Source organism: Rutidosis leptorrhynchoides, chromosome 7, assembly GCF_046630445.1.
Source record: "Rutidosis leptorrhynchoides isolate AG116_Rl617_1_P2 chromosome 7, CSIRO_AGI_Rlap_v1, whole genome shotgun sequence".
NCBI classification, from domain to species: Eukaryota; Viridiplantae; Streptophyta; class Magnoliopsida; order Asterales; family Asteraceae; genus Rutidosis; species Rutidosis leptorrhynchoides.
The window spans coordinates 137,250,341-137,394,519 of NC_092339.1; the positions used below are offsets into that span (position 1 = coordinate 137,250,341).

Here is a 144,179-nt window from a genome sequence, read left to right on the forward strand (position 1 = left end):
AAAGATCAGTAGAGTTTTTGCTGGATTGAACATATCTCATTTCAATCTCGTTGTCCTTAATGAGATTTTGAGTGTATGAAAAGAATCTAGGAGGTATGTGTTTGGTTCGGTCACTTTTGATATACCCTTCTTTCATCTGTGCTATGCAAGCTGCATTATCTTCATAGATAATTGTTGGACTTTTATCGCGTTCTAGTCCACAAGAATCAGTAATGATTTGTGTCATTGATCTCAACCAAAAACATTCCCGAGTAGCTTCATGTAATGCAATCACTTCGGCATGATTTGATGATGTAGCAACAAGTGTTTGTTTTTGAGAACGCCATGATATTGCAGTACCTCCATTTAGGAATACATATCCAGTTTGAGATTTAGCTTTATGTGGATCAGATAAATAATCTGCATCAGCATAACCAACCAAATCTTGTTTTGATTCGTTAGAATAAAATAATCCTAAATCAGTAGTTCCTCGAAGGTATCGAAATATGTGTTTGATCCCATTCCAGTGTCTTTTGGTAGGAGCAGAGCTGAACCTTGCCAACAAATTAACTGCAAAAGAAATGTCAGGTCTTGTACAATTTGTAAGATACATAAGAGCTCCAATTGCACTAAGATATGGTACTTCTGGTCCAAGAATATCTTCATGATCTTCACATGGACGAAATGGATCAGTTTCAACATTGAGTGATCTAACAACCATAGGAGTACTTAATGGTTTTGCCTTGTCCATATTGAAACGTTTCAAAATCTTTTCAGTATATGTTGTTTGATGTACAAGTAAACCATTAGGCATATGCTCAATTTGCAAACCAAGGCAATACTTGGTTTTTCCGAGATCTTTCATTTCAAATTCTTTCTTTAGAAGTTGAATGGCTTCATAGATCTCTTTATTTGTACCTATGATGTTAAGATCATCAACATAAACAGCTATGATCACATATCCGGATGTTGTTTTCTTAATGAAAACACAAGGGCAAGTAAGGTTATTTGTATACCCTTTGCTTATCAAGTAATCACTTAATCGGTTATACCACATACGTCCCGATTGTTTTAACCCATATAAAGATCTTTGTAATTTAATCGAATACATTTCTTTGGGTTTTGCATTTGATGCTTCTGGTACCTTAAATCCTTCAGGTATCTTCATATATATATCACTATCAAGTGATCCATATAGGTAAGCAGTCACAACATCCATGAGATGCATTTCTAAATTTTTAGAAACTGCCAGGCTGATTAAGTACCTAAAAGTAATTGCATCCATAACAGGGGAATAAGTTTCTTCATAATCAATTTCCGATCTTTGAGAAAAACCTTGAGCTACAAGTCTAGCTTTATACCTTGTAACTTCATTTTTCTCATTTCTTTTTCGGACAAAAATCCATCTGTATCCTACAGGTTTCACATCTTTAGGAGTGAGAATGATGGATCCGAAAACTTCTCTTTTATTGAGTGATTCTAATTCAGCTCGTATTGCTTCTTTCCATTGAGCCCAATCATGTCTATTTTGACATTCAACCATAGATGTTGGTTCTGGATCATCATCATTATTCATGATGTCATATGCAACATTAAATGAAAATTTCTCATCAAGATTTTTCATTTCATTTCGGTTCCATAATATTTTTGAATATGCATAATTGATTGCAATTTCTGTATTGACATCATCAATCTCCTCTGCAGTAGGAGTACTGATTTGTGGTTCTTCTTGAACACTTTCTTTTACTTCATTATCAGCTGATTTTCTTTTTCGAGGATTTTTATCCTTTGAACCAATTGGTCTTCCACGTTTCTGACGTGGCAAAGATTCATGAGTGACGTTATTGCCAGCTTTTGGAATTTCAATTCGAGCTGGAGTATTTACTGCTGGTATATATGATTTTGTCACCGTTTTTGTATCTGTAAATGCATCAGGCAATTGATTTGCAAGTTCTTGTATATGCATTATCTTTTGAACTTCTGTCTCGCATTCTTTTGTGCGAGGATCAAGATACTTTAATTGAGGTTCACACCATGAAACATCATTTTCTTTATTTTTCATTTCTCCCCCTAATCTAGGGAACAATGTTTCATTAAAATGACAATCAGCAAAACGTGCTGTAAAAACGTCACATGTCATAGGTTCAATATACCTTAATATTGAAGATGTTTCATATCCAACATATATTCCCAACCTCCTTTGAGGACCCATTTTTGTACGTTGTGGTGTCGCAATTGGAACATACATTGCACAACCAAATGTTCTAAGATGGGAAATATTTGGCTCTTGACCAAAAGCAAGTTGTAGGGGGGAATATTTATGACTTGCACTTGGTCTGATGCGAATCAATGCAGCAGCATGTAAAATTGCATGACCCCATATAGATACAGGGAGTTTTGTTCTCATTATCAATGGTCTAGCGATTAACTGTAAACGTTTAATCAATGACTCGGCTAAACCATTTTGTGTATGCACATGAGCAACAGAATGTTCAACAACAATTCCTATAGACATGCAATAGTCATTAAATGCTTGAGATGTAAATTCACCAGCATTATCAAGTCTCACCCTTTTAATGGTGTAATCAGGAAAATGAGCTCTCAATTTAATAATTTGGGCAAGAAATTTTGCAAATGCCACATTACGGCTTGATAACAGACAAACATGAGACCATCTGCTAGATGCGTCTATTAGAACCATGAAATATCTAAATGGTCCACATGGTGGATGAATTGGTCCACATATATCACCTTGAATTCTTTCAAGAAACATTGGTGATTCTTTCTCAACCTTAAGTGGTGAGGGTCTAGTTATCAATTTTCCAAGAGAGCAAGATGTACATGGAACCATTGTATCATGATGGATTTTTCTATCCTTTAGTGGATGTCCATGAGTACATTCAATAATCCTTTTCATCATTGTTGATCCTGGATGACCTAATCTGTTATGCCATAAACTGAATACATCAGGATCAATATATTTTTCGTTAACTACCATATGTATTTCTGGTACATTTATATGTGTATAATGTAATCCAGAACTAAGTCTTGGCAGTTTTTCAATCACATGACTCTTGTCAGTGATACTTAAATATTTCTCATTTTCTGTTGTCACTGACTGATAATCATACCCGTTAAGGTATATGTCGGAGAAACTCAATAAATTTCTGCTTGACTTGGGAGAAAATAAGGCATCATTTATTAAAAATTTTGTACCATTTGGTAGTATGAAATTTGCCTTTCCTATCCCTTTTATCAAGTTAGCAGGTCCTGATATTGTATGTATAGTTCCTTCCGTTGGTTTTAGATCAATAAAATATTTCTCGAATTTAAGTATAGTGTGTGTAGTTCCACTGTCTGCTATACAGAGATCTCCACCACTTGATTGATGTTGTATTCCAGCAAAATTCATATTGAACTTCATATATAAGAAATAAATAGTGAGTACATTAATATTACACAATATTTTACACGCAAATAGATAGTACTGAAACATTTAGCAAACATAATGACAAAGACAGATGATATTAAATCGTTTATTTTTCGAAAGACACATAACTTAAACATTCAAGAAATCTTCATATAAATCAGATGGTTTCTCAGTGACTGTTGGATCGACGTTATCCACAAAGTTTACTTCCTTTTCTTTATCTTTCAGCGAATCCTGATACATCTTAACAAGATGTTTAGATGTTCGGCAAGTATTAGCCCAGTGGCCCATTCTACCACATCTGTAGCAAGATTCTTCAGAATTTTTAGAAGAATTTTCTTCAACATCTTGTTTAGTGGGCTTGTTTTGTGGTTGATATTTATATTTTCGTGGATTATTATTTCTTTGACCACCACGGCCACGACCACGACCACGTCCTCGCCCATTACCATTACCATAAGGATGGTTTCTACCATAGTTATGGCTTTTGGCATGATGATGGTGATGGTTATTATAACCACGACCTTGCCCGCGTCCTTGTCCCTGTTTATAATTATTTGCAGTATTTGCTTCAGGGATTGCAAGTGTACCAGTAGGACGGGATTGCTGATTTTTCATTAATAGCTCATCATTTTGCTCTGCAACTAAGAGATATGAATTAAGTTCAGGATATGTTTTGAACTTTAGCATTCTCAAATTTCTTTGCACTGTGATGTTTGCAGCATTCATTGTGGAGAAAGTTTTCTCCATCATGTCTGCATCACTTATTTCATGTCTACAGAATTTAAGTTGTGAACATGTATTATACAGAGCTGAGCTATATTCATTTACTTTCTTAAAGTCTTGGAACCTTAATGTTCTCCATTGTTCCATAGCAGCTGGAAGTAAAATTTCTCTTTGATTATTGAATCTGCTTTTGAGACCTTCCCATAAAATATGGGGATCTTCTACAGTCACATAATTATTTTGTAAGCATTCATCAATATGTTGATGAATAAAGCAACATGCCGTTGCTTGTTCTTTTTCAGAACAAGTGTTGTTTTCATTTATGGCTTCAAGAATGCCCATTGATTTAAGATGCATTTTTACTTTTATAACCCATGGCATGTAGTTGTTTCCAGTTGATTCTAAAGGAGTAAATTTAAGCTTTTTCAGATTCGACATTTTCTATTAAAACAAACAACATGATAAATTATAGTCACTTTATATTCATAAGTATATAAACATTAAACATAAATTTAATATAACATAAATGATAAGTAGGTGACAGTGTCGACCATATGTAAGCAATCATTAATAAATGTTATATAACATAAATATAAATATTAGTAAACATAAATGATAATTAGGCGACAGTGTCGGCCATATAAATGTTAGATAATAGAAATATAAATGATAATTAGGCGACAGTGTCGGCCATATAAATGTTAGATAATTGAAATATAAATGTTAGTAACATAAATGATAATTAGACGACAGTGTCGACCATATATTATTCAGGTGGTATAACCGACCATATATCATTTAGGTGGCAGAGCCAACCATAATTAGTATTAAGATTATCGTGCTGATAACGTGTTATAATTCAGTAGGCTTATAACTACCTTTAGTGGTTTGATTCTTGATGTTATAATTCAGTAGGCTTATAACTACCTTTAGTGATTTGATTCTTGATTAAGAATACTAATAATGAAGTGTAAGAACAAAGAGGATAATGGAGAGAAAGAAAGAAACACTTTGTAAGTGTGAGAAATGGTGCAAGTTTAATGCTTGCATTCATGGCTATTTATAGCAAAAATATCACAAGTTTAGGTAATACAATAATATTACTTTTGTGTATCAATAATTGACTATCCATTTATATATATATATATATTTATATTTTTATATTTATAACAAACTTGATAATAATTGATTACAGAATTATTTTTCTGAAACTGACACCTAGGAAACCAAATACAAAAAAAAGAAAAAAAAAAAAAATAATTGCTACATACATGAACCAATTTTGATAAAGTGTTACATATATGCATCGACATTTAATTACTTGCCATCTCAATTTTATTTGACCATGTGGATGCTCTAATAGCTATATCTTCATCCAACTTTCCTTTACAAATGTCAAGTGTGAGTGTTGCGTAATGGTTCAAAGATAATATAAACTCGGTTCAACACATATTTGTTCAACATTTATTTTGGGTAATGATATTTCCAAATCTAAATTTGATAGTTCCACAAATTTTTTCCATAATTTCTCAAAATGCCCCTAATATTTTCTCTCACATTCATTAAGTTGTATTGCATATATGAGGGTATAATAGGAAATGATGAAAAAATATTGTGGATTCATCAAAATCAAGTTTGGATTTATCAACTCCCATTTATTTTTGTTTCATTTCACATTACTTGTCATTAAAATGTTACAAACAAACGCCATAGTATTGAATGATTCATCATTTATCACCGAATCATTCCATTAAGAGTCAATCAAACACAACCACTTTAACAATAACATTTCGCCTGTGAATACTCCAAGTTGTAGTAATACAATATACGTATAGTTTCAGTCAGTGTTGCAAAAGTCGGCCGACTTGGCCGACGCGTCGTCCGACGCGTCATTTTTTAGGCATGGTCAATGCGTCGTCGATAAAAAGTCGGTCATAGGTAAAAAGTCAGAAAAGGTAGGTCAAATTCGGAAAAAGTAGGTCAAACACGGTCAAAGTCAGTCAACTTTTTTTTTATATTGTTAATAATTGTTAATTGTTCATGTTTATTGTGAATGTAGTTTATATTTTAAGATCCAATCTATATAATATTATATATTTAAATATATATTTAAAAAAACTATTTTAAAAAGTCGGCGTTACTCAACGGCCGTTGCATCCCCGTTGCGTCCGACGCGTCGTTTTTTAGGCATGGCCGATGCATCCCCGACTCGCATCTTTTACAACCTTGGTTTCAGTTGAAGAGTGGAATCCAAAGATTATACAAAGTACTAGATATTAATAAATATATTCATTCTATCCAACGTTAGTCACGTATTATAATGGGTTAAGTTGGGATTCATTCAAATATTTGATAAAATGGAAAACCTTAGAAGAGTATGGACTTTGTGGGCAATGTTTTGAAAGTGGTCATAACTCACAACTCTCAACATAGACATATGGCTTCATGGAGCCACTAGGATATCATGAGAGCATATTTCTTCTTCGTCGTGGCTACATCGTATCGTACTTCATGGGTAGATCTTGTTGAAACTTAGCAATGACTTATCGTTGGATAGTTACCAGATAAACTACTAATTTTTGATATAACAACCGTATCATATAATTATTTTAATACTAGATTTTTGCATTTGTACTTTATATTTTAATAATTACAGGTTCGATGAAATAGACGAATAAGTGTTCACACATCGACCCAACCAAACACAATGTAATCAGAACAAAAAGTATCATTTTTTATGTGTTATAACCCAACTCGTATGCCCAGCCATATTGTCATCCCTAGATACTCGGTGACACCCAAACAAACAATATGAGCTACTTCAGAGTGTCTTTTACCCCTAGATACAGGAATGACAGACTACATCTTACCTCATTCATACACAACCCAAGTATGATTGGGTATTGTTATTGACGTTGATAAAGCAATTTTAATGAAATAGGTCTACCATTCATAAAAATATATTCGTACACAAAATAAAATATGAAAAAGAGTGGTCTTTGACGAGTGTCTACTTATGGATTAGTTCTGCTATTATATATTGATTATATTATACATTGAATACAACCATATGGTCAATAAGTACATGTTCTTTCCAAATCTATGCGTTAAATGACTTACCACAACCACATGTTTGCGTAGCATTCGGGTTTTTAAAAGAAAAACCTCCTCCAATGAGTGCATCACTAAAGTCAAGTTGCATCCCGAAAATGAAAAGAAGGCTCTTTGGATCACAAACTGCACATAGATGGTGAAAATCAGTTACATCAACCACCCAGAAAACAGGCTAAAAATGTAAAGAATATATCATGGCACATACAGTGTATGCAACATTTCACTTGGAATTTTCAACCCATTAGAAAACTAATGGAATTTTCATGATCCATGCAGGTCAAGTAAACCAAATCTGTCCTGTTATGATCCGTATCAAAAACTACCCATTTTGACCCGCCATCCAACCCGACCAACAAACCATTTTAATGCCTCTAGATAGCTATAAAATGAGTCAATATAAAAGTATACCAATGACAAAGCCATTGTATTCCATAACCGTGTCATCTGGTCTCGTGTTTGCCTTGCTCTCGAATTCCATGGTGTAAGACATGCCCGAGCACCCACCTTGTTTAACACCAATTCTCAAGCACAAATCTTCACTTTTTTCAGACCTCATCTTGTTTAAATGCTTCAAAGCATTGTCTGTCAAATCAATAGCAGGTGCAAGTCCTCCAGATGCAGGTGCCGCTACAAGATGCAATATGACTTTTAAGCACAGTTTTAATTGTAATGCAAAAATATTTCAGAACACCTAAGGAACAATGGAGAGATGCAAATATATTTCACTACTTGTGTTTCAATACAGAGATATAACGTTTAATAAAGATATTGTCCAGAACTTTTATCATACTGCCTATTCAATAGCAGTAGAGAGTACTTTTTGTATCGATTATGTACCATCAAATTCTTCGGTAGATCCTCCTAGTTTGGAAACTAGTGCTCATATTACACAAAATTCTGAACATGATCACGTGTTACTCGTTATAAACATAATTGTATATATCTCCTTATACACCTACATATTACTTATGGCTCCAAATAAGTCTATAAGAGCTCCTATAAGCTTGAGCTAGGCTAGTTATACATTTCGAGCTCGGTTAATAGGCTCGATAACAAGATCAAATTTGATAAAAGCTAGACCAGGTACAAGCTCAAGTTACTTGACAACAGATTAACTTGTTTGCGGGGGTAATTTAACCTACCATCAGACTTCCTAATTACTAAATCAAACCCACTGAATCCCATCAAACCCTAGAGTGAAACTGCAATAAATATGGTGTATAACCTAACCTAACAACATATACTAAATTCAATTCAAACCTCAATAACAGTCTTAATCAATAATCATTCACAATCGAAGCAGTAAAATCATAAAAGAAAGATATGGTGTTAACATATCAAGCAGGTAACAAATTAGGGATTCGAAATAAAGTAAACATGAACGGATGGATTACTTACCTTGTGTTGAAACAGCGCGAATTGATGAATTGTTTTTTCTGTGAATATTAATATTTGAATTAAGATTAAGATTGAAATGAAAAGAGGAAGATCGAGTGGAAACTGATATGGATTGAATTAACGGTGAAGAAGGATTTGGTAGACGGCAAAAAAAGGGGCAGTTCATCGTTGAGGAAAACGCCATTGAAATGCAGATTTTAGAGAAATGGAATTATTATTTGGAGTTTGTTGATTATTTTAATGGAAAATAATGTGGGTGCTAGTTAAAGTTACGCTGACCACAATTATTATTTATTATATTATATTATATTATATTATTATACTATATACTAAATATGGACAACACCCACCAATCACAACCCGCCACCTCTCCAAAATCACTGTAGCTACTATAGCAATCACGGTAGCTACAGTTTTTTCTCTAAAATCAACTGTAGCTACTGTAGTAATCACGGTAGCTACAGTTTTTTTCTCTAAAATCACTGTAGCTACTGTAGCAATCACTGTAGCTACAGTATTGATAATTTTTTTTATTTTTTTTTGCTTTTCCCTTACCACAATGGAGTATAAAATATAAATCCATAGATAAACACAATTTCTCTAAAAAAAAATTTTTTCCTTTCGCTTACCACAATGGAGTATAAAATATAAATCTTTTGAGTGTTTTCCCTTACCACAATGGAGTATAAAATATAAATCCATAGATAAACACAGTTGCTCTGAATTTTTTTTTTCCCTTACCACTATGGAGTGCAGTGTTGTAAATCTCCCGAGATCTCACCGAAATCTCCCCCGAGATCTCGTTTTTAGAAGGCAACCGAGACGAGATGTTCATCTCCCGAGATTTCTTGGTCAACGAGGTCAAACTTAGTCAAAGCCACGATTTCTCGGATTTTCTTGCTAATTTGTAAGATTTTCTTGTAAAATTCGTAATTTATAAGATTTTCTCGCTCATTTCTTGGATATTTTTCTAAAATCTCGTAAAAACGTATATAAATATACATATATTTATGTTTTTATGTATATTTTTATTAAAAAATTATAAAGTCAATGTAAGTCAACGTCCGAGATCTCCCCGAGATTATTCCGAGATGTCGAGATCTCCCTAAAAAAGTTCAAACGAGATCTCCCCGAGATCCGAATTCTCCAACCTTGATGGAGTGTAAAATATAAATTCATAAATAAACACAGTTGCTCTGTATTTTGCAACTATAACAAAAATTTGAGTCGAAAAACTAAAATATATATATATATATATATATATATATATATATATATATATATATATATATATATATATATATATATATATATATATATATATATATATATATATATATATATATATATATGAGGAATATTCATTTGAGTCCATAAATTAAGTTGAGATTCAAGGGACCAATGAGAGCGCGACACGTGTCGCGAAAATCACATGTGATTGAAAAAAAATTCAAAAATTTTTTTTTGAATTTTTTTCGAAATTTAAAAAAAAAAAATTTTAAATTTTTTTATTTTTTTTACAATCACATGTGATTTAACTGCACAATCACATGTGATTGAATTGTACAATCGCATGTGATTGGATTTGCCATGTATAATCACATGTGATTGGGTTTACAATCACATGTGATTGGGTTTACAATCACATGTGATTGACATGCATAATCACATATGATTTTTGAAAAAAAATTTCGAAAAAAAAATTTTCGGGAAAAAAATTTGAAAAAAAAATTTAAAAAAAAAAATTTTTCGAATTTTTTTTATTCAATCACATGTGATTTTCGCGCCACATGTCGCGTTCTCATTGGTCCCTTTGTTTTCAAGCAAATTTATGGATGCAAGTGATTACAACTCATATATATATATATATATATATATATATATATATATATATATATATATATACCCCATAGCATAATTTTTAAACGAACTAGATTAACTAAAATGAAGTTGTGTGGCTAAAAGGATTATAGAACAGATCTAGAAACCTTCAATATTCCAAGTATTCTAAACGAACTAATTTTAATTACCTAATTAGATATTAGATATTAGACATTTAGTAGATGATAAGTAATGAGAAGGAGAATGGGAGATATGTGATGAGAGAAGGGAGAAAGAACACTGGAAAAATGAGTTAATTAATGAAAAAGTGATTTTATTTATATTATATATAGTGTGATTAAAGTTTTTAGTAGACGGGCCAGCCCAGAGGCTCATTGGTGAGTTTTGGAGGTTAAAACGTTGGTTGAGTAATTGAACAAATGATTTCTTTGATTTTTCTTTAAAATATATAATTTGGTGTACACAACAACACAACAACAAAACTCAATCCCACATGTATGGGTTATAGGAGAGGTAAGACGTAGATAATCTTTCATCTACCATTGAATAAAGAAAAGTCGTTTCTCAACCTCAAGTGAAACACTCACAAAAGTAGAGAAAGTCATCTCTCTCTTTGACGGGTAGAGAGATTGCTTCCAAGAAGACCTTCGGCCAATATGAAACCAAACATATACAAATATTACATACAAAATAGAAAAATTGTTTACGTTTTTAAGTATTATAAAATATTGTTATATGTTACTCTTCGGTAAATACACAGTTTAAAACATTACATTCATTATATTATACTTTTTATTACTTTTAACCTATATTTTTATCTTATATACAAAAGGTAATGATTATTTTTATCTATTTTTGGAAGTCGATTTATAATTTATCTTATTTTACAGCCCGTTTATTTATTATTGATTAAGAAAAATATTGAAATTATATGTGCATGTGGATTTGATCTCCGTAGCGAAACACGAACCTCCAAAACTAGTTAAAATTAAAATTCAACAAAAAAATATAGGAGGATGTGAGCCACATGGTAGATCAATAAAGGAGAACGGTCGTGTTTGGCAACAAATTTTTTTTTTTTTTAGCTTTTTGAAGTTTTTTTTTTTTTTAGCTTTTAGCTTTTATAAAAAAGTTTATATCAAATAAAAAGTTGCGTTTGATTGCAAGAGCTTAAAACTTTTTGAAAGAGAGAAAAAGCTAAAAGCTACTAGAAGTAGCGTTTAACTTTACCTTCTACCTTTTTGTCATTTTACTCTTTATTTTAATAGTTTCAGCTACTCTGTCAAACGACTAAGCTAAGGCATGCTTGGCAACAAGCTTTTTGGAGCTTTTTGAAGCTTTAGCTTTTAGCTCTTATAAAAAAGCTCCTTACTAATAAATAATCTTCGTTTGGTTCAAGAGCTACTAGCTTTTAGGAAAGAGAAAAAGCTTCTTTTTTTTTAACGCTAATACCACAAGCCAGTGGTGGATCCAGAAAAAAAATTCACCGGGGGCAAAAAAAAATTTAAAACGTAAGAAATTTTTTTTGACACAATATAGAGGTTTTGGGGCAAAATATAGAGTTTTTTGAGCAAAATTTAGAGGCTTTTGAGCAAAATACGAAGGTTTTGGGGCAAAAAAAAATTTCACCTGGTGCAAAATCGAAAAACCGAAAAAATTTACACTAAAATTTCGAAATCGTCAAGGGCGGCTGACCCCACTTGACCCCCTCCCTCCGCCCCTGCCACAAGCGTTTGTGGATTTGAAAGAGCTTTTTGTTTCTAAATTACCTAACTAGCCCATCGTCCCACGTTTTATGCATTATGGACACCTTGTCTTATGTACGAGTATAAATTATTTGAATATTAGTTAGTTCGTGGATCTCATAATTATTAGATTATGCAATTATATAGATTATGTTATAAATCATAGACTTTTGATAAAGTAAATTTAGTGGCCGACACTTTTGATAAAGTAGATTTAGTGGATCAACAAATTTGGTGGATCAACTCACGGATGTATTACTATTCCACCTAACTGCACAGTGAAATATTGTAGTATAAATATGTAAAGATGTAGTTTGCAGTTGTACACCATTCTTACATATATATGAAATATATATTCATCTCTCTTCATTACTACTCTTCAATATATAAGTATTAGTATAAACTTAGATAAAAGGTAGTAATAAACTACTAAAATTATAACACGTTATCAGCACGAAGAGCTCCGTATAATTAAGGTGATTCTTCCCGTTGCCCAACCACCACTTCCACCTCTCAAGATTCCCGCCGGCCACCGTCCTTCGCCGCTGAAACCGTCGGACGATCTTGAAACCTCTGATGTGTCTTCTGATCAAGAATTTATCAGCTTGGGTTCTTCCACCACTGAGTTATTCTCATCAGGTATTCCAAAAATTGTTGAAGATATTTAATTTACATTAGTTTGACTTAATTAATTAACAAAGAATTCGTACCTCAAAACTATCCTCTTGTTAATATTGATAAAGAAAAGAAGAGATATTAAAATACATATACATATATTACTTACACTCAAGCAATTGCAGAGAGATATTTAAGATTCATAATCGAAACTCAACCCACCATCTTCATTTGATTATCTCCACGACACCATAAAACAAATCACCATTTTCACGATCACAGTCACCACTACCTTCGGGTATCATATTTTCTTTATGTTCAACAACAACCATAACCGCCACCCATCGAAGCCCAATACCGCTGTAAAATATTCTGTTTTAATTCATTTCAAACCGCCATCTTTTGAACCCACTTCAAGCTAAAATACCACCACCCATTATGACTACTTGATTTCGACTGTTGGTGGTTTATAACCGAGACAAAAGATAGCTCAAAACAATCATCAAAGTGACAAATAATTTGGTATGTTTGTGAACTAAGCATGCGAATGAAATGAGTGGCTTTTATGTATATATTTTTAACCGACAACCTTTAAATCCCAATACCCCATTTAATTATTAAGTGAAACAAGATAGCAATTATTTATTGGTGTTTTGTGGTCCCTTTCCCCTTTTGAGCAAATAATGGATCTACTTTAATTTAAAAAATTGTGGGAGCAATATTCTTTATTTTTAAAATAGTATTTGTACCTATCACAATCTGTAATATATTTTTTATTACTTAATTACTTCCCAAAATAGTATGGGTTGCTAATGAAAATATATTATAATATTCATAAGTTTAATCATATAAAGTTCTGAGACTGAACTCTAGCCATGCAATTTAGGAGTAACGGTGGCTCCATTTGATTGGTTGAATCCACAATAACTTTTCATGATATCTTTAACTTTTCGACGATGCTAGATCGTTATTTTAAAATCGGTGGTCCTGTTTCTGTTTATGATTAATAAATACACACTAGATCAATTGAGGTGCGGTTTCTTTTTCCTGTTGTGAGCCCAAGATAGCACTTGTGATTTTAAAGATAGTAATATTATTAAGGTGTCGGTAGTGGTTTGTAATGATTCGGATAATGGAACATAACATGGAGATGATATTAGTGAAAGTGCTAGTCGTTAATTACATGATGATATAATAAAGGTGTAATATTTTGGTATCCAAGAAATCGAGTAGGTTCCCGCTCACCTTAAACTATTTCGGGGACGAAATCATTTTTAGTGGGATATGTTATAATGACCCAAAATAAAACATTAAATAATTAAGCATTATGCATATAATAAGCATGATTAGTGTAATAGTATAATAACTTATAATAAGCATATAATTAGTAAATTATCTAATTTAATGATATACGTAACACATCATCATGTATCAGCTGTAAATAATTTATCTTTTATTACCTACTTGTGTCTGTGCATTGTATGTAGCTTTAGAATTTCAAACTTTTTCAATTTGATTGGTGTTTATAATTAGCTATGATAAGATTAAAACCCACTTTAGTATTAGTGTATTACAGTTCACACCTAGAACCTATTAATTTTAAAACATAATGGTATTTATTATTATTATTATTTTAATATGGCTTACTTTTCTCTGGACCTTTTCTTTAGTATGTTACTAAGTTTTCTTATTGAAAAGTGTACGAGTATATTAATATTTAATATAATAAAACTAAATAAAGGAAATCAGGGTTGTTACAAGTAAGATTAGTATGAGATGATTGATGATGATCCGTTAAAATAATCAACGGGTTATGATTAAAAATGAAGATATTTTTATCCCATTTGCAATTAACAAATCTTTATTACTTTACACATAAGACTTGAACAAATAGTATACTCAATTGGAATTTTACTAGCAAGTGGGCTTGAGAAATTTTTGGGTTTGATTAAATATATAATATATTACAACACTTTATAAAATATACTAGTGGAACAACGTGGCACTCATGGCCGACAGTATGGACACATATATGGCGTTTAATTTTTTTTTATGATACATGATAAGAATTAGGATAAAAGATATGATAAGGTGAACAATAGGATATGAAATTGGGTGACGGTAAACGATAATGAAAATTATGTTTATGATTAATGAAAAGCACATATGGTGATTAATAAAAAAGCACATAAGCACATATGGTGATTAATGAAAAGCATATATGGTGATTAATGAAAAAGCACATATGGTGATTAATGAAAAGCACATATGGTGATTAATGAAAAAGCACATATGGTGATTAATGAAAAGCACATATGGTGATTAATGAAAGGTATATTGTGAAAAGAAATCACAAATGTTTCTTGAAAGTATTCAAGGTGAGATATGTGAATAAATTCATCCATCATGTGGACCATTTTGATATTTCATGGTTCTAATAGACGCATCTAGCGGATGGTCTCATGTTTGTGTGTTATCAAGCCATAATATGGCATTTGCAAGGTTTCTTGCACAAATTATTAAATTGAGAACACATTATTCTGATTACACCATTAAAAGGATAAGACTTGATAATGCTGGTGAGTTAACACCTCAAGCATTTAATGATTATTATATGTCTACAGGGATTGTTGTTGAACATCCAGTTGCTCATGTGCATACACAAAATTGGTTTAGCTGAATCAATAGATAAACGCTTGCAGCTAATAACTAGACAATTGGTAATGAGTACAAAACTCGTAATATTTATATGGGGACATGTAAATTTTACATGCTGCATCATTAGTTCGCATTAGACCAAGTGCAAGTCATACATATTCTCCCTTGCAACTTGATTTTGGCCATCAGCCAAATATTTCCCACCTTAGAACATTTGATTGTGCGGTTTATGTTCCTATCGCACCACCACAACGCATTAAAATGGGTCCTCAAAGGAGGATGGAAATGTATGTTGGATATGAAACATCTTCAATCATAAGATATATTGAACCCATGACGGGTGATGTTATTACAACATATTTTGCTGATTGTCATTTTAATGAAATATTATTCCCTAGATTAGGGGGAGAAATAAAAATAAAAAATAAAATGATGCTTCATGATGTGAACATCAATTAAGGTATATTGAACTCGCACAAAAGAATGTGAAACGAAAGTTCAAAAATAATGCATATGCAAGAACTTGCAAATTAATTACTTTATGCATTTACAGATATAAAAAAGTGACTAAATCATATATACCAGCGATAAATGCTCCAGCTCGAACTGAAATTCCAAAAGCTGGCAATAATGTCACTGTTGAGTCTTTGCCACGCATCAAACGTGGAAGATCAATTGGTTCCGAAGATAAAAATCCTCGAAAAAGAAAATCAGCTGATAATGAGGTAAGAGAAAGTGTTCAAGAAGAACCACAAATCAATATTCCTTCTGCAGAGGATATTGATAAATGTAAATACTAAAATTGCGATAAATTATGCAATATTATGGAACCGAAATGAAACTAAAATCTCTATGAGATATTTTCATATAATGTTACAATGACATCATGAATAAAGATGATGATCTGGAACTAAAATCTGTCATTGAATATACAAAATGGACATGATTGAGCTCAATGGAAAGGAGCAATAAGAGCTGAATTAGAATCGCTCGATAAAAGAAAAGTTTTCGGATCAATCGTTATCACTTTTAAAGATGTGAAACGTATGGGATACAAATGAATTTTTATCCGAAAAGAAATGTGCAAATGAAGTTACAAGGCAAAACTAGACTTGTAACTCAATATTTCCCACAAAGACCAGAAATGAATTAGGAGGAAAAATTATCCTCCTGTAATGGATACAATTACTTATTAGATACTTAATCAACCTGGTAGTTATTTAAATGCATCTCATGAATGTTGTTACTACTTATCTGTATGGATCACTTAATAGTGATATATATGAATATACCTAAAGGGTTAAGGTATCATAAGCATCTAATGTAAAACCCAAGGGAATATATTCCATTAAATCACAAAGATTTCTAAGTGGGTTTATACAAACGGAACGTATGTGGTATAACCGATTAAATGACTACTTGATAAAAAAAAGGGTATACATATAAACTTATTTTACACGTATGTTTTATAAAAACAATGTTCGGATATGTGATCGTAGTTGTTTATGTCAATGTTCTTAACATCATATGAACAAATAAAGAAATCTATGAAATCATTCAACTTCTAAAGAATTATTTTGAAATAAAAAAATCTTGAAAAAACCAAGTATTACCTTGGATTGAAAATTGAGCATATGCCTAATGGTCTACTTGTACATCAAACAACTTATACTGAAAAGATTTTAAAACATTTTTTTTAAAGACAAACTCATTGTCGTTAGATCACTCAATATTGACACTGATCTATTTCATCCCTGCGAAGATCTTGAAAATCTTAACAGATCGGAAGTTCCATATTTTAGTGCAATTGAGGTTCTTATGTATCTTATAAATTGTACAAGACCTGACATTTCTCTTGCAGTTAATTTGTTGGCAAGATTCATCTCAACCTCTACCAAATGACAATGGAACGGGATCAAACACTTATTTTGATACCCTTGAGGAACGGGATCAAAACTATTTTATTCTAACGCTTCAAAACAAGAATTGGTTGATTATGTATATGCAGGTCATTCGTCAAATCCTCATAAAGATAAATCTCAAACTCGATATGTATTCCTAATTGGAAGTACCACAAAATCATGGCGTTCTCAAAAACAAACACTTGTTGCAACATCATCAAATTATGCCGAAGTGATTGCATTACATGAAGCCACTCGGGAATGTTGTTGGTTAAGATCAATGACACAACTCGTTATTGATTCTTGTGGACTAGAACGCGATAAAAGTTCAACAACTATCTATGAAGATAATGCAGCTTGCATAGCACAGATTAAAGAAGGATATATCAAAAGTGACTGAACAAAACACATACCTCCTAGATTCTTCTCATATACTCAAGATCTTATAAAAGACAACCAGATTAAAATGAGATACGTTCAATCAACAATTATGCAGATCTTTATACCAAAACACTGTCAACTACTGTTTTCAGAACACATGTTCACAATATTGGCATGAGGCAAGATCAAAAAGATGTGACGACTCAGCGATGTCTACTTGAGGGGGAGTCAACTCTATGCTGCACTCTTTTTCCCTTGGCTAAAGTTTTTATCCCACTGGGTTTTTCTTTAGCAAGGTTTTTAACGAGGCAGTAACATATAGTTAATTTTTAATGAAACAAAATTGTCGTCCAAGGGGGAGTGTTATAAATCATAGACTTTTGATAAAGTAAATTTAGTGGCCGACACTTTTGATAAAGTAGATTTAGTGGATCAACAAATTTGGTGGATCAACTCACGGATGTATTACTATTCCACCTAACTGCACAGTGAAATATTGTAGTATAAATATGTAAAGATGTAGTTTGCAGTTGTACACCATTCTTACATATATATGAAATATATATTCATCTCTCTTCATTACTACTCTTCAATATATAAGTATTAGTATAAACTTAGATAAAAGGTAGTAATAAACTACTAAAATTATAACAGATTATTAATTATTAATATTATTAGTTCCGACTAAAAACCACTTCAACTCTATTTTGTGTATATAGTAGAAATGCTAGTCGATATATAACTATTTACTGACCTCCTTACTGTAATGTTCAAATCAATCGTTATACAATTTTGATTTATGGTATGCTATTACAAAGTTTATATAATGATATTTAAAAATAATGATATTTAAGTCTTTTTTTTAGTGTTCATTTTTGTCATTTTTACTTATTTTATAACAGCTTCAGCTACTTTGCCAAACAATTAAATACATTTAAAAAGTTTCAGCTAAACGCTTTCAGCTAAACGCTTTTAGCTAAACGCTTGCAGCTAAACGCCTGCAGCTAAACGCTTGCAGCTTCCAGCTAATTTTGCCAAACATACCCTAAATATATATAAAAAACTAACATCTAAAAGCTAAAAGCTATCAGCTAAAAACTACCAGCTACCAGCTGATTTTGCCAAATATATGTGACGACCCGGAAATTTTCGATCAAATTTAAACTTAATATTTATATGATCTCGACATGATAAGCAAAGTCTATTTAATCGAATCTCAAAATTTTTGAACTATTTTCATACATTTCTTTGACTTCGACAATTTTTGACGATTCACGAATTGATATAAATGTGTGTGTCTATATATATATATATATATATATATATATATATATATATATATATATATATATATATATATATATATATATATATATATACATACACAGTACATGGACACTACATGTCAAATTTTTATAATAATAAAATAGGATAAATGAAACATTGATTCACGAGTTTTTGTTATATTACCAACAAATTGATAATAATTGATTACTTTAAATAAAAAGATAAATTCCACTAGTACAATATATTACATGTTATCCTTATTCCTTATCACATTATAATATATGATAATTAATACGGAGTAATTAATAATATATATAACTATATAGAGTATAATATATACTAATAATTAATATTAATATATATTACAATAGATAGATAGACACTTATTCTCAAACTATAGTGGAGGTTGAATGGTTATAACCCTGGCCTTCCATAGCGGAGGTCATAGCGGAGGTCATGAGTTTGATTCCAGGCACCCACAGTTATCCACTTATGGTCACGGAGGTTCGCCTGCAATGACTCCGGGCTGCTCGCGTAGCGAGTAGTCGCCATGGGATTAGTCAAGTTGACCGTTTGGATACCCCGGTTAAAAAAAAAAGACACGTTTGATATCTTGAAGTGGATAGAGGTCATACTCACAATTTAGTTATCCCACATTTATTATTACCCTTGTCCTCTTCGATTTATTATTCCAAAATCATCACTCATAAACCAAGATGCATGTATCATGTTTATATTTTTTTTGGTTAAACTAGTGACAGACTATAATTTATGATTAGGTTTACAAGAGTTAAGACCAAAATAAATATATATATTTAATTTTATAAAAATTGGAATTTTTAGGTAGATTTTTAACTGTCCCTGATTAGCAACGGACCTCGGGATACAGTCAGTGAAATATTAAATTAAACGTCGGTAGTTAGAATACAAAAAGGGACGATTTAATTTTCTGCATTTTTTTATTATGGATTATTATATACATCCTTTCATTTTCACTTAAAGAACACTTCACATGCACTTGTACATACATGATATAATATATATTATACATGCCAACCGATACCCACTAGTTTTATTTTTTAGTTTCTTTCACAAATTCTAATTATCAATATTATATACATGTGTCTTATCTTAGTCTAACATGAAAGCAAGTGGTTTCTTATTTCTGTTGCTGTTCGAAATTTTTTTCACTTTCATCAAACGTTTTCTTGTCCTATAAATACCAAGAACCATCTTGATCTTGCAACACCCATTTGATCATCCCCTTGCATCATCATCAGCTTCATCAAACACCTACAACACTTTGTTTTTATTTGCATGTGAGAACACACCATCACCTTTCTACTTGCAACTGGCTTCCTGTTTTCTAATATGATCGACCAACACCTAGTTGCTACTGTTGCTTTCGGTTTCTACTTCTACATCCACCATCGAATACCACAAACCCATCACCAATATTTTCTTGTTTCCTTCGTGAACCCACAACAAAACCACCATCTATGGTCATGAGAAGACCACTCGTGACTGTTGCTATTCATGTTTCTTTATTCCAAGGCGACATGAAAAACCATTAACAATCATCTTTATCATCATCATGTTTTACCATAACCACCACATATAAACTCTTCTTCGAATCACCATCAAAACCCACCATCTTTAAACCCATTTAACCTCCCACATCATTCATTGGAAAGAAGGTGTCAAAGCATTATAAACAACTTAGGAAACACATCGAAATGGGACGTAGACAAGCAGTGTCGTGATGTTAGTACGATCGGTACAAACTCGGTTCCGTTTGGAAGATATATTTCATCAAAACTTAGTATGTTAATATTTTCTTTCACTATTAGAATCATCTAGTGTTCGTATATATAATTGAAAGTGAATGAAGCCATCGTTAAATACATTGAAATCGTAGCTATATGTCGTTAAAGGTGAATCGGTACCTATACATTTAAACTAAAAGTCCATTATATACAAGGATCTCATAATTATATCTAAAAATCAAGTTTCATATAAATAAATTATGTCAAAAATTGAAGGGCGCAAAAGAATTTTGAAACTCGGTTTGTAGATGCATATCAGGAAACAAGAAATTATTGATATCAATACTTACACTTTAAGTCCCTAGATTAATGGCTGTATAACAAATTAGATATAAAGAATCATATATGTACACTTATCCCTCAAATATGTATTATTTTAAAAACTATATAATATTTAAAATATAAAACATTCTCATAAAATATTCTCTTAAACTAAAGTCTTAAGATATTAAAATAAGATGACATGTGATAAAGAGTTGATACCATGCATTTTTCTGTTTTGATGCTTGAACTCTAAAAATGGTTACAAACGATATCTAATAATACATCTTGGACTTTATGCAACTTTAGAATAGGTCATATACAATAATAATACTGACTTATTAAAATGTTGTGAAAATAAAGCTAGTAGTTACTAGGTTTAGTTAAGACATTTTTTTTAGTTTGTGTCGTTATTAATATATCCAAAATAATTTAGGTCATACTCATTTTGGTTAGATCGCTTGTTTACACTAGTAGCTGTGTATTTTTGCCGCGCGTCATAAAGTGAGTTCATTTGCTCCCTTTTACTCTTTACATTTTTGGGACTGAGAATACATGCGCTACATTTACAACTACTTTATTAAATGCTTTTGAAATACATTTTGAACTGCGAATACATGAAATGTTTTTATAAATGTTTGACGAGATAGACACAAGCAAAACATTCCTCGAATGAATTATGTGGACGTGATAATTGCCACCATTGAATTATGTGGACGTGATAATTACTACAATTGATATGAATATTTTTCCCCTGATTATTATTGCTTGGTAACCTAAGAATTAGGAACATCACTAATTTTGAGAATTAGTGCACGCCTAATTGACGCGAATCCTAAAGGTAGCTACCGGGTTTAACACCCCCACCCAGAATGTTCACTAGACCGAAGGGCTAGTGGGCGTGGTGTTTAGTACTTCGAAGTTTATATGATTATTATACAGACGAGATGTTCTGTTTTGGGGATATTATTATGCGCATTATATGTTAAGGTCGGTTACCAAGCCAAGCTATGAAAGAAACGAAAAATGAATGTTATATATCGAGAGAATGATTTTATACACAGGTTATGTGTATGTTATTTTTGTGCACAAGATATGTGTACGGCTACTAAGATTTATGAAAGATGATTTTGTACACGAAAAATGTGTACTGTATTTGAAAGATATCGCATGTACATTACAGGTGGGTATAGGATTCGGGCCTATTTGTACCATGCAGGATTTAAATCTTGTGGTCTATCAAAATAATAAATTTTATTGTTTTATGATAAACTTATGAACTCACCAACCTTTTGGTTGACACTTTAAAGCATGTTTATTCTCAGGTATGAAAGAAATCTTCCACTGTGCATTTGCTCATTTTAAGGACATTACTTGGAGTCGATCATTGCTCTGGGATCAAATGTTGATGACTTCGTCCAGATGGATTAGGACGGGGTATGACAATATACCAGTTACCAGGTCGCCCAACTAGTTAGATCCAAATGAAAATTAAATAAAAATATCATGTTTTATAATTCTGAATCAAGGAAAAGTGAGAGCAAAAGAAGGCTCTAGCCAGGTGTATAAAGACGAAAATACCCTCTATACATTAAAATAATACTATGAACAGTAAATTTATGTTCTCTGTTTATATAATTGAAATGGTTGATGTAAAATCAATGTATTAATGTTGTAAATGAATAACTAAAAAAATATAATTATTTAATAAATGTTATGAATGTGTAAATTATTAAGAGAGTAAATGAGTAAGACCATTTGTAGTGGTGATAGACGTTTCTTACTCGTGTTTCTTGCTTTTTGCACTTTTTTGATGAGTAGGACATGTTTCTTTTTTGGGTGGAGTAGTGGTAGTGTTGATTTTTGGTGTTAGTTAGGAATATTGTGATGATATGTTAAAATATAATTGGGTTAAGTATTAAAAGAGAGTAAAAATAATATTTTTAAAATAATAAAAAAATAATAAAAGTCAAGAAACACACGTTGCTTTTCATGTTTCTTTCCAACCGACACCTCATAAACGCCTCAAAGAAACGCCCCACTGCGGATAAATTCAGGCCTTTGTTTTTGCCACATCATAAATCAACGGCGTTTGTATAGCCCGATACAAGTGGTCTAATTCAACTCTAAATGATTTAACGCATATTATTAAATGATTATCATTTGGCATTGATATGTTATGAACAAACATACTAAATGTTGAATAGATCAGTATAACCATCCAAATAAACACACCCATAATGAGTTAACAATTCGAATGATACTTTGAGCCATACTATTAAGAAACCGTGATCGTTTTCTTGCTTGAGAATTAACCGTTCATTTTTTTTAAATAATATTTTATTTCACAAATACTATACAAACAAGTTTTTTTTTTTTTCTTCTTTTAACAGCAAGAATTTTATTAAAAAACGAAACAAATGTACATGAGCAATTGAAATTGAAAGCTCTAACACGAAAAGATACACGACAACAAGACCAACCCGAAAATTTATATGAAACAAAATGGCTTGAGATACAAAGGTTGCAACTCAAACACCAACATCTAAAAAACTAAGGACTCGAAAGATACATAGCCGGATTTGAGAGCCAAGTGAGCCAGTCGAATTTCCTATTCTTCAATGTATTAAAATCCACTCGAATGATTTTATTTGGATCTCATTGAGAGCGGCCGGGCAATTTCAACTTTTACCTTGGAACACCGTATTATTCCGGTTTTTCCAAATGAGATAAACACTAATCCATAACAATGCTTGCCAAACTTTTGTACCGAAAGATGACATATTCCTCGAACTATCTCCATGGGCAATTTCAGATAAACTAAACTTTGAAAAGTTACCCATATTCCACCATTTAAAAACACGATCACAAACATCCAACGCATGCTTGCAAAAAATAAGAGAATGATCCACGAATTCTAAATCGTCATTGTAGAGTGGACACCTTACACTATGTAAATCTATACCCCTTTTATCTAGTTCAAGCTTGACGGGAAGTCTTTTTTTAATTGCCCGCCAAACGAAAACTTCAACTTTTTTGGGGGCAAGATTACGCAAGGTGCCAGTTGGTGAACTGCTCGAACTTAGTACATGTTCGTCGATTGCATTTGACAGAACCTTCACACTAAACAGCCCGTCCGCAGTACCTGACCAATTCCATTTATCCTGCTGGTTTCCATCAAGAGTGACAGAAGATAACAAGGACATGAGGTTTTCGAAATCGCCAAGTGCTCGACCAGCAAGTTGTCTTCTCCAATTCCAAACCAGTCTGCTGTCTGTGAAACGATTTATAACAGTAATATCAGGGAGCTCGTCAAGCCTAAGAAGTCTTGGAAATAAAACGCTTAGTTTGTTGTCGCCGATCCAATGCTCATGCCAAAAAGACGTCAAGCTTCCATCTCCTATTATTTTGGAGAATGAATTCTTGAATTGAACGTTATTTTCTTCGATTGTATTACCTGCAAGAACAATAGTGTGCCAAACTCCTTTTGTTGAAAGGTGATTAAAACCACTTTCCACCTCAAGGCCACCACACGAACCATGGATGCTACGAATAATTTTGAACCAAAGTGAGTTAGTTTCGGTTTTGAACCTTCACCACCACTTTTCCAACAAAGCAAAGTTTTTACTATTTAAGGACCCGATATTTAACCCCCCCAATTCCCGTATGAATTAATGACACAATCCCATTTAACCCAAGAGATTTTGGACTCCGACCCCGAACCCCCCAAAAGAAATTTTGTCTCACACTCTCAAGTAATTTTATCACAAAAGGCGGAGCACGGTAGAGTGAGAAGTAGTACAACGGTAGACTCGAAAGAATCGATTTAATGAGCACTAATCTTCCCCCAAAAGACATCGATCTTTTCTTCCAACCCGAAAGTCTATTTTTAAATTTTTCAATTACTAAACGCCAATCATTTAATTTCTTCATCCTTGTACCGATGGGTAACCCGAGGTATATGAAAAGAAACCCCCCGATTTAGCATCCCATATGTTGAGAAATATTTTCCAATTCCGTTCTATCTCTGCCAACCCCGAAAACACAACTCTTTTGAAAATTAACCTTTAGGCCCGATGCAAGTTCGGAACACTTGAGTAGGATCATAAGGTTGTGTGCGTTTAGATGACTCCAATCGCCAAAGAAAATGGTATCATTCGCATATTGAAGATGCGAGATTAATACCTTATTATGCCTGACTTCAACACCCTTGAAAAGGCCTTTTTCTATTGCAGCTTTTGTAAGAATATTTAGACCTTCCGCCGCAAGAAGGAAAAGAAATGGGGAAAGGGGATAGCCTTGCCTCACCCCTCTTCCAAGAGAGAATTCGTTAGTTGGAGCATCGTTAACGAGAATTGAGATTGAAGCCGAAGTGAGGCATGATAAGATCCACTTCATCCATTTGCAACCAAAGCCCATGGACTTCATGACTTCAAGTAAAAAGTTCCATTTTAGACTATCAAACGCTTTCTCAAAATCGACTTTAAATAAGAAACTTTTCTTTTTATTTGTTTTAAGGAAATCAACCATCTCGTTTGCAATTAACGCGCCATCACTTTGTTCTATTCCAACAAGCAAAGGTAAAACTTTTCGGAGCCAGTTGGAAAGAATTTTGGACACAATATTATAATAGCTACCGATTAGGCTAATTGGTCTATAATCTCCAAGTCCCATCGGGTCATTCTTTTCAGGAACCAAAGTCACGAACGAAGCATTACACCCTCTTGATATTTCCCACTTTTCCCAAAACCAATCGATCGCATCAACAAGATCTTTAATTAACTCCCAAATTTTTTTAAAGAGTCTCATATTGAAACCATCCGGGCCGGGCGCCTTTGTGCTACCATAGTCATTAACAGCTTCAAATATTTCGGATTCTAAGAAACTGATTTCAAGCATTGCTGCTTCGGCACTTGATATACTAGGATTAATAAGATCTCCCAATGATGGCCGCATTATGTCAGGCTCGGTAAAGATGCAACTGAAATGTCTATATGTTTCGGCTTTAACATCACTAGGATTATCATTCCATGAACCATTGATGGTGAGACCACGAATGTTACAACGATTGTATTTGTTTCAGATTATTGAGTAAAAAAACTTTGTATTTTCGTCTCCCTCAAGTGCCCAACGTACCCGTGCCTTTTGTTTGAGCATAACGGTTTTGAGATTTTCTTTTTCTATCCAATCTTTTCTTGCTATTTTCCAAGTTTCCATCTCTTCAGCGTTGATATTACCTGTTTCTGCCTTCAGTTCCAAGGTTACGGCAATGTTTTTTTGGACTTCTATTTCGTTATCAATCATACCAAATGTATCTTTGCTCCATAACTTGAGAGCACTTTTAACAGCCTTGAGTTTATTTAAGAAGTTTCTGTCTTTCCTTGTACCTGAAACACTGACCGAATTCCAAGCATCCGAAATTACCTTATCAACACCATTATGATCTAACCAAACATCGAACACCTTGAAGGGCGTGGGACCATAATATTTTTCTTCATTTTTGAGGACGATAGGACAATGGTCAGACTCGTTTCTTTCTAACGCTACAGCCAAGATGTTTTCCCACGATTGATAAAAATTTTCGGTTACTAAAAAACGGCCGATTTTGCTAAACTTGATCCCGTCGTCAAATGCTCTACCTCCTAGTGGAATATCTAAAAATGTGATGATCATATCATTAAACTTTCTAGCCCGATTAACAACAAACTCGCAATTGAATCTTTCGGTCTTATCTCTCACTTCATTAAAATCACCACATTCTACCCAAGCTTCATCACTACCCGAAACTAACCCAGATATTGAATACCATAAAATCTGCTTCTTTAATCACCTTTCAACAAAAGGCGTGCGTGTTTTTTCTGCAAATAATAAAAAGTAACAACGGAATTTCAATGTAAAAATTATATCCTTAACAGTTTGAAATATTTGGTGCAAGCCATAACACATAGGTATTGTCTAGTACAAGCAGCCCATAATGAGACAATGAAGTACATCAATTTATGGTAATAGGGTTCATGGAAGCTTGTATTTCTTCTAGTGTCCGACCTTTGGTTTCCGGTACTAATTTTGCAACGAACAAGATGGTTAACCCACATATGGTCGAGAAGAAGAAAAAAGTTCCTGGAACAACAGATAACTATTAACTTGATGTGCAACTTAAAAATTGCGCGTCGACAGAAAATGATAAGCATGAGAAAAGACCTTCACTGCTGTACATCATCAGAAAATTAAATGCATACGAAACAACCCAAGCGCTAAACCAGTTGAGTACTGTCACCAGGCTGCCAGCTGACCCCTTAATGTTCATAGGAAAGATCTGAAGCAAAATACGTATTATGATAAGAAATTATTGAATATACAGTTATATTACTTACCATTTGCATATAAATATATTTTCTCATGTCAATATGAATATATAGTAACATGTATAATGAAAGCCAAACCTCAGACATAATGACCCATGGGATCCCTCCCAATCCCAATGAAAAAGAACCTGCAAATACCTGCTTAGACAGATGCACTTAATTTTATAAGTACTACTTAACGACAAAGAAATGACGCCGATCAGATCCAACGTGGCACAAACATGACTCCCACGACGACCAGTGGCGGAACTTGTAGATCTTAAGATTGGGGCGGAAATAATAACTTAGGGAGCGAATAGTAAAATAAAAGAATTACCTCGAAAAATTATAAATAGTACACTAGAATTTTTTTTGCATGTTGGGCGAGTACCCCCTCCCTTTGAGTACCACTAAATTTCGCCATTGCCCACAACACCTTTTACGCGGTGTAATATTTGACGAAAAGTGGTCCGTCATTAATAAAGGTAACGGGAAAAAATGACATCCCACAACCAATCAGATTAAACACATCACCTTTATAACAGTATATTATTTCCTTTTCACCCAACTCTTGATCATATTTTGTCACATCACCCAAAACCTTCCCACGACACTAATCCATAACATCTCTCCAAGAAATGACATTGCCACGTCACAATCACCATAACTAACGGGTGGTCTTCTTCTTACACATTTGATAATGTTAAAAGAAAATAGAGCTAGTAAACGTAGAAAGACATTACCAATACCCCAACTAGTGCTAAAATGGGGCTTAAATCCTTATTCTCTTGAAGGTCCTGCAGTCACAAACTAAAGTTTTCTATAAATTTTTAGCAAGTAAATAAACTAAAGTAGGGATCAAAATTTACGTAAATACAATAACCTGTAGCAAGAACGATATCCCCGTGATGAAACAACCTAAGCATGTTCCAGCAGCAGAAATCTTAAGGAAAAAATAAATGATATTTCAGGGATATCAGTATTTTTAACCTTTTGATGATGTGCAGCATAAAACTTAGTTATTTATATGATGCATACAGTTACATACTCTTATTGACTGTTATAGCACAAATGACTATATGAGACATAATATTAGTTTATAAGAAGATGGATGAAGTATTTGTTAATGTAGGATGTAATCCGTACCATGAGTAGTGGCCGTCTGCCAGAAACATCCATCAAAAGTACACCTAATAAGCTAAAAGAAACCTGCTAAACATTATACTGTTATACACATAACCGGAAAAAAAAGGAATTTTTTTTTAATATAGCGGCTAATACGGAGCATGATTAACCTGAACAATAACCATTGCTATTGATCCAATGCTACCTGAAAAACCTGCAAATACCAACATAATCATCTTTCTCAACCAACATCCAAGTACTACTCAAGATCTTAAAAGATATTTATCTGTAAACAAAAATTGAAAAAAAAAAAAGATCTGAGAAGGCCTAAAGTAACATTCTTTAGGCCTAGAGTTAGGGTGTGTTTGGATGAACTAGCTGGTAGCTGGAACTTATTTTTTTGTAAGTGCTTGGTAAAGTAAGTAGAGCTGGAAGCTTTATGTTGTGAAATGACTTAAAAGAACAAAGTATAAAATTCTAAAATAATATATTGAAGGGCTTTTTAGAAACTTTATGTTTCATAAGCTAGTTGAGAAGAACTTTATTTTTAACCTCTACAATTTAAATAAGCTATATAATTTTTTTAATACGCTTAAAATCATAAGCTTCTTAAAATCATAAGCTCTTTAAAACCATAAGCTCTACTTTTTAAGCTCCTATAAGCTGTACTTTAGTGTCATACACACACACACCCTTACTTAAGATCTTAAAAAGTATTTATATCAATATTTTTTTTTTCCCATCAACTCTTCATTTAGTCACACCAATACACTATCATAATGATATAAACAAAATGTACAAATGGTCCTGTTACATATAAGATATAAAATTATAGTTTTAAGTTACATCCTTACCAGCAGATATAAAGATGGAATTCACATAAGATGCAATAGCACTCACACCTCCAAATTGCTGCATTACCATAAGTCCAACTCCGACCTACAACATAATTATAACTATAAGAACTGAACCCCGAAATATCAGATAACGTAGGATATAGAAACGGCCAGAATACTTACGATGAGAGATTTGGCATATTCCGGTTGGAACAAATCAAAGAATTTAGCTTCTGACAGCAGATGAAGTTTTTCTGTATAATCCTGTCCCACATGATAATTAAATAGCAATTGACAATTTGTATTAACTAATTATTAAAGCTCATCACATTCTAATAACTTTGTCAACAAAAAGAATTGTCACCAAAAGTGATTATTCGAGTAAAACGACGCAATGATGTTACTCTGATTTCAAAAAAAAAAAAAAAACGAACTGATATCGAAGGTGAAAATTCAAAATAAGGAAGTTACTCTGATTTCAACGGCTTCTTCGATTATTTCTGCATTCGCTCCCCTTAATCGGTGTAAAGCAGACTCACAGTCTTTCCATTGACCATTTTTCGCCTGCAAAAAACTATCTATCATCACTCACATATATAAACATTTTTTCTTGGATTATTTAATTATGCTACAAACATTAATAGCTTTGCAACCAACTTACAAGCCATCTAGGAGATTCCGGAATGAAAAAAAGGCCGATAATCTGTAGAATACATGGAATGGTTCCTGTAAACAGATAGTAAAAATCTGTCTAATCAGAATATTTTCAGGAATCTGAAGATTTTATTAATTTTTTTAACGGAAAAATTACTATACCAACTAGAGCTAGTGTGCGCCACGGAACGACAATTCCAATAAGCCACATCATAGATAATCCAATAGATGTCATCAGCTGTAAATGGTAGTATTATGAAATGAAATTCTAAAGATGAACTATTAACATTAAAATTAAAATTAAAGTTATTAGGGGTTTTTTTTATTACCTGATTAACAGTGGTAAACGCTCCACGGAGATTTTGAGGTGTTATTTCTGCTATATATACTGGTACCTGTTCAGTTATTCAAAACATAGACGTTACAAAGTCAAAGAATCGAGAAAGTAGTTTTTAAAGAAATAAAGAGCATCTTTAACTACCACGTAGGATATAATCCCGATTCCGCATCCTAATGATAGCCTTCCAACATTTAGTAACCATGAAACCTAATATCCAAAATTACTCAATTATAAAAGCTATTAGATGAAAGAAACTCTAATATAAGTCAAAAGGCTTAAAATACTTTCTTTTAGAAAAAGATGAGAGGAAGAAGTTTTTTTTTTTTTTTAATTTTTTTAATTTTTTTTTTTTTTTTTTGAGTGGCAATGAGAGGAAGAAGAATTGCCTGCAAATACAAAATTGCTAACCACCCAACCAAACAGAACATTTCAGCCAGGCCCATAGTCTGTATAGCACATCAAATTACACAGTTAGAGAATTATTGTTATTATAGGAGATGAAAATGGAACTTGAATACTGCAAGAAAAATTTACGGAGTACGTAGTAGTGGTAATAACAGCAAGAGTTACCTTTCTCCTTCCAAGTTGATCAGCAATCTTTCCACTCATAACTGCACCTACCATTGCTCCAATCGTTAATATTGAGCTGAAAACCGAGTACTGCAAGTAACATAAAAAAAAAAAAAAAAGATGACAAAACTCCAAAACACAAAAATGTTAAAGCTATACAAAATACAACTAGCACTTCAATATTTGAATCTAACATTTAGTATTGAGTCACAAATGCAAAGGGAACTTGCAAGTTTGCATTCTTCACCATGATGTTAAAATTAAAAAGGCATCAAGATCAGCATGGTTGCAACTTGCAACTTGCAAACGACCATGTCTCATGCCTCATGCCGTTGCGGTGGTTTGGTGACTAATTTGTCCCGTCTCCGTGTCGACCATCTCGGTGAAAAACACAAAAATACAAATTGGTGACTATCGGTCAAAAGTTGGGCCAGAGTCGGGAAAAGTCGGTCAAAAGTCAGAAAGTCGGTCAAATCAGTCAAAAATGTCATATTTTAGTTTGATAGCGATTATAGGTACATATTAGTCAAGAAAGTTCTTGGCTTTAAAATATGTATATAAATATATATTAATATATTTGAAAGTCAACATTGGTCGGTGTTGGTCTCGAACCCCCGGCTCGACCCTAAAAAGTCCCGACTGTCTCGCGCATTTATCAACCTTGGGTATGTTTAGCGAAACTGGGTTTTAGCTGGTAGATGTTAACTTTTTGGATATATATATATATATATATATATATATATTTTAGTATTTGGTAGAGTAGTTGAATCTGTTAAATAAAGAGTAAAATGACAAAAACTAGAAGCCAAAAGTTAAATGTTATATCTAGTAGCTTTTAGGTTTTTTTCCTCTGTCTAAAAGCTTTAAGCTCCTTTGATCAAACGGAGCTTTATATTAAATATGAGCTTTTTTAAAAGAGCTAAAAGCTCTTAAAAGCTCTGCGCCAAACATACCCCTTGAGGATCATGCTAGAAAATTTCATCTTAGAGCACAAACATGGAAAAAAACCTGACAGAGATTCATAGTCATATTCGACGTTTTGTCTAAACTCGCCACTTGGTAACAAATGTTACAAATTCTTAGACTACAGGCCAGGTTGGAGATCTCAGATCTCGGGGAGATCTCGTTTGGACATTTTCAGGGAGATCTCGGCATCTCGGAAAAATTTCGGGGAGATCTCCGGCGTTGACTTACGTTGACTTTTTAGTTTTTATAATATAAATATATATATAAATAAATAAATATATTTACATTTATATACATTTTTACGAAATTTTACAAATAAATCGAAGAAATGAGTTAAAAAATCCAAAAAATTACGAGATATTATGAGAAAATTCGAGAAATGAGCGAGAAAATTCGAGAAATCGTGACTTTGACCAAGTTTGACCCCGTTGACCTAGAAATCTCGGGAGATGGACATCTCTTCTCGGCGGCCTTCCGAAAATGAGATCTCGGGGAGAAATAAGGAGATTTACAACACTGACTACAGATAATGTATATATGTTAATATGATGCTTTGTTTTTTTTTTTTTTCATGCTTGCTAAAAAAATTAAACTTAGCATCGCGCCTAGATATATACAAGTATACACTACTACACTTCTTAAATAACAGTAATGCAACAATTTTTTTTTTTTGCTCACAATATGACAAATTACCTCTTCCAAAGATAAATTAAGGTCTTCCATTATTCCACTTTGAGCTGGAGATGAAAAGCCAACCTATATATGTATCCATCACACACCATTAGTTACTTGTTGAACCAAGCTAACATTAACATACCTTCTAATTACTGTAATGCTAAAACCAATTTGATTGGTCCCATTATATTAAGTTACATACCTTCTAAACAATATTTAATTAAACAAATTTTGATTAATTGCTATTGACATATAAATTACGAAGTATGTATTCTGTTCTTTCGTAACGTGCAGCGAAACGCGCACCTCCCATAACTCGTGTATTCTAATTTGTGTAGTAGATATGATGTCTGGTTTTTGTAGTTACTCTACTATATCAGCATATATATAAGTACATTAATGATGCACATACTTGTTGGGTTTTTAATGGGTTTTCAAATATGAGGAATATTATAGTCCAAGCCCAAAGCCTAACAATTAGGACCATATGCAAGTTTGACTTGGTCTTGCATATTAGGGCATATATATACTCAAGTTGCAGCCACTTTGATCATTCAAGAGAGGAGAGGCTAAGAAAAAAGAGAAAAACCCCAAATCCTGTCTACACTTACAGCATCTCAGAAAAGAGACGATCCACGGAGATCCGACCATTGAATATTCACCATTTTTGGACAGCGTATTCCTTACATCTGGGCCAAGGTTTTCATCCGTTGAATTTGTCTAAGTAGGACTGTAGCGTGAATTAGAGCTACTAGAACAGCATCGGATTTTTGGGTGAAGTTCTTCCTTTTTGTCTTTAATTATTTCATATACTTGTCGATTGTTCTTGTTCAAGAGTATGATGATGTTGTATGCCTCTAGTTGATCTAGAGAAGGATTATTTTATTGCTCTCTTGTTGGTGATAGTAGAATTTAAGTGACCTACGGGTCCCGTGATTTTTACTCTCGATTTTGAGAGGTTTTTTCACGTAAAAAGCTCGTGTCTTTGTGTTTGCTCAATTATACTTTAGATTGTTGATTTCGGGGTTGATTTGAATTGAATTTGATATAGTTTATTTGTTAGCATCCTCACGGTTTCATACGGGTCGGGAAATATTTGTCAAACGGATGTTTGTTTCCGCTTTGTAGATTGTCCGTTGTGATTTATTTTCCCATCAAATTGGTATCAAGAGCTAGGTTATTTGATTTGACTTTTATGAAATATGGAAGCTAATACAAGTAAAATGATTATTTTAAATGGTTTAAATTATCATGTTTGGAAGGTAAAATAGAGGATCTTCTTTATGTGAAAGATTATTATTTACCTATTTTCACTGAGGGTATGCTTAAGGGTAAGTATGAAGCTCAATGGAAAATTTTGCATAGACAGGTATGTGGGTATATTCGGCAGTGGTTGATGATAATTTTGTGAACCATATCAGCGGGGATAATGATGCTAAAGCCTTATGGAAAAAGCTTGAGCAGTTATATGAAAGGAAGACTGGGAATAACAAGTTATTCTTAATTAAGCAGATTATGGATTTGAAGTATCATGATGGGACTCCTATTACAGATCACTTAAATGTATTTCAGGGTATTATAAATCAGATTGCAGGAATGGATATCAAGTTTAAGGATGAGGTTCAAGGCCTTTGGTTACTTGGTACATTACCGGACTCTTGGGAGACTTTTAGGACATCATTGTCCAACTCTGCACCTAATGGTACTATCACCATGGAATTGGCTAAAGGTAATCTATTGAATGAAGAGATGAGAAGAAAGTCACAAGATTCCTCTTCACAGTCAGATATCTTGGTCACAGAAACGCGGAGGAGAAGTCATAGTAGTGGTCAGGGTAAAAGAGGAAATCATCGTAGCAACTCAAGCAAAGGTAAATTTGCTAATGTTGAGTGTTATAATTGTAATGAAAAGGGGCACACAAAGTGGTATTGTCCAAAGTCCAAGAACGAGAAAAAAAAGCATATGACAAGAATAAACAAAAGAAAAGTGATGGTGGTGATGATAAGGTTGAAGTTAATGCTATCACGGATGAGTTCTTTGTTTGTATTGATTATGATATGATCAATCTTACTCATGATGACACGAGTTGGATTGTTAAGAGTGGTGCTACATGTCATGTTGCAACATGTAGAGACCACTACTCATCTTACACTCCGGGTGACTATGAATTTGCTAGGATGCGTAACCAGGTTATCAAAAATCGTTGGTATTGGTGATGTTTGTTTGAAATTTGACACGGGGATGGATTTGGTTTTGCATAATGTAAAACATGTTCTAGATGTGAGACTTAATGTCATTTCAACAGGTATTCTTGATGATGATGGTTATCATAGCGGTTTTGGTAATGGTATTTGGAAACTAATTCTTGGTTCTATGATAGTGGGAAGAGGCAAGGAAGACTCATGATTATACATTACGCGTCCGAAGATTCTCCAGAACATTGTTAACGTTGTGGACAATGTTGACTCTACTGATTTGTGGCATAAAAGACTTAGCCACATGAGTGAAAAGGGGATGTCTATCTTGTTTAAGAAGAATGTGTTGTCGGGTATTAGTGATATTAATTTGAGTAAGTGCTCTCACTGTTTGGCAGGGAAACAGACCAGAGTTGTGTTTAAAAGTCATTCTCCTTTTCGAATGGAGAACGTACTTGACCTAGTACATTCGGATGTTTGTGGGCCTATGACGATTATGACACTTGGTGGATGTTCCTACTTTGTTACATTCATTGATGATCATTCCAGGAAGGTGTGGGTTTACACCTAAAAGTCAAAGGATCAAGTATTTGAGAAGTTTAAGGAATTTCATGCCCTAGTTGAAAGGCAAACGGGGAAGAAGCTTAAGTGTATTTGGACTGATAATGGCGGCGAATACATTGGAAGATTTAATGCTTATTGTAAGGAGAATGGTATCCGGCATAAGAAGACTCCTACAAAGACACCTTAGTTGAATGGCTTAGCAGAGAGGATGAACAGAACTTTGTTTGAAAGAGTCAGATGTTTGCTTTCACATGCAGGGTTACCTGGTTCCTCTTGGGGTGAGGCTTTGAATACGGCGGTTCATATTATTAATCTAACTCCATGTGTTCCTTTGCGTTTTGATGTTCTTAACAGGGTTTGGAACGGCAAAGACGTTTCTTACCACCAGTTATGTGTCTTTGGATGTAAGAAATTTGTTCATGTTCCTAAAGATGAGAGGTCAAAGCTTGATATGAAGTCTAAACCATGTGTATTCCTCGGCTATGGTGAAGATGATTTGGGGTACAGGTTGTATGATCCAGTTCAGAAGAAACTTATGCGAAGCCGAGATGTTGTGTTTTCTGAAGATCAGATGTTGAAAGATGTTGAGAAGACAGAGACAGAGTCAGTTCGTTAACATAGTCCTGATCTTGCTGATTTGGATCTGGTTATTCCACAAAATGTTGATTCACATGTTGGAGATGATGTTCATGATAATGAACATGGTACTGATGATAATGATGCTCCGGAGCAGGTGGCGATTCCAGTACCAGATATTCCCCCATTTATCCCACTTAGGCGGTCTACCCGAGACCGTCATCCTTCTGTTAGATATTCTGCTAATGAGTATGTATTACTCACTGATGGGGGAGAGCCAGAGTGTTATGCAGAAGCTGTAAAAGATGAGCATAAGAAGGAGTGGGCTGAAGCCATGCAAGATGAAATGAATTCCTTACAAGAGAACAATATGTATGAGCTGGTGAAGTTACCTAAAGGCAAGAGAGCTTTGAGAAACAAATCGGTTTTCAAACTTAAGCCAGAAGAGCATACTTCTAAATCAAGGTACAAAGCTAGGTTAGTTATCAAAGGATTCAGCCAGAAAAAGGGTATTGATTTTGAGGAGATTTTCTCACCGGTGTGAAGATGGGATCTATCCGAGTGGTTCTTGGGTTAGCTGCTAGTCTTGATTTTGAGGTTGAACAAATGGATGTCAATACTGCTTTCCTTCACGGTGATTTGGATAAGGAAATCTACATGGTGCAACCTGAAGAGTTTCAGGTTAAGGGTAAAGAAGATTATGTTTGTAGACTACAAAAAGGTGTATATGGGTTGAAGCAAACACCGAGACAGTGGTATAAGAAGTTTGAGTCAGTTATAGGAAAGCAAGTGTGACGACCCGGGAATTTAGGACCAAATTTAAACTTTAATCTTTATATGTTTCCGACACGATAAGCAAATTCAAGTATGTTGAGTCTCGAAAACTTTGAACTGTATTCATGTAAGCATTTGATCTTTGACTATTCCCGACGATTCACGAACCTCGGTGTGTAAATAAATATGTAAATGTATATGAATTCTATACATAAGTAATATTGTTATATATATATATATATATATATATATATATATATATATATATATATATATATATATATATATATATATATATATATATATATATATATATATATATATATATATATATATATATATATATATATATATATATATATATATATATATAACTAACAAATATTAAAGATTTAATAAATTATAGATATTACATAATAAATGGTACTATATTAAAATATAAGTACAAGTTTGAATAAAATTGATGTATTAATATGATTATCATTACTTTCATTATAATTATTTTTGTTAATATTAATATTAATAAATGAATTAGTAACATTATTACAATATTACTTCTAATATAAAATATGTAAATATTAAAAATTTTGATATGTATAAGTAGTATTATTAATGTTATTATTATAGTATTAAAATTTTTATAACTAGAATTATTATTAGTATCATTATTATTATCACTTTAGTATCTTTATTATTAAATAAATTATTAAAGTTCTTAATTATCATTTATTATACCAAGTCTATTATCTATAATATTATTAGTAGTAGTAATATTATTAATATTATTAATATATTTGTTAATTAACAAAAACTTAAGAATTATATATACATATAAGCAGATATATATAACTAGATATATATATATATATATAAAAATGCAGATATCCATAAAAGCAGACATATAAATACGTTTATACATCTATATATCATCACAGATACAAAAATTTATATATAATACAATTATATACATATATATACAAGAAATATAAGTATTTGTTTCCTATTACCATCTCACTGTTTTAGAAATCCGATTTCCTGTCTCTAAGATTTGATTTCAGTCGACTACAACCAGTAAAATCCAAAATATAAAGGCAATTAATCATCTAAGTTGTTAGCAATCCATATCAACCTTTTTCTCATTTATTTGTTTATTTTTCTGTTTTCTGTAAATGCAAAACAAGACCACAACTCTTCTATATAAGATGCAACCACCTTCATCGTTCATTAACAAAACTTGCTGCAAATCTTAGGTTAGTAGACTGCTATATGTTTTATATAATACGTTCGTGTCTAAACGATGTTCTGATTGTAACCATCGATCACCATTCCATGTTCATTATCTTCAAACATCACCTTCACTACTTTTGTTTCCTGTTCGGTTCTAATTACTATCGTATTATCATCACCATACCTAATGTAAACACCACAACTCCAACATACACTAATCCACCACTCGATGTCATCTTGTTTCCTCTTCTGATTAATCACCACGACACCACCATTCACCATCTCTATTCAAACACCATTTGCAAGTACCACCTTGAAACCCAATCCCACGAAGAAGAATCATCACCACACCATCGTGATTATTATTTCTGTTTTATTACTGTTTACAGCCGGGAAACACACCCGTCCCTATATCTTTCTCTCACTATATCTCTCTCCTCACTCTCCTGTTAGAAAATCGTCGATAATCACCCTTGTTAACCATCAAACTATTGTTACTTCTCATCATTACTAAACCCAGAAAACAAAGAACCCTTATCGATCATTACTATTTCGATTAAGAAAACATAACCATCACACTTTGAAAATCGCCATCATCAAGAATCATCAACATCCCTTTTCACCTCCACAACACCCATTTAATCTCGATGCTTACTGTTTCTGTTAAAACGCAAAGATAACAAGATATGGGAATAAAGAACAATGATGATACCATTGTTAACGATGAAGGCTATGCTGCTACTACTGCGTGTATATTTTTTTTTCAACGAATTCTAAATATTATAGGTGATAATTCAATCGAAAAACCAAAAAAGATGATGTTTATACAGTGGGTCGGTTAGTGGGCAAGTGGTGAAGAAGACCCCACTCCTTTATATTATGTCAACATATTTAAAATGCAAGATTGAAACTTCAATAAACAATGCGTGATACAAGGAGTTAGCTACAGCATTATTTTTTTTTTATATTCGATCGGGCTTATGCTAACAACCAAACAGCCCACATAATTTTGGGCTTGTTAAGTTGTTAATATGTTGGGCCGTAAATTCTGTTTGTCTATTGGGTCGAAAGGTAGCAGTTGGGCCAAGATCATCTTATGATATCTATTGTTATTCGATGTAAGAAGATGTAGAAGGAGCAGACGGATAGTAGTTATATATATATATATGTTTCCATGAATTAAAAAGCGAAACAGAATTGGAGTAGATGGTTAGGGGTGTTTGGGTTGAGCGAGTGGTCTCGGGTTCGAGCCTTGACCATGGCATTTCTTTTTAGAATAATGAGGAGAAGAGAAAACAGACATGTTAAGGGTTATATTGATTTCATCAGGAGCTAAAACAGAAAGTGTTAAATGGTTAAATGGTTTAGAGGTTGGTATGGCAAGCGAGTGGTCGTGGGTTCGAGCCCGGGCATGGGTAGTTAATTTTCCTTTTTGGAGCTTGTTTCATTAAGGTTCGTGAATCTGAGGTCAACCCTACACTTATTTAATGACGTCATATGTATTTTTACTACAAAATACAATATGGTGAGTTTCATTTGCCTTTTTACCCTTTATATTTTTGGGCTGAGAATACATGCGCAATTTTTATAAATGTTTTACGAAATAGACACAAGTAATCGAAACTACATTATATGGTTGAATGATCGAAGCCGAATATGCCCCTTTTTGCTTGGTAGCCTAAGAATTAGGGAACATCACTAATTTTGAGAATTAGTGCACGACTAATTGACGTGAATCCTAAAGATAGATCTATTGGGCCTAACAAACCCCATCCAAAGTACCGGATGCTTTAGTACTTCGAATTCGTTTTTATCATGTCCGATGGATTTCCCGGAATGATAGGGGATATTCTTATATGCATCTTGTTAATGTCGGTTACCAGGTGTTCAATCCATATGAATGATTTTTGTCTCTATGCATGGGACGTATATTTATGAGAACTGGAAATGAAAATCATGTGGTCTATTAAAATGATGGAAATGATTATTTATGTTAAACTAATGAACTCACCAACCTTTTTGTTGACACTTTAAAGCATGTTTATTCTCAGATATTAAAGAAATCTTCCGCTGTGCATTAGCTCATTTTAGAGATATTACTTGGAGTCATTCATGACATATTTTGAAAGACGTTGCATTCGAGTCGTTGAGTTCACCAGGATTATTATTAAGTCAATTATAGTTAGATGTATTATGAAATGGTATGCATGCCATCAACTTTCGATGTAATGAAAGTTTGTCTTTTAAAAACGAATGCAATGTTTGTAAAATTGTATCATATAGAGGTCAAGTACCTCGCGATGTAACCAACTATTGTGAATCGTTTTTAATCGATATGGACTTCGTCCGGATGGATTAGGACGGGTCGCTTCAGTTGGTATCATAGCGGTGGTCTTAGCGAACCAGGTCTTGCATTAGTGTGTCTAATTGATAGTTGTTTAGATGCATTAGTGGGTCTGGACTTCGACCATGTCTGCATGTCAAAAGTTTTGCTTATCATTTCTAGTCAGAAATCATCTGCTTATCATCCTTAGGAAATTACCTGCTTATAATTCTTAGTCTAGACACATGTTACTGCATTAATTGCATGAATAGTGTATAGACAAAATTCATATCTTAGTGTATCTGTTACTGTAAACTTTGTCTGACATATTCCGTAGATTCCTCCGTAACTTATGGGATTTTAGTATTATATATGCATATGTAAATTATGTATTGCAGGGTACTAATCTACATCCTATAATCTATTTCTTATCGAAAATCCTTCATCTGATCGTACGAGATAAATCCCTCAACCAGTTCGAATTCCTCGAATTCCAACAGCTATTCAGATATGGAGTTTCACCTAAGCTCCGAAAGCAGTGTCACCAGAATGAATCAACCAATCATCCATCCCCAATTCATCTGATGGGATCGTAGTCGACTTAATCAATGGAGACGCGAAGAAGGCGATCCCTTTCACCAACCGAATTCATCTCTTGGTGGAGAACCTGAAGCACTTACCGGCGAACCACTTCGATACACTATATTCACTCTCATTTCCAGGATATCTCGCCATGATTATATGATATCCAAAATTCTCAACCTCATTCATCCGCTCGTTCCAACCGACAATCATTCCAGAATAATGGAAGAAGTCAACGAGCTTCACGCTCGAGTAATCAATTTGGAGAATATGGTGCAAAACGTACCAGCTTCAGCAACATCACCGGCACCAACAGTACCATCAATAACAGCACCAGTACCATCAAAAATCCATGCCGCAACATCTCATTCTGTACCTCGAGTATAATCATCGTTCTACATATCGTTCTACATCAATTATCTTCGTTCTTCATGGCGATTATGTAATCTCTAATGTTTTAGAGATTATATATTCTTGTTCTAACGGTAAATCAAATGAGTTTAATATCATATTGACTCATTAAATCCATGATTACATCTGAAGAAAATATATATGTATATATGTTTTCATAAAGATTGTAATTAAAAATTCTTTTGTACAAACTGTTAATGATGAAAATATTTTAACGGGTAGGTAATACCCGAGGAATATTTAAGATTTCACATTAATAAGTTACACTGTACATTCTTCAAATCTGATTCAACGGTCATTTACTATCCTACTTACATTCACAGATATATGTATCCGTTCACCGCAGAATAACCATTTCTATTCAATTTCATATTTGGATTTGATTTATCAGAATCCAACAAGTGGCATAGTGAAGAAAACATTTGACAAAATAAAATTTGTTAGAAACAAACAAATTAACTATAAAAAAATTTTGTTAAGAATTCACGCTAACAAAATCCTAGCTAACTGTTCCTAGCTAACTGTTAATTTTGTATTACATTTATTTATCGTAATTTATTTATCGCAATTTAATTATCGCAATTTTAATTCTCGCAATTTTATTTATCGTCATTTAATTGCTGTTATTTACTTTACGCACTTTATATATCGTCATTTAATTTATGTTATTTACTTTACGCATTTTATTTATCGTCATTTAAGTTCTGTATTTATTTTATGCACTTTAAATATCGGGACACGTATACAAGGTTTTGACATATCATATCGACGCATATATATATATATATATATATATATATATATATATATATATATATATATATATATATATATATATATGTATATATATATATATATATATATATATATATATTATTTGGAATAACCATAGACACTCTATATGCAGTAATGATCGAGTTCTCTATACAGGGTTGAGGTTGATTCTACAATAATATATATACTTTGAGTTGTGATCGAGTCTGAGACATGTACACGTATTGATTAATTCGAATATTATATAGTATTAAACTATATATGAATTATTGGACTGTTAACTGTGGACTATCGACTGTGGACTAATGACATTGGACAATTAAAATGAATTAAAATATTGATTATAACATATGAAACTAAACAATTCTTCAAGTTTGCCACTTGATTTCATCTTAAACCTCATTTGTATCTTGACAATTACAATCTGCGATTCAAACCTTTCATAATTCTTGAATACACTTCAATCGATAGGATGAACCAACCACACTTCATCTACGGAAGAAGAGATTGATGCATATAGTTATGCACCTGAAAACACTCGGAACCTGTGTAAACGTTTAACACGTATCTGTGCTAGCTCCTTTAACGTTGTTATTACCGAAAATAACTATACAATCTCTCTCCTAATTAGCCAATTTTGTCACAGCTTCAGCAAATCAACTTCGACTTTCATTCGAATAAACCTTATTATAAAGGTTACCCCTTCACCATCGTTACCGAAGAACCGATTATATTCCACCACATTAGTAGTAAACTTACCAACAACTTCATTACTCATTGGCTTAAGTCTCTCCGAAGGACCATTATATTTATTCATTAAAACCCTATCATATACTTAATAGCATCTTGTAACGAGAATAGCCATACCAATTACCGAGAATCGGCAATCAGTATTTTAAATTTCGCAGCATTTTTATATCAACAGTTATATGTATACATATAACATTTATCTCTTAGAACTTTGATATCTCATTCTGAAATTCTGAAAAGCACTCTAGCCTATGAATCAGTTTTCTAAGTTTTGAAAAAGCTGATGAAGCAGTGAAAACTGAAGACCGCCTTAACAGTCAAAAGTTTGATGATAAAGAATTGCATGTTGGCAAAGCTCAGAAAAGTTGGAACTGAAAAATGGATTGAGCTAACCACGAAGGAGACCAAGGATAAATACAAGGACCATACCCTATATTCAAAGAATCCAGGTAATTCTGGATCCGATGAAACCTTCAACGAATATCTTGCTCCGTACTCATGTTAAAATCTTGCGAAAAATCTTTCTTCATCAACCATCGAACTTAGAAATTCCAAAATATCATCATAAATATCTTCGATATTTCTGAAGATATTTTCATAAATACTCTCGTCCGAAATTATTTATCTCTTCGTGCTATCTATAATACATCATAAAGGAAACTACTTTAGTTTCTAAATTTCTTTAAAATTCGAGATTGAATTATGAATGATTTTAAAGTAGTGTTGGAAATTGATGCATGAGTTAGTATAATATAATGACCCTTGATCAACGTGATTATATTACAGTAAGTCATGCTGAGTTTCTAATGGAACGTGATGACTCACAAATCATAACGTCATCATGTGTCATGTTACATAACTCTTTCATTCTGCTTAACTTCTGAACATATCAAGAAAATATATTCTTGATAGTTCTATTCTCAGTGATTCTGGTATTATGATAAATCAACTCGTGCTATTACGTTCTTTCTTATTTAGAACGTTAAGTTCATTCGAAATTCTATACTTACGAATTCTGGACCATTACTCACTTTACTAGAGGTCGGGAAGAGAATAAAAAGGCAAAGAGCTCCAAAATATAAGAGAAAATATAAAGCCCAATAACAACACGGAGGTTACAAACTGTGGATATTAATATGAATAGCAATATAAAGACACGGTAGAATTAAGAATAGTATCACCTCAATGAAATAGTAGAAGTAAACAGATTTTTCTGGTGGAAGATTGAAAAGAAGGATGACAGAAATGATAATTAGGAAAATATCAAGGATTAGAACTGGATTAAGCATTTTTACAATCTTTTGGATGTATAAACTAAGAAAGAAAGTATAGGAATGGTGAAAATAATGGAATGAAAAAAAAATTAATTTATAATAGAAATATCAGACAGTGCAATCGAGGCAGATCACCGTATTTAATTATAGAGATCTTAATCTCCTTATTCGCCGAAGAATCAAATCTCTTAGATTTCGAAGATTTTCTTTAAATCCCTTGAATTCCGGAATTCAATCGCGACTACGTCAAAAGTTATGGAAAATCTCCATTTCTTCATCTCGATCTTTTGTGATAGCTTCATTCATACACTTCGATTAATCGAATCATTTTACCCATCTTACTCAATGATGATAAAACTCTATTTATCAACTCATATTCGTCATGAAAACATTTTTATTGTTAACCATGACCACCTCACTCAAATTTCGGGACGAAATTTTTTTAACGGGTACGTACTGTGACGACCCGGGAATTTAGGACCAAATTTAAACTTTAATCTTTATATGTTTCCGACACGATAAGCAAAGTTTATTATGTTGAGTCTCGAAAACTTTGAACTGTATTCATGTAAGCATTTGATCTTTGACTATTCTCGACGATTCACGAACCTCGGTGTGTAAATAAATATGTAAATGTATATGAATTCTATACATAAGTAATATTGTAATATATATATATATATATATATATATATATATATATGTATATATATATATATATATATATGTGTGTGTATATATATATATGTGTGTGTGTATATATATATATATATATATATATATATATATATATATATAACAAATATTAAAGATTTAATAAATTATAGATATTACATAATAAATGGTACTATATTAAAATATAAGTACAAGTTTGAATAAAATTGATGTATTAATATGATTATCATTACTTTCATTATAATTATTTTTGTTAATATTAATATTAATAAATGAATTAGTAACATTATTACTTCTAATATAAAATATGTAAATATTAAAAATTTTGATATGTATAAGTAGTATTATTAATGTTATTATTATAGTATTAAAATTTTTATAACTAGAATTATTATTAGTATCATTATTATTATCACTTTAGTATCTTTATTATTAAATAAATTATTAAAGTTCTTATTTATCATTTATTATACTAAGTCTATTATCTATAATATTATTATTAGTAGTAATATTATTAATATTATTAATATATGTGTTAATTAACAAAAACTTAAGAATTATATATACATATAAGCAGATATATATATATATATATATATATATATATATATATATATATATATATATATATATATAAATGCAGATATCCATAAAAGCAGACATATAAATACGTTTATACATCTATATATCATCACAGATACATCAATTTATATATAATACAATTATATACATATATATACAAGAAATATAAGTATCTGTTTCCTATTACCATCTCACTGTTTTAGAAATCCGATTTCCTGTCTCTAAGATTTGATTTCAGTCGACTACAACCAGTAAAATCCAAAATATAAAGGCAATTAATCATCTAAGTTGTTAGCAATCCATATCAACCTTTTTCTCATTTATTTGTTTATTTTTCTGTTTTCTGTAAATGCAAAACAAGACCATAACTCTTCTATATAACATGCAACCACCTTCATCGTTCATTAACAAAACTTGCTGCAAATCTTAGGTTAGTAGACTGCTATATGTTTTATCTAATACGTTCGTGTCTAAACGATGTTTTGATTGTAACCATCGATCACCATTCCATGTTCATTATCTTCAAACATCACCTTCACTACTTTTGTTTCCTGTTCGGTTCTAATTACTATCATATTATCATCACCATACCTAATGTAAACACCACAACTCCAACATACACTAATCCGCCACTCGATGTCATCTTGTTTCCTCTTCTAATTAATCACCACGACACCACCATTCACCATCTCTATTCAAACACCACTTGCAAGTACCACCTTGAAACCCAATCCCACGAAGAAGAATCATCACCACACCATCGTGATTATTATTTCTATTTTATCACTGTTTACAGTCGGGAAACAAACCCGTCCCTATATCTTTCTCTCACTATATCTCTCTCCTCACTCTCCTGTTAGAAAATCGTCGATAATCATCCTTTTTAACCATCAAACTATTGTTACTTCTCATCATTACTAAACCCAGAAAACAAAGAACCCTTATCGATCATTACTATTTCGATTAAGTAAACATAACCATCACACTTTGAAAATCGCCATCATCAAGAATCATCAACATCCCTTTTCACCTCCACAACACCCATTTAATCTCGATGCTTACTGTTTCTGTTAAAACGCAAAGATAACAAGATATGGGAATAAAGAACAATGATGATACCATTGTTAACGATGAAGGCTATGCTGCTACTACTGCGTGTATATTTTTTTTTTCAACGAATTCTAAATATTATAGGTGATAATTCAATCGAAAAAACAAAAAAGATGATGTTTATACAGTGGGTCGGTTAGTGGGCAAGTGGTGAAGAAGACCCCACTCCTTTATATTATGTCAACATATTTAAAATGCAAGATTGAAACTTCAATAAACAATGCGTGATACAAGGAGTTAGCTACATCATTATTTTTTTTTATATTCGATCGGGCTTATGCTAACAACCAAACAGCCCACATAATTTTGGGCTTGTTAAGTTGTTAATATGTTGGGCCGTAAATTCTGTTTGTCTATTGGGTCGAAAGGTAGCAGTTGGGCCAAGATCATCTTATGATATCTATTGTTATTCGATGTAAGAAGATGTAGAAGGAGCAGACGGATAGTAGTTATATATATATATATATATATATGTTTCCATGAATTAAAAAGCGAAACAGAATTGGAGTAGATGGTTAGGGGTGTTTGGGTTGAGCGAGTGGTCTCGGGTTCGAGCCTGGACCATGGCATTTCTTTTTAGAATAATGAGGAGAAGAGAAAACAGACATGTTAAGGGTTATATTGATTTCATTAGGAGCTAAAACAGAAAGTGTTAAATGGTTAAATGGTTTAGAGGTTGGTATGGCAAGCGAGTGGTCGTGGGTTCGATCCCTGGCATGGGTAGTTAATTTTCCTTTTTGAAGCTTGTTTCATTACGGTTCGTGAATCCGAGGTCAACCCTACACTTATTTAATGACGTCATATGTATTTTTACTACAAAATACAGTATGGTGAGTTTCATTTGCCTTTTTACCCTTTATATTTTTGGGCTGAGAATACATGCGCAATTTTATAAATGTTTTACGAAATAGACACAAGTAATCGAAACTACATTATATGGTTGAATGATCGAAGCCGAATATGCCCCTTTTTGCTTGGTAGCCTAAGAATTAGGGAACATCACTAATTTTGAGAATTAGTGCACGCCTAATTGACGCGAATCCTAAAGATAGATCTATTGGGCCTAACAAACCCCATCCAAAGTACCGGATGCTTTAGTACTTTGAATTCGTTTTTATCACGTCCGATGGATTTCCTGGAATGATAGGGGATATTCTTATATGCATCTTGTTAATGTCGGTTACCAGGTGTTCAATCCATATGAATGATTTTTATCTCTATGCATGGGACGTATATTTATGAGAACTGGAAATGAAAATCTTGTGGTCTATTAAAATGATGGAAATGATTATTTATGTTAAACTAATGAACTCACCAACCTTTTGGTTGACACTTTAAAGCATGTTTATTCTCAGGTATTAAAGAAATCTTCCGCTGTGCATTAGCACATTTTAGAGATATTACTTGGAGTCATTCATGGCATATTTTGAAAGACGTTGCATTCGAGTCGTTGAGTTCACCAAGATTATTATTAAGTCAATTATAGTTGGATGTATTATGAAATGGTATGCATGCCGTCAATTTTCGATGTAATGAAAGTTTGTCTTTTAAAAACGAATGCAATGTTTGTAAAATTGTATCATATAGAGGTCAAGTACCTCGCGATGTAACCAAATATTGTGAATCGTTTGTAATCGATATGGACTTCGTCCGGATGGATTAGGACGGGTCGCTTCAGCAAGGCTACCGAAAGATAACTTCAGATCATTGTGTTTTCTTTCAGAGGTTTGGTGATGATGACTTCATCATATTGTTGCTATGCGTTGAAGATATGCTGATTGTTGGTAAAAAATAATGAAAGAATTGCAAAGTTGAAGCAAGAATTGAGCAAGTCTTTTGCTATGAAAGACTTGGGGCCAGCAAAACAGATTCTTAGGTATTTGGATTTCTAGAGATAGATGTGCTAAGATGTTATATATAAATCACAAGAGCAATACATTAAAAAGGTGCTTAGTAGATTCAACATGAGAAAAGCTAAAGTGGTTAGTTCCCCTCTTACTACCAACTTTAAGCTAACCGATAGAGATTGCCCTTCTTCAACGGAGGATGTTGAGGAGATGAAAAGAGTTCCGTATGCTTCAACAGTTGGTAGCTTGATGTATGCTATAGTGTGTACTAGGCCTGATATAGCTCATGCGGTAGGTGTTGTTAGTCGGTTTATGTCAAATCCGGGTAAGAAGCATAGAAGCTGTTAAATGGATTTTGAGATACTTAAGAGGTATTTCTAAGTTAGGTATCACGTTTGAAAATGGAGAGTCGATGCTTGTTGGTTATACAGACTCAGATATGGCATGAAACAAAGATAACATGAAGTCCACTTCTGGATATTTGATGACCTTCGCAGGGGGAGCGGTTTCATGACAATCAAGGTTGCAAAAGTGTGTTGCATTGTCTACGACCGAGGCTGAGTATATGGCAGTAACAGAAGCGTGCAAAGAACTATTGTGGATGAATAGGTTTCTTCAAGACCTTAGGTTTAAGCAATCAAGATATGTGGTTCTTTGTTACAATGAGAGTGCGATTCACTTGGCTAGAAACTCTATGTTTCATAAGCGGACAAAACATATTGATGTGCGGTATCACTGGATTAGAGAATGTCTTGAAGATGGGTTGTTTGAACTTGATAAACTTCATATCGACGATAATGGTTCCGACATGCTCACAAAGGCTTTGGCGAGTGAAAAGCATAAGGTATGTTGCTGGATAGCCCGGATGGCGATCTCTTCCTCATAATTGAAAAGAGGGAGATTTGTTGGGTTTTTAATGAATTTTCAAATATGTGGAATATTATAGCCCAAGCCCAAAGCCCAACAATTATGCCCATATGCAAGTTTGACTTGGTCTTGCATATTAGGGCATATATATACTCAAGTTGCGGCCACTTTGGTCATTCAAGAGAGGAGAGGCTAAGAAAAAAGAGAAAAACCCCAAATCTTGTCTACACTTACAACAGCTCAGAAAAGAGACGATCCCCGGAGATCCGACCGTTGAATATTGACCGTTGAATCTAGGGAGGTATGTAGCGTGAATTAGAGCTTCTAGAACAGCAGCAACTTTTTAAGTGAAGTTCTTCCTTTTTGTCTTTAATTATTTCATATACTTGTTGATTGTTCTTGTTCATGAGTATGATGATGTTGTATGCCTCTAGTTGATTTAGAGAAGGATTATTGTATTGCTCTCTTGTTGGTGATAGTGAAATTTAAGTGGCCTACGGGTCCCGTGGTTTTTACTCTCGATTTTGAGAGATTTTTTCACGTAAAAAGCTCGTATCTTTGTTTTCGCTCAATTATCCTTTAGATTGTTGATTTGGGGCTGATTTGAATTGCATTTGATATAGTTTATGTGTTAGCATCCTCACGGTTTCATACGGATAGAGAAATATTTGTCAAACGGATGTTTGTTTCCGCTTTGTAGATTGCCCGTTGTGATTTATTTTCCCATAAATACTCACATGCTTCATATAGACGCATCACACGCGGCTAACACGTGACTAACATTACATAATCAACGAATTATTAACATGAAATAGTAATGTGAACGCGATACCAAGACAACACCATTGTTACGCCTCGCGAAACAGGCACGTTCGTAAAGCTGGCACTACCGATGGAGTAAGCACGGACAAGGGATAGCGCAACTGTTGGTATAGCCCCTAAAAAGCCCAGCACATGTCTAGTATGGTGCCGAGACAAGCCAGCACGATTGGTAAAACTTGTGCTGTCAAAAATGTTGGAATGGGGAGTTGAACGAGATACAAATCAATTGTTCTTAGTCGATAACTAATCGCGCTAAAACTTATTGAATTGAGTGGAACGATTGGGTAACCGATGCTAGTAGATACTTGTCACTGTAAGAACCTAGTCTAATGTTGGGTTGCAATAAGTCTTTGATAGATGTTTTTAGTTAATTGTAGTCATGCCACTCTGTATTTTGTATAGCTTTATTTATATAGTCAATAAAAGTCTTGCTTTTTTAAAATATTAAAGAATTTGCAACTTTAAAGTGCAAGTGGATTTGATTTGTATGACGGAGGTTGCGATCAATATTTTAGATTGAACGAAATATTTGATTCCATTGAATTTTGTGATTGTGAAATTATGAAACTCATATAATCTTATATGTGAAAGTGTAATAGTAAAGAAATTAAACGGTATTGCCTTATACGGGATTAATTTCAGAAAAAGTCATGTTTTTAGTAAGTTTTGTTAACTTGCGCGACACCTCCCTGCAATATTTTACTAAGTCCAATCTGTTTGATGTTGAAATTTGTATTTATTTAATATTCAATAATTTGTTGAAAACTTTACATTCTATTCTATGATTATACATTTTTAATTACATATTCTCATTTTAAAATAAAGTATGTAAGAAGCATAACAAGAAATAAAAAACAGTAGTTCTTGTGAATTATCAAATTGAAGAAGAAAATCCAAAAATAATTGTCAGTGCTTGATTATGCTGCAATCTTATTCTCGAGAGTCGAGCATACATATACACAGATATATTCATGATATACATACCTATATCCAACATAAAAATTACTACATCCACCACAAACTGTGCATTATGTATTTACACTGCACAACTATATAATGCACTTTTGTGGTGGATGAAGTAATTTTCATGTTGGATATATCGCTCGCCTTATATACACAACTCTATATATACGAAATATATGACCAATTAAAAATTATTATTTAAGAATTAATAATAATAAAAAAAGAATTAATAATAAATATATACAGAGTAATATGTAATATAAATTTTAAATTAATTATCAATTTCCTTGTTATTCATATATGGGAAATTGGAGATCAAATCCATTTAGGCTAGTAGTATAACCTGTAGTTGTGGAGATGTTTTGATTGTATGCCTTATTGAGAGTATTAGCATGTAACTGTAACTGTAATAATAATATTTATTAGGGAAAATATCTAAAAGATTATAATAATATTTAATATTTATATTCAAATATCTAAATAACATTTATTATTTAATATTAAACATTTACTCCATAAAATATCTATAAGATTACCTTGTGTATATTAATTTTTTTTTATCTATATATAAAGATATGAAGATCCAACCGATGGTTAGTCTAAAATTTTAATAAGGTATAAACAGTAAACAATTTGACTATGCGCAAGATGTTTTGACTTCAACTTTTTCAATACTATTGTTTGACTAACAACAATTTGTATCTCAAAGTCTTGGCCTTCGGTGACATTAAGTTCGAGCTCTCTGACACTATCAATTGAATTTTTCAACTCAGAGCTTCTGGATGCAACACAATCTAGTAGTGTTTCATAAAACAAGTGAATAATTTAGTGCTAAATAATTCATAATCTGAATGAATCATTTTGAATGAGCCATATGAATTGAGTAAAATTAATACTTCCATGAATTGAGTAAAACTAGTTTTTTAACCCTCGCTTCACACCGGAGTTCGGTTTCCAATGTATTTCATTGCATTTATTATGCAAAATTATTTCGTAGCTAACGATGATGTCGTTGACGCGCAACTCGAGTCGAAAGAAAATGTATAACCCGTCAAAGATTTAGATGTTATCTTAAATTAACAATATATGTGTATTTCCGCGTTTCGCTATCGAGTTGTTGACTTTTTAAAATTTAACGCAATTAACTCGTTAGCTTATATTAACACTCCGTATGATTTAAGAATAGAATATTTACTGAGTAATATCAAAAAAATTACTAAATAATTTTTTTTAAAAAATAATAGGACCCATATGTATATGTATATGTATATGTATATGTATGAAAGGTGGACTCAAATATTTAGCGTTTTTTAAAAAACGTCTTTTTGCGTATATTTAGAGGGTGTTTGTTTTAGCGTTTAGAGATAGATTATTTGATTATCACGTTTAGAAATCGTAAATAATCTATATTTTGTGTTTGGATAATAAATAATTAAAATCAATTATTTACGTTTTCTTACGTCCAAAACGCAGAAATGCAAAAGCAAGGGAGGTGATACTGTTTGAAAAACGTGATTATCCAAAGAAATCCGGACACTTAATTTTACCACAATAACCTCCTTATAAAACTTCAAACCCTTCTCTTATTTGCTTTATTACCTTGACGTAACGTCACTACCTATATGTATCAATTAAAATATTCCATAGATATCTAGTGAAAACAATGTAAATTTAAAACTCCATTATACATTTGTCAGGCTTTTTGTTAACTAAAAATGTTCATATGATATATTTGTGAAGCTTTTTAGCTGAATATATGAACATCTAATGAATTAATGTGCAACTTAAAATCTTATTCTCACTGCAGCCGAGTGATTTTGATTAATCTAAATGATGAATATGTATTAAATTAAAATTGTACGACCTATATTTCTTCCTACTGTTGTTATATAAAATGAACATCCTTTTTCGTAATTTTACACGTTAAGTTATCAAAAACTCTAATATTTCCAAACACTCTTAAATTGATTATCTGATTATCACGATATCAAATATCATAATCAAATCCAAACACTATAAAATTAAATCACGATTTGATACAGCTGATTATCTTATTCTAATTATGTAAAACGCATAATCATTTTTCTAAACGCTAATACAAACACCCCATTAGTGACATTGTGTTCGTAAAATTTTTCGAGCTTAACGATGTTGTCGGAAAAATTTAACTCGTTGCGGGCGAGAAGATATGACCCGTTGAATATTTGATTGGAGTTTATTTAAGATTTTTTATGAGAATGTTGTTTGACACTTTACCCCCCCTGTTTGGGGGTCGATTTTAATTTTTGAACAAAATGTGTGGACTTTTGTTGAAGATAAAAGGTGTAATGACGGAAATGCCTTCGATACTATTCATAACTTTTGTCCAATAGATAATATAGTAATAGTAATTACCTTATTAACGTGTTACATGAATAAAAAGTTTAATTTATTTATTCGTTAAGTGTTTTGGATATAATTTGAAGAGGATATTACAGAAATTGTAGGTGTTTAATGGTTAAGAGAGTGTTTCAACTCTGAGTAGTTTTATACTGAATATTGAATCATTCAGCATCATATATCGTTCAGAGATAAAAAACAAACGCGTTGAATATTAAATGGTTTAGCATTTAACGCCGAACCATTCAGTTAAGAGCTAAACAAACACACCCATAGTCTTTAATCATTTACCCTTTTTTTTTTTCTTTTCGACTCTATGAATTTACTAAATTTATCGGTGAGGTATATTAATAAATGATAGTATTATGTTGTTTCTATTATTACATGTGGGTCCACTAAGAGAGATTAATTATATTGCATCTACTAATACCACTCCCTATAGTTATCCGTTAGTTACCCGCTCATTACCCGTCATTACCCGTAACTAACCATAGGCACGAGCTAGTTACCCACTTTAGTTATCCGCTTTCACCATGAATTTGACGGATGTTGAAGTTTAGTTATAGAATTTGTGAGTCCCAATGGTTTTTATTGCTTGAACTTGATGCTTTATTGCTTGTACGTTGTATATTAAGAAGATTATTGTTTTAGCCATGATAGAGAGTTTTTAGTTATGGGTTAGTTATAGAATATTGGTGTTGATGTGGCGCTGATGTGGAAGGTTAAGAGGATGAATAGTTTAGTTACGATAGGGAATGACCTTAATAACATTGCAATCAACACTAATTATACGTTAAAATCTTTACCTACTTTATTTTTTACTGTGCAAATTATGATCTAGTTGGTGTCGCACTTTATATGAATAACAATAAAATTGTCCGATATTATTAGCCATTTTTTTAAAAAGCGATATTGTGATGACCCAGAAATTTCGACTAAATTTAAACTTAATCTTTGTATGATTAACATTTTCGACACGATAAGCAAAGTCTGTAAAACTGAATCTCAAAATTTTTGAATTACTTTTACATATTTAAATACCCTTCGGTTGTTTTCGACGATCCGTGAACAATTATATGTAAAATAGATACATATATACTATAACATGAAAAGGTAACAATGTATTAATTGTTTGATACCGTACATTAAACTTATTGGTTTAAATATCTATTTGAATGTATATGATAAGTTGAAATATTTATTATTAAAATTTATTTATAAATAACTTCCAATGTGTATTTAAAAACTGATTTATGTATATTAAAAAGATATATACATATATATAATAAACGATAGTAACATTCGTTTATTGATTCAATTGATATTTAGATAAGTTAACTAAAACGTTTAAGATGAACCAGTTAAACACTAATTTGTTAAGTGTTTTCAAATTGCCACATTACTCAAAATGCTACAGTGTTTTCGAAAATCACTATTTGCTACAGTGAAATTGACTTTGCTACAGTGAATTGCTACAGTAAAATTTGACTTTGCTACAGTAACTTTGCTACAGTAAAACACTATTATAAAAATGTATTTTAACAAATAGCGAGACGATGATTTATAGAAGTAAATGACCAAAACACTCGAAAGTTTAAGATACACTTTGAGTGATATAATTAAGGGATAATTTAAGGCTATATTTTGACAAAGGTACGTGTCACGAAATGTAAAATGCAAGTTTTCTAAGCGTACGAAAATGCGTTCGAGAAACCGGAACCGGGACATAAGTCGAGTGATGACGTACGACTTATCGGAACAAAAATTACAAGTCAACTATGCACGTGAATTTAATATAATATATAATTAATTATATAAATTATATATATTATATTTATATTTATTTAATATGTCGACAAGCAAAATGTTAAAAATTTGTGAGCTGTCCCAGGGTGCCATGCGATCGCATGGCCTTGAAGCACAAATCCCATGCGATCGCATGGGGTGCTTTTTCAGGTATGATTGCTATAAATTGCAGTTTTTGGCTCGAGATAATCACACACATACATATTACTCCGTATTTATTTTATTTATTATTTATATTATTATTATTATTATTATCATTATTATTTATTATTATTAATAATAAGATTATTATTAATCTTATTATTTTTTATTATTAGTGTTATTATTTTTGCGATACAAAAATAATAATGTACATCAAATATTACGACGGAGTGCTGTCCAAGTAATTTTCAAAATGAGTTTTCGAGCAAGCTAGAGCTAAGGAAATTATGAGTTATTGCCAAGGAGGTTATGGGTAATGTTCGGGGGTATTTTTGTGAATCAAACCTCGTGTTTATCATCTCCGATGCGTCTACGTGCTTTCCTGCAATATTGTATATCAATATTAAACAGTGAGTTTCATATGATCCCTTTTACTCTCTACATTTTTGGGCTGAGAATACATGCAAATGCTTTATAAACTGATTTACAATATTTATATGCGTGAGTTTCATTTGCTCCCTTTTTAATTGCTTTTGCAATATATATTTTTGGGCTGAGAATACATGCACTTTATTTTAAACGCAATGGATACAAGTACATACTAAATTCTACACTGAGTTTGAACCGAAAATCCCTTAGCTTTGGTAACTAGTAACTGCCAGTTATAAGAACTGGTGGGCGCGAGTAGTAGTATATGGATCCATAGGGCTTGATATCCCCGTCCGAGCTAGAGCACTAGCCTTTTAACGGACGTATGCTATTTGAGAAGCGTACACGTTGGTTTGCGTGTATTATTAAGATGATTATACAAAGGGTACAAATTATATAAACGTTAAAGTTTAGTTACCAGGGTGCTCAATTTTGTAGAACCGATTGATAAACGTTTCGGATGAAACAACTGAAATCTTGTGGTCCACCTTTTATTTAAAACATAATGATAAACGTTTTGAATGAAACAACTGAACTTTTGTAATCCACATTGATATACGGATTATGTGTAATATTAAAACTATGAACTCACCAACCTTTGTGTTGACACTTGAAGCATGTTTATTCTCAGGTTTCTAGAAGTCTTCCGCTGTTTGCTTATACGTGATACAAGATATGTGCTTGGAGTCATACATGCTATATACAAGAAACTTGCATTCACCAAACCATTACCATGTATCTTATTTTGACTGTATTGTCAACAAATGTATTATTGTAAACCATTTAAATGGTGATTGTCTATACGTAGGAATCATCAGATGTTAAAAACCTGGAATTTATATATTCATTTATGAAATACCTTTTCAAACGAATACAATGTTACAAAATGTATCACATAGAGGTCAAATACCTCTCAATGAAATCAATGAATGACGTGTTCGTCCATATGGATTTGGAGCGATCGTCACAGATATCGACATAGAATGCTCTCATTTGTAGCCACACACGCGTTAGAAGGAAACCCAATTTGCAACGATGTTGGCAGTATCATCGAAGGTTGAGAAAACCCCTCGGAGACCTTCTCAAATCGCATTGATGTTGGTAGTACCATCAAAGGTTAGAAATTCCTTGTTTGGAGTGAGAATCGAACATGAGTTGCCAGTAACCCAAGTTGGATCTCACCCTCATACCACTCAAGCCAAACTTCGATTAGCCATTACTATTCTATTCAATTAAACTCTAAGAAATGCTCATTGTTAATGTATATGATTTGAGTGAATGGCTCTAGGTTATAACGAAATGGAAGTACTTTGATTTAGAATTTGGCCATTGTAGGATTTCTTTGACTCTTTGGAGTCAATGTAGTAAGTCAAAAATTTATCATCTCTATTTAGATGAGTGGTTACCGTTATGAGTATTCGCGAGGTCTCGAGCTCGAGTTTTGTTTGAGGATTTCATAATGCAATTTATTTTGCAGTTGTTTATAGAGTTCTTAGGAGGTTTATTGTAAATGGTGGGTTCTACCCAATCTAGCAAGGTTCTTTCAGGGTTTTCCTCCGATACACTATCTTGAGGTTTTCTCCTAATGAGTGTAGGAAGTGTACCTAAATATAATCGGGTGGGTGGATAATGTTTCTGTCAGTGATCTTAATACCGCTGTTTAAAAAATATAGTAAGCCAAAACTGAATATGGTGTGTCATGGTATGTTGAAATTGGTATGTGGATTTTTAGATGATAAATGTCAATGCGATGAATTAGGCAACGAATTTTGGATCATGATTTATCAGGTGTTATTTTATATTAATCGGCACCCATAATTGCCTCGTGAAAATACATGTTGGTCTTATAGTAATTGGAACTCAATAAACTTGTAAATTTACGTGTCTTTCAACTGGTTTAATATTAAACATCTATATATATAGTCGTATAAAGTTCTAAAATGATGATATCATCATTAAGCTGATTACTCCTTAAATTTTTAGAATGATGATGTCATAATTTTATATTAATTTAATTAAATAAATAATACGAAATCTTTTATAAAAAAAATACTAATCTCTCCTAAATTGTAAAATCTTCTACAGAATACCCAAATTTTAAAGCATATTGTACAACTTTTATATAATCATTGTATTTTATTTTATTTTTAAAAATTAAAAGGCATTTATTATTATTATTATTATTATTATTATTATTATTATTATTATTATTATTATTATTAATAATAAAAATATAAATACTAAACTTTTAGCGGACTTTAGTATTATTATTACTTATTTTTAATATAATAATAATAATTATTATTATTATTATTATATTATTAATATTCAAATATGAATTTTTTTTACAAAATTAATTACGTTAGATATGTATGTTAAAATACATGTCTCTATATATTTGTAAAAACAACGAGAAGTTTTTTAGTCAAACGAGTCATTAAAATAAATGACTTTAGCATTACATTCACTTAATACCTAAAATATTTGATTAAATTGTTTCGTTTAAACAAACCCGTGATTTCACGGGTCATTTCACTAGTTTATATTAAATATCTATAAGAATAAGATTACCATGTATTTTTTAAATTCCTTTTTGGTTATATATATATATATATATATATATATATATATATATATATATATATATATATATATATATATAACAAATGGGGTTATGATCTCATGAGAACTTCAATTTGGAGAGAACCGTGAGAACTTTATTTTTATTCGACTTCATCCATTTTGTTATTTTTCATGAATTGTAGCACAAGGATTTTTTTTTGTTCGACTTCAACCATTTTTGTTCGCCTTCACTCATTTTTGTTAGACTTCATGATTGTAGAACACGGAGATTGTTTTTTGACTTCAGCCATTTATGTTCGAATTCAGTTTTTTTTTGTTCGAATTCAGAGTTGTAGAACAAAAGTGTAAAACAAAAACGATTTTTGTTCGACTTCAGATTTTTTATATTCGACTTCAGCTTTTTTTATTCGACTTCATGATTTTGTAGAACAAAAACGACTTTATAGAATAAAAATATGATTTAATATGCATCTCAAAAAAATGTTTGACTTCAGCCATTTTTGTTCGACCTTGCTATGTTTTGTTCGACCGTAAAATTTTTCATGATTTCTTCCACTAAAAGTTCTCATTAGATCACTAGACTATATATATATATATATATATATATATATATATATATATATATATATATATATATATATATACACATATGTATATATATATATATATTTTTTGGAGAGCTGTTAGGATCACTCAGGAGGGACTTAACCACTCACGCGTTCATCTCTTACACAGTTATACCCGCCCCAACTGCGTGCCCAGAAGGAAACCCGCACCAATCCCATACGGGGCATGGACGGTAAAACTCCATTCCCTTTACCCCCAACGCGATGTGGGAAAGGTGTCATGGGTGAAATTTCATGGCAAAGATGAAATTGTGGGTTAATATGTAGCCAAGCGGGGTCGAACTCCTAACCTCCAATAAAGGAGGCAGGCCACCAACCGATGAACCACATCACAACTTCGATCCCTACACTATACATATATATATATATATATATATATATATATATATATATATATATATATATATATATATATATATATAGGGGCAGGATCAATGGGGAAGTAACCAAGCGGGGGGAAGCAAATTTTTTTTTTTCGTTTTTTTTGGAATTTTTTTCCGGCATCAAGATCACACAAAAATATGAACATTTAGAAGAGACACTTCGTGATGAATGTTATTATTTAGGCGGGAAAACGATCGACAAAAATAACATTCAAGATAATATTGTTCGTGAAGAATATGAACGTTTTTTTTCATGTTTTGTGAAGTAAAATTTAGCCCGATTTAGAGTTTAGGGTTTAGGGTTTAGGGTTTAGTGTTTTGGGTTTATTCCATAAACCCAAAACACCAAACCCAAAATCATAAACCCTAAACCCTAAACTCTAAACCGTTCGTGTTAAAAACTCAATCTAAATCTAAACCCTAAATCTATACCCTAAACCCTAAATTTCTAAACCCTAATATCTAAACCCTATAAACCCTAATATCTAAACCATAATATCTAAACCCAAATAGCTAAAATCCCAACATACGCTCGAAAAACACGATAATTGTTATATATTACTTCTTCGAGCGTTTTCCCGCCAAAATAAAAACATTTATCACAAAGTGTCTCTCTACTAAATGTTCATATTTTCATCTCATCTATAATGTTCGTGAACAAAGTTTTTTCAAAAAATGAAAAAAAAAAAAGTTTTTTGCTTCCCCCCGATTGGTTACTTCCCTCTTGATCCTATCACTATATATATATATATATATATATATATATATATATATATATATATATATATATATATATATATATATATATATATATATTGTTTTAATCAAGAGAGAAACACTTTTTTGGGAGGAAGTATTTTTTTCGTTTTTAAAATATATTTTTTTCTAACATTAAAATCATATGAAAATATGAACATTTAAAAGACACTTTATGATAAATTTTATTATTGTGGTGAAAAAGGTAGCAATTAGAGTTCAGAAGTTAGGGTTTAGAAATTAAGACTTAGAATTGAATTGTTAACACTAACGGTTTAGAGTTTAGGATTTTGAGTTTACGGACTAAACCCAAAACACTAAATTCTAAACTCTAAAACGGGCAAAATTTTGAAAAATAAACTTCAAATAAGATGAAAAAAACGATAAAAAAATTCTAATTAAAACATTACTCATGATGTATATTATCATTTATTTCTTTGAGCGTTTTTTTCGCTAAAATAATAACATTTATTACAAAGTATCTTTTTAAATATGTTTTCACGTGATCATAAGCTTCAACCGATGGAGTGCATAAAATCAAGAAGGTATTAAATATTAAACAATTTGATAGTTATCATAACGTAAATTATTTAAACCTTCATAAACTAAAAAAAACTTATACATTTTCTTTCCATCCTTAACAAAAATCAAACAATAAGATAATACATATTTTTGGTGATATCAGTTCCGTCATACTTTATAGAAATATTATTTGTCCAAATAAAACCTTCCTATGTGACTTTTTCTTTTGATCCCGAAGCTGTGAGTTGAGCTCGGTATATACATTTTTGGACACTGTTATTAAAATGCGTAGAACATTCTAATAAATAATCGATATGTCTCTTTACTCGTAACGATTCAAAACTTAGGTATGCCAATAGTAATGCATAATAACTAAAATAACGAGTCCGTATGCACACAAGAATTTAAGATCTAGTATATATATATTTAAAAGAAATTATACAAAGCATAATCATATTATTAAATATGGGGATGAATTATGTATATAACTTACAGCAGAACCAAATACGCAAGATCCACAAACAGCTACCAAAGTACTCAGCACAACAACACGTGTCGCTACTGGAGAGGCTGAGCCATTGCTCCGGTCACCGGGGGTTATTAGCAATAGTCTATCCGAAGTATTTTCTTCGTCCATTTTGCTTCCCATAATTTTATTACTAAGTGTGTGTGTGTGTGTGTTTGACATTTGAAAGGCTAAAAAACCTATTAGTAGATGATTAGCTAAAGTTGTAATAATTGATTATTTCATGTGTAACTGTATATTGATATTTGATGCCGCGTTAGGTAAAAAACAAAAACGGTATATTATATATTTTCATCAAAACATGAAAGTTGTCAACTTTAATCCCCCTACATACTTAGAGAAGAGAAAGTTAAACAAAGCTTCTAAAAGTCAAAAACCATATGTAAACTTACACTATATATAAAATTTATAAAAAAATAATTGTGAAGTATAATTATATAAATGTTTTAATACCTGTTTTTTATTTTAATTTAGCGTCGATATCTATTGATGGTAACTTTAAGGAATTATGAATATCGATATTTAATACCCTTACATTCATTTGGATGATTAGATTAGATCACATTTTATTAAATTAAACTAGTGAAATGACCCGTGGTCCGTGGAAGTGTGGAACTATGAGTTTGTTCAAACGAAATAGTTTAATGATATGTTTTAGGTATTAAGTGAACGTAAATGCTAAAGTTATTTAGTTTAATGATCCGTGAAACCACAGAGTCCGACTAAGAAACTCGTCAGCTGAACATTTAATCAAACACTTAAAATGCATATTAAACAATCCACATCCAATCATAAGAGATAATATTGGTTGTCATTTTATTTTAAAAGTGTAAATTAAAATATAAATTTAGAATTGGTTTCCTTCTGCCTAGCTTTTATATCTTCTCGTACTCAATTCAAAATAATTAATTAAAATTATTTAATTTTAATAATTAAAATAATTATTAATAAGATTTAATAATAATAATTAATTAATAAGATTTAATTTTAATTCAAAATTATATAGATTAATGACATCACCCACCATGCTTAAATTTTTTTTTTTATGATTTTTTCTTAACAAATGAATTAGACTAATAATGACATAACCATTATAGGAATTTAATATTAACTATAGATAGATTAGCACTAATTACTTTGAATTTAGTATCGAAATTTATTATTATTATTTTTTGAAAGACAACAAATTTTATTACTTAACAAGATACTTGTACATACATGTTACATATAAACAAAGCGCACATACATGACAATCATGAGAATTAATAAAGCAGAAACTCACTATTTTTTTTTGAACGACAAATTTTCGCATCAACCCACACATGCTAGGTAGAAAACTCCAAGATTGACCCGGGTTGCTTGGCAATTAATCGCGTGTTCCGGTTGCTTGACAACTAATCACCGAAAAATCCTGGAGAAAACCTCCTCCTTATCGGAATTGAACCCGGTTAGCTTGACAACTAATCGCGGGTCCCCCTAACAAGGCTTGAAAACCGCTTACGCAATACCTCAGTGGTAGAAACTCACTATTTACATGCTAAACCTCATCACACCAATTTCTATCCTATCTCAGTTTTAAATGGAAGGCTCGAATCAAATGATCTCGAGTTATTGAACCTACGATGCCAGTCCAATAAGTATAGCTTCAATCTACTCGAAATCCAAGCACGGCTAAGCACCTGAACCTCACTGAAGATTGTGGCACTACTCACTTTTTCTTTATTTGTTTAAATTAGATTAGATTATATTAGAAGAAGAGATAACGACACTCGGTTTCATTAACCTAATCTAATATAACTATTTATAAAAAGGAAGTGGTAATTAAGTAAGCGTATTTGGTTTCAAATCGTTACATACTTATTTTAAATCATAATTTCACCATTGATTTAGGTGATGAATGTCTTTGTTAGTCATTTTCATCTATTGATGAAAATAATTTGTTTTATGTTATCGTTATTTTAGTCAAAACAAATATCATATTTGTCTCTCATATTATAAAACTATTGATTTGTATATCAACCATTGATTTGAATTTCAATCAATAAATTTTTTTAACTATAACATTATTTGTTTTCTAATTGTGTCACGCCTAATTAGTTGTCTTCATTCAAATTAGTTATTTATGTTCATCCTAATTAATTATTATTATTTATTGCTAACTATTTATTACTTATTACATACATTAGTAGTGATTATTAATTATTAATTCGCGATGTCGCATATTATAAAATACTATTAAAGATTAAAAAAAAAACTACAGATTTAACTGAATATTTGGAGAGAATAAAACATAATATTTTTTAAAATTTATTTACGGAGTTTTTTTTTACGGCAAACAAACATTTATTATTCCCCTTTGTTGGTTGAATGTGGGTTAATACACTAAACGATAAACTTAAGTATGATTAACCAAAGTGTAATTAACCAAAGAATATGTTTTGATGATGACACACACACATACACATAAGTGATGACTGACATCTTAACATAAAACACGCAAGGTCACTAATCCATACTTTATCTTGCAAACGACCAAGTCAACATAGGTTAAAGAATGAAATTAAAAATTCAGGCAAACACACGGTCGAGGTACGGTCGACCGCATAGTCAACCGTGAAACCCCAAACTGAATTGCAACGAAGTTTTGTGAAAACAAGTTGCACGGTCGCCACCACGGTCAACCGCAGTGCGACCACAGTTTCTTCTGTCTCAAATTTTGACCAAATAAAGTTTGACTAGTTCCCGGCATCTATAATTCATGAAACCTTTCTAAACATTCTTAGGATAGATGCTCTCTCCATACTCAATTGAGTCTTGGTCATAAAAACACTAATTGTGATTAATTACGCCTAATGACATCTTAATGACAAGTTAACCAAGATTAGGCATAACACATAAGTGCTAATCAACAACTTGTGATCTTAATTCTTATCTAGATATTTTTATTATGATCATCAAGTATCAACACACGCAAGCCAATATCACTAGAACAATGATTGCTATTAAAAAGGACTTAGTGATTAATTAAGGCTAAATGAAGAACAATGATCTCAAGGTTAAACTAGAAATGACTTGTAATCCTAAAACACACTTAGATACATTTAGGATGGTCACCAAGTCCCAACTAGAGATTGCTCTTCCCTTGTGCATGTGTTGGATATTAATGTGTGCTTACACATTAATCATGAAATGTGTTATATTGCACATTATACTTATTAAGTGATTGAATTATAAGTTGTACAAGTATCTATATGATTGATCTTAGAATAAATATCTCTTGCTATGTGAGTATTACTTGCTACTTACTAATATGCTTAATACTCATAAACTTGTCAACTTAATATGTTTGCCATGTGCTCATTAGTTAGAATTTAAGTAACTAACTTACTCCAATAGATTAAGTGTAAAATGATTCACAATAGTTAATTGTCTATTTGGTCTAGTCTAAGTAACTAAGTATGATTGCTTGCTCAATTGGTATCAGAGCGGTTGCTCAAATCATTGCGCTACAAACGTTTGCGAAAGCATCACAATTCGTTTCGTGCAAAAACCTGAGTCAACGATTCCCGGATCAACTCAAACGATGGGATACTTGGAAGAATTGGTGAAAGAAGCACCAATCTTTGATAAAATGAATATTGATGTGTGGAAATCAAGATTTGAGTCTTACCTCAAATCTAAGGATTACTACTTGTGGAGAATAATCAAAGTAGGAGACTTTGTACCACAAGCTAGTTCAAGACTAGTGAAGCCAACTTTTCAAAACTATGATGTTTTGAAACAATTTGATGCAATTTCACTACTTCATGAAACTCTTCCTAGTGAAGAAAGATTAAAGATAATCTCATGTGAAAGTGCAAAAGAATGTTGGGACTCACTATGTTCTCAAGAAGATTTAAACTCGAAGAGTTTAAAGGGTAAAGGATTAGAGAAAGGCTTTGAAAGGGTTGGTGATTTTCGAGCAAAAGGGTTGAATGAAAATGAAGACTTTTGCCTCATGAGCTCTTGGAATGACATGGATCAAGATGGTCAAAGTGAAGAAGAGGTTAAATCTCCGTTCAAAGAATATGATGTCCCCAACATGGATTGCAATAATGTACATGTATTCTATCCTTCTAATTATGAAGAATTGTTAGATGATTACAAGACTATTAAATTTGTGTATGATCGTAGTCGTGACAAAGTAAAACTTTTGGAGAAAGAATTACACAAAGTTACACAACTTAACAAAGCTCTAATTGATGAAAATAACACTTTGAAAAGAAAACTTGATTCGTCAAGAGGAAAACATGAAATTAATGTATGCCACGACTCTAACAAACACAAATCTTGTAATCAAAGTCCATTATCTATTATTAGGAAAATTGAAATTATGGGAAAAATGGACCAAGCTAGCAATTCCATGGTAGGGATAAGTTAAGGATTGGGTAATCTTAAAATCAATCAAAATCAATGATCAAAATGCTAATAAGAATAACCTTCTCAAAAGACTTTGTATAAAAGAAAGGTTTTTCTTACAAATGCAAATTGTTTTTGAAAAATGATTTTAAAAGATTAAGTGTAGGAAGGTTACTTGCCTTAGGATTGTGTGTTTATGTGAAAACATGTATTGCATGCTAAATACTAGGTTGATGCGTTTTGTGTATACTATGTGTGATTGAACATATATACATACATACATATATATATATATATATATATATATATATACACGTATAGATATAGTATATTACGTGTCATTGATGATTAAACATCGGAAGGATGCAATCACTCAATGTTAGGAAAAGAAAACTTGTCCTCAAGTATTCTATAGAATCTAAGAATCGTCAAAACGCGCTTGAAGAAAGAAGAAGTGAAGAAACGAGTGATCAGAAGGATCCACGGTAGCAGAACGGCTGACCGTGTACTCGACCGCAGTCCCCTGTCCTGTTTGTGGAAAAATATCTACACGACTAGCACCACGGTCGAACGTGCTTCGACCGTGCGTGGTCTGATTCAGTTTTAATTTGAACTAAACCCTCACTCCTATTTCTTTTTAACCTACTTCAAAACACACACCTACACACGGCTGAGAAGATCGACCGCACCCCTGCCCTGTTTGTGGAAAAATATCTACACGACTAGCACCACGGTCGAACGTGCTTCGACCGTGCGTGGTCTGATTCAGTTTTAATTTAAACTAAACCCTCACTCCTATTTCTTTTTAACCTACTTCAAAAATACACACCTACACACGGCTGAGAAGATCGACCGCACGAAGAAAAACACGCATTCCTTCAAATTCAAATCCTACATTCGGTATGATTAATCCTTGCTTTCATAACATTCAATTGTATTTGTATAATGAATTAGGGTTATGAAGAAACCCTAACTAGAATGAATCAAAACCTAAATTGATGCAAACAATTGAAATTGCTCTTGAAGAACAACTTGAAAAACAATTGTAGTAATGATTATCTTGTATCTATGCATTGATTTAACATTGAACGATTCTAGGGTTCACTATACATCTAGATTAGATTTTCATAGAAGCATTGTTCATATGATATGAATAACATTGTTGCTAATTGAGTGTAATAATGTTGAATGTCAAAACATGTGTTGATCATTTCAAAAGTCTAGAACACATATGAACTTTGTGAAAAACCTAATCTAGTTGCAAACTCATTAACACTAATGAAGAGTGAAAATGTGAAGAATATTAACATCAAAACACCTAAGTATTGATGATAATTAAAGTTTGCAAAACATGTTGCCTACAATTGAATTATGCATCTTGAATTAATTTGAAGTGTCATTGTGTAAAAAATGGCAAGGACCCGAGATGCTCAATCTAGAGGAGGAGAGAATAGATATAATCCTCCAACTGATGCAAGACAACGCACAACTTATAACAAGAAATGGCTCAAAACTAGAGTAATAGCAGAAGGAAGAATCGTAAATCTTGAAGCATTCCCTGAAGTAGTTGACAAGCTATTTCAGAGGGATCTAGGTTCATTTGTTCTAATCAATGGGCCTATATATCCGAAGTTGATAAGAGAGTTCTATGCCAATTTTAGCTTCAACACAGAAACTAAGATGATAAGATTTCATCTCAACAAAAAGTGGTGGGATTACCTTCTCAACACGTTTGGTGAAATTCTGGGTGTTCCCACTGAAGGAATTGAGTTCTACAGTAGACGACACAAACTAGAACATCTTCCTGGGTGTATTCAAGCTACCAAAGTACTAACCTTACTTTGCAATCCTAATGCCAATCACTCAAAAATCCTATCCAAAGGACTAACCGGAAAGGATCTCCGATTAGATTTGGATATCTTGAACAAAATCATTAACCACAACATCTAATGTAGGCTAAGAAACCATGCTAACATCCATGTCACCCAGATTTTTATCATGTGGGCAATTGAACTAGATGTGAAGGTTAATGTGGCATTTCTGATGGCATCCCAAATGAGCAATCTAATGACTGAATCAACCAGATCTCTTCCATATGGAATGCATCTGAATAGTTTGTTCACCTATCTCAAAGTGACTCACGCTATTGTTCAACAACCTTCATTCGAGCCATTGGATAAGTCAACCATCATCCGAAGTGGTCGTCAGGGAGAATCCTCTCATGAAAGAAGATCAAGTCTTCAAGAGGATCTCGAAGAGATTGAGAACTATCAACCAGAGGAAGAATCGGATGAAGAAGAGATAGAAGATGAAGAAGCAATCTTGCGGGAACATCAAGAATTTGTTAATTCAAATTTTGAAACCAAGATTGACAGGATTCTGAAACGTGAGGAAGAGATCAGTGAAAATCATTCTAGGATCAAGAAAGCATTGAAGGGATTTGTCAAAACAATTTCTTGTAACAGGTTTTAACTTGTGTATTTGGGAAAATACTCTCTAGTTATGTAATATGTGAAGTACTTAACTGCTGTGTGTTAAATAACTAGTAATGTGATGTTTATTTTGTGCTTAAGTTGATCTTGCCTATGTGATGCCTATTGTGTGCCTAAATTGATTTTGCTTGCAAAAATATAAAATCTGTCACTGTACGGCCGAGTTTACGGTCAACCGTGGTTCAACCGCAGAACACCTGATAAAATTAATTTGTCCTAGCACTCTTACACAAATTCAATGATCAATTGATTGCTAAATGACAAATTAATTTATCTGATAAAGTGCTCACAATTCAGCCACCTACCCCATTAAAGGTTACTAGACATCATTCATCATTTGTCTATTAAAGCAAATCTAATGACCCGTCCTAATCCATCCGGACGAAGTCCATATCGATTATAAACGATTCATAACAGTTGATTACATCGCGAGGTACTTGACCTCTATATGATACATTTTACAAACATTGCATTCGTTTTTGAAAAGACAATCTTTCATTACATCGAAGGTTGACAGCATGCATATCATTTTATAATATATCCACTATAATTGACTTAATACTAATCTTGATGAACTCAACGACTCGAATGCAATGTCTTTTGAAATATGCCATGAATGACTCCAAGTAATGTGTCTAATATGAGCTAATGCACAGCGGAAGATTTCTTTCATACCTGAGAATAAACATGCTTTAAAGTGTCAACCAAAAGGTTGGTGAGTTCATTAGTTTAACATAAATAATCTTTTCATAATTTTAATAGACCACAAGATTTCATATTTCCATTTCTCATAAACATACGTCCCATGCATAGAGACAAAAATATCATTCATATGGATTGAACACCTGGTAACCGACATTCACAATATGCATATAAGAATATCCCCATCATTCCAGGATCCTCCTTCGGACATGATATAAATTTCGAAGTACTAAAGCATCCAGTACTTTGGATGGGGCTTGTTGGGCCCGATAGATCTATCTTTAGGATTCGCGTCAATTAGGGTGTCTGTTCCCTAATTCTTAGATTACCAGACTTAATAAAAAGGGGCATATTCAATTTCGATAATTCAACCATAGAATGTAGTTTCGATTACTTGTGTCTATTTCGTAAAACATTTATAAAAGCAGCGCCTGTATTCTCAGTCCCAAAAATATATATTGCAAAAGCATTTAAAAAGGGATTAATGAAACTCACCTAATGTATTTTGTAGTAAAAATACATATGACTATATTGAACAACTGAACAATGCAGGGTTGGCCTCGGATTCACGAACCTATATCATTTGTGTATTCATTAATATATATATATAATCGTAATCGAATAAATATATATATTATTATTAGTGATATAATTTTTATATTAATAACTTATATATATTTCATTATTTATTTAAATGTATTTATTTTGTATATAAAAATATTATTATAATTAAATTTGTATATTAAATATATTTTTATGAAATTACTCTTTTGTTTAGAAAAATACTAGTTATAATAACACTAGAATAATTATACTGATAATAATAATAATAATTTTCATAGTACTAATAATATTAATGATAGTATTAATAATAGTTTTTATAAAAATATAGATTTAAAGTAATTATACTTTTAGTGATAATTATATTAATTTTCAATAATAATAATACTTGTTAATGATATTCATGTTAACGAAAGTGCTAAAATTAATAACAACACTTACGTCAATATTAATAATACTAATAATTCTAAAATGATACTAATACTAATATTAACGAATATGTAAATAAGTTTTATTATTTTCATAATAGTAATAATAATAATAATAATATTCATAATAATAATAATAATAATAATAATAATAATAATAATAATAATAATAATAATAATAATATTTAACAGGTACAGTTTATAATGATCTTAATAATACTTACAAAATACTAATATTAATGAAAATAATAATAATTTGTATTGTTTTCAAAATAATAATAATAATGATAATAATAATAATAATAATCATACTGATAAAAGAGTCACATATAATTATACTTATTTTAATATCCTTTATCCTTATTGTTAATATTCGTATTCAAAATATTATCTTTTATTACTACCTATGTTTATATCTATATTCACTTCATATATTCACCTAACTATATTCAATTCATAATCATAACCATAGTCAAAATAATAATGTTTAAGGATAATACTTGTAATGATAATAATATTAGTGATAATATAAATTGTATTTTTTTTTTAATCTTAGTATAACATATCAATCATAATTTATAATAACAATAACAATATCAATATCAACAATAATAATAAAAATAATACTAATCATAATAATAATAATAATGATAAATAACTACCTCAAAATAGGCAAAAAAATATACTGCCCGCAACAGAACTCGAACCCAGGACCTCTCGCATACTCACTAACGCCAATGACCACTAAGCTGTTTTCTGTTTTTATTAAATTATACAGAGTTCAGTTTTATTTAACCCGTTTTATACATTCCTCATCTTCTTCCTGCCCAACTGTATCGACCAAGTAATAACCCCAATAATTAATCGTTTGATTGTTTGTTTTTTTTACATATAATTAAAATGACAGTCATTTATAAATATAGTTTTATAATTAACAGAAAAGAAAAAAAAATGAAAGATACAGCTACTGTTTTTGAACTCGACGACTCAAGAATTGATTTTAAAATTAAAATGTTTTTAGCCAACGACTTCTTCATGAAATTTATCCTAAATCACTGCGAGAATCTATTTGAACCATCAATTGAACTAGAAACTTCAAAACAAACTCAAATTTTGCGATGAACAATTCGTTTGACTTTTTGACAATAAACTTTGACTCCAAAATTCAAATTCGTTTTGAAGAATTGGAAGCTAAGACTCTGCAGAAAGTTTGTTTAGAGAATTCCTATCAAGACTGCAATAAAGGATTTTGCAATTGAACTCAAATTCGACACATTTGATTTAAGGTTCACAAACAGAGGTATTGTATGTTTTTTTTTAAAAAAAAAACGTTTAATTTACAGCATGTATTGATGACAGGAATTTGTAATTGAACTTGAGGGTGTAGAAAGTGAATGAATTTTTATTATTATCATAGAGTGATCGATTGTTTATATATATAAAAAAAAAGTACGTGGTCTTTGTCCTTCAATACAGAGAACGAGCTGGAAGAAATAAATAATTAAAAAAATACATATAACAGCTCACAATATCTAACATATTTCGTCTGGTAGTATGCTAAAGATAGACACAATTGCTTTCAACATATATGAGAATAATATTCAGAGAAAAGGAAAGAAAATTTGATAGTGATAGCTAACTTAATCGTGGTTATATCTATTTAATAAATCCTGGTTTTATTTAGATATACTGATATATAGATATAATTAGATTAATAATAATATGATGTAACTTGTTATTAATTATAAAAGTACTAGTAAATTAATAATAATAATAATAATAATAATAATAATAATAATAATAATAATAATAATAATAATAATAATAATAAGAATAATAATAATAATAATAAGAATAATAATAATAATAATAATAATAATAATAATAATATCAAATAATACTACCAATTAATAATAATGATAAAAGTAATAATTATAATAAAATGAGAATTTTTAGTAATCATAATAATAATAATTCTTAATAATAATAATAATAATATTGATAAAAATAATAATAAAAATGATAATTTGGTAATATGATAATATGATAATTTTATCAATAACAATAATGATTAACATAATAATACTATTAATAATAATAATAATATAGTATATTACATGTATCAAATCTGTTATTCATAATAATAATGAAGGTAACAATAATTTTAATATAATAATTATAGTTTAACTTGTTATATATTTTATTAGGTAATATTTATTAATCATATAATATTTTATATAGTAACTTTTATTGAATATTTATGGTTTATAATTTTTTTTTATATATACTATAATATAAATATAACAATTATTCCTAGAGATCATATATATTTATATATATAGATTCATTTTAAATTACACTTAACTATTTTGTTTCTTATTTTACAGATTTAATTCAAATGTTTAAATTATATTTTATAATTTCAAATTATTATATATACTTACATTTGTATATATATATATATATATATATATATATATATATATATATATATATATATATATATATATATATATATATATATATATACATACATATACATGTTTATTTATAATCAATGGTTCGTGAATCGTCGAAAATAGTCGAAGGTTAAATGTATTCATGTAATCTGTTCCAAAATTTTCGAGACTCAACATTACAGACTTTGCTTATCGTGTCAGAATAATATAAAGATTAAGTTTAAATTTGGTCGAAATTTCCCGGGTCATCACAGTACCTACCCGTTAAAGAAATTTCGTCCCGAAATTTGAGTGAGGTCGTCATGGCTAACAATAAATATGTTTTTCTGATGAATATGAGCTGATAAATAGAGTTTTATCATTATTGAATAATACAGATAAAATAATTCGATTATTCGAAGAGCACGAATGAAGCTATCACAAAAGAGTGAAATGAATAAATGAAGTTTCGTTTTAACTTTTGACGTTGCCTTGGTTGAATTCCGGAATTCAAGGGATTCACAGAAAATCTTTGAAATCTAAAAGATTTGATTCTTTGGCGAATAAGGAAATTAAGATCTCTATAATTAAATACGGTGATCTGCCTCGATTACTCTGTCTGATATTTCCACTATAAATTAAGCTCTTTCGTTCCATTATTCTCACCATTCCTATATTTTCCTTCTTAGTTCATACATCCAAAAGATTGTGAAAATGCTTAATCCAGTTCTAATCCTTGATATTTTTCTAATTATCATTTCTGTCATCCTTCTTTCCAATCTTCCATCAGAAGAATCTGTTTACTTCTACTATTACCTTGGGGTGATACTATTTTTAATTATACTGTGTCTTTATATTGCTATCCGTATTAATATCCACGGTTTGTAAACGCCGTGTTGTTATTGGGCTTTATATTTTCTCTTATATTTTGGAGTTCTTTGCCTTTTTATTCTCTTCTCGACCTCTAGTAAAGCGAGTAATGGTCCAGAATTCGTAAATATGGATTTTCGAATGAACTCCATGTTCTAAGCAAAAAAAGAACGTGATCGCACGATTTGATTTGTCAAATTACCAGAATCACTGAGATTAGAACTATCAAGAATATACTTTCTTGATATGTTCAGAAGTTAAGCAGAATGAAAGAGTTATGTAACATGGCACATGATGACGTTATGAACTGTGAATCATCACGTTTCATTAGAAACTCAGCATGACTTACTGTAATATAATCACGTTGATCAGGTGTCATTATATTATACTAACTCATGCATCAGTTCCCAACACTACTTCAAAAATATTCATATTTTAAGCTCGAAAGTTTACAGAATATAGAAACTAACAGTTTCTATATGATGTAACATTGATAGCACGAATAGATTATTGATTTTAGATAAGAATAGTTATGAAAATATCTTCAGAAATATGGAGGATATTTATAATGAAAGATACGATGATATCTTGGAATTTCTAATATCGATGGATGATGAAGAAGATTTATCCGTAAGGGTTTAGATTTGGAAGCAAGGTATTCGCTAAAGATTTCATCAGAAATAGAATCATTTGGATTCTTTGAAGTTAAACTTATTCTTTGTGATTTGTCCACGGCTTCCTTCATAGTTTAACATAATCCGCTTTCCGGTACTAAATTTTCTATTGAGTGTTTCCAAAACTCCATTCTTTATCATCAAATTTTTGACAGTTAAGGTCGTGTACAGTTTGTGCTGCTGTATTTCAGCTTTTTCAGAATTTCAGAATGGAAGATCATAATTCTAGAGATAAATGTTATATGTTTGCATATAACTGTTGATATAGACATGCTGCGAGATTTCAAAATACTGATTGTTGATTCTCGGTATTTGGTACGGCAATTCTCGTTACAAGGTGCGGATGAGTACATGATGAGACTTCAATAGATAAATTTATTGATTTGTCGGAGAGATTTAAACCAAGGAGCGACGAGGTTGCTGGTACATCTGTTGGTAATATGGTGGAATATAATAAAAGGTTTCCCGGTAATAATAAAAGAGTACACATATAAATCAAGGTTATAATAAGGTTGTTTCGAACAAAAAGTCAAAGTTGACTTGCTGGAGCTGTGACAAAATTTGCTAATTTGAAAAGGGATTGCAAAGTTATTTTGGGCAATAATAACACTAAGAAATTAGCATAGCTACGTTTTAAACGTTTACTCAGTTGCCGAGAGTTTCTCAGGTGAAAAGTTATATGCATCAATCTTTTCTTCCGTAGATGCAATGCGGTTGGTTCATCCTCTCGATTGAGGTGTTTTCAAGAATTACGAAAGGTTTGGACGCAGATTGTAATCGTCAAGATACAAATGAGGTTTTAGGATGAAATCAAGTGGCAAACTTGAAGATTTGTTTAGTTTCATATGTTATAATCAATATTTTAATTCATTTTAATTATCCAATGTTGGTAGTCCTCTATTGATAGTCCACAGTTAGCAATTCAACAATTCATATATAATTTAATATATAATATTCGAATTAATTAATACGTATCGTGACCCGTATTCGTCTCAGACTCGATCACAACTCAAACTATATATATTATTGTAGAATCAACCTCAACCCTGTATAGAGAACTCTATCATTACTGCATATAGAGTGTCTATGGTTATTCCAAATAATATATTTAGATACGTCGATATGATATGTCAAAACCTTGTATACGTGTCCCGATATTTAAAGTGCGTAAAATAAATAACAGAAATTAAATGACAATAAATAAAATTGCGATAATTAAATTGCGATAAATAAAATGCGATAAATAAATTGCGATAAATAAAAAGTAATACGGAATTAACAGTTAGCTAGGAACAGTTAGCGTGGATTCTTAACAAAATTTCTCATAGTTAATTTGTTTGTTTCTAACAAATTTTATTTTGTCCAATGTTTTCTTCATTATGCCACTTGTTGGATTCTGGTAAATCAAAATCCAAATATGAAATTGGATGAAAATGGTTATTCCTTGGTGAACGGATACGTATATCGGTGGTTGTAAATAGGATATTAAATGACCGTTGAATCAGATTCGAAGAGTGTACAGTGTAACTTATTAATGTGAAATCTAAATATTCCTCGGGTATTACCTACCCGTTAAAATATTTTCACCATTAACAGTTTGTACAAAAGAATTTTTAATTACAATCTTTATGAAAACATACTTAAATATATATTTTCTTCAGATTTAATTATAGATTTATTGAGTTAATATAGTATTAATCTCATTTGATTTACCGTTAGAACTAAGATACATAATCTATAAAATATTAGAGATTACATAATCGCCATGTCGAACGAAGATAAAATAGATAGAACGATACGTAGAACGATGATTATACTCGTGGTACAGAATGTGATATTGAGGCAAGGATTGTTGATGATACAGGTGCTGTTACTGATGGTACTGTTGGTGTCGGTGATGTTGCTGAAGCTGGTAAGTTTTGCACCATGTTCTCCAAATTGATTACTCGAGCGCGAAGCTCGTTGACTTCTTCGATTACTCCGGGATGATTGTTGGTCGGAACGAGCAGATGAATAAGGTTTAGAATCTGAGTTATGATATAGTCGTGGCGAGATATTCGGGAAATGAGGGTGAAAATGGTGTTACGAACAGGTTCGCCGGTAAGTGCTTCAGGTTCTTCGCCAAAAGGTGAATTCGGTTAGTGGAAGGGATCGCCTTCTGCGCGTCTCCATTGATTAAGTCGACTATGAATTCATCAGATGAATTGGGGATGTATGATTAGTTGATTCATTCTGGTGACGTTGCTTCCGGAGCTTAGATGACTATCCATTCGGAATAACTGTCGGGATAACTATCGGAATAGCTGTCGGAATCCGAGGGACTCGAACTAGTTGAAGGATTCATCTCGTACGATTAGATGAAGGATTTTTGATAAGAAATAGATTATAGGATGTAGATTAGTATCCTGCAATACATAATTTACATATGCATATATAATACTAAAATCTCATAATTTACGGAGGAATCTACGGAAGCTGTCAGGCAAAGATAACAATAACAGATACGCTAAGATATGAATTAGCAGATACGCTAGGATATGAATTTTGTCTATACACTATTCATGCAATCAATGCAGCAAGACGTGTCTAGACTAATAATGATAAGCAGATAATTTTCGACACCAAATGATAAGCAAAACTTTTTGACATGCAGACCAGGTTCAAGTCCAGACTTATTAATATAACCTAACAACTGCTAAGTCGAAGTCCAGACTCACTAATGCATCCTAACAACTCCTAGTTAGACACACTAATGCAAGACCTGGTTTGCTACAACCACCGCTCTGATACCAACTCTAATGACCCGTCCTAATCCATCCGGACGAAGTCCATATCGATTATAAACGATTCACAACAGTTGATTACATCGCGAGGTACTTGACCTCTATATGATACATTTTACAAACATTGCATTCGTTTTTGAAAAGACAATCTTTCATTACATCGAAGGTTGAAAGCATGCATACCATTTTATAATATATCCACTATAATTGACTTAATACTAATCTTGATGAACTCAACGACTCGAATGCAACGTCTTTTAAAATATGCCATGAATGACTCCAAGTAATGTCTCTAATATGAGCTAATGCACAGCGGAAGATTTCTTTCATACCTGAGAATAAACATGCTTTAAAGTGTCAACCAAAAGGTTGGTGAGTTCATTAGTTTAACATAAATAATCTTTTCATAATTTTAATAGACCACAAGATTTCATATTTCCATTTCTCATAAACATACGTCCCATGCATAGAGACAAAAATATCATTCATATGGATTGAACACCTGGTAACCGACATTCACAATATGCATATAAGAATATCCCCATCATTCCGGGATCCTCCTTCGGACATGATATAAATTTCGAAGTACTAAAGCATCCGGTACTTTGGATGGGGCTTGTTGGGCCCGATAGATCTATCTTTAGGATTCGCGTCAATTAGGGTGTCTGTTCCCTAATTCTTAGATTACCAGACTTAATAAAAAGGGGCATATTCGATTTTGATAATTCAACCATAGAATGTAGTTTCGATTACTTGTGTCTATTTCGTAAAACATTTATAAAAGCAGCGCCTGTATTCTCAGTCCCAAAAATATATATTGCAAAAGCATTTAAAAGAGGGTTTAATGAAACTCACCTAATGTATTTTGTAGTAAAAATACATATGACTATATTGAACAACTGAACAATGCAGGGTTGGCCTCAGATTCACGAACCTATATCATTTGTGTATTCATTAATATATATATAATCGTAATCGAATAAATATATATATTATTATTAGTGATATAATTTTTATATTAATAACTTATATATATTTCATTATTTATTTAAATGTATTCATTTTGTATATAAAAATATTATTATAATTAAATTTGTATATTAAATATATTTTTATGAAATTACTCTTTTGTTTAGAAAAATACTAGTTATAATAACACTAGAATAATTATACTGATAATAATAATAATAATTTTCATAGTACTAATAATATTAATGATAGTATTAATAATAGTTTTTATAAAAATATAGATTTAAAGTAATGATACTTTTAGTGATAATTATATTAATTTTCAATAATAATAATACTTGTTAATGATATTCATGTTAACGAAAGTGCTAAAATTAATAACAACACTTACGTCAATATTAATAATACTAATAATTTTAAAATGATACTAATACTAATATTAACGAATATTTTAATAAGTTTTATTATTTTCATAATAGTAATAATAATAATATTCATAATAATAATAATAATAATAATAATAATAATAATAATAATAATAATAATATTTAAAGGGTACAGTTTATAATGATCTTAATAATACTTACAAAATACTAATATTAATGAAAATAATAATAATTTGTATTGTTTTCAAAATAATAATAATAATGATAATAATAATAATAATAATCATACTGATAAAAGAGTCACATATAATTATACTTATTTTAATATCCTTTATCCTTATTGTTAATATTCGTATTCAAAATATTATCTTTTATTACTACCTATGTTTATATCTATATTCACTTCATATATTCACCTAACTATATTCAATTCATAATCATAACCATAGTCAAAATAATAATGTTTAAGGATAATACTTGTAATGATAATAATATTAGTGATAATATAAATTGTATTTTTTTTTTAATCTTAGTATAACATATCAATCATAATTTATAATAACAATAACAATATCAATATCAACAACAATAATAAAAATAATACTAATCATAATAATAATAATAATAATGATAAATAACTACCTCAAAATAGGCAAAAAAATATACTGCCCGCAACAGAACTCGAACCCAGGACCTCTCGCATACTCGCTAATGCCAATGACCACTAAGCTGTTTTCTATTTTTCTTAAATTATACAGAGTTCAGTTTTATTTAACCTGTTTTATACATTCCTCATCTTCTTCCTGCCCAACTGTATCGACCAAGTAACAACCCCAATAATTAATCGTTTGATTGTTTTTTTTTACATATAATTAAAATGACAGTCATTTATAAATATAGTTTTATAATTAACAGAAAAGAAAAAATAATAATAATAATAATATGAAAGATACAGCGACTGTTTTTGAACTCGACGACTCAAGAATTGATTTTAAAATTAAGATGTTTTTAGCCCACGACTTCTTCATGAAATTTATCCTAAATCACTCCTAGAATCTGTTTGAACCATCAATTGAACTAGAAACTTCAAAACAAACTCGAATTTTGCGATGAACAATTTGTTTGACTTTTTTGACAATAAACTTTGACTCCAAAATTCAAATTCGTTTTGAAGAATTGGAAGCTAAGACTCTGCAGAAAGTTTGTTTAGAGCATTCCTATCAAGATTGCAATAAAGGATTTTGCAATTGAACTCAAATTCGACACATTTGATTTAAGGTTCACAAACAGAGGTATTGTATGTTTTAAAAAAAAAACGTTTAATTTACAGCATGTATTGATGACAGGAATTTGTAATTGAACTTGAGGGTTTAGAAAGTGAATGAATTTTTATTATTATCATAGAGTGATCGATTGTTTATATATATAAAAAAAAAGTACGTGGTCTTTGTCCTTCAATACAGAGAACGAGCTGGAAGAAATAAATAATTAAAAAAATACATATAACAGCTCACGATATCTAACATATTTCGTCTGGTAGTATGCTAAAGATAGACACAATTGCTTTCAACAGATATGAGAATAATATTCAGAGAAAAGGAAAGAAAATTTGATAGTGATAGCTAACTTAATCGTGGTTATATCTATTTAATAAATCCTAGTTTTATTTAGATATACTGATATATAGATATAATTAGATTAATAATAATATGATGTAACTTGTTATTAATTATAAAAGTACTAGTAATAAATTAATAATAATAATAATATCGAATAATACTACCAATTAATAATAATGATAAAAGTAATAATGATAATAAAATGAGAATTTTTAGTAATCATAATAATAATAATTCTTAATAATAATAATAATAATATTGATAAAAATAATAATAAAAATGATAATTTGATAATATGATAATATGATAATTTTATCAATAACAATAATGATAAACATAATAATACTAATAATAATAATAATAATATAGTATATTACATGTATCAAATCTGTTATTGATAATAATAATGAAGGTAACAATAATTTTAATATAATAATTATAGTTTAACTTGTTATATATTTTATTAGGTAATATTTATTAATCATATAATATTTTATATAGTAACTTTTATTGAATATTTATGGTTTATAATTTTTATATATATATACTATAATATAAATATAACAATTATTCCTAGAGATCATATATATTTATATATATAGATTCTTTTTAAATTACACTTAACTATTTTGTTTCTTATTTTACAGATTTAATTCAAATGTTTAAATTATATTTTATAATTTCAAATTATTATATATACTTACATTTGTATATATATATGTATATATACATGTTTATTTATAATCAATGGTTCGTGAATCGTCGGAAATAGTCGAAGGTTAAATGTATTCATGTAATCTGTTCCAAAATTTTCGAGACTCAATATTACAGACTTTGCTTATCGTGTCAGAATTATATAAAGATTAAGTTTAAATTTGGTCGAAATTTCCCGGGTCATCACAGCAAATGCCTTTAACTAATACACACACCCATCAACTACTCCAAAGATTTCTTTGCAAAGTAAAAATTCTTCTCATTGAGGTCCATTGTTGAAGGAAGAGAAGTTCTTACACATCATCTCACTACTTACTCTCTTGAAAGCTTCACAAACATCAAGTGGGATGTCTTTCTCAACCTAAGAGGATCACTCTATCCTCTTTACATCAATGAATTATATGAGAATTTTCAATTCTCTCACAATAATGAGAAAATCTCATTTTCTCTTTATGGGAGAAGCTATTCATTGACGCTCAAGGAATTTGGAAATATTATGGATGTTCCAAGTGAAGGTCGAACATTCTTTCTAGAACCAAATTCGTTCAATGAATTTCCTAGATGGGTAATGAAAGATAATGCACTAGAAATTATGTGCAACGGAATTCTTAGACCCGAATTCATCAAAAAGGATGGATTCCTTTGTCAACATCTTGCATCAACGTATGATCTTTGGCAACAGATCATTACTGTAAATATTTACAGAAAGGGGGAGCTACTAGATCGATTGGATGCAAATGAAGTTACCTTCATGTGGTGTCTTCTGAACTCCACAAAAGTGAATGTTGCACACTTCATGGCATCAAGAATGCAACATGCAAGTCAACATTCCCACGGTCTCCATCAAACCAAGCTTTTCGCATATGTTGAAATGACATCTCCATTTCTTCATTTCATTCAAGTCTCTTCATATCCAATATGCAAAGCTTCAACCAAGCATGTCCAAGAACCTCCTCTTGAAAATCCACCCAATTTTTTGTTGTCTTTTGACACAAGGACAAAACAATGTAATTCATGTAAACATTATAAAACTTGGTCGAAGATTATCACGACTTGAGGGCAAAGACAAGGGTCAATCCTCTCATCACAATAATTAAACGTCTCTTGCCTATTATGTATTCTCTATCTATGTTTCGTGCTTAATTTGAATAAAATGAGTGCTTGTTGTGTTTTAATATATGTTTTTCCAACGTGCACAATTTAAGGGGGAGTTTTGTTCTAAAGGCGAGCTTAGTTCCAGGGGGAGCTAACCTTTTTGCTTCGATAAAAGGGGGAGAAAGATGGATACAAGTGATTGTTAACACTTGCCTATTTATAGCAAAATGTCCCTCATCACTTGTATGGTTTGTCATCATCAAAAAAGGGGAGAATGTTGGTTGAATGTGGGTTAATACACTAAACGATAAACTTAAGTATGATTAACCAAAGTGTAATTAATCAAAGAATATGTTTTGATGATGACACACACACATACACATAAGTGATGACTGACATCTTAACATAAAACACGCAAGGTCACAAATCCATACTTTATCTTGCAAACGACCAAGTCAAACATAGGTTAAAGAATGAAATTAAAAATTTAGGCAAACACACGGTCGAGGTACGGTCGACCGCATAGTCAACCGTGAAACCCCAAACTGAATTGCAACGAAGTTTTGTGAAAACAAGTTGCACGGTCAACCGCAGTGCGACCACAGTTTCTTCTGTCTCAAATTTTGATCAAATAAAGTTTGACTAGTTCCCGGCATCTATAATTCATGAAACCTTTCTAAACATACTTAGGATAGATGCTCTCTCCATATTCAATTGAGTCTTGGTCATAAAAACACTAATTGTGATTAATTACGCCGAATGACATCTTAATGACAAGTTAACCAAGATTAGGCATAACACATAAGTGTTAATCAACAACTTGTGATCTTAATTCTTATCTAGATATTTTTATTATGATCATCAAGTATCAACACACGCAAGCCAATATCACTAGAACAATGATTGCTATTAAAAAGGACTTAGTGATTAATTAAGGCTAAATGAAGAACAATGATCTCAAGGTTAAACTAGAAATGACTTGTAATCCTAAAACACACTTAGATACATTTAGGATGGTTACCAAGTCCCAACTAGAGATTGCTCTTCCCTTGTGCATGTGTTGGATATTAATGTGTGCTTACACATTAATCATGAAATGTGTTATATTGCACATTATACTTATTAAGTGATTGAATTATAAGTTGTACAAGTATCTATATGATTGATCTTAGAATAACTATCTCTTGCTATGTGAGTATTACTTGCTACTTGCTAATATGCTTAATACTCATAAACTTGTCAACTTAATATGTTTGCCATGTGCTCATTAGTTAGAATTTAAGTAACTAATTTACTCCAATAGATTAAGTGTAAAATGGTTCACAATAGTTAATTGTCTATTTGGTCTAGTCTAAGTAACTAAGTATGATTGCTTGCTCAATAATAACTTAACCTTAATGTCTCTACATACTTCATGATTATCCTATAGAGACATTATTCAATTAATCCCTAACTAAACTCAAATAAAACATGACTTGAGATTAATTGGAACTAGGAAGTTAATGATATAGTGACTAGCCTTTAGAATTGAACCAAGAGCATTAAAGTGACTAACTAAGTCTTGACCAATCTGAAATTTCCCTAAATATCAATCAAGACACTTCTCCAAGAATGTTGGGTTTGCCACTTTTGGAATAATTAGTCACTTTCATGCAATAAGACCAAATCTCACACACTTAATGCATATAGTACTTGTATAGGGTGTTTGGTTTCTTTTGCAGGTGCTAGAAGGAGTAAATGTGCCAAAAAGTGGTGTTCAAATCCGAGTCAAATGGCTATACAACGGATACCAATTTTGGACTGGAGCACGCACGGTCGCACCATGGTCGACCGTGCTGGGAACCGTGTATCAACAGCTATTTTTTGAATCTCACTATAAAAGGCAAACATTTGAGTTCATTTGAAGCTGCCCCTCTTGCACATTTAAAAGGCATATCTCCAGTGATCACAAGTGCATCAATTACTACTCAAATGTGATCAAGCAATAGAAGATTCTATGATCTTATAGATATAGAATTGGGTTGTTGCAAACTTACTAATCAAATTCATTTATCTTGTGAGTTTACTTAATGTAATGTATGTCCTAGTATTGTGTTAGGATCATCATTGCAGAGTGTATAAGTCTTGTAACTTCAATTAGTGAAAGCATAGGTTAGCTTAGTGATCTACTTCCTTAAAGGGACTTAGGAAGTTGATTAATCTTATTTGGAGATTAATACTTGTGCAAGGTGTAGACAAGTTGATATAGGTTATAGTTGATCTTTTTAAGGGATAGAAAGATTAGGTTTGTTGTCTACTAAAGAAGATTGAAGACTTGTAAATCGGATCTCCACCGGGTTTGGAGAAAAGTGCTTAGTGAAGCAACAAATCCCGATTAGTGTAATCGGGGAGCGGATTAAGGTGGATTAGTTAACATTCACCCGAACCACTATAAATCCTTGTGTCTATGTTCTTTACATGACTTCATTTATCATTTTGAACATATACACCACACACATCAAGTTTGAGTTGAATTGGTTGATCAAAGTAAAATCGAATTTGGTGATCAATCGAAAAATTGTTAAAAATGCATTAAGTAACTATTTACCCCCCTCTAGTTACTTGGCACATCATCGATGGGCTTCTCATCGGACTTGACTTTCTTAACGTGAGCAAGGATCGCAAAACAACCCTTACGGAGTAGTTTTCTAACTTTAATACACGAAACGAGGTTGAGTCCGGTGCAACTCTTATCGCCATAGACGATCAAAGGTTCACCATTCTCGATAGGAATTCGGATTGCGTTAAGATCACAAAGAATGTGAGATTTCGTTTTGACTAACCAATTCATACCGATTATTACATCAAAGCTTCCTAGTTCCATGGGTATCAAGTCAATTTCAAATTCCTTACCCAAAATGTTTATCGTACACCCCCGGTAATATGTGTCGGCACTTAATAGTTTCCCGTTAGCCACTTCAATGGTATAAGTGGTATCTAATGGAAGAGGTGGAGTGCTAAAAGAATGAGTCAAAGTCTTGGATGCAAAGCATTTATCGGCACCTGAATCGAATAAGCAAGAGACATAAGAATTGTTGAGAAGAAACGTACCCGTGACTAGTTCAGTGTCATCCCGGGCTTCCTCGGTGTTGATGTTGAAAGCTCGGCCGCGCGTATTGGTGTTATCTTTCCTTTTCGGGCATGCATTTCTATAATGACCCGTTTGGCCACATTCGTAGCAAGTGCCCGTCTTTGGTGCATTGGGCCACTTTCGAGCGACGGGAGTGGCACTTTTACAATCGTTGGCCTTATGACCAATTCCTTGGCACCGATGGCAAATTAGCTTGCCACATTCACCAAAGTGATGTTTGTTGCATTTGTTGCAAAGAGGTAGATTCCCGGCATAACCCTTCTTGCCGTCGGAAGTGAAAGATTTCTTGGCAAAGTTGTTGTTGCTTGATTGGGGAGCTTCCCATTTTCTTTTGTTGCCGCCCGATTTATCCTCGGCCTTAGGTGCCGGAACTATGATTTCGTCAACCGTTTCAATTAGTTGGTGAGCCATGTTCATAGCGGCTTGATGAGTAGTGGGTTTGGATGACATCACCCCTTGTTTGATGCTTTTTGGAAGACCGAGCATGTAGAGCTCAATCCTTTGAGATTCGGGGTTAACAAGATTAGGACACATCAAGGATAGTTCGGCGAAGCGTTGATTATAAGCTTTAAGATCGTTTCCGACCGCTTTCAAAGCTCTTAGTTCTTCCTCAAGCTTTCGGGTTTCTTCGCGCGGAAAATATTCAACAATCATCTTTTCCTTTAGATCGGCCCAAGAGAGGGCATGAGCTTCATCGGTACCCACCGATTGAACATAGGTGTTCCACCATGTTAGAGCAATTCCGGAGAAAGTGTGAGTGGAGTATTTGACCTTGTCTTGGTCCCGGCAACCGCTTATGCTAAAGACGGCCTCGGTTTGTTCAAACCAACGAGTAAGCACAACCGGTCCCCCGGTTCCATCATAAGTGTGGGGTTTGCACCCCATGAAAGCTTTGTAGGAGCACCCTTCGCTAGAGTTACCGGCTCCTTGGTTGTTGTTGTTGTTGTTGTTGTGGTTGTTATTATTATTGTTGTTGGATGAGTGACCGGCCATGGCCGCATCTACGGCGGTGGCTATCATCCGTTCGAGAGCTTGTTCGGGAGTTTCATTGCGGCGTACACGACGAGGAGCCATTGTTCCTTCAAGACACAAGAATATCATTGATTAGTATTCTCAATAATACTAACCGTGATATAGAATAAAGATAAAGAGAAGTTTTTCCTCGACTCGCCTTAAATTCTTTATGTCATAATGTCGGAACGTTCATATGAGTCACCGTAATATAATCCCGGAAATTATATTACCCTGATTCATATGTGCATTCGACATCATTTCATATAGTCAAGGTGGCGCGTCAATCAAATTAAACAACGTGAGATTAAGATGAACTAAGAGTAGATATGAGTTGAAGCATTCGAGTATAAATGCACAAGTAGTCAAGTAATTCCTACTTCAAGTCTATATGCCGGTTGTAGTCTAGACTCACCAATGTACCCTATGACTCGGGGTTGACACTAATGAACTCTAAATCCCTACAACCAACGTTCTGATACCATCTGTAGCGACCCGACCAAATCATCATTGACGGCGCCGTCTACTTAGGTCCCGTTACGTGGTCATAAGTCTTTAAAACAACGTTTGACCAAAAGATATGTCGCATTCATTTCAAATGTAAAGGTTGTTCAAGTTTACAAGAATAGTTCCACCACAAGTTACGATACAAAGTTTTAAGTACAAATGAAACTTATGCGACACAATTTAAAAGTATCCAAAAGACACTCCATGTATGCATATATACTCGACATCCAATGCAAGTATCAAAATAATGAGCGGAAGCATGTATCATGTATCGTTCAAGGACCTGAGAAAAACATAGAAATCTGTCAACGAAAACGTTGGTGAAATCATAGGTTTAAGTAAGTAAGTACAAGTGAACCACAAGATTTGCATCAAAGAAATAATAGTAATACATTCCAAAAGTTTGTTTCACGAGCACCCAATTATCAAAGCTTAACATTCCATCCATTGTATACCCCATCCATAGTGCTAGAACAAACACTGATTCTCGAAAATATATTTCATCCGTAGACGGTAGCGAACCGTCAAAGATGAGGGTTGTCAACCCATATGGCCATATAACATAAGTTCTCGCTTACACCCGGCAAGTGTAACTAATGATAATCGAATTGAGGATTTTTGTTCTAAAATCGTATGTAGAATGTTTGTTTTCCCGTTCTTGTGTTCACTTAGTTCAAAAGAATCGTTTATGTTTTCTCATCCCAAATATAAGTTCAAAAAGAGTAAAAGTGGGACTATGATCTCACCTTTGATTGCAAGAGTGAAATAGTACTTCAACAAGTAAACGTGCAAAGAACAATGCTAGTCTCGACCTAAACAATTAGGTTGTATCAATAACGATAGTCACGAAGGGTCAAAGATGTTCAATTAGTCCTATGGCTCAATACGACTCGATTAATATAGCATGTGAAGCAAATTGTCAAGTTTCATGCAAGATACAAGTATAAAAGCATGTTAGGAAGATTGCATAATTAATTGGTTAAGTTTGACAAAAAGTCAAACTTGGTCGGGTCAAAGTCAACGAAAAAGTCAACATGTTCGGGTCGGGTCCCGGACAAATTTTCCATGCTAATTATTCATATACAAGTATATTAAAACAAGTTTCATGTGAATCGGAGGTCGGTAGCTAGTCAAACATTTCACGTTAAAAGGGACATGGAGGTCAGAATCTGTCCAGGCCATTTGGCGCGCCGCGCGGGGTATGGTGCGCGCCGCGCGACCTGTAGTTCAGCTATTTTTCTGTCTTTCAAACTATGCACGAGCCAAAACCAATTCTAACACAATTCTTGACCCGCAAACACTTATAACGCCTATCATACATCGTTGGAAAGGTATTTTGACGAGGAATGCAACTAAACACATATCATCAATCAAACTTCCACTTATAACAACCAAAAACCGCAATTAAACATTCATAATCAAAGTTCAAGTTCCAAAAACGCATTTTATGATTCGGGCAACCAAATTACATGTATGTTATGCCGTTTCGAAGGTAATCAAACACACATTGCAACAAAACACTTAACAACAACATCTCATAGCATTTGACGCATCAAAAGTTCATGTAAAGCTCATCAAACCCTAATCCAAGTTCTCAAAATCATTAATCATGTTCTTGGAGTTTCCTTAATCAACCTATACATCAAAACGAAGCTAATGATACTAGTAACACTTTTAAAACATGCACTTTAACAATCTAACAACATTTGATCATCCAAAATCAAGGATTTAGCAAGTAATTTTCATATTGAACTAGTTACGCCAAAAACAACGAATCGAGCATACAAATTACATACACGACATCACAATGAGCCATAGACACTAATTAACAACTTTATAACTCAAAAATCTCAAGAACACATAAAATTAGTGATTTTAGAAAGTTACCCAAATGAGAAGAAGTTGGTATCAAATTGAAGAGGATGAAGAGAGGATTCCAAATATGTAGTTTATTTTGTTGTAAGCCTCCTAGATCGAATTTAGATGATGATTGAATGAATTTGGAAATTGGGTGTGTTCTTGCTAGAGAGAAAGAGAGAGAGTGAGAGATGGTTGAATGGTGGTGATTGGGGTAGACTAGGTGACCTAGTCAACTAGTTTGTCCCGTGTCAATTTTAGTCCCTCGAGTTTGTAGTCGGGTGCGGAAAATACCTAAACGGAATATTTTAAAACGCGTATTAACGGGAGATGTTATAAACATATAACGGAGTTTAAATTAGTATAACGGAAAAGAAAACGGAAAAAAGGTGGGATGTTACATTACCTACTCCTTAAAAGAAATTTCGTCCCGAAATTTAAGTAGGCGTAGTAGTCGTTGTTTCTTCCTCAAGATCTTGCGTTTCTGAATTCACAAATAGATGAGGATACTTCCTTTGCATTTGATCTTGTCTTTCCCACGTAAACTCGGGTCCTCTTTTGGCATCCCAACGAACCTTGACAATCGGGATTCGGCTTTGTTTCAATGTCTTGATGGAGGTGTCCACAATTTCAACCGGTTCCTCCACAAAATGAAGTTTGTCATCAATAGTAAGTTCTTCGAGAGGGATGACGATATCGGGTTCGGCAATACACTTTTTCAAGTTAGATACATGGAAGGTAGGATGAACGGAGTTCAATTGAGGCGGAAGATCTAAACGGTAAGCAACGGTTCCAATACGCTCCAAGATTTCGAAAGGACCAATATACCGCGGATTTAGCTTCCCGCGTTTCCCAAAACGGATTACACCCTTCCAAGGTGCGACTTTTAACATTACTCGGTCACCGACTTGAAATTCAAGATCGTTACGTCGTTTGTCGGTATAGCTCTTTTGACGACTTCGGGCCGTCCTAAGCCTATCTCGGATTTGAACGATTTTCTCGGTGGTTTCGTGAATGAGTTCGGGTCCGGTGATTTGCACGTCACCTACCTCGGCCCAACAAAGAGGTGAACGACATTTGCGGCCATATAGCGCTTCAAAAGGTGCGGCTTTAATACTCGCGTGATAACTATTGTTATAAGAGAACTCGGCGAGAGGTAAGTGCTTGTCCCAAGCTTTTCCGAAATCAACCACGCAAGCTCGTAACATGTCTTCTAAGGTTTGAATTGTACGTTCGCTTTGTCCATCGGTTTGAGGATGATATGCGGTGCTCATGTCTAAACGCGTTCCCAACGCTTCTTGCAATGTACGCCAAAATCTAGAAACGAAACGGCCATCTCGGTCGGAGATAATCGATAAAGGTACACCGTGTCGGGCTACGATCTCCTTAATGTAAAGTTGTGCAAGTTTCTCCATTTTGTCTGTTTCTTTCATGGCAAGGAAGTGTGCGGATTTGGTGAGACGGTCAACAATAACCCAAATGGTATCATAACCGCCCGTCGTTTTTGGTAGTTTGGTGATAAAATCCATCGTTATCCTTTCCCACTTCCATTGCGGGATCTCGGGTTGTTGAAGTAATCCGGACGGTCTTTGGTGTTCGGCTTTGACTTTGGAACATGTCAAACACTTGGAAACATAAGTAGCTACGTCCCTTTTGATGTTCGGCCACCAATATAGTTGTTTAAGGTCGTGGTACATCTTATTGGCACCGGGGTGAATCGAGTATCGTGACTTATGGGCTTCATCTAAAATAAGGCTTCGTAGGTCCCCATAACTAGGCACCCAAATCCTTCCGGCGTAATATCGGAGTCCGGTCTCCCTAATTTCGAATCGAGAGACGAGAATGTTTAAGAGCTCGTGTGAAAGGTTTTCATCCTTGAGAGCCTCATCTTGGGCTACCCGAATTTGGCTATTAAGGTTGGTGTGAATGGTGATGTTTAAAGCTCGGACACGAAGAGGCACCGCTCTTTCTTTTCGACTTAAGGCATCGGCTACTACGTTTGCCTTCCCGGGATGGTAACGAAGCTCGCAATCGTAATCGTTCAAAGTTTCAATCCACCGTCGTTGTCTCATGTTTAGTTGCTTTTGATCGAAAATGTGTTGGAGACTTTTGTGGTCGGTAAAGATAGTACTCTTGGTTCCATAAAGATAGTGTCTCCACATTTTAAGTGCAAAGACGACGGCTCCGAGTTCGAGATCATGTGTCGTATAGTTTCGTTCATGAATTTTGAGTTGTCGAGAAGCATAAGCAATGACTTTCGTTCGTTGCATCAATACACACCCAAAACCATGTTTTGAGGCATCGCAATATACAACAAAGTCATCATTGCCTTCGGGAAGTGACAAGATAGGAGCGGTGGTTAGCTTCGTTTTCAAGATTTGGAATGCGGATTCATGTTCGGTCGCCCAAATGAATTTCTTTCCCTTGTGAGTCAATGCGGTTAGAGGACGTGCAACCAAAGAGAAATTTTCGATGAATCTACGATAGTACCCGGCGAGACCCAAAAATTGACGAATGTGAGTAGGAGTAGTAGGAGTCTCCCATTTGCTAATGGCTTCGATTTTCGTTGGATCGACTTTAATACCTTGGTCACTTACAACATGACCAAGAAATTGAACTTCCTTTAACCAAAATTCACACTTGGAGAATTTGGCATAGAGTTGTTCTTGTCTTAAAAGTTCAAGCACAAGTCGGAGATGTTGTTCGTGCTCTTCTTCATTTTTAGAATAGATCAATATGTCATCGATGAACACAATAACAAATTTATCGAGATACGGTTTGCACACGCGGTTCATAAGATCCATGAACACCGCCGGTGCGTTAGTGAGACCAAATGGCATGACAAGGAATTCATAACTACCGTAACGAGTCCGGAAAGTGGTTTTGGAGACATCTTCCCCCTTAACCCTTAATTGATGATAACCCGAGCGGAGATCGATTTTCGAATATACACAAGACCCTTGTAGTTGATCAAAGAGGTCATCGATGCGAGGAAGAGGATATCGGTTCTTAACCGTCAATTTATTTAGTTCACGATAATCAATGCACATTCGTAGGGATCCGTCTTTCTTTTTAACAAACAAAATCGGAGCGCCCCAAGGTGAATGGCTAGGTTGGATAAAACCACGATCAAGTAGTTCTTGGATTTGACTTTGCAATTCTTGCATTTCGGATGGAGCGAGTCTATATGGTGCACGTGCTACGGGTGCGGCTCCCGGAATAAGATCGATTTGGAATTCAACCGGTCGATGAGGTGGAAGACCCGGCAATTCGTCGGGAAATACATCGGAATAGTCACTAACAATTGGCACATCATCGATGGGCTTCTCATCGGACTTGACTTTCTTAACGTGAGCAAGGATCGCAAAACAACCCTTACGGAGTAGTTTTCTAACTTTAATACACGAAACGAGGTTGAGTCCGGTGCAACTCTTATCGCCATAGACGATCAAAGGTTCACCATTCTCGATAGGAATTCGGATTGCGTTAAGATCACAAAGAATGTGAGATTTCGTTTTGACTAACCAATTCATACCGATTATTACATCAAAGCTTCCTAGTTCCATGGGTATCAAGTCAATTTCAAATTCCTTACCCAAAATGTTTATCGTACACCCCCGGTAATATGTGTCGGCACTTAATAGTTTCCCGTTAGCCACTTCAATGGTATAAGTGGTATCTAATGGAAGAGGTGGAGTGCTAAAAGAATGAGTCAAAGTCTTGGATGCAAAGCATTTATCGGCACCTGAATCGAATAAGCAAGAGACATAAGAATTGTTGAGAAGAAACGTACCCGTGACTAGTTCAGTGTCATCCCGGGCTTCCTCGGTGTTGATGTTGAAAGCTCGGCCGCGCGTATTGGTGTTATCTTTCCTTTTCGGGCATGCATTTCTATAATGACCCGTTTGGCCACATTCGTAGCAAGTGCCCGTCTTTGGTGCATTGGGCCACTTTCGAGCGACGGGAGTGGCACTTTTACAATCGTTGGCCTTATGACCAATTCCTTGGCACCGATGGCAAATTAGCTTGCCACATTCACCAAAGTGATGTTTGTTGCATTTGTTGCAAAGAGGTAGATTCCCGGCATAACCCTTCTTGCCGTCGGAAGTGAAAGATTTCTTGGCAAAGTTGTTGTTGCTTGATTGGGGAGCTTCCCATTTTCTTTTGTTGCCGCCCGATTTATCCTCGGCCTTAGGTGCCGGAACTATGATTTCGTCAACCGTTTCAATTAGTTGGTGAGCCATGTTCATAGCGGCTTGATGAGTAGTGGGTTTGGATGACATCACCCCTTGTTTGATGCTTTTTGGAAGACCGAGCATGTAGAGCTCAATCCTTTGAGATTCGGGGTTAACAAGATTAGGACACATCAAGGATAGTTCGGCGAAGCGTTGATTATAAGCTTTAAGATCGTTTCCGACCGCTTTCAAAGCTCTTAGTTCTTCCTCAAGCTTTCGGGTTTCTTCGCGCGGAAAATATTCAACAATCATCTTTTCCTTTAGATCGGCCCAAGAGAGGGCATGAGCTTCATCGGTACCCACCGATTGAACATAGGTGTTCCACCATGTTAGAGCAATTCCGGAGAAAGTGTGAGTGGAGTATTTGACCTTGTCTTGGTCCCGGCAACCGCTTATGCTAAAGACGGCCTCGGTTTGTTCAAACCAACGAGTAAGCACAACCGGTCCCCCGGTTCCATCATAAGTGTGGGGTTTGCACCCCATGAAAGCTTTGTAGGAGCACCCTTCGCTAGAGTTACCGGCTCCTTGGTTGTTGTTTTTGTTGTTGTGGTTGTTATTATTATTGTTGTTGGATGAGTGACCGGCCATGGCCGCATCTACGGCGGTGGCTATCATCCGTTCGAGAGCTTGTTCGGGAGTTTCATTGCGGCGTACACGACGAGGAGCCATTGTTCCTTCAAGACACAAGAATATCATTGATTAGTATTCTCAATAATACTAACCGTGATATAGAATAAAGATAAAGAGAAGTTTTTCCTCGACTCGCCTTAAATTCTTTATGTCATAATGTCGGAACGTTCATATGAGTCACCGTAATATAATCCCGGAAATTATATTACCCTGATTCATATGTGCATTCGACATCATTTCATATAGTCAAGGTGGCGCGTCAATCAAATTAAACAACGTGAGATTAAGATGAACTAAGAGTAGATATGAGTTGAAGCGTTCGAGTATAAATGCACAAGTAGTCAAGTAATTCCTACTTCAAGTCTATATGCCGGTTGTAGTCTAGACTCACCAATGTACCCTATGACTCGGGGTTGACACTAATGAACTCTAAATCCCTACAACCAACGTTCTGATACCATCTGTAGCGACCCGACCAAATCATCATTGACGGCGCCGTCTACTTAGGTCCCGTTACGTGGTCATAAGTCTTTAAAACAACGTTTGACCAAAAGATATGTCGCATTCATTTCAAATGTAAAGGTTGTTCAAGTTTACAAGAATAGTTCCACCACAAGTTACGATACAAAGTTTTAAGTACAAATGAAACTTATGCGACACAATTTAAAAGTATCCAAAAGACACTCCATGTATGCATATATACTCGACATCCAATGCAAGTATCAAAATAATGAGCGGAAGCATGTATCATGTATCGTTCAAGGACCTGAGAAAAACATAGAAATCTGTCAACGAAAACGTTGGTGAAATCATAGGTTTAAGTAAGTAAGTACAAGTGAACCACAAGATTTGCATCAAAGAAATAATAGTAATACATTCCAAAAGTTTGTTTCACGAGCACCCAATTATCAAAGCTTAACATTCCATCCATTGTATACCCCATCCATAGTGCTAGAACAAACACTGATTCTCGAAAATATATTTCATCCGTAGACGGTAGCGAACCGTCAAAGATGAGGGTTGTCAACCCATATGGCCATATAACATAAGTTCTCGCTTACACCCGGCAAGTGTAACTAATGATAATCGAATTGAGGATTTTTGTTCTAAACTCGTATGTAGAATGTTTGTTTTCCCGTTCTTGTGTTCACTTAGTTCAAAAGAATCGTTTATGTTTTCTCATCCCAAATATAAGTTCAAAAAGAGTAAAAGTGGGACTATGATCTCACCTTTGATTGCAAGAGTGAAATAGTACTTCAACAAGTAAACGTGCAAAGAACAATGCTAGTCTCGACCTAAACAATTAGGTTGTATCAATAACGATAGTCACGAAGGGTCAAAGATGTTCAATTAGTCCTATGGCTCAATACGACTCGATTAATATAGCATGTGAAGCAAATTGTCAAGTTTCATGCAAGATACAAGTATAAAAGCATGTTAGGAAGATTGCATAATTAATTGGTTAAGTTTGACAAAAAGTCAAACTTGGTCGGGTCAAAGTCAACGAAAAAGTCAACATGTTCGGGTCGGGTCCCGGACAAATTTTCCATGCTAATTATTCATATACAAGTATATTAAAACAAGTTTCATGTGAATCGGAGGTCGGTAGCTAGTCAAACATTTCACGTTAAAAGGGACATGGAGGTCAGAATCTGTCCAGGCCATTTGGCGCGTCGCGCGGGGTATGGTGCGCGCCGCGCGACCTGTAGTTCAGCTATTTTTCTGTCTTTCAAACTATGCACGAGCCAAAACCAATTCTAACACAATTCTTGACCCGCAAACACTTATAACGCCTATCATACATCGTTGGAAAGGTATTTTGACGAGGAATGCAACTAAACACATATCATCAATCAAACTTCCACTTATAACAACCAAAAACCGCAATTAAACATTCATAATCAAAGTTCAAGTTCCAAAAACGCATTTTATGATTCGGGCAACCAAATTACATGTATGTTATGCCGTTTCGAAGGTAATCAAACACACATTGCAACAAAACACTTAACAACAATATCTCATAGCATTTGACGCATCAAAAGTTCATGTAAAGCTCATCAAACCCTAATCCAAGTTCTCAAAATCATTAATCATGTTCTTGGAGTTTCCTTAATCAACCTATACATCAAAACGAAGCTAATGATACTAGTAACACTTTTAAAACATGCACTTTAACAATCTAACAACATTTGATCATCCAAAATCAAGGATTTAGCAAGTAATTTTCATATTGAACTAGTTACGCCAAAAACAACGAATCGAGCATACAAATTACATACACGACATCACAATGAGCCATAGACACTAATTAACAACTTTATAACTCAAAAATCTCAAGAACACATAAAATTAGTGATTTTAGAAAGTTACCCAAATAAGATGAAGTTGGTATCAAATTGAAGAGGATGAAGAGAGGATTCCAAATATGTAGTTTATTTTGTTGTAAGCCTCCTAGATCGAATTTAGATGATGATTGAATGAATTTGGAAATTGGGTGTGTTCTTGCTAGAGAGAAAGAGAGAGAGTGAGAGATGGTTGAATGGTGGTGATTGGGGTAGACTAGGTGACCTAGTCAACTAGTTTGCCCCGTGTCAATTTTAGTCCCTCGAGTTTGTAGTCGGGTGCGGAAAATACCTAAACGGAATATTTTAAAACGCGTATTAACGGGAGATGTTATAAACATATAACGGAGTTTAAATTAGTATAACGGAAAAGAAAACGGAAAAAAGGTGGGATGTTACATATAAATACTTTGAGGATATAAAATGTAAATTAAGGGGTAAATCCATAAATTCATTATTTAATTAACAAAAGAAAAAAAAAAAACAAACACCACTAATATTTTTAACGATCTTTCTCTTCGTGGCGAGTTACGCATCACTGCCACCGCCATCTTACTCGAAATAATTTTAGGAACATAAGCAACTAACTACGCTCGAAGCGAACGTTTTTTAATGGTAAATATGTATGATTATTTTTTATACATATATATACATACACACATATAACTGACAAACCAAACAGCTTATATCAATATATGCCTATAGCAAGTGGTCAGTTCATGAATCTGTAAGCGAAAAGACCTTAGTCTTGATCTCAAGTTTTCGCTCAACATTAATTTCATAAAAGAAGTTAAAAACGCGCAACCCATTAAATATATTAGGTACCAACCAACGTATATCAAAATACACCGCAGCAACGCGCGACCTGTTTTTTTCTAGTTTTTAACATGAGGCTCAAACTAGGTTAATGAATTAAATGTTAGATATTAAATTGTAGATACAAATAATGGGACATATGATTCTGGTGTTGTTAGAAGTAGGATGACAATGGATCGGGTGATGTTGTATCAATATTTATATCCATTTAGGATGACAATGGATCACGTGATGTTGTATCAATATTTATATCCATTTAGTTTTTGTTCATCTATATCCATATTCGTATTCATCCATATTCATTTATTTTCAGTTCATTCATCCATATCCATATCCATTGGATTAAGCGAGTTAATGGATATTAGGGATGACAACGGCCACCCGATCCACCCATTTCGTGATGGATATGGATGAACCTAGATGGATATAGGTACGGATATGGATGTACCTAAATGGATATGAATATAGATATGGACATGGATGAAAAGTTTCATCTATGGATATCTATAGTTAATATTAAATCTCTAAAATGATGATGTCATTATTAAACTAATTCATTTGTAATGAAAAAATCAAAAAAAAAAAAAAAAAAATATTCTAAGCATGGCGGGTGATGTCATTAATCCAAATAATTTTGAATTAAAATTAAATCTTATTAAATTAATTATTATTATTAAATCTTATTAATGATTGTTTTTATTATTAAAATTAAATAATTTTGAATTATTTTAATTAATTATTTTGAATTGAGTACGAGAAGGTATAAAAGCTAAGCACAAGGAAACCAATTCTAAATTTATATTTTAATTTACACTTTTAAAATAAAATGACAACCAATATTATCTCTTATGATTGGATGTGGATTCTTTAATATGCATTTTAGGTGTTTGATGAAATGTTCAGCTGACGAGTTTCTTAGTCGGACTCTGTGGTTCAACGCGTCATTAAACTAAATAACTTTAGCATTTACGTTCACTTATTACCTAAAACATATCATTAAATTGTTTCGTTTAAACAAACTCGTGGTTCCACGGGTCATTTCACTAGTATCCATTAAAACCCAAAAATACATATACAAATACACAAAAAATAGATACATGCTTACATATCTAGTATTAAAAATGCATTTACCTTTAGATTTACCGTTTGATTTTAACTTTATAATGAAATAACTATGATATATTACAATAAAACACATATATCTAACAAAATAAACATACAAATTACATATTTAATTTTTAATAATCTACGTTTATTAATAAATTCAACAAACTGTATTCTATCTTCGACAAATATTACACATTCTTGTGGATAAATTTTAATTATGTCATGATATATTTATTTTCACTATATTACATTTTTGTTTTCATCGCATAATAGGAAATATTATAACATTATTTTAACATTCAATGGATATCAATCAATCCGCTTAATCCAGTGGATATGGATATGTAAATGGATATGGATGAAAAAAAATTAAATGTATATGGATATGGATACAACATTACCTTATCCATATCCGATCCATTGCCATCCCTAATAGATATCAAATGGATATTAAGAAAATATATTATAATATTTTTCTAATATGCGATTAAAACAAAAACGTAATAAATCAAAAATAAATATAACGTTACATAATATGAAATCTATCCATAAGAATGTGTAATTTTTGTTGAAGATATACACAATTTGTTAAATTTATTAAGAAGCATAGAGTATGAAAATTAAATATAAAGTTTGTATGATTATTTTGTTTGATATACATGTTTTATTGTAATGTCTCATAATTATTTCGTTATAAGGTTGAAAACAAAATTTAAATATGTAATCATATATCAATAATTTATGTATTTGTATATGTATTTCGGTTGTTAAAGTATATATTTATTAATGAAACTTGTCATCCATGTCTGTATCATATTCATTTAGTTTCATTCATATCAATGATGAAACTGGTAGATATCCACTTGATCTAGGCATTGCTATCCCTAGTTAGAAGAATAGTAATAGTTGATCTTGTAGAACTCAACTAACTCAAATACGGAGAATTGCTGGAAATTTGACCCTAATAGAATGAGAATATGTTGTGAAAACTTGAAGTTCACGGTTGATGTGCCATATGTCGTGATTTGATGTTGTCAAGGAGGTTATTCCGAATAGTGTTGAACATATGTTCACTGGTCAACTGAAACCAGGAATAGACCCAACAATATCACTGTTAGAAGTTATATCCTCAACAGTTTGAAATATTTGTGCAAGCTATAACACAGAGGTATTGTCTAGTACAAGCAAAGCAACCTTTAATGAGACAAATTAAAGTACATCAATTTGCGGTAATCGGGTTCATGGAAGCTTGTATTTCTTCTAGTGTTCTACCCTTGGTTTCAGGTACTAATTTTGCGACGAACAAGATGGTTAACCCGCATATGCTTGAGAAGAAGAAAAAAGTTCCTGTAACAACATATAACTATTAACTCTATGTGCAACTTAAATCGCGCGTTAACGGAAAATGTTTACGAAAAAGCATGAGAATAGACCTTGAGTGCTGTAGGTCATCAGGAAGTTAAATGCATACGAAACAACCCAAGACCCAAACCAGTTTACTACGGTCACCAGGCTGCCAGCTGAACCCTTAATATTTATAGGAAAGATCTGAAGCAAAATGCGTACAATGAGAAATTTTTTTCTAGAATCTACAATACTAACAATTTAAACGGTAAACGGATAAGGTTTTCTCTGTACAGGGAATTCAAAGAGGGAGAGTACTTTTATTCAAATGCACGCAGTCTAACCGGGTTATCCCGTGATAGTAGTATTCGGCCCTTTCACTAACCACCCGAGATATGTTATTAGTAAGGTTTGAACTGAAGACTGAGGATATTAGAACCCCAACTACATTTATATATATTTGCTCGTATCAATATCGATATCAATATGAAAATGAATATATAACATGTATCAAGCTCAATGAAAGCCAAACCTCAGACATAATGACCCATGGGATTCCTCCCATTCCTAAAGAAAAAGATGCTGTAAATACCTGCTTACAATAGATTTAATGATTACTAATTGACCATAAATTTGAGGTACGAACGATAGTACTAAGGAAAGAGACGCATAACAAACCGTTCATTTGTAAAGACTTATTTATGGAATTCAAGAATGCTTTCTACACATATTTTATATTTAAAGAAAAAATAAAACTATTTTAATATAAAAAGACATTACCAATACACCAACCAGTGCCAAAATGGGACTTAAACCCTTATTCTCTTGAAGGTCCTGCAGTCACAAATTAAAATATTCAATAACTAGTACGTAAATAAAACTAAAATGGAGGTCATATTTTAAATAAATACAAAAACCTGTAGCAAGAATGATGTCCCTGTGAGGAAACAACCTAAGCATGTTCCAGCAGCAGATATCTTTAAGGAAAAAATTAATGATATTTTGGGTTATCAATCAGTACATTTAACCTCATGATGAAGTGCAACAGAAAACTTAATTAAGTTATATTGATGCCAACAATTTCATACTCTTATTGACAGTTTTCTGACATAAACAAACGTCTCGCCCATATTACTATATACAAAATAATAAGTTTATTGAAAGATTGATAAAGTATTTGTTAGAAAAGGATGCAGTCTGTACCATAAGTAGTGGCCGTCTTCCAGATACATCCATCAAAAGTACACCTAATAAGGTAAAAGGAACCTGCAAAACACTATACTATATGCGTAACTGAAAAAACTAAATATAGCCCTAGTAGGGAGCATGATTAACCTGAACAATAACCATTGCTATCGATCCAATGCTACCTGAAAAACCTGAAAATATCAACATGATCTTATCGTCATCTTTCTCAACCAACATCCAAGTTTAAGTACTACTTAAGATGTTAGAAGATATTTAATGATAAGTGGAGGCCTAAAGTTACATTCTTTTGGCCATTTTTCTACATTAAGTTTCCTATTTGCTATTTTGGGGTAAAATTCTTATTTTTCTTCACATCAAATCTTCAGTTAGTCACACAAATACACTATAGAAATGACATGAAAATAGATTTAGTCCATCAAAATGGGTATAGCACATCAAAATGGGTCTGACCCATATACAGCGTATGTAATTATTTATGTATTTTAATAACTTTTTCTTGGTTTTCAAAGAAAAACAATGATATGAAACAAAAAGTGCTAAATAGTACTGCTACATATAGATATAAATATATAAATTTAAGTGAAATTCTTACCAGCTGAAATAAAGATGGAATTCGCATAAAAAGCAATAGCATTCACACCTCCAAATTGTTGCAATACCATAAGTCCAACTCCGACCTACAACACGATTATATAACTATATAAATTGAACCTTTAAAAAAATCACATAGCGTAGGATATAATAACGGACAGAATACTCACAATGAGAGATTTGGCATACTCTGGTTGGAACAAATCAAACACTTTAGCTTCTGATAGCAGATGAAGTTTTTCAGTATAATCCTGTTTCACATGATGTATATCCCATTTTTATCAAAATTCATAACGCATTCTAATCGTTTTGTCAAAAAAGAGAGCTAACTGTCATCAAAAGTGATAACTCGGGTAAAACAAAATATGGACGTTACTCTGATTTCATCGTTTGTCAAAAATAAAAATCAATTGTCATCATAAGAAAATTCGAGTGAAACAAAATAAGAATATTACTCGAATTTCAGCGGCTTCTTCGGTTATTTCTGCATTCGCTCCCCTTAGTCGGTGCAGGGCAGACTCACAGTCTTTCCATTGACCATTTTTTGCCTACATAAAAATATCATCACTCACATTGATAAACATGTTTCCTAAGATTATTTAATTATGCAACTAACATTAAGAGCTTTGTAACCGACTTACCAGCCATCTAGGAGATTCAGGAATGAAAAACAAGCTGATAATCTGTAGAATACACGGAACGGTTCCTGTATGCAGACAGTAACTATCTGTCTAATCAGAATATCTTCAAGAACTGAAGATATTATTGATTTTTTTAACGGAAAACTTATTATACCAGTTAGAGCTAGTGTGTGCCACGGAACGATAACTCCAATTAGCCACATCATAGATACTCCAATACATATCATCAGCTGTAAATTAATGGTATTACTATGAAATTGTAAAGATGGACCACATAAAGGTGATTATTAACATTAACATAAAATTTATTAGAGTTTTATTATTACCTGATTAACAGTGGTGAATGCTCCCCGGAGATTTTGAGGTGTTATTTCTGCTATATATACTGGTACCTGTATCAGTTATTCAACGCTTAGTCCTTACGAAGTCAAAGTATCGAGAAAGTAGTTTTAAAATAATGTTATGAAGAGCATCTTTAAGTACCACATAGGATATAATCCCGATTCCGTATCCTATTAACAGTCTTCCAACATTGAGTAACCATGAAACCTGTTAGGCAAAATTACTAAATTATGAAAGGTATCAGATAAAAGAAAAAAGAAACTCTGGAAGCGCCATCAAACGGTTCATGACATGTCACTTTTGATCAAGGATGTAGAAGATGCGCAATGTATTTGGGACATATTTAAGCCTTTTGACTTATATCAAAATCACTGCTGTAAATGTCGGCCAACGCGTTGGTTTGGGGATTAGCCCGCCCTGAGTCGCCCGATAATGCCTTAAAAGTCGGTCAATGCTAACAGTCGGGTCAAAGTCAAAGTTAGGTCAAAAATTTAATATTTTTTAAAATTAGATTTTGTGCCATATATTTATGTTTTATGTTTGATATATATATATATATATATATATATATATATATATATATATATATATATATATATATATATCGTTCCCGACTTGACCGGCTCGTCCCTCCAAGTTCCCGACTGACTCGTCCTCGACTGACTCGTCCCCGACTTTTTCCATAAAACAAAAACATAAGAGGAAGAAAAATTGCCTTCAAATACAAGATTGCTAACCACCCCACCAAACAGAACATTTCAGAGAGACCCATAGTCTGCATAGCACATCAAATTATATAATCGAGACGAAAATGAAACTTGAATACTGCAAGAAAAATTTACGGAGTATGTATGTAGTAGCGGTAATAACATCATGAGAACTAACTTTTCTCCGTCCAAGTTGATCAGCAATTTTCCCACTCGTAATTGCACCTACCATTGCTCCAATCGTCAATATTGAACCAAAAACCGAGTACTGCAAGTAACATCAAAAAAGAGATTGCAAAACTCCAAAAAAACAAAAATGTTAAAGCTACACAACTTTTTAACTGAAAATTAAATATAATATTCTAACATTTAGTACTAATCTCAAATGCAAAGGGATGTTGCAACTTGCAAGTTTGCATTCGTCGGCATGATGTTAGAAAAATTCATCTTAGATCACACCGATTGAATAATAACATATATAACATTTATATAGGAGTATACACAACTTAAATAATATTTACGCAACAATTTTTTGTGCACAGACATGAAATATTATATACCTCTTCCAAAGATAAGTTAAGGTCTTCCATGATTCCAGTTTGAGCTGGAGATGAAAAGCCAACCTGCATAAGTATCCACCACACACCATTGATTATGTACGTACGTACAGTTCATTGAAAAAGTATATATATGATATTTTGAAGTTTAAAAGGTACATATATTAAGATCAGTAATAGTAGTATATGCTTAATTTGAATAAAAGCAAATAACATTTGAGAATTCTTGTACACTTGGTTAATTGGTGTTTTTAAATTAAAAAACATATTGCCAACTGCCAAATGCCTCGAAAGACACAAGTATACTCAGAAAATTAATCACATTTTAGGAATAATAATATGATATTTTGATATACGTTTAACAATGAATTAAAAACACTAGTTCTCATGAATTTTCAAATTAAAGAAGAATATCCAAAATGTATTTTCAATGAATAACATTATGCAGCAATCCTATTTTCGACCACACACACATACAAACAAAACCGTATTATATATGATCAAATATGGAGATGAATTATATGTATATATTTATATATAACTTACAGCGGAACCGAACACATAAGATCCACTAACAGCTACTAATGTACTCAACACAACGACACGTGTCGCCACCACTGAGGCAGAGTCATTGCTCCGGTCACCGACTGTTAGCAATAATCTCTCTGAACTATTTTCTTCGTCCATTTTGCTTCCCATATTATTTTTATTAATTATTAATTATTATTATTATAAATTATTATAATTATTAATTACTATTACGGAGTATTATATTATACAGAGTATCAATATTATACAGATACAGAATATCTAGTTTATTACAGTACTATTACTGTGTGTATGTTTGAAGAATGAAAAATATAGGAGATACTAGTAGAATATTAGCTGTACTTAGTAACAGAAATGGATTAGATATGGATTGAAATTCTAGTAGAATATTAGCTGTACTTAGGGACGGAAATGGAATAGATATGATTGGCTTATGTCATATGATCATATCTAATCACGTTTATACATATATTTTTTTTTAATTAATATTCATATTCATTTCATTTAATTTAGATTTATCTATATCTATTAGTATCTACTATTGAAATGACCCGTAGAACCACATGTTTGTTTAAACGAAACAGTTTAATGATATGTTTTAGGTATTAATTGAATTTAAATATTTAAGTCATTTAGTTTAATGAATCGTGGAACCAATGATTCCGACTAAGAAACTCATCGTTGTTTTTACAAACATATATTGATATAATTAATTTGGTCAGAATAAATGAACTACATTTATTCTCTCACCACCTCCTTCCAATTTCCGCACAATTACTATTTTTCTTGTTAAAAAACCATAAACATTAAATAAAATTTAACCGTAATTGTCTAAAATTGTTTATCTTGTTCAATAACTTTAAGTTTCTAAGTTTCTAGTTTAAATTTAAATTCATATTATAATATTGACCAATTTTGACTTTGATTACCAATTTTGATTTTGACCCATCAATCGACGTTGACCGGTTAATTAAACGGATTTTAAAAAATCGAAACGGATTGCTCTTAAAAATGAATAATCGGGGATTAATCGGCGAGTAATCGGATTTTTTACAACACTGGATATATGTATATATTTAATTATTTCGATGAAAGAAGGTGTATCAACGGATTACAAATTATTTTGCATATTCGAACCACAAATAATATCATCCATATCCATATTTCATATCCATATCTATCGGATCAAATGTTAACTCATCCATATTCACTGTTAATGGATCTAATCAAATAAATATCCATCATATCGATGTTAATTGTCATCCCTAACGATACTTAAATGACAAAATTTCATTCCTCGTCCCCAAACTTTACATCAAATTTGACTCCTCGTCCTTTTTTTTTTTGCATCCCTCATCCCTAATGTAGCACAATTCTACATCCCTCGTCCTTTTTATGGACGAGAGATGTAGAATTGACAGAAAGAAAAAGGACGAGGATTCAAGAAAAAGGACGAGGGATGTAGAATTGTGATACATTAGGGACGAGGGATGCAAAAAAAAAAAGGACGAGAAGTCAAATTTGATGTAAAGTTCAGGGACGAAGAATGAAATTTTGTCTACTTAAATTGATTATTGTATGTGCAAATGTATATTGACATTAAATGGACATTATTGTTTATGGATGGCAAAAAAACAAATCTTAAATATTATTTCATTCGTCCCGATATTATTGTTTCAGACAAAAAATACGTAGTTTAAACTATATGATTATTATATATATTGTACTTGTTATCTCCTTTATAATTTTACCCGTTATTTTTTACATATCTTTTTGTCTTATATACATATATTAGGGGTATAAAAGAACTTCAAATCATTATTTTTATCTAGGCGGTCATAGGCGGCGAGTACCGTGTGGTACTCTAAGCTGGAGTAGAGGTTTGCTGGTGGGGGAGCTTTGTGAATCATCATAATCGTTAGTTTCGGGTGGGCTGGGAACTCAACTGGTGAGTTTTTCTCTCGTAAAAATTTTGTCGGATCCGGTCACTCCGTCATTCTTCCATATTCTTCATCTTCATCCTCTTTCTCACTCGTTTATCGTCTCTCCTTCCATTTTTTCTTCCCTCCAACGATGATTTGCTAAGATCTTAACGTTCCATCGCCTCCGTCGTCGTCCTCCGGTTCGCCGGAGCTTAGAGGTTGTTGCAGGCCTTAACCTCTTTCCATTTGGTTGTTGGATTTCTAGTTGCCATTGGGTTGAAATCGCTTCAATTTATATGATCTTCTCGGAACATTCGCTTCTCGCGGTGGTTTATGACGGTCAGTGATTGTTTATCGTGGTGTAAGCCGTTCTTTAGGGGTTTACGGTAGTTTAGCTACCATCAGGTCTAGGAGCCGGTCTCGGAAGAGTGTTTTCTGGGTTTCTCGACATTTACTTTCGAGTTTACTGACGGTTTTAAGCGATTTCTCATGAGGATGGGCTTTGTGGGTTCAGTGAAAGTTTGGTAATTTGGTAAATGTTTACTTTTTTTTAGTTGTTTCAGGAAAAATTTTGGAGTTGAATTTCATTAATGACATTGTACATGATTTCTTGCAATTGGTTTGGTTGGTGTGAAGATATTGGTTATTTCGAAATAAATCATTACAAACCTAAAAGTAAGTCAACATAACACATCTAACATAAATGAGGACGCTTTAAAAATTAAAAATAATAATAAGGTGCCGAACATACCCTTCTTGCTTCCTATGGCATCTTGGTTTATTCCAATTTCCAAAATTAAATACTCCGTATATTCAGTAGAAGGATTTTTTAAGAACACATGTTATAACTTAAAAATAAAAAAACACAGACATCATTTCAAGCAAAACGACACCTCAAACATCACTAAACAGTCACAAATCTATTCAGTTTAGTATATTGAACACTTAATATAATATGAAAGAGATGAATTTTTATGTTTATTTTTTATTACTTACTTTATATATTATTAGTTGAAAATTATAATTACTTTATTAACTTGAATGAATGAAAAGAAATTCATACTTTTCATTCAATTCTATCTAAATTTAATAGTTCAGTTATTCATTTTATGTTCACTCAAATTAATAGTCTACTTTCATAAATGAATAACAATGTATATTTATTTTTATTTATTTTTATACTTTTTATTTAATATTTTGTACTATCCCCGTCTTAATTTAATAATTTAGCTATCCCTTTTAGATTTACCCAAATCAATAGTCCACATATATAAATAGATAAGAACGAATATGTGTTGTTAGACCCGTGCATTGCTGTTAAAACGTTTTAAACTTGCTTGTTTCGTTATCTATTTTCAAATATGTTTTTGCAATTAATATTTAGTATGATGTGTTGGTGACTTCAATTCTAATCGAAGGTAAAACCCGTTCAGTTATAATTAAAATCGCCTTCGTCCCAAAAAGATTGTATGGTTTGACTTTTCTTTGGATTTAAGAGATATGTGCGGATTGTCCATGTTGCCCTTAATTTAATTGATTAAGAATTGCTTAAATTGTTAATGAGTTGTCATATTTAATTGTATCTTCCAATAATAGAGGGGATTTAATTGAAACTTTAAGGGATTTTAATTGTTATTTTGAGTAAGGGATAATTTTTTTGGCACAAACAAAAATAGTAAGGTAGACAATTATTTTGAGACGGAGGGAGTACATGTTTAAGCAAATGAGTCTTTTGGGGTTAGGACGGAAGGCCATTGGACATATGTTGAAACTTTAAAAGATTCAAAAAATCTAAAAATCCTTTATATATAAGTGTTTTGCTATCGGTTCAAGTTTGTCAAAAATAACTTGCAAATATTTTTTTATCTTTTGACAAAAAATACATATAGTCAAGAGTTATCTGATTAAGAGATCTTGAAAACAATGACAACTTGTTTTTCTGTTCATATTGATATTTTTCTTTGTTGTAACTATAACATCGAACATTTTTTAAACGCATCGGAAGACTTTAATTTATAAAACCCACAACATCAATTGAATCATTACATAAATCCACGTAATTAATTCTAGGTTTACACAACAGTGTTACTTTTACGAAACACATGTCACAAAAGTCTACATCAGAGTTCACTGGTCAAAAATGTCTTCAATCTCCAGTATCCAGCCAAATTGCAGTACCAAACTTGCAAGGGTGGAAATGTGGGGGATTAACACTCGGCTAAGTGAATGGAATCTAACTGGCAGACAACTTAAGCACCAAACATGCAAACAACACCACAATCATGCTAACAATTGATGTTGTGTGAATACTGTCATACCCCGTCCTAATCCATCAGGACGAAGTCACCAACATCTGGTCCCATTGCGATGATCGACTCCAAATGATGTCTTTTAAAATGAGCAAATGCACAGCGGATGATTTCTTTCATACCTGAGAATAAACATGCTTTCAAGTGTCAACCAAAAGGTTGGTGAGTTCATAGGTTTATCGTAAAACAATAAAATTCATCATTTTGATAGACCACAAGATTTAAATGTTGCATGGTACAAATGGGCCCGAATCCTATACCCACCTGTAATGTACATGCGATATCTTTTAAATACAGTACACCTTTCTCGTGTACGAAATCATCTTTCTTAAATCTTAGTAACCGTACACATATCTCGTGCACAAAAATAACATACACATAACCTGTGTATAAAATCATTCTCTCGATACATAACATTCATATCAATTGATGGCAATTATCATGTCCACATAATTCAATGGTGGCAATTATCATATCCACATAATTTAATGGTGGCATTTATCATGTCCACATAATTCAACAGTGGCAATTATCATGTCCACATAATTCAATAATAATCCGCAGAACTTCTGTCTGCTTAATAATTCATTCGAGGAACGTTTTACTTGTGTCTATCTCGTCAAACATTTATAAAAGCATTTCATATATTCGCAGTTCAAAATGTATTTCAAAAGCATTTAATAAAGCAGTTGTAAAAGTAGCGCATGTATTCTCAGTCCCAAAAATGTAAAGAGTAAAAGGGAGCAAATGAACTCACTTAATGTATTTTGTAGTAAAAATACCTATGACGACATTGAACACGTGTGGGTTGGCCTCGGATTCACGAACCTATATCATTTGTATATTTATTAATATACATAGTTGTAATCGGACAAATATATATATAAATTTATTAATTATATCCTTTTTATGTTAATAACTTATATGTTCTAGGTATTCATTTTTATATTTTTTAGCTAAATAAAATATTAATTTTTGTTATATTATATATTAAGTGTGTGTATATATATATATATATATATATATATATATATATATATATATATATATATATATATATATATATATATATATATATGCCACAAAAAAGGATTGAACCTGTGACCTCCTGGTTAACCCAACATAACCCCAACCACCTGATCTAGTCTGCTTTTCTTAATTCAATACCCAAAATAATTATATTAACCCGTTTATTCTATTCCCTATTTCTTCTTCTTCTTCGTGCCATTACTTTTAATTATTGTAACATTATCACTTCATTTTCATTTCTATCTCATCATTGTGATCGATAGGAATAGAATGTTGGAGAAATGGAAACAAGCAGGAAGTAGGTAACAACAATAGCGTAGCTAAAATATTATCATTGCTATCTCATGTATCATAATTATCATCATGATATATCGTCACCTCGTTATAAATGGTGAAATGTTCAGTTCGTGACTGAATGAGAGGTGCAGCGGCAGTAGCAAACAATAACATACAGGAGATTCGACGAGGCTGTTGGTGTCGGCCAAAACAGCAGCGGCAGAAAAAAATAAAAAAAATGGTTTCAAGGTGGTTTTCGAATAGGAGAAGGTTGAGCAAGGTGGTGTTAATTATAGTTTTAAATGGTTGTATTATTTTGTAGCCATGACATAAACAAAATGGAAGGAGGGCGGTTATGGTGGTCGAAATGGGTTTGTGGGTTATGGTGTGATGATAAAAAAATATATGTAAGAAAGGAAGATATAGAGAGGGAGAGAGAGAGTGGAGATCTTGTTCGATTATAAACCGGAATGAAAGGTGGCGGTTGTGTTCCATGGTTGCAGAGAAAAGGTGGATGGTTGTAATGGTTTTTCTTGGGTGTTTGAAGGAACAAGAAACAGAAAATAGATTAGATAGATGTTTGGTGTTATATCTCTCAGTATCCATGTGTATATATATAAAAGTAAGTAATAATTAATAATATTAATAATATAATATAATAATAATTACATATCTTACTTATAATTGGAATGTGAAGAGGAACAGTAAAGGAATAGTATAGCAGCCATATAATTTGGCAGTATATTTGTCGACATCTAATTTCATATGGGTATTATATCATGTCCATTGCTAAACAGTTAAAATACAAAAGTTTTCCTAAAAATCCCAAATTTTTAGATTAAATATATTTAATTATTTCACTCATTAACTGTTTGAAACCTGATAAAAAAAGTTCGATAATTATTTATTTTCTGTATCAAATAATATGTACGGAGTACTAAAATTTAAACTAAAAAGGTAAAAATATTTTTTAACAAATCTAAAATTTTCGTAATCAATTTACAGTCCAACTTTTATTTTAGTTCTTCATGAACATGTATTATATCTATATTAAAACCTACGAAAAGTCAACCGAGTGTTACTGACGTTTACTAATTAGGCTCGAAATTATTTATTTTTAATATATACTCTTTCTATATATAAAGAGTTTTAAATAGCAAGTTTAACTACTAAAATAAATATATTATATATTTTTAATATAATTATATATATTTACAATACATATATATATATCTATACATTTATAATAATAGCTTTCATTACAACGCATAATATTTTACATATTTACTTCCAACAATTAAATCATATATTATTTCAAATAATATTTCAAATTATTATATATATATATATATATATATATATATATATATATATATATATATATATTTAAATATACATGTATCTATTTATAATTAGTTGTTCGTGAATCGTCAAGGGCAGTCGAAGGTCAAATGAATATATGATACAGTTCAAAATTTTTAAGATTCAACATAAGAGACTTTGCTTATCGTGTAGAAAATATGAAATCTTATCATGAGTTTGGTTCAAATTTAGTCGAAATTTTCCGGGTCACTACAGTACCTACCCGTTAAAGAAATTTCGTCCCGAAATTTGAGTGAGGTCGTCATGGCTAACAATAAAAAATGTTTTCATGACGAATATGATTTAGAGTTTTATCATTATTGATTAATATAGATAAAACTATTCGATCATGTGAAGCGTACGAGTGAAGTTATTACAAAAGAGTGAAATGAGAAAGACAAGTTTCATCATAACTTTTGACTAGTCATGGTTGAATTCCGGAATTCAAGGGATTTAAAGAAAATCTTCGAAATCTAAAAGATTTGAATCTTCGGCGAGTAAGAAAATTAAGATCTCTATAATTAAATATGGTGATCTGCCTCGATTACTATGTCTGATATTTCCATTATAAATTAAACTCCTCCGTTCCATTATTCTCACCATTCCTATACTTTCTTTCTTAGTTCATACATCCAAAAGATTGTGAAAAGGCTTAGTCCAGTTCTAATCCTTGTCCTTATCCTGACTATTGCATCAATCATTCTCCTTTTCCAACTTCCACCGGAGGAATCTGTTTTCTTTTACTTCGCCCTTGGGGTTATAGTGTTTTTAATTCTCCCGTGTCTTTATGTTGCGATAAACATTGATATACACGGTCTGTAATTTCTGCGTTGTTATTGGGCTTTATATCTCCCCTTATATTTTAATGTCCCTATTTCTGTTTCCTATAATCATTGTTATCCACAGTTAATATTCCCTCCTATTTGCTGCGATTTATACTCCACTTTCTATTTCGGAGCTTTGTCCCTTCGTTTCTTCTTCTTGCGATTGGGCATCTCTTGTAATGGTCCAGAATTCGCGAATATAAGTTTCAGAATGAACATTTTTAATGTTCTAAGAAGGGAATGGTAATGGCACGATCTTGATTTGTTAAATTACCAGAATACTGTGACGACCCGGAAATTTTCGACCAAATTTAAACTTAATCTTTATATGATTTCGACACGATAAGCAAAGTCTGTAATGTTGAGTCTCAAAAACTTTGAACTGTTTTGTATATTCAATTGACCTTTGACCATTCTCGACGATTCACGAACAACTATATAGGAATAGATACATATACATTAATTTGGAAATATTATTTGAAATAATATATGATTTAATTGTTGAAAATAAATATGAAAAATAATATGCGATGTAATGAAAACTATTATTATAAATATATAGATATATATTTATATATATAAATATGTATATAAATATTACTTGTAAATATATAAATTATATTAAATTTAATGGTTTAAAGATATATAATATATTTATTTAATAATTAAACTTGTTATTTAAAACTCTTTATTTATAGAAAGAGTATATATTAAAAATAAATGATTTCGAGTCTAATTATTAAACGTCAGTAACAATCGGTTGATGTTTTGTTAATTTTAATATAGATATTGTACATGTCCATGAAGGATTGAAATAAAAGTTGGACTGTAAATTGATTACGAAGATTTTAGATTTGTCAAAAATATTTTTACTCATTTAAGATTAAATATTAGCACTCCGTACATATAAATTGGATCAGAAAATAAATAATTATCGAACCTTTTTGATCAGGTTTCAAACAGCTAATGAGTGAAATAATTAAATATATTTAATCTAAAAGTTTGGGATTTTTAGGAACACTTTTATACATTAACTGTTTAGCAATGGTCACGATATAGCACTTCATGAGAATAGTGTCGGTAGCTTAATAACAAATAACTTTCACGGACTAGTTACACATATTAGATAATTTAAATACTAATTATTTATTATATACTTTACAACTCATTTGTCAATGCAAAACAAAAGCTATTCTATTATTTTCACTAACTCCCAATTACTCGATGATCACCTTTTAAACTACTAGAGCACATCTGCTTTGCTTTCGAATAGAAAAATCAAGAAATTATAATAGTTACACTTCAACATCTACTTTATACTTTTATTTCTTCTGCAAACGAATCTCTTGTCTACCACCTTCACTAAATTGAAAACCAATACACTGGTTCAAAGATTCGTTTGAATCAATAGTAATAATTACGATATTATTATTTTACTTACGAAGATTGTATATAGATACATACAAGTAACTTGATCAATGATCATACCCTCACTTTCTCTAGATCACTTTCACCACAGTCACCCTTTAAAACACACGATCAAACTATCTGTGTTTTTAATCGAACGCCATCACCACACCCGTAAAACCTCGCGAGCAATTCGAACGAAACACATTCATGATCGTGTTTTGTGTGTAGATGTAACGACCCGGATTTTTCCTATCGTTTTATACTTATGAGATTAATATTTACATAAATTAAACCTTACCAACATGATAAGCAATCCAAATTGTTGAGACTTATGTTTTTGAAAAGAGTTTTACACAACGTTTGACCGATGATATCACGAACTATATAACATACGATAATTATACGTTTGTATATATATGTATTTATATATATTTAACATGATCTAAGGATGGTTTAACATTTCATTGTGTACTAATGACAATGAGTTATAAGTATATTTTGAAACTACTAACTTAAGTTTTCAAAACGATAACTATACGTAACATTCTTTGATATATATACTTATAACCTATAATTCTTATACATGTATCGTATATATAATGTATTTAATCACTTTTTAAGGACTTAAATACATAAAATAATATAAGTATATTCACAAAAGATAGCTATATTTGAATTCTCATTCCGTTTCCTCAAGATTTCTATACGTATATCTAGGGTATATGTACCCTTATCATACCCAGCTTCTATATGTATTTACTATTGGTATATACACATAAAATCAACATCTTAATCAACATTATTACTGCCCTAAATATGAGGTAACTAGGATTTGTCAAGTAGTATGAATTATTAGTAAGAAAACAAAATTAGAAATTCTTTTCTTTCTTTATAAACTAAAAACGTTTTTATGAATGAACACCATTTCTTCACTCCATTTTCTCATACCTACACCCTCATTTCTCTCTCAAAATACTCCTAACTTCATACTTGATCATCTCCAAGCATTTTCCCCATCATTTAGCTTCAATTACAAGCCTTAAAAACCATAAGAAAACTCTTTTAAGAACATATCAAAATAACCACCCATTTGAAGAAGTATACTTCCAACCTTTTGATCTAACTCCACCACTCTTTGATTCCAAGATTTTTTCTTATCTCTTACAGTAACTTTGTCCAAGTAACTTGAGGTAGTAACCTTGTTCATAATCTTGTTCGATTCATAATTATATAGCTATCTTATTTTATGTTGTAAAATTTTAACAACAAGAACATAGTTTGAATGATTTCAAACTTGTTTGCAAACTAAATAGATCCTTCTAACTTAACTTTTAAAACACTTCAAGACCTGTAATATATCATAATGATATGCTAACTTAACAAGATATAACTTGGTTTTACAAAGAACACCTTAAAAACTGAATCTACGTCATCGGAGTGCAACCGGGGGCTGTTTTGAGTTGGATAATTAAAAACCATCTTGAACTTTGAATTGGAAGTTCATGTTCTGGAAAAATTATATTTCTTATGAATATGTTAACACATAAAATTTTCATGGTTTAACTCAAAGTGTAAGTATTTTTAGAAAAATGATCATTAAATGTTGTTTTTATGATGGAAAATGATCACTTTCATAAGTTTTACCAAAGTTTGACCTATAACCTGTGATTTCGAATACAAACTAAGGTATTTTTAGTTCATATTCTTAAAATTTGACTCGATCCAAGGAAGTGGCAAGTTGAACCAACAAAAACGGAGTTGTAATGAAGAAACTACGACTAAAACAAGATTGGGTATCCGAAGCTAGTTTAGCTACGAAAATATTTGGAGATAAAGTAAATTAATCATATCTTTTCTAATTAATATGATATTTTATATATAATTACTTATAATTTGATTTTATATATTTCAGGACCACCCGTAAACAACACGAGAAGATTAATCATAAGACCTCATGATTGTACGCAACACGTCATTTGACAACACGGTACTTTATGTATGCAACACGTCATTTGACAACATGGTACCATGGGTCGAGATTAATTCTGATCAATACGAATATGATGGGGTCTTTATTTATTTTATTGAGCAACTAATTGTGGACCACTAACATCGGACTGCTAACTACGGACTAAGAAAATATTAAAAGTATTATAAGTATATATATATATATATATATATATATATATATATATATATATATATATATATATGTAATGATTACTTGAAAAGAAAATATGTTGATATATTATATATATATGGTTAGGTTCGTGATATCTATCGGACACCAAGTCGAGTTAAATACCTTCAAGGCAAAAGTGAGTATATTGTCCCACTTTTAAACTCTAAATATTTCGGGATGAGAATACATGCATTTTATGATTTATGTTATGGACACAAGTGATTAAAAATATATATTCTACGTTGAGTTGTACCACTGGCATACTTCCCTGTAACTTGGTAACTACTATTTACATGAGGTATTGTAAACGCGAATCTTGTTGATAGATCTATCGGGCCTGACAACCCCAACCGGACTGGACGACCAGTATTCAACGGTTGCACAGTACTTCGTTTTGGTGACTACACTTGGTACGGTGTAGTAAGATTTCATAATAAAGGGAATATGCGACGTTGATTAAATGTTAAGTATGGTTATCAAGTGCTCAACAACTTAGAATATTTTTATTAAAACGTTTATGTATATGAAATCTTGTGGTCTATATTTATAACGCTGCTAGCATTAAACCTATATCTCACCAACTTTATGTTGACGTTTAAAGCATGTTTATTCTTAGGTTCCTAGAAGTCTTCCGCTGTTTGAATATATGTTAGAGAAACCATGTGCATGGAGTCATACATGTTTTATTCGAGGAAGCATTGCATTCACAAAATCATCACCGTGTATTTATTTTGACTGCATTGTCAATGGAAGTATTCTTGTAAACTGTTATTTACGGTGATTGTCTATATGTAGAAATCATCAGATGTCGAAAACATTTAATTTTAAATATTCATTTATGGTATATCTTTTCAAAAGAATGCAATGTTTATGAAACGTATCATATAGAGGTCAAATGCCTCGCGATGTAATCATATGTTATTGTATTCGTCCCTATGGATTAGGTCGGGTCGTTTCATGTGGTATCAGAGCGGTGGTCTTAGCGAACCAGGTCTGCATTAGTGTGTCTAACTGATAAGTCATTAGGTTGCATTAGTGAGTCTGGACTTCGACCGTGTCTGCATGTCAAAATTTTGCTTATCATTTTGTGTCAAAAATCATCTACTTATCATCTGTAGGAAATTACCTGCTTATCATCTTAAGTCTAAACGCGCCTTATTGCATTCATTGCATGAATGGTGTATAGACAAAATTCATATCTTAGTGTATTTGCTAATTCATATCTACGCGTATCTGTTACTGTAAACTTTGTCTGACATATTCTGTAAATCCCTCCGTAATCTATGAGATCTTTTGTTCTATATATGTGGATATTCTATATAATTAGAATACCACCCGATAGCCGGAAAATCATTTCATATCGAAAAATCCTTTATTCAATCATACGAAATGGAACTCGTCACTAGTTGAAGTCCCTCGGATTCCGATATGGAATACCACTCAAGCTCCGAAAGCAGTGTGACCGGAATGGATCAACCAATCAGTCATCATCTATTTTGGATGGATTGGGGATGGGTTCGTAGCCTCCTCAATCATTGGAGACAAGAAGAAGGTGATCCTTTCCATCCATAAAATTGCCCTCTTGACGATGAACCTGAAGCACTTACCGGCGAACCTGTTCGAGAAACCATTTTCTCTCTCATTTCCAGAGTATCTCATCACGATTATATACTACATCAAATTCTAGATTTTATTTATCCACTCGTCCGAACCGACAATCACCCCGGTGTAATAGAAGAAGTCAACGAGCTTCGCACTCGGGTAGTGGCTTTGGAGAATACGGTACGAAGGTTACAAACACCATCAGCAGCATCAGCAGCATAACCAGTACCGTCAATGACATCAACATCGCAAGCCTCAATACCCTAAGCACCAGCAGCATCACCAGCATCAACGTTATCACCATCATCAACATCAACAGGATCATTACCACCACCAACAATCACATCCGCATCACACGCCTCAATATCACCATCCGTACCTCGGATATCAACGTCACACGCACCATAGATACCAAGAAGTACCAACAACAATAAACGATGAAGTATTTATTCATAACTTCATCGGAGAAACATTCTATGGTGATTATGTAATCTCTAAAGACATAGAGATTACCTATTTCTGCATAACCATAAATCAGATGAGTGGACATAAATGATAAAAGGAAGAGTAGAAACCCCGATAAGAATGATGCGTAAGGTACAAGCTAGACTTGTTTTACCAACAGCATCAGCAGTACCCTTAGCCTCACCAACACAGTCAGTGCTGTCAACATCGTTAGAATCGTCAGCAACTTTAACATCACAAGCTCCACCAGTTCAAGAATCACCGTGGACATCATCAATAACGCGTATATTGCATCAACGAGTTATGAAGTATTAACTCATTCTTTTGAAGAATTTATATAAATATTTTATATATATGAATTCGGAAACCAAAATAAATCTTTTCGTACTAAGCTATTAAGTATGAATTGAATAAAAGGGTAGATACTACTCGTTTAAATTCATACTACAAATATGCAATGATGTACATCCTTCGCAAGCAACTTAATCATCGTTAACTACAATCCCTGTTTCAATTCAATGAATTTCGTTTTATAATAAACCAAGTGTATTATTCAATAATATGTTTGATTTTACACTTTCATCTTCAATGTACTCGAAGCTTACTGGAAAACAACATTCATATCTTGCGAAGTTAGCAAGAGTTCAATGAGTATCAGCATGATTCACTAAGGAAATATATATAAGAATGAATAATGAAGTATTGATCCATAACTTCATTAATATTCTGTGAAGAATATGTGGTTCCTAATCGTTTTAGAGATTACTTATTCTAGCTCAAACCGAAAATCAAATGAGTCTAATATTATATTGACTTATTAAATTCATGATTACATCTGAAGAAGATATATATGTACATATATTTTCATAAAGATTGTAATAAAATTCTCTGGTACAAAACATTACTTGTGAAATTTTTTTTAACGGGTAGGTAATAACCGAGAGATATATAAATTCACAATTAATATGATTATATTCTTCGACTCTGATTCAACAATCATTAACTATACTCACAATAATATACATTCTTTCATAGAAATCAAAACAACCATTCTCATCCAAATTTGATTACGACAAAACGAAATCCAAGTCAAGACTTAACAAAAGACATCACTCTTAGGACTCTAACATCTTTCGAAACTATACTTTGACTTCAAAACTATGCTAGAACATCATTCGATTCTTGGAACCCAGAAAAATATTTGTATCATTCAAAGTCCTAAAACATCATATGTATATTAATAATTACAATCTATGATCAAACCCTTCGAAATTCCTGAAGACACTTCAAATAATGGACAAATCACAATGACGAAATCTACCTTCAAAGGATTCAAATGATTCAGTGTCTGCTAAAACCGTTAGTAAGAACCTTACTCCTTATTCTAAATCTTCACAGACAGATTTTCCGCGTCATTCCCTGATCTTAGATATTCTAAGTTATCATCGTATTTTTCATTATAAATATCTCCGATATTCCTGAAGATATATTCCCAACTATCCTCATCAAAAATCATTTATCTCTTCACAATATTTGCGTTACAACATAAAAGAAACTGTGTTAGTTTCTAAATTCTGAAAAATTCGAGTTTAAAATATGAATGTTTTAAAGTAGTGTTGGAAACTGAAGCATGAAATAGTATAATATAATGACACTTGATCAACGTGATTATATTACAGTAATTCATGCTGAGTTTCTAAATGGAACATAATGATTCACAGATCATAACGTCATCATGTGCCATGTTACACAACTCTTACATTCTACCCAATCTCCAAACATATTAAGAACATATCTCCTTGATAATTCTATCTTTTCGGACATTCTGGTAACTTACCAAATCAAGATCGTGCAATTACTATTTCCTTCTTAGAACATTAACTATGTTTATTTCAAAACCATACCTACAAATTCCGGACCATTATTCGCTTGACTCGAAGTCGGGAAGAGGAAACAGAAGTATGGAACTGTTGAATATAAAAGAAAATATAAAGCTCGACAACAACAAATAAATTACAAACCGTGTATATCAATAAGTATTGCAACGTAAAGGCACGGGAGAATTAACAATACTATAACCCCAAGGTAATAGTAGAAATAAATAAAATCCTCCGGAGGTAGATGAAAAAGAAGAATGACAGAGATGAAAGTTAAGAGTATATCCAGGATCAGTACTGGATGAAGCATACTGATAAATGTTTTAAAGTATGAATTGAGGGAGGAAGAATAGAAGGTATGAGTTGTAAGGAAATGAAGGGAGGTGGATTTATAGTAAAAGATCCGACAGAGCAATCAAAATAGATGATCGCATTTAAAGCGGATTCTAATTTCCTTGATTATCGAAGAATCAAATCTCATTATGAAGATTTTACTCCAAATCTCTTGAACTTGGAAATCAATCCTATCTACGTCAAAAGATATGACGAATCTATACCTACTCATTTCACCCTTTGGTGATAGCCTCACTCGTACTCTTCACAAAAATCAAATTGCTTTATCAATATTACTTGATGATAATAAAACTCTAATTTCCAACTCGTATACGTCATGAAAACATACTTATTGTCAGCCATGACCATCCCATTCAAATTTCGGGACGAAATTTATTTAACGGGTAGGTACTGTAACTGTAGTGACCCGCACTTTTCCATGTTTATATATATATTAAATGAAATTGTTATTTACATGATTAAGTGTTTCCAACATATTAAGCAATCAAACTTGTTAAGACTTGATTAATTGAAATATGTTTCATATAGACAATTGACCACCCAAGTTGACCAGGTGATTCACGAACGTTAAAACTTGTAAAAACTATATGATGACATATATATATAGTTATATATATAGTTAACATGATATTATGATAAGTAAACATATCATTAAGTATATTAATAATGAACTACATATGTAAAAACAAGACTACTAACTTAATGATTTTGAAACGAGACATATATGTAACGATTATCGTTGTAACGACATTTAATGTATATATATCATATTAAGAGATATTCGTACATCATAATATCATGATAATATAATAATTTAAAATCTCATTTGATATTATAAACATTGGGTTAACAACATTTAACAAGATCGTTAACCTAAAGGTTTCAAAACAACACTTACATGTAACGGCTAACGATGACTTAACGACTCAGTTAAAATGTATATACATGTAGTGTTTTAATATGTATTCATACACTTTTGAAAGACTTTAAGACACTTATCAAAATACTTCTACTTAACAAAAATGCTTACAATTACATCCTCGTTCAGTTTCATCAACAATTCTACTCGTATGCATCCGTATTCGTACTCGTACAATACACAGCTTTTAGATGTATGTACTATTGGTATATACACTCCAATGATCAGCTCTTAGCAGCCCATATGAGTCACCTAACACATGTGGGAACCATCATTTGGAAACTAGCATGAAATATCTCATAAAATTACAAAAATATGAGTAATCATTCATGACTTATTTACATGAAAACAAAATTACATATCCTTTATATCTAATCCATACACCAACGACCAAAAACACCTACAAACACTTTCATTCTTCAATTTTCTTCATCTAATTGATCTCTCTCAAGTTCTATCTTCAAGTTCTAAGTGTTCTTCATAAATTCTACAAGTTCTAGTTACATAAAATCAAGAATACTTTCAAGTTTGCTAGCTCACTTTCAATCTTGTAAGGTGATCATCCAACCTCAAGAAATCTTTGTTTCTTACAGTAGGTTATCATTCTAATACAAGGTAATAATCATATTCAAACTTTGGTTCAATTTCTATAAGTATAACAATCTTATTTCAAGTGATGATCTTACTTGAACTTGTTTTCGTGTCATGATTCTGCTTCAAGAACTTCGAGCCATCCAAGGATCCGTTGAAGCTAGATCCATTTTTCTCTTTTCCAGTAGGTTTATCCAAGGAACTTAAGGTAGTAATGATGTTCATAACATCATTCGATTCACATACATAAAGCTATCTTATTCGAAGGTTTAAACTTGTAATCACTAGAACATAGTTTAGTTAATTCTAAACTTCGAAATTTATATCATATCCGAAGGGTGTCCCGGAATGATGGGGATATTCTGTCATGACCCGGAAAATTTCGACTGATTTTGAACCAAACTCTCGATACGATTTTCTACACGATAAACAAAGTCTGTTATGTTGAATCTCAAAAATTTTGAACTGTTTCATATATTCAATTGACCTTCGACTGTTCTCGACGATTCACGAATCACTATTTGTAAATAGATACATACATATATATATATATATATATATATATATATATATATATATATATATATATATATATATATATATATATATATATATATATATATATATATATATATGTTGAAATACTAAATGATTTAGTTGTTAGAATTAATTATGTAAAATAAAATAAAAATATGATATTACAATAATTATCATTTACAATATATTTATATATAACTAAAGTATATTGTAAATAAATATTAACTGATTGTAATATTCGTTTGATGTTCTGATTAATATTAAGCAAATCTAAATATGAACTTATATGATTTTAAAATAAACGGTGATCCGAAACCGAGTTCTATAAATTATAGACTTATTAAATATGTATTTAGGAACTATTTGTTAAGTTTCAAATTTTCTTTTATATATTTTTGGGATTGGGAGTGGACAGTGAGTTGATTTTTGTTTAATAATAAATGATCGAATTTTATACCATAATGACCAAAATAAATAAATATAGTTAATCTAAAAATATGGGATTGTTCAGAATAATTTTATCCGACACTGATTATCAACGGAGCACGAATTTCACTCCGTAAATGAAATAGTAGACGATGGCTAACTTATCCCACGTTTTAATTCCTAAATTATATTAATAATTTAAGTTTCTGTTTATGTTCCCTGAATAATTGTAGATATATAAATATAAGCTTGGATGTAGATTGATGTATCACCACCACCACCACTTGTCTCTCAAATACAGAGAATTCAATTACTCATCAACCTTTTTACATATTATTAGATGTGCTGAGATAGATAGATAGATAGGGACTACAAATAAGGGGGATTTCACGTTTTTAAATTGATTAGATTCTTATATATTACTGTTTTTCTTGTGACTCATTTGATCAACCTACCACCTATCTATTCTTATATATATATATATATATATATATATATATATATATATATATATATATATATATATATATATATATATATATATATATATATATAAAAGCTGCATATAAATACATACAACCTTCACCCTACTCTCCCTCATCACCTCACATGATCATCATCTCCAACTTGTTTGATCGACACCCATTTGCATTTTATTTCTTGACTTCCACTACCTTCAAACCATCATAAACACCATCATCATCTTTAAATTCGTTTTATGTTCTATACAAGTGAACCGGAAACCACCACTTTTATTTAACTTCAAAACCCACTCACCATACAATAAACTATCGACCATCATATAGCTTGTCTCTTCTACATTTGTTTTGCAAGACCATAAACCGCCATCTATCTTTCTATTCTCTTCTCTCTATTCCATTAAACTTCGTAAACCATTACCACTCCACTATAAATAACTACACCCACCACCTTCAATTGCTTTGCTGCCATCTGCTATACTTTTTCTATTTCTAGTCGACAGATCACAATAAACCATCAAAGGTTTACTGCTGCTAATTTCGTGGATGTTGCTCCTATTTCACTGTTGCTACTACGACGGGTTTTCTGTTTACAGCCACCACGAGACCCATCACTATTCCTCTTTCCTGTTATTCTTCGTTAACAACAAAACTCGTTTTGTTTCCACTTCGGTATAGACTCAAAATACCACTTTCGATCTCTGGAAATCATTTTCTGCTGCAGGCCAAACACATCGCACAAAACTTTATTATTATAGTTTCGTTTCAAAACAAAACCCACTTTAATCGATCACCACCTTTCTACTTGTTTTATATTTTTAAAGCCATTTCACCATCTTCACTCGTCACCCATACAACCACCTTCGCGTTTAACTTTCTTTTCTTTTCTATTTTAATCAAACCCGTTTGAATTCATTGTTGTTACTATGAAAAACCATCCTTCTTCCTTTACGTCTACAATCGAACAACAACCCAAATAACCTTGAATGATGATGAATATCTTTAGTAAATAAAGAAGAAGATGATATTGTGTTTGTGTGTCGGCTTAAACTTCACAAATCACGGGCCACTCAAGTTATTACAATACAAAAAGGATAGGTGGCCGACAACTATAAAAAAAAATATAGAAACCCCACTTCTAAAATAAATAAGGTTGAGATATAAAAGCCTGTCACTATGCTATCCCATTTTTTTTTATTTCCTGTCTATCGATTTTAAACCCCAACATTGGGCCGTGATTCTTGGGCTATTTTTTTATTCTGTTTGGGCCGAGATAGCCCAGTTTCCTGATGGGCCGATGATAATGCTAAAAACGAACATATATTTCATAGCATTATTCCTCAAGAAAGACAAGCTTTTAGTTGCAATTGTTCTATTTACAAGTGATATTCGTTTGTATAATAAAAGGTGAAGACAAAAGACAGATTCGACGAATTGAAGACGCAAACGACCAAAAAGCTCAAAAGTACAAAAGACAATCAAAAAGGTTCCAATTATTGATAAGAAACGTCTCGAAATCACAAGAGTACAAGATTCAAAACGCAAAGTACAAGATATTAAATTGTACGCGAGGACGTTCGAAAATCCGGAACCGGGACCAGAGTCAACTCTTAACGCTCGACGCAACGGACTAAAAATTACAAGTTAACTATGTATATAAATATAATATAATATATAATTAATTATATTAATTATATATATATTATATATATATATTAAAAACCGTCGGCAGAGAAAACTCCAAGGACTGAGCTGTAAAATTAACCTCCGCGACTCGCGGAGTTTGAAGGGGATTTTGCCGCGAGTCGCGGAGCCCCAAATTTCAACTCTGGCTATAAAGCAAACCGAATTCTGATCAAAATTTCATATTCTATTTTCTCTCTTCTCTATCTATACGATATATATATATATATATATATATAATTTATATTTTAATTTTAATTTTAATTATAATTCTAATAATAAGGGTATGTTAGCGAATGTTGTAAGGGTGTAAGTCGAAATTCTGTCCGTGTAACGCTACGCTATTTTTAATCATTGTAAGTTATGTTCAACCTTTTTACATTAATGTCTCGTAGCTAAGTTATTATTATGCTTATTTAAAACGAAGTAATCATGATGTTGGGCTAATTACTAAAATTGGGTAATTGGGCTTTGTACCATAATTGGGGTTTGGACAAAAGAACGACACTTGTGGAAATTAGACTATGGGCTATTAATGGGCTTTATATTTGTTTAACTAAATGAAAGTTTGTTAATGTTAATATAAAGATTTACAATTGGGCGTCCCTATAAATTACCATATACACTCGATCGGACACGATGAGCGGGGTATTTATATGTACGAATAATCGTTCATTTAACCGGACACGGGAATGGATTAATAGCCACTAGAATAATTAAAACAGGGGTGAAATTACATTCAAGGGTAATTGGTGTAATTGTTAACAAAGTAGTAAAACCTTGGTTTACACGCAGTCGATAACCTGGTGTATTCATTAAACAAAGTATTAAAACCTTGTTACAATTCGAATCCCCAATTAGTTGGAATATTTAACTTCGGGTATAAGAATAATTTGATGAGGACACTCGCACTTTATATTTATGACTGATGGACTGTTATGGACAAAAACCAGACGGACATATTAAATAATCCAGGACAAAGGACAATTAACCCACGGGCATAAAACTAAAATCAACACGTCAAACATCATGATTACAGAAGTTTAAATAAGCATAATTCTTTTATTTCATATTCAATTTCCTTTATTTTATATTTAATTGCACTTCTAATTATCGCACTTTTATTTATTGTTATTTAATCGCACTTTTAATTATCGTACTTTTTAATTATCGCAATTTTATTTTATCGCATTTTTATTATTCGCAATTTCATTATCGTTATTTACTTTACGCTTTAATTTAAGTCTTGTATTTATTTTATATTTTACATTAGGTTTTAACTGCGACTAAAGTCTTAAAATCGACAAACCGGTCATTAAACGGTAAAAACCCCCCTTTATAATAATAATATTACTTATATATATATTTGTATTTTTATAAAAGTAAACTAATATAGCATTGAGCTTTGTTTAAAGATTTCCCTGTGGAACGAACCGGACTTACTAAAAACTACACTACTGTACGATTAGGTACACTGCCTATAAGTGTTGTAGCAAGGTTTAAGTATATCCATTCTATAAATAAATAAATATCTTGTGTAAAATTGTATCGTATTTAATAGTGTTTTCTGCTAAAATTAATAACTATTTTATATACACCTCGCATAACATCAAGTAATTTTTGGCGCCGCTGTCGGGGAATATCTTAAAAGCCGGAAGCGCAACGCTAATATAAAAAAAAAAAAAGATTTTTAGTTACTTTTATTAAAAGTCGTTTTTGTAAAAATACGTTTTAAAAATTCGAAAATATAAAAAGGAAAACAAAAAAATATAAGTATTTTTAAGATTTTGTTAAATATTTAAGTTTTATAAGTTTCTTTATTTTTATTTTAGTTTATAAAAATATAAGTTTTATTTTAAAATCTTTTCTTTATTTAAAAACAGAAAATAAAAAAAAAAAAAAATATAAAAACGCGTAAAAAATTCAAACCTGTCAACTGAATTTCTGAACCCCGCGACTCGCGGGGTTTAAAGCTTTAATTGCCGCGACTCGCGGAGTCTTTCTGACAGGCGACAGGAAGCCCTAAACCTGCATTAATTACGGGTTATTATTAATTATAATTATTATTTAAACCTAATTATTATTATTATTATTATTAGTTTTATTTTTATTTTTACTTTTTATTTAATTTATGTATTTAGTATTAATTAGTTTTATTAAATTATAAAATTAGTAGTTTTATTAAATAAATAATATAAAAATAATATTTTTATAAAAATTGTAATTTTTACAACTTTTTGTATATTTTTATATTTTGTACCTTTTTAATCGTTGTAGCGTAATATTTGTATTTTTTTAGCTCATATTTAATTTTAAACTTAGTTTTTGCCATAGTCATTTTTACTCCTATATTTTTAGGCTTTGCCGTAGAATTCCTTAAGTGCTTTTTCTTTAGACTAAGATTTAGGTACTTTAGAATTTTGCGACGCCTTTTTAAGTTTTAGTTTCTTTTTAAGTTATTTCCATTTGGGATTTAGTTTTTCCTGTAAGCTTTAATATTTTTAGACCTTTTACTATGTATCAATTATCATTCCAATTAGTAATTTCAATTTGCGATTATAATTTTAAGTTAGTTGTAGTAATAAGGTTAGGTTAGTTAAGTATTTTTAAGTTTCTTTTATTTTTCCGTCACCTTTTATTTTTCAACCATTTTTTTTTCTTTTTCGACCTTTTGCGACGAACTCTTTTTCTTTCTTATTTCTCGCTATTCTAGTTTTAGGACTTAGAATTTTTTCTACTTCTTATCTAAATTTCTTAAAATTACGAAAATTTATTTTGAGTGGTTAAATTGATAGACATCAAAATTTTCTGGTTCGTAGTAATAGTTGGATTTGTACGTGGACCGGGTTATTGGAGCCAAACAGTCCTCAATTATATTGAGACCAAACGAATCCTGCCCCTCTGCTGCATCTTTTGGCTATTCGAAACGTGGGCAAAATCAGAAAAGTCTATTGATTGGATAACTTATTATAATTTTTCTTTCCTTTTAAAAACTAATAGGATATTCAGTGAATGCACCGAGCAAGACGTTCACCACCTTTTGTACGTTCACCACCTGTAACTCGATCAAAACATCGTTTAACAAATATAACCGCCGTTGATTTTTCTTTAGAATCGTCATCCAGTCAACCAAGTACTTCAGTTCAAATTTCCGATAATCCATTTTTTGAACCCAACATCACAATTGAGAATCCAGAGAATATTCAGGAACGGTTCATAGATCCTGAACCACTAAACTTTCCTCCGGAGCCACCAATCATTCAAACAGAGATTGTTGAGGAACGAACTATTAAATCAGAATCATCTAGTGATACCGATTCAACAAATTCAATTATGGAGAATCTGGAACCTTTAAGTATGGAAGACCGAATGAGAGCTAAACGCACTGGCCAAGGTCACGTAATTACTCATCCAGACATTAATGCGCCAGATTATGAAATCAAAGGACAAATTCTACACATGGTGACTAATCAATGCCAATTTAGTGGTGCGCCGAAGGAAGATCCAAATGAACATCTACGTACCTTTAATAGGATCTGCACACTATTTAAAATCCGAGAAGTGGAGGATGAACAGATATATCTCATGTTATTTCCCTGGACTTTAAAGGGAGAAGCCAAAGATTGGTTGGAATCGTTACCTGAAGGGGCGATTGATACATGGGACGTTTTAGTTGACAAATTTCTTAAACAATTCTTTCCTGCATCTAAAGCCGTAAGACTTCAAGCAGAAATTGTTACGTTCACACAGAAACCAAATGAAACTCTATATGAGGCGTGGACAAGATATGGAAAGTTATTAAGAGGATGTCCGCAACATGGTTTAGACACCTGTCAAATAGTACAAATATTCTACCGAGGATGCGACATCACTATAAGGAAAGACATAGATATAGCAGCTGGTGGTTCTATTATGAAGAAAACCGAAACTGATGCTTACAAAATTATTGATAATACTGCTTCCCACTCACATGAGTGGCACCAAGAAAAAGATATCATTAGATCATCTAAAGCAGCTAGAGCCGATTCTAGCCATGACTTAGATTCCATTTCCGCAAAGATAGATGCTGTGGAACGACGAATGGAAAAGATGACTAAAGATATTCACTCAATACGAATTAGTTGTGAGCAGTGTGGAGGACCACATTTGACAAAAGATTGTCTCAGTATTGAATTAACAATGGAACAAAGAGAGAATATTTCATACATAAACCAAAGGCCTGGAAATAATTATCAGAATAATTATCAACCGCCAAGACCGATTTACAATCAAAACCAGAATTATAACCGAAATATTCCATACAACAACCAACAAGGTCCTAGCAATCAAAAAGTATCCAATAATACTTACAACCAGCAAAGACCGAATTTTCAAAACAAACCACCACAACAAACCGATGATAAAAAGCCGAATTTAGAAGATATGATGACAAAGCTAGTTGAAACTCAAACGCAGTTTTTCATATCTCAGAAACAAACCAATGAACAAAATGCTCAAGCATTTAGAAATCAACAAGCTTCTATTCAAAATCTGGAACAAGAAGTAAGTAACCTAGCAAGGTTAATAGGTGAAAGAAAACCGGGAAGTCTACCTAGCGATACAAATGCTAACCCCCGGAATGAAACAGCTAAAGCTATTACCACAAGAAGTGGTACAACACTTAAACCACCTGAAATACCTGTAACTTCTGATGAAACTATTCCTACTCCACAAGAACCACAACCTAATCAAGATAAGGAAAAAGAACCGGTAGTTGAAAAGGTTAATGAAGGTAACACAGTTAAGGATAAACCTTATGTTAAACCATACCAACCACCACTTCCTTACCCGAGTAAAATGAAGAAAGAAAAACTTGAAGCCGAGCAATCCAAATTCTTGGATATGTTTAAACAGATAAATGTAAATCTTCCTTTCATTGATGTAATTTCAGGAATGCCTAGATATGCTAAATTCTTGAAAGATCTAATCTCAAATAGAAAGAAAATGGAAGAACTCTCGGCTGTTACTATGAATGCTAATTGTTCAGCAGTGCTGTTGAATAAGATACCAGAAAAACTATCTGATCCAGGAAGTTTCACAATTCCATGTTTTCTGGGTAGTCTTAGTTCAATAGAAGCATTGGCAGACTTAGGTGCTAGTATAAATCTAATGCCGTATTCACTATACACTAAACTAGACCTTGGAGAATTGAAACCAACCAGAATAAGCATACAACTAGCCGATAGATCAATAAAATATCCTAGAGGGATAATGGAGAACATGCTAGTTAAAGTTGGTACTTTAGTATTTCCAGTAGATTTTGTTGTTCTGGACATGGAAGAAGATTCTCAAGTTCCTCTCATATTAGGAAGACCATTCTTAAACACGGCTAAAGCAATGATAGACGTGTTCGGTAAGAAACTGACCCTAAGTATAGAGGATGAGAGTGTTACCTTTTCAGTTGATAGAGCAATGCAACAACCACAATCTGCAGATGATACATGTTATTATATTCAAACTATAGATGCACATGCAGAATTATTAGAAGAATTTCCAGAATTACAAGGAACAGGAGAATGTTCTTTAGGAGAAGGTAATGAACCAATTGATGAAGCTGAAATGTTAGCTACACTTATAGCTAATGGATATGAACCAACAACAGAAGAAATTCAAATGCTAAAAGAAGAAGACAGATATCGATATAAATCATCGATAGAAGAACCTCCGAAATTAGAGTTAAAGCCACTTCCAAACCATTTGGAATACGCTTATTTACATGGTGAATCTGAATTACCTGTAATAATATCGTCTTCTCTTACTGAAAATGAGAAATCACAACTCATTTCTGTGTTGAGAGCTCATAAACTAGCCATTGTATGGAAGATTCATGATATTAAAGGAATAAGTCCTTCGTATTGCACACATAAAATCCTTATGGAAGAAGGTCATAAAACGTATGTGCAACGCCAACGAAGACTAAATCCTAATATGCAAGATGTAGTTAAGAAAGAGATTATTAAACTGCTAGATGCAGGTTTGATATATCCAATCTCTGATAGTCCATGGGTAAGCCCAGTTCAATGCGTACCTAAGAAGGGTGGCATGACTGTCATCACAAATGAGAAAAATGAGCTTATTCCTACTAGGACTGTAACAGGATGGCGTGTATGTATTGATTATAGAAAATTAAATGACGCCACCAGAAAAGATCACTTTCCCTTACCTTTCATAGATCAAATGTTGGAAAGATTAGCCGGAAATAGTTACTATTGTTTTCTAGATGGATTTTCCGGATATTTTCAAATTCCAATAGCACCCGAAGATCAAGAGAAAACCACATTCACGTGCCCTTATGGTACGTTTGCTTACAAACGCATGCCATTTGGACTTTGTAACGCCCCTGCAACCTTTCAAAGGTGTATGATGGCGATTTTTCATGACATGATAGAAGAATGCATGGAAGTATTCATGGATGACTTTTCAGTCTTCGGTGATACATTTAAATCATGTCTAGTTAATCTGGAACGAATGCTAATTAGATGCGAAAAATCAAATCTAGTATTTAATTGGGAGAAATGCCATTTCATGGTTAAAGAAGGCATCGTTCTTGGACATAAAATTTCAAAAGAAGGAATTGAAGTGGATAGAGCTAAAGTAGATGTAATTGCTAAACTTCCACATCCCACCAATGTTAGAGGAGTTAGGAGTTTTCTAGGGCATGCCGGTTTTTACCGACGTTTCATAAAAGATTTTTCTAAAATTGCCACTCCTATGAATAAACTCCTAGAAAAGGATGCGCCATTCATCTTTTCAGATGAGTGTATCAATTCTTTTAATATTCTTAAAGAGAAACTCACTAATGCACCGATCATGATAACACCAAATTGGAATCTACCATTTGAACTAATGTGCGATGCAAGTGATTTTGCAATGGGAGCCGTTTTAGGACAAAGGATTGAAAAACGATTTCAACCTATATATTATGCTAGTAAGACATTACAAGGAGCACAAACGAACTATACAACTACTGAAAAAGAACTCCTTGCTATTGTCTTTGCTTTTGACAAATTTCGATCATGTCTCGTTCTAGCAAAAACGGTGGTTTATACCGACCATTCTGCTCTTAGATACCTATTTTCAAAACAAGATGCTAAACCAAGATTAATCCGTTGGATCTTACTCTTACAAGAGTTTGATATTGAAATCCGAGATAAAAGAGGAGCAGAAAATCTCGCCGCTGATCATCTTTCTCGTCTTGAAAATCCCGAATTAGAAGTTCTGAATGAATCAGCCATACAAGACAACTTTCCTGATGAATATCTATTGAAGATAGATTATAAAGAAATCCCATGGTTTGCAGACTATGCAAACTACTTAGTTTGTGGATTCCTTGAAAAAGGATTATCGTACCAAAGACGAAAGAAATTCTTCAGTGATATAAAACACTATTTCTGGGAAGATCCACATCTGTTTAAAAGTTGTCTCGATGGAATAATACGCCGATGTGTATTTGGAGATGAAGCTAGTAAAATTTTAAACCATTGTCACACAGGACCAACAGGAGGGCATTATGGGCCTCAACTAACAGCAAGAAAAGTTTATGAAGCTGGATTCTATTGGCCTACAATTTACAAAGACGCACACCTTCTTTGCAAATCCTGTGATGCATGTCAAAGGGCCGGAAAAATAAGTCAACGTGATGAAATGCCACAAAATGTCATCCAAGTATGTGAAGTATTTGACATTTGGGGTATTGACTTTATGGGTCCATTTCCAAAATCTCATAATAATTTATATATACTCGTAGCCATTGATTATGTATCTAAATGGGCGGAAGCACAAGCTCTCCCAACTAACGATGCACGAGTTGTAGTCAACTTTTTAAAACGTCTTTTTGCAAGGTTTGGAACACCGAAAGCTTTAATAAGTGATCGGGGTACTCATTTCTGTAATAATCAACTTGAGAAAGTTCTTAAAAGATATGGAGTAACTCATAAAATCTCCACCGCATATCATCCACAAACAAGTGGACAAGTTGAAAATACCAACCGAGCTTTAAAACGTATTCTAGAGAAAACCGTAGGATCAAATCCGAAGGAATGGTCCATTAAATTGGAGGATGCACTCTGGGCTTTTAGAACAGCCTACAAAACTCCAATTGGAACCACACCTTTTAGACTTGTTTATGGAAAAGCATGTCATCTTCCAGTAGAAATTGAACACAAAGCATTTTGGGCTTCGAAGACATGTAATCTTGATTTACATGAAGCCGGACGTCTACGATTAAGTCAACTAAACGAATTAGAAGAATTAAGACATGAAGCATACGAAAATTCGTTAATCTATAAAGAAAGAACGAAGAAATGGCATGATAAAAGAATCATAAGTTCAAAAGAATTTAAAGAAGGAGACAGAGTTCTTCTTTTCAATTCACGATTCAAGCTATTTCCTGGAAAATTGAAATCAAGATGGTCTGGACCATTCATAGTCAAAAGAGTTTTCCCATACGGAACGATAGAATTAATAAATTCAAATGGGATTGAATTTAAAGTTAATGGTCACAGAGTTAAACATTACATACATGGTCCGATGGAAGTCGACAACGAAGTTAATCACAATTTCGATACCACAGCTAACTAAGTGTGGGGAGAATCAAGTCTTTAAAGGATAATATGTATTTCTGTTAGAGTTAGATTGTCTATTTTCGTGTAGTTCTCGAAAATGGAACACGTATGGTCTTTCCCTAGCAGACCCTAAAGAACTAGTCTTCTCCCCCCATTCTGAATTTTTATTTTTTTTAGGTTTTTACAAAATGAAGACTGCCTGTGAACTAAACCATGGTCTAATGCTACACGCTTTGATCACTAAAAGAAATAATGATATACTCCCGAGCGAATTAGTATCAGTAATCAGAGAAAGAATGGACGGAGTTAGAAAAGAATCCAGATGCGAAGATAATAAGTTACAATTTGGTAAAGGAAAATCAATATCCGCAGCGAAAAGAAGAGCACGACACCTAGAACGATGTCACAAATGCGGAAAATGGTCACATGGAGGTAAATGTTCAAATAATCAAACCTATTCAAATACCGAATTTGTTACTTTATGCAGAGACGGACCGTTCATATGTTTAGAAGAAAAGACACTGAATGCTCGAGGTTACGCCTATGTAGCCATGGAAAATCAATTAAACCGACTATCTTGTGAATGGAATAGATCATATAACTAAGAAATCTATTTCACAGGTATGTCTGTACAGTTTTTATTTTTATTTTTATTTTTAACCTTTTGATAATAAACGCTAATTTGTTCGCTAAAAAGTATTAAATTGGTATTAAATAAAATTAGGTTTGGCGACCGAAATTATTGATATCATTCAAAAATTTATTACATCACTGCGAAATTTAACGTTTATTCTTAAGGTATAAATATCTTTAATCAATTAACCCAAAATATTTCAAAAATTCGTCATGAGTTAAATTAGGTCTTGGAACCGAAATTACTTTACCGAAAAGAGGGGCGCATATTTTTGATAATATTTGATTGATTAAAGTGGGATAAAAAGACAAAAAGATTTTTAATTTTATTTTTACCATGTTTTTAAAATTAATATTTAAATCTTAAATTAATATTGTAAACTTTGTAAAAACAATATATTTAAAATTGTAAATATTTGAAAAATTAATATAAGTTTGATATGAATTTATAAATTTTTAAATTAAGTTGGTGTGAATTTTTAATTTTTAAAATATGAATTTTTAATTTTATGCATTTCAAATTTTAAGTTTGGTGTGAATTTTTAATATTAATTTTGAATTTCATATTTAAGTTGTGTGAATTTAAAAACAAAAATTTACTTTATCTCATTAAGTTAAGAATATGATTTTTAAAATTCGTCGTAAGTTGAAGACTAGGTCTTTGAACCGAAATTGCTTTACCCGAGGGAGGGACGAGAACTTTTATTATCATTATTTTTAATCTTATTGATTTAAAGTATGCCAAAAACATTAAAAAAAACCCAAAAATCTTAGCTTTTAAAACAATCGCTACAAAAAGACAAATTTTAAAATTTTGTCGAAGGACGGACTAGGACATCGATCCGAAACGACCTCGTCCTAAATAACAAGGGAAACAAAATTTTAAAATTAAGTACTTAATTGTTTCAAAAGTTAATGATTAAAAAAAAAAAAAAAAAAAAAAAACTCCGCGACTCGCGGAGTTTGAAAGGGAAACCTCCGCGACTCGCGGAGGGACCAAAACCCAGAAAAAAAAATAAAACGCAAAAACAGATCAGTTTACTCCCCACAAAAACACACTGCAAAAATACAGCTCGAAACTGCACCCGAAAAACACGAAAAAAACCCCCAAAAATCCCAATTTTTAACCGTTAATCACCAAATTTTTTGCTAAAATCATGTTGAGAAGGATGCTATCTAAGAATTACTCAAGAAAAACGGTAAATTTCTACACCTAAACACCATTTAATTCGAAATTTGATGTTCTTGAGCTATTTTTTCCCCAATTTGATTTTGATGCTTTTTAGTGTAATTAAGCTTAAATTGTTTATGTATTATGCTTGTATAACCTAGATTGATGCTGTTTAACATGATTAGAAGCCTTAAACTTCAAATTTTGAGTAATCTAGGGTTTGTGTTCTTGAGCAAATTTGGGGCTTTTTGATATAAACAGGTTATGGCCAATTTTTGTCATGAATTGTTGCTAAATTGAGTAGTGTAACATGTCTAGGTAGTTAAATGATCCAAACTTTGAGCCTAAACATGATTTTGAGAATTAAAGTGGACTTTTTCAAGTCTAAAATTCATGAACTTGATTTTTGAAAGATAATGCCATTTGAGACTTGTTTAATTGCTAGTAATGATTATTTTGACATGTTATTTGAGTTGAATGCTTATGAACTTGGCGAAAATTTTCGTATATGCTTATTTGAAAAAGTGTAGATTTGATAAAAATGTGAAAATAAGCTTAAGTTTGATATAAATTGATAATGTCATTGTAATTATTTTGATTTATGATTTTGCTGACACTAATGCATATTTGGATGCACAAAATTTGTGTTTGATGTGTTTTGCAGAATGAAAGGGGTGAATCTTCATCCCAAGCCCGCAATGCTCCTGCTGAGAATTTGGAACAACAGGAGGTGGATAACTACTACAAGCAGGATGTACCTCATCCAGTCATGACCTTTTCCGATATGCATTTGGAAGAGTTGCACCCGAACCTGAGATTTGACAGACTTTGGATAGATTATCCAAAATATCAACGGGGTTTGCATACTCTTCACTCTACGGTTGTTGAGGTACCGAGGGTCATAGAATGGGGACCCTTAGAAGCTGTAGAATTGGCCGGGCCAATTAGGGAATTACTTGTACAGAGGTATGGTAATTCTTCTTTTAATGACTGGATATGTTTATTCACCATACGTAGACCTGTATATAAAGTATGGTGTGAAGAATTGTTATGTAGTATAGAGTTAAATGATCGGGTAGCTAGTTTAACCGATCGTTCTTTTATTAGATTTTTGTTAGGCGGTTCGATGCGCCACATGTCTTTACTGGACATGGCTCAGGCTTTACGTATATATACGCCTGAGGAGTTAGCGTCTGCCGATTGTAGAGGATTGATACTAAACGGTAGAAAGATAGATGAGAATTTTGATACACACGGTGTGTGGAGTCAAATGACAAGCCATCACCGTTTCAAAGGGGGAAACTACTCTTATTTGGATATAGATAGAGCCGAATTAAGAGTGATACATAGGTTTTTAGCTAATTCGATTACACAAAGGGGTAAGAACAAAGAAAAAGTAAATGAACAAGATTTGTTTTACCATATGTGTATTCGAGACCCACAGAGCGCTGTAAGTATACCATATTGTGTGGGTTATTATTTATCAGCTATGGTTCGGGGGATGCGACCACATAGCATAATAGGAGGTGGTATTTTTATTACTTTGATTGGTGAATATCTCGGTGTGGATATAAGTCGGGGGGGATTATTACTAGAAGAGCCGGAACCCCGCGACACTATAGGTTTAAATGTATACCATGGTGCGAAAGTTTTGAAGAGGCGAAATAACGCCGCAGTACGATACCATGGTAGACATCCACAGGTAGAGAGAAGCCAGCAACAAGGTAATGTAGGAGGGGGGAATGAGATGCAAGAAATGCATAGGTTTATAGCTTCTCAGGAATACGAAAATGCTAGACAGAGAGCATTTGAGGATTGGCAAGTTCATCAGAACCAGATCATAGCTCATTGCCAACATATAGGTAGAAACTATATTCCTACACCGAAACCCATCTTCCCTCCTTGGTCTATAGAGATGCAGCCACCATATCCTACGTATGACCCTGCCGAAGCATTCTATAGCACTTATGGTTATGCCTGGAACCCCTATTGGTACCAATATCATCCTTAGTTTACTTATTATTTTTTTTTTATTTTGTAATTTGTAATTATTGATACATTTAATATTTTTGTTAATATTGTAATCATTTTTATAATTATCTAACTTTTATTCTTAGATTTTAATAATTTTTGAATGTGGGGTAATATACCAAACTTCAAAAATATGTATATATGTTTGCAGTTTATCTTATGTACACAACAGGGTAAAACAACGCATTTTCAAAGACTGGCATTAAGTTCAGCAAAAGCAACTAATTTTGACGACAAGATGCAAAATATATGTGAAATAACAACAAGACGGAATGAACAAATGATGTGCACAATTTATCATTCAGCAAACAAACGCCAATATATTTGGAAACTTTGGTAAAAATTTAATCATTTTCACACAAATCACCCTCAATAATTTAAATTGTTACTGATTTCTTACAAATGAGGGCATTGCAAGATCTTAAGTGTGGGAAGTGATTAAATTCTTTCGGATTTTAAAATTTTTATATTAAACACTTGGTTACCATTAAAAAAAAAACTAGTAAAGCAGTAGTTGTATTAGAATCTAGTGCTCTCTGATAAAAAAGAACAGCCCTAGTCTTATATACTGACTACCCAATTCTAGTAAAATTTTTCAAAATTTTCAATTAAATGAATTCAAAATCATGTTTATACATATTTATGAACGATAAAACTAGGTTTTAACACCGAAATTATTGTTACCTCAGAAAGGACATAAATTGAGAAACAAACTAAAATGTTAAAATTCATTTAAAATGGAATAGAGGACGATAAAAAGGAAAATAAAAGCCAAGTGTGGGAAAATTTACCAAGTTATTTTAAACATATGTCACATATATCTGTAACAAATAACTGAAAATACTTTTGCTTTGAACTAAACTAAACTGTTTTACCCAATGAAAGAAAAGAAGAGATGGATCTACACGATGAATCAATTCCATCATTAAAAGGAAGTAAAGTCTTCCGAAAAAGACACGCGCTTCTTGATTTAGGTCATGAAGTTGTCGTTCAGACCAGCTGTAGGTTGACGAAAAATCTAGAAAAGTCATCACTAAAATCAGCAGGAAATCCACGGACCTCAGCATTAAACAGGGTCGCCAAGTGGTCAGATTTATCCTAACCATGAGAAGGATTTATCTCGTACAATGGGGGGGCACCATGCAAATTAGCTGGATAAGACTAATGAATCAGATCCCCAGAAAGGATAATCTCCTTAAAGATTAAAAATCAGCTTTTAAGACTGATATTACTCAATCCTAGAGATTGACCTTAAAGATTGAGAATTACAAACTCATGGAATTCGATGATATCTAAACTCGAGCTTGAACGAGAAAATATTTTGATCAAAATTACAAACCGATTTGTTTTCTGAAAACCCTATTTTCAATGCGTTCATTACCATTGAACGTAAAATCCTAGGAATTCACCTGGAATTCATTAGGTCACCTGAACTAAATCAGGTGTCAACCGTAAGAACGGTGGTTGCATAACATGGTCAAAGACAGGACCTTGTGCCAGACCGAAAAAATTATAAGGGTGAGCTTTACTATTGCTCCTACCAAGGATAGTAATTGCGTCCGACACGTTATAGACCATAATCAAAAGCATGTCACGGGACATTGCCTTAACAGTTGCTTGTTCAACGCTTTCCTTTACAACCGGACGGTAGTTTATCGAAAGGTAATATACGGGACAAGTAAACTGGACGTGTTGCTTTCCAAATACAAGGTTAGCAAGTGGGTGACACAAAACAGCAAGTTTTGAGCTAAAATTTTCAAATCTGAAACCCACCAAACCCACAAAAATATTTTGCAAACACCGGTAACGGGATATCCCGGAAAACTTATCTAGGGTAAAAACTAGATTTAATTTTCAAAAGATCAAATGTTTTCATAAAGATCCAATTTCCTTAATGGATCTAAATTTTTATAGTCATGTGGGACTGTAAACCATATCGTTACTACCATTGTTTATACCGCCGTATAGAAATCACTGATGTACAAAGTGTGAAGAATAAAGAAGTGATTCTAGTATTTCAAGACGATATTGCTTGAGGACAAGCAACGCTCAAGTGTGGGAATATTTGATAATGCTAAAAACGAACATATATTTCATAGCATTATTCCTCAAGAAAGACAAGCTTTTAGTTGCAATTGTTCTGTTTACAAGTGATATTCGTTTGTATAATAAAAGGTGAAGACAAAAGACAGATTCGACGAATTGAAGACGCAAACGACCAAAAAGCTCAAAAGTACAAAAGACAATAAAAAAGGTTCCAATTATTGATAAGAAACGTCTCGAAATCACAAGAGTACAAGATTCAAAACGCAAAGTACAAGATATTAAATTGTACGCGAGGACGTTCGAAAATCCGGAACCGGGACCAGAGTCAACTCTTAACGCTCGACGCAACGGACTAAAAATTACAAGTTAACTATGTATATAAATATAATATAATATATAATTAATTATATTAATTATATATATATTATATATATATATTAAAAACTGTCGGCAGAGAAAACTCCAAGGACTGAGCTGTAAAATTAACCTCCGCGACTCGCGGAGTTTGAAGGGGATTTTGCCGCGAGTCGCGGAGCCCCAAATTTCAACTCTGGCTATAAAGCAAACCGAATTCTGATCAAAATTTCATATTCTATTTTCTCTCTTCTCTATCTATACGATATATATATATATATAATTTATATTTTAATTTTAATTTTAATTATAATTCTAATAATAAGGGTATGTTAGCGAATGTTGTAAGGGTGTAAGTCGAAATTCTGTCCGTGTAATGCTACGCTATTTTTAATCATTGTAAGTTATGTTCAACCTTTTTACATTAATGTCTCGTAGCTAAGTTATTATTATGCTTATTTAAAACGAAGTAATCATGATGTTGGGCTAATTACTAAAATTGGGTAATTGGGCTTTGTACCATAATTGGGGTTTGGACAAAAGAACGACACTTGTGGAAATTAGACTATGGGCTATTAATGGGCTTTATATTTGTTTAACTAAATGAAAGTTTGTTAATGTTAATATAAAGATTTACAATTGGGCGTCCCTATAAATTACCATATACACTCGATCGGACACGATGGGCGGGGTATTTATATGTACGAATAATCGTTCATTTAACCGGACACGGGAATGGATTAATAGCCACTAGAATAATTAAAACAGGGGTGAAATTACATTCAAGGGTAATTGGTGTAATTGTTAACAAAGTAGTAAAACCTTGGTTTACACGCAGTCGATAACCTGGTGTATTCATTAAACAAAGTATTAAAACCTTGTTACAATTCGAATCCCCAATTAGTTGGAATATTTAACTTCGGGTATAAGAATAATTTGATGAGGACACTCGCACTTTATATTTATGACTGATGGACTGTTATGGACAAAAACCAGACGGACATATTAAATAATCCAGGACAAAGGACAATTAACCCACGGGCATAAAACTAAAATCAACACGTCAAACATCATGATTACAGAAGTTTAAATAAGCATAATTCTTTTATTTCATATTCAATTTCCTTTATTTTATATTTAATTGCACTTCTAATTATCGCACTTTTATTTATTGTTATTTAATCGCACTTTTAATTATCGTACTTTTTAATTATCGCAATTTTATTTTATCGCATTTTTATTATTCGCAATTTCATTATCGTTATTTACTTTACGCTTTAATTTAAGTCTTGTATTTATTTTATATTTTACATTAGGTTTTAACTGCGACTAAAGTCTTAAAATCGACAAACCGGTCATTAAACGGTAAAAACCCCCCTTTATAATAATAATATTACTTATATATATATTTGTATTTTTATAAAAGTAAACTAATATAGCATTGAGCTTTGTTTAAAGATTTCCCTGTGGAACGAACCGGACTTACTAAAAACTACACTACTGTACGATTAGGTACACTGCCTATAAGTGTTGTAGCAAGGTTTAAGTATATCCATTCTATAAATAAATAAATATCTTGTGTAAAATTATATCGTATTTAATAGTGTTTTCTGCTAAAATTAATAACTATTTTATATACACCTCGCATAACATCAGCCGAAGAGTTGATGAGAATGATGATGTATTGGGTTATAATAACGGGCTAGTAACACTTTATTATGAGTAGTCTCCATATAAAATTCTCCCTGTGAACCACTATTAAGAATGATGATAGTAATATCGATAAAATACACAAGATAATTAGATGATGATCACGACGATTTATATTTAGTGATGATAATATGGCGAGTTAAATTGATGATGACATGATGCATGAGATGAATGACGTCGATATCATGAATTAAGATGTAAAATTGATGATAAAATGAATCCAAGATTATGATGTTGACGATGGTATGTTGATGATGAGGATGGTGTCACGATGATGCCTATGTTATCATAGAAACAGAGATGATTGTGATATTAGAATGAGGATGATATTAGATATTAGATCACGATAATGATGAAGAAATTATAAGTGTTTGATGAAGATGAACTAATTAATCATGCGGGTTAATATCAAAATAAATCGTTGGTTCATTGGTTTAAAGGTGTTAATTGGGTTAGCGGGACGTCGCGGGTTCAAACTCAGATTTGGACATTTTTTTTAAAGGGCTACTTCTTTGAGGTAGTTATCTATATATTTATTTATTATTATTATTAACTCATTATTATTATTATTATTATTATTATTATTATTATTATTATTATTATTATTATTATTATTATTATTATTATTAGTGCAAATAAATATTATCTATATAAAAAGATATATATTCATTTCATATATCATAACTAAATTAATATTACATACTAATTTTTAAATAAAATGTCATTATATAAAATCGTTTTAATTAATCTAGTTATTACTATCACATATAAATTTTCAAGATAAAAAGTATATTAATATTAATAAATAAAATTGTTTGAATATTATTACATGTTTTAATATATATAAATGATATAGGTTCGTGAATTCGAGGTCAACCCAATACTTGTTCAATATCGTCCTATGTATTTTTACTACAAAATACAGTATGGTGAGTTTCATTTGTTCCCTTTTTAATTGCTTTTGCAATATATATTTTTGGGCTGAGAATACATGCGCTGCTTTTATACATGTTTACGAGATAGACACAAGTACTTAAAATATATTCTACGTTGAGTTGTACCACCCTGCATATCTTCCCTAATAGCTTGGTAACTACTATTTACATGTGGTATTGTAAACGCGAATCCTGTTGATAGATCTATCGGGCCTGACAACCCCAACCGGACTGGACGACCAGTATTCAACGGTTGCACAGTACTTCGTTTTGGTGACTACACTTGGTACGGTGTAGTGAGATTTCATAATAAAGGGAATATGCGACGTTGATTAAATGTTAAGTATGGTTACCAAGTGCTCGACCACTTAGAATGCTTTACATACACTTGCGAGTGTATTATGTTTATGATTATGAAATCTTGTGGTCTATTAACATATTGAAATAATTGTTATGATAAACCATGAACTCACCAACCTTTTGGTTGACACTTTAAAAGCATGTTTATTCTCAGGTACGAATTAAGTCTTCCGCTGTGCATTTGCTCAATATAAGGACATTACTTGGAGCCGATCATCGCAATGGGACCAAATGTTGATGACTTCGTCCATGTGGATTAGGACGGGTAGTTACAGGTGGTATCAGAGCGTTGGTCCTAGCGAACCAGGTCTTGCATTAGTGTGTCTAACTGATAGTTGTTAGGATGCATTAGCGAGTCTGGACTTCGACCTTAGCTGCATATTATAAGTATTGTATATCATTCCTAGTGGAAAATTTCCTGCTAATCATTCCTAAGTCTAGACATGCCTTACTGCCTTTATTGCATAGATAGTGTATAGACAAATTTATATCTTAGCGTATCTATTACGGTAAACTTTGCCTGATATCTTCCGTAAATTTCTCCGTAATTTAAGGGATCCTGGTACTATATATATCTAGGCATATTATGCATTGAGAATACCATCCAACTATCATTTGCTGTCACTAAGCTTTTCATACCAAAAATCTTTTCTGTGATCGCGTACGATGGCCTCTACGAATCGACCAAGTTCTTCTGACTCCGAAGATAGCGTGACGGGAGCGCACCAACCGATCAACTACCGTGATTTCTTTAGAAAGTGGGGATGGGTTCGCGAAATACTTACCCTATGGAGAAATGAAGAAGGTACTCCATATCACGAGCCGAACTTACCACCTAACGTCGGAGTGCTCGACCCGCTCATCGGCGAACCTGTTCGTAACACCGTTTATACTCTTTTTGCAAGAATTTTTCGTCTTGAGGCTACCATTAACGGAACTAGAGAAGATATCCGACCTCTACCTCACACTGATAACCAACCAGGGTTAGTAGAAGAAGTTAAAGAACTCCGAGCTCGGGTGTTAACTTTAGAGAGCACGGTACACAATTTGCAAGCACTAGCAGTATCATCAACACCAGTAACATCACCAGCCTCAGCACCAAAAGCACTAGTACCACCAAGAACAACATCCGCGTCACCAGCTTCGACATTTCATTCTGTACCTCGAGTATAATCATCGTTCTACATGACGTTCTACATCATTTATCTTAGTTCAACATAGTGATTATGTAACCTCTAATGTTTTAGAGATTATATATTCTTGTTCTAACGGTAAATCAGATGAGTTAATATCATATTAACTCATTAAATCCATGATTGCATCTGAAGAAAATATATATGTATATATGTTTTCATAAAGATTGTAATTAAAAATTCTTTAGTACAAAGTGTTAATTGTGAAAATATTTTAACGGGTAGGTAATACCCGAGGAATATTCAGATTTCACATTAATAAGTTACAATGTACATTCTTCGAAGCTGATTCAACAGTCGTTTACTATCCTACTTACATCCACCGATATACGTATCCGTTCACCACAGAATAACCATTTTCATTCAATTTCATATTTGGATTTTGGTCTATCAGAATCCAACAAGTGGCATAATGAAGAAAACATCGGACAAAGTAAAATTTGTTAGAAACAAACGAACTAACTAATTGAAATATTGTTAAGAATCCACGCTAACTGTTCCTAACTAACTGTTCCTAGCTAACTGGTTACATTTTATTTATCGCAATTTACATTCTCGCAATTTTACTTATCGTCATTTAATTTCTGTTATTTACTTTACGCACTTTATTTATCGTCATTTAATTTCTGTTATTTATTTTTACGCATTTTTAATATCGGGACACGTATACAAGGTTTTGACATATCATATCGACGCATCTATATATATTATTTGGAATAACCATAGACACTCTATATGCAGTAATGCGGGAGTTAGCTATACAGGGTTGAGGTTGATTCTACAATAATATATATAGTTTGAGTTGTGATCGAGTCTGAGACATATACGGGTCACGACACGTATTAATTAATTCGTATATTATATATTAAACTATATATGAATTATTGGACTGTTACTGTGGACTATCGACTGTGGACTAATGACATTGGACAATTAAAATGAATTAAAATATTGATTATAACATATGGAACTAAACAATTCTTCAAGTTTGCCACTTGATTTCATCTTAAACCTCATTTGAATCTTGACGATTCCAATTCATGTTCAAATCTTTCATGATTCTGGAAAACACCTCGATCGAGAGGATGAACCAGCCGCACCTCATCTACGGAAGAAAAGATTGATGCATATAGTTATGCATCTGAAAAACTCTCGAAAACTGAGTAAACGTTTAACACGTGGCTGTGCTAATTCCTTTAGTGTTATTATTACCCAAAATAATTTGGTAATCCCTTTCAAAGAAGCAAACTTTGTCACAGCTCCAGCAACTTAACTCCGACTTTTCATCTGAAACAACCTTATTATAAGCTCGGAATATATACATGCTTATTTATTGTTACCAGAGAACCTTTTATATTCCACCATACTACCATCAGCGTTTAATCATCTAAAAACACAATTCTCCTTAAACCACCTCGGTTTGATAACCGATGACCCAGATCTGTTAACTTTGAAAATGCTGACAAAGCAGCATGTTGTAGATGGTCTTAATGGCCAAAAGTTTGATGATAAAGAAAGGAGTGTTAGGAACGCTCGATAGAAAATTTGGTACTGAAAAACGAATTGAGCTAACCATGAAGGAGACCAAGGACAAATACAAGGACCAAACCCTATATTCAAAGAATCCAGGTAATTCTAGATTCAATGAAATCTTTAAGAGAATATCTTGCCCCAAAGTCATGTTAAAATCTTGCGAAAAAATTTTCTTTATCAACCTTCGAACTTAGAAATTCCAAAATATCATCATAAATATCTTTGATATTTTTGAGGATATTTTCATAAATATTCTTGTCCGAAATTATCTACTTCTTTGTATTTCTGTATTCCATTATAATGGAAACTTCTGTAAAGTCTAAGTATAAAATATGAAAGATTTTGAAGTAGTGTTGGGAACTGATGCATGGGTTAGTATAATATAATGACATTTGGCCAACGTGGTTATATTACAGTAAGTCATGCTAAATTTCTAATGTAACGTGATGATGATTCACAGACCTTATCCTCACCATGTGCCATGTTACACGACTCTTTCATTCTACTTAATCTCTAAGC

At 32.3% G+C, this 144,179-nt stretch overlaps 4 protein-coding genes across 5 annotated transcripts; all 4 read right to left on the reverse strand.

Annotated features, from left to right (window-relative positions):
• Nucleotides 1–23,844: 23,844 nt before the first annotated feature.
• LOC139859628 (uncharacterized) lies at nt 23,845–26,119 on the reverse strand. The gene is made up of 2 exons (XM_071848407.1): nt 25,359–26,119; nt 23,845–24,709 (listed from the first exon to the last, which is right to left on the reverse strand). Exons 1-2 carry the CDS (start codon nt 26,117–26,119, stop codon nt 23,845–23,847), a joined length of 1,626 nt encoding a protein of 541 aa, XP_071704508.1.
• Nucleotides 26,120–26,242: 123 nt separating this feature from the next.
• LOC139859629 (uncharacterized) lies at nt 26,243–26,836 on the reverse strand. The gene has a single exon (XM_071848408.1). The coding sequence runs from the start codon at nt 26,834–26,836 to the stop codon at nt 26,243–26,245; it is 594 nt and encodes a 197-aa protein (XP_071704509.1).
• Nucleotides 26,837–26,985: 149 nt separating this feature from the next.
• Nucleotides 26,986–61,263, reverse strand: LOC139859630 (sugar transporter ERD6-like 5). The gene is made up of 18 exons (XM_071848409.1): nt 61,108–61,263; nt 32,692–32,754; nt 31,033–31,122; nt 30,849–30,908; nt 30,604–30,669; nt 30,452–30,517; nt 30,285–30,360; nt 30,130–30,194; nt 29,940–30,032; nt 29,652–29,732; nt 29,487–29,571; nt 28,803–28,846; nt 28,654–28,716; nt 28,391–28,450; nt 28,251–28,304; nt 27,607–27,666; nt 27,365–27,479; nt 26,986–27,283 (listed from the first exon to the last, which is right to left on the reverse strand). Exons 1-18 carry the CDS (start codon nt 61,261–61,263, stop codon nt 27,156–27,158), a joined length of 1,425 nt encoding a protein of 474 aa, XP_071704510.1. The 3' UTR covers nt 26,986–27,155.
• A 36,498-nt stretch (nt 61,264–97,761) lies between these two features.
• On the reverse strand, nt 97,762–103,258 carry LOC139858197 (sugar transporter ERD6-like 5). 2 transcript variants are annotated; one of them, XM_071847052.1, is made up of 18 exons: nt 102,842–103,252; nt 102,299–102,361; nt 101,917–102,006; nt 101,747–101,806; nt 101,173–101,238; nt 101,016–101,081; nt 100,844–100,919; nt 100,690–100,754; nt 100,504–100,596; nt 100,219–100,299; nt 100,050–100,134; nt 99,584–99,627; nt 99,452–99,514; nt 99,166–99,225; nt 99,029–99,082; nt 98,781–98,840; nt 98,338–98,452; nt 97,762–98,251 (listed from the first exon to the last, which is right to left on the reverse strand). In XM_071847052.1, the coding sequence occupies exons 1-18, from the start codon at nt 102,992–102,994 to the stop codon at nt 98,124–98,126; spliced, it is 1,422 nt and encodes a 473-aa protein (XP_071703153.1). In that variant the 5' UTR covers nt 102,995–103,252; the 3' UTR covers nt 97,762–98,123. The 2 variants fall into 2 exon arrangements, 1 of the variants encoding a protein (XP_071703153.1); XR_011762844.1 differs by lacking the exon at nt 97,762–98,251 and having other exon boundaries at nt 98,567–98,840; nt 102,842–103,258.
• Between the last annotated feature and the right edge of the window lie 40,921 nt (nt 103,259–144,179).

What these genes read in the sequence shown, in the direction of transcription:
- LOC139858197 (XM_071847052.1), bottom strand. Translation starts at nt 102,994, where the DNA reads ATGGGAAGCAAAATGGACGAAGAAAATAGTTCAGAGAGATTATTGCTA. An exon ending in AGTATGCCAAATCTCTCATT is followed by an intron (nt 100,135 to 100,218) that starts GTGAGTATTCTG and finishes ATCGTGTTGTAG; the next exon opens with GTCGGAGTTGGACTTATGGT. An exon ending in GATGACCTACAGCACTCAAG is followed by an intron (nt 98,252 to 98,337) that starts GTCTATTCTCAT and finishes ATGTTGTTACAG; the next exon opens with GAACTTTTTTCTTCTTCTCA.
- LOC139859629 (XM_071848408.1), bottom strand. Translation starts at nt 26,836, where the DNA reads ATGATCATCACATTTTTAGATATTCCACTAGGAGGTAGAGCATTTGAC.
- LOC139859628 (XM_071848407.1), bottom strand. Translation starts at nt 26,119, where the DNA reads ATGCGGCCATCATTGGGAGATCTTATTAATCCTAGTATATCAAGTGCC. An exon ending in TTCAAGGGTGTTGAAGTCAG is followed by an intron (nt 24,710 to 25,358) that starts GCATAATAAGGT and finishes AATTATTCGTAG; the next exon opens with CATCCATGGTTCGTGTGGTG.
- LOC139859630 (XM_071848409.1), bottom strand. Translation starts at nt 61,263, where the DNA reads ATGGGAAGCAAAATGGACGAAGAAAATACTTCGGATAGACTATTGCTA. An exon ending in GCGCACACTAGCTCTAGTTG is followed by an intron (nt 30,195 to 30,284) that starts GTATAGTAATTT and finishes ATCTGTTTACAG; the next exon opens with GAACCATTCCATGTATTCTA. An exon ending in CGGAATCTCCTAGATGGCTT is followed by an intron (nt 30,033 to 30,129) that starts GTAAGTTGGTTG and finishes AGTTTTTTGCAG; the next exon opens with GCGAAAAATGGTCAATGGAA.